The following is a 115134-nucleotide window of genomic DNA, read 5'->3' on the forward strand; positions in this document are numbered from 1 at the left end:
TTTTTTTCTTATGTTAGTTTATTTTTAGTTTTCATTGTCCATTTTTGTCGTGTTAGATTTTCTTCTTTTTCTTTGTCATTTTTATCTTTTCTCTTTCCTTTATGAAATGAACCTGCAATTGGGGCAACCTGTTGGTTTATAAATAAATAAATAAATAAAAATGTCGGGTTTGGTAGAAGCAGCGGCAGTGTGGTTACACTTACCAGCGGGAGAGCTGTCTTCAATAACATCAGCATAACGCGTATTATGGAACGCACATAAATGCTAGTAAGCGTTCCTGGTGGTACTGGTAGCGTGATAAAGTGCATCAAACGCACGGTAGTGCACAACAAACGCAAAAATTGCTGCAGCAAGGTAGGGACGTCAGGCATTTTAGCTTTACAATTATTTGTCTGTGGCTTTATCAAACGTTGTTTAATCAATTACATCTTTCAAATTGTTTGGCTATTCAGAGTTCCATTTTCATTAAAGTCGCACCTGTATGTTAATATTTAATCAGCGTTACCAATCACTGTTTGGCAAAACATACTTGTCATGAAGTGCGTACCACCGCAAAATTAATAAAATTAATACTTCATTTATCACGATGGCTGGACAACAACAACGCACGCAAGCTTTTGGTGTCCGAGTTCTCGAAAATGAACGAAATTTGATTTTCGAGGCATATAGAATGCATGACAACAACTGCAACAGAATTTTAATTCCTTAGAAGAAACACAGGGAGGCTCAACAATAGAGCTGCGGAGTTGTACAGTGGAAACACTGAGGCCCGTCTAAGGAGGAGAGTGCGAGATATTGTACGCATTCGATTGGAAAAGTGAGTTCACTTCTTTGTAGGTTCTCATCATTTATTTTTTATCATCACTTAATGACCATGTTTTCATTTTAATTTCTTTCTTTCATTTTGTTTCCAAAGTGAGCGGACTGTGAGACAGCGAAAATGCGGTACGCTGGAAGGGGTACCCGGAGGAAAGAAAAACTAGAAGACAGCCAATGACACGACGCTCACCTCCTCCAACCCCACGACCTCCTCCTCCCCATGAACAGCAACTACAGCACCAACAACAAGAACAACAACAACAACACAACAACAACAACAACAACAACAACAACATATTGCTGGTCAAGAGTTGAACCATGGCGACGGAAATGGCGTGATTGGTGGACACATTCCTATTCCCAACAATGCGGGTTATGAGGGGAACCGTTGTCCTCTCCACACTCTAATCAGGGGGTGTTACGAACAATATTTAAACAACATCATGGACAGATTGCCACATACTCTTGATTTGGTTGACAGATGCTGCAGCACTTCATCAGACGAACGTTTGAATCAAATTGATTTAAATATTTGAATAATTTTAGGGAAGTCAATGTTTTTTCAACTGTATATATTTATATAATAATTATGTTTGCGATTTTTGGCCCACGCGGTGGGCGTAGCCCACCTAGTGGGCCTCTGTTATAGGGTGGCGTTTGTTAGTCTGTATGTGTGTCTGTAATATTTCTGTCTGTCTGTCTGTATGTCTGTCTGTCTGTCTGTCTGTCTGTCTGTGTTATGGATCATATCTCTCAAACTCATTCATCAAATGTCATGAAATTAGGTACACAGAATCTTTAGGATGGGAACTAGATCTGATGAGGTTTTGGGGGTTGTTGGTTGCATAGTTCAGCAAAAATTAAGCTTTGAAGTAATATTTTGACTTAGTTTTGCTCATTTACATAGCAAGGGAGGATGCACTAAATTATATGGAGTGGGGCACACAGGACTTGGATAAATAGTATATACTGTGACTACGATGTTTAGCTCGTGTGTTAATTCGAATGAGCTATTGCGGTACTGATAACAATTACAAATGACCTCAAAATAGGGATAAAACTGCAGCAAGTGTGAAGGAATACAGTAAAAAATTGGCCGACTAGCGGAAAATACAGTACTCGTTAAAATAAAGAGCAAAGTTAAAACAAATACAGTAAAATACTAACCGACCAGCGGGAGATAAAACACTTGCAAAGCAGAGACTAAAATGCGCAGACGTTTCGGGTGCAACCCTCCGTCAGTACTAAAAACTCGCGACAGAAACGGGAAAACACAAGAAAGAAAAACAGCCAATCAAACAAGGGAACGATCAAATGCGTTAAAATGTGCATTCATACCAGCTGGTGCCAGAGTACCGAGTTTAAAAATAGTGGCCTGTTCGAGTTTATGGCGGGTAGAGTCTGTGGTGGAAATTATAGCAGACACTGCCATGTCAGACCCGAAACGTCTGCGCATTTTAGTCTCTCCTTTTCAAGTGTTTTATCTCCCGCTGGTCGGTTAGTATTTTACTGTATTTGTTTTAACTTTGCTCTTTATTTTAACGAGTACTGTATTTTCCGCTAGTCGGCCAATTTTTTACTGTATTGCGGTACTGATGTTTTTAATTCTCTGTGTATGTCTGAATAAGTGTTTGTCTGTTGTTTGTCTGTTTAAGAATTATGACAATGTTACTGTTTGTTTGTTTATGTAATGAACTTTCTTTATTACAGATATAAATCTGGATTGACTGACCAAAGTTGACAAAACTTACTATATAAATTGAAAATACTCTGATATAACATAAGTGAAAGTCATTTAGCATTTTTACAAGCTAATAAGTAACTAAGGTATTTAAGAGACTTTTCTAATTGGAATATATATCTGTATAGATGACCAAAGTCGACAAAATGACATGTATATTGACGTTTCTATGATACGACACTAATATGTTCATGTAACAGTTTTAAATCTGCATTTCAGTAGTTTGCATATTAAATGCTTTAACCAATTAGGGACAAGATGATTACGTACCATGGTGAAAGACATTTAGCATTGTGATATCACCTACATTGTATATATGCCGATTTGCACATATAACTACCTTAACTGGACGGACTGTTATGGTAGAAGTGAAAGAAATTAGTTAATAAAGGGAAAGCAACTCCACACATCGTTCATATATTGGTGATTTGCGTTTAATGTATAGTAGTGTGTATTTTTTGTTTCACTGTCTTGTGTATGGAACAGATTAGGCACGGCAATTTCACATCTAATTTGTATTTCACATATTTTCCGATCTTTCACATTTAGATATTAAATTGAAGCTATACACAATGGATATTGCTAGTGATGTTAAACATAAGCATTTCAATCAAGTTAAAATCTAATGGCATAACCTTGGAGAAAAGTGTCAAATTACAGACAACAGCAACATATACAATAACACAGGAGCACTTTCATTTCATATCTAGTGTAAATACCATAAATACAATACTGTGAATATGTCAGGCAAAATTACCAACGGTCAAAACCTTCACAAAATTTAGGAATTTTTCTAATGTAAGTGTCTTATATTGCTCATAATAGCGTGTTCATGTCTATTTTGTGACAGCACACCTAAATCATAAAAAGAGTAATTGCCTAAAAGTAAGAGGCCGTGGATAATTAAAGCTTGTGCACGGTAAACATAACTAATTGTGTTGCCCTCAACCCCTCCTAAACGAAAGTTTGGAAGGGTGAAAATCTAACCAAGTCTCATCCTCATTCTGCATCAGCATACCTACAATCAGTAATTACGTCGCTATGAAATCAAACATACACTCCCATCACCCTGGTATACCCCGTTTAAAATCAATCTCTGTTCAGCGAAAACTTGACAATAACGCAACCAATAGAATGAAATGAATTGAAACAGTATTTCCAAAATGATTGGTACGTTATTTTAAACATGCACTGAACCACATATATGTCAAAAGAATGGTGTAGCGCCAGTGCATGCCAGTCTGGCCTGGTACACGCAAAACAAAAGAGCGATATTTTGTAATACATAAAAACGTGTAGCGAGATGTTGCGATAAAAAAAAACCATGTAGTGCAATTTTTGCACACGATAATCGAAATACAGCCAAACCCTCTCCCCTAAAAGTGGAAGTTGCGTTTGCCGTGCGCTTGTTTTAATTATCCATAGCCCCAAGTAAACAGCCAATAATGGCATAAAACACTTTTATTTATTATTGATTTTAGGTTGAGGACTGCCCAATTCCAAGAATATTGTCATTTTTTCTAGAAATCACATATGTTTTAGCTGGAAGGGTGAGAATTATATTATGACTAGAAAAATTGGTGTTGTCATTCTGCTTTAAAATTTTGAGATTACATTAAATCACAAATGACCCCATCATTTTGAGTAACAAGCGACAAACACGACGTCTTTGCAAATTTGACCGTTATAAAGAAAAAAATAATCATGATGGATAAAAACATTGTTATTTAATCACTACATGTAGTAATTCCGATATAGACAATGGTAAACAAGGACGCGAGCGTTTCATAGCTCGTAGGGGATCGTGGTGAAGTCAGAGAATCACCTCCCTTCGGTGGTTTTTGGTTTCCAATCGCCTCGGGTCTACGGCCCATGGCGATAACAGGAAGTAATTCTTCGACACACTCTTTGAGCACCCAGTTTGGAATGGAGTCACTCTTACAGTGATTTGATGGTGATCTTAATATGTACTTCCTTACCTCATCAGCCGTGACATTACTCTAGAAGTACACCTTTTTTAATAAAACAAATCAGAACACTCTTTTCAAGTTCATTATACTGTCAATCGTTGGTGCTATTTGGACCGGAAACACTGCAGCGTTTGAACTGCAAGAGAAGTTAAAAAATCTAATTTTGAGGTCCCGATGTAAATACAATTTACAGCATTTGCAAATATCTAGGCTTTCAGAAAACATTAATTTACTTCATGGTGTTAGAAGCTCAGTTTTTGTTTTTTGTTTGTTTGTTTGCTTGTTTGTGTGTTTGTTTTTTTAGATAACTCATCCTTTGGAAGGAACCAATACTTGTCCTGCACCCTTCAAAGATCATGGAATACATAAGCGAGGATGGGTCCAACATGTTTCATTCCAGTACATATCTGTGAAACCATACTTACTGATTTACATGCAATCAGAATATTGAGCAGTCTTCATTATAACGTGAAAATCAAAGCATTTAACACTTCTGCCAAGTGTTTCATGTGATTATAATGAAACTTCTGCAAAGAATAGGTGACATAGATTTTCGGTGATACACTTTGCTTGAAATAACAGCTGTTACATTTGGCAGTCATTGCACATTTCGCTAATGAACCTGCATGTGATTATTCATTATGTCTCTTGCTGTTAAATACACGTCAATCCCATGATTGTCCCACGTCCAGGTGTTTGGTAGCGACAGGCCAGTTCTTGTAAACGCTGTTCATTAAGTTCAATGGTGGAGTTAGCATTGGGTGGCTGTCAACATCGCTGTCTTCATGAACTACGCCATGGATACCGTATTCCTGAATTGTACTGGCAGATAGTTCAATTCAATGTCCACAGGATTTTGCATTTGTTCAGCTATCCACAGACTGAGCGGCAATGAGCGTGTTGTTCACATTCTATGATGAGACCAAGCTTCCCTCCACGTGTCCAATTTATCATTGATTCGCGAGAGGAAGAAAAACGTAGTTCTTCAATGTTCAATGGGTCCAAAATGTTATCGTTTTCCATAAAGTAAAGGAGCTGGTAATACAGACTAAGTACACCATCAAAAACGTCACGCTACAAGCGTTCGAATCTTTGGTCATGTACACTCTTTCCGGTAATCATACTCCCCCATTTGGCCCTCTTTTTGAAATCATGTAATTGGCAATTTGAACATTCTCTAAACCTCCGTCACTGAGCTGTTCTTTTCAAACTAACTATCCATCACACCACCTTCAAAACACCTCAGCAAAGTTTCAGACTTATTATCAGTGCACAGTAATATCGTTTAGAGTCGCCTAAAACCATCAGTATCGATATGCCATAGGTGGTGCCATAGATGGTTGTGACCTTTGACATCATAAATTACAAAAATACGGCAACAGTAAAGACCTTTCAAATCCTGATGTACCCTGCTAGATTATCATCAGTGGTCTCATTATGGTTGAAAAAGGTGAAACAAGCAAAATGAAATTCAAAGTGACAACAAAACACAGATTTAAGAGCTCGCACTATAACCATTGTCCAACCATATGGTATTGTTTAATTTGGATGGGTATCATGTCAGGTTTTTCACTATCCGGAGGTATATCGGGCGAGTTGGTTCTGGGCGGGTTTGAAAAGGCGCGAGTTAACTGGTACCCTTGCGATGAATGACACTAAAGTTCAAATGCAGCTTCGGACCAGGAAGGACATTAGCCCTCAGTCGGTGAGAGATATCCATGACTTTTGTTTTATCATGATCTTTCCCGGACAGCAAGCTAAAAACAAATTAACATGTCTTTTATAACATAAAGGGCGGCATCCCTGCGCAGTTCCCCCATGAAGTTCAATGCTGCCTGCTCACATGTCGATATGTCTCTCCTGTGCCATGACGTGTTTTCCCCTCGGTCTGCGTGCGTTGTATTCCCGGCGTTATACGGCCTCCCACTACAGCCCCACTGACTGCAATTGACAAATCCGGCGACATGCTGTCCCAATTCGGACCACGCACGGAAAACTACTTTTCTAACTACTTTGTACGGTGGACGAAAACCGTAACTAGGTGACAGGCTGCCCCTGTCGCGCGCACTACCCCTATCCACCATAGCCCTCTGCGTGGAGGTATGATATGTGTTGCTTTTCGGTCTATAAACGCCACTAAGAAACTCTGAATGGCGAAAATACGAGCAGACCTCCCAACGCACTTCAAAAATGATCGCTAAGTTGAATATGGCAAGCCAAACGTTGCAATATTCTTGAAAACCTATTTTCTTTTTGTGAAAACCAATTCTTATTGTAGAAAACCATTTTCTCTTTGTAAAAAATCCATAGATATGAACTTTAAACTTGTTTTCCAATTAAAACAGTGGTGTCTAAAAATATAATATTGACTATTAAAAATGATAAAAATTGCCAAAACTGTATGAATTTTTAGCATCTAATTTGTGCACCACCGTGTTCTTGACCGTACAGAGAACGCGGAGGCAAAAAGACCGCATCCTTCTGCGATCTGGTATTCGAGAATGGCGGGCCGAAAAATCTGGGCGACATTGTGAATTAACAAAAAAACAGTGTGATGCTAGGATGCTGAAGTGGTGTCTTATTATTTTTTTTCAATCAAATGTTCTAAGCCCCTATTACTGAGTGCGGATAAAAAAATCTTAATTATATTGGATTTAACCAGAGGATCGGACCAGTTTATTTCCCGGTTCAGGGCCAATGATTTTTTTTTAAGTTCCTGCTGTCCCGCTTGGCCAGTAGAGATTTTGCGTGAGTTTCGCACACTGATCAGGATAAATAGGATGTGAGTAAAATATGTCTGGATATGAACGGATACGTCACTACTTTCTTCACTCTCTTTAGCTCTGCGTGGCATAGCCCTGCGTACAGGTCTGTGTGTCCTCGGCGTTATACGGCCTCCGAGGCCGTATAACGCCGGGAACACACAGACTTGTACGCAGGGCAATGCGTGGCATAACTCTGCATGGCAGGGCTGTGTGTTACCGGCGTTATACGGCCTCCAAAACGGCCTCCACTTTAATAGCTGAGCTTCGATGACGCTTATTGTTAGACCCCGTCAGGGGACTACACACCGACACACTCGTGGCATGAGTTTTTTATGTTTTCGACTTTCGTCATAATTCTTTATTCAAACTGCAAAATAATGATAAACACACAAATTTTTTATATTTTTTAGAGGTTAAGTCAATCCAAATGTGCAAATTTTAAAAAATTAGTTTGTTTTCCTTCAGCATCATGAAATCACAGAAGTATCGAGCCTTCGAAAATGGTGTCGGGCAATAAGAGGGCGAGACCGGCGCAAAATAAGAAACGAGATCAAAATCGTGCAAGTCGGAAAGATTTTACTATTGAACAAGAGGAACACATTAACTGGTAAAGGGGGAGAATCCCCCTCCCCCCTTCGATGGGGCCTGATGATGCCATTCTGGATGAAACACTGCTTGAAAAGTTAAAACTGATTAAAGACGAGAGAGAGAGAAAGACACAACATATGTGACCGATGGTATAAAGTGTATATCAATTATCAAATATCTATAAATGCACAGATGTTGTTGGTTTTATCTTTTATATTGGCAAAAAAAATTATCATATATATTTTTTTCACACTTAAAAATAATAAATCGTAATTATGAAATATTGATATCACATAACTGAGTTCGTATTTCATCCGGGTTGCGCTTCCTTTAGGAGGAGGAGAACTAGATAAAAACGCGCGCTGTATGTGTATGCAGTTGTGTATGACATGATCGGCCGCCCGGCGCGCATGTCCGGCCCTGAGGCCGTCGAGCGTTAGGCTAGCAATGAGTTCTCCTCCTCCTAAAGAACGCAACCCTGATGAAATACTCGGCTATGTGATATCAATATTTCATAATTACAATTTATCATTCTTAATAATTATAAAAAAAATATATTTGATAATTACGGTTAATTATTTTCAATACTTATGAGAAAATATAATATTTTAAACTACCAATTTTCAGTTGGCGGTGAGTTCTCTCATAGACAACAGTGTATTGTGAGTCAGCATTTCAGTGAAATTCAAAAATCCAATCTCTTGTCACAATCCCTTAATAACAACCCTAGTCTTATCAAATATTTTAAATAAAATAATCAAGCACACATTAATCAGAGATTTACCTTTTTTTTGTATTGGAAAAAATTATTCAAAGTTTCATCAAAGATCAATCATAAAGCTAGTTCCAGCTCGCATAATAGCCTGCGGAACTGGGGGCACAAAGCGAGGTCAACGTTCCAAATCATACATTGTATCAAATTTCCTTTGTTCAGCACAACATTGTATCGATTCTGATACCTAAAATATCTCAAAATCAGACAGCGATCGACGATGTCTGTCTGGCAATGCCTGAACCATCGAGTCTGGCAAAGCAATCGTAAATTGAAGATCGAGTCTACTGGGTGACTGGACGCATGGGACACGCGACCTGCCACGCGCCTGGTAATGCGTACTTTCCAATCACGCGCGTACGCGACGATTGTGATTCTCGGACATAACCTGTTCTAGGACGTGGGCTAGAGGGAGTCTCCGTGCACCCCAACAGGATAACAAACCTGTATTTTTCAGAAGCCTTGGGATCCTTAGAATACGAAATGGAATTTTAACAGAAAAAATATAGGGATGCAATAGCTGTTACGGTCGTGTTTTGAAGGTTACCGCAAATCACGATTTTGCGACCAACATGCGTTTTCGTCAAATCTGTCTTATTGTAAGTCATCTGCTGAGCTTATTTTTTATCATAACCTCACTTGTTTGGTATCATTAGAAAGGCAATTTTTTTTCTTTAGGATGAAGTATTGTACTATGCAATATCTTGTACAGTTTTCATGAAATATGACCAAAGCTTACCCCATACCCCAAAGTTTAACATCGCAAATTACAGTTAACCTCAAATTCTACCAATTTTTAGCTACACATAATAAAAAATGCAACGCTTTGTATGAAGTCTGTTTTATTTGGTACAGGTACATATTAGAAATATGAAATAGACTTTTAACAGAAAAAATATTGGGATTTTATAGCTGTAACAGTCATATTTTGAAGGGTACCGCAAAATCACCGTATTGCCGACTCGCGTGCGTTAGTGAAAGAGTACTGTTACCTTGGTTTTGTCATTACCCCAAATGGTAAATCAAAGGTAATTTTCACAATATTAAATTGAAGGCAATGAAAGCTCTTTTCAGCCTTCGTATTAAAGGGCCTTCAAGATGGTTCACTTTCTGTAAAAGTTGCACTATCACTCTTTGATATAGTTTAATTGTTCCTATTATCTCATATCGCTGTGAAATATGGGACATGAAATTAATGACAAGTGTAACTTTCTCAATGATTTTAGTATATCTTATTATAGATTTATCCTAGGAGTCTCTGAACATGCACCGTCTGATGGTGTTGTTGGAGAGCTGGGTAGATATCCAATTCACTTTATGGTGATAAAACACATGCTCAAATACTGGCATCGATTGGTTTTGTAAGATGACATCTTATTGAGATCTGCTTATACACCCAGGTTGAATTCAGATTGGTATAATTATATACAAAGCATATTGAACTCTCACAGTGGGAGCGATATACGGTCTTGTGTTTGCAATATTAATTCCACAGTTAATAATGTGTATGATAGTTTATGTGAAACTTATGAAAAAACATGGCTGACAAACATTCATAATGATACAAGGAAGTGTGGAATGCAGAGGAACTTAAGCTCCTAACTTACAGACTTTTTAAGACAAAATTTGATTTTGAAAGTTACTGCCAGATATAAGATCTTTTACCCATAGGAGGTGGCTGACAAAACTAAGAATTTCGGATCACAACCTACAAATAGAACTGGGTAGAAGGTCAATTCCAAAAGTTCCTGCAAATGAAAGATTCTGCAAGTTTTGTAAATCTTTAGTTGAGGATGAATTTCACTTTGTTATAGAATGTCCAAATACAGAACGTATCGAGATGGTCTATTTTCATCCACAAGTTTGTATAATCCAGGCTTTCTTGATTTGAATGACAGAGAAAAGTTCATGTATATCTTTAGTCACAAAGATAAACTACCTCTTGCCAAATTTATTTCTTGTACTTTAGTTCCTCCCCCAGCAGCAGCTTCATCCACACTGTAAAGTTAAGTGTTCAAGGATAGAACACCAATTAAACGCCTTTTTGTAACACTTTTTGAACGCCTCTAGACGTTCAGAAATTTAACACTACGTGTTCAACCAACGTTCAATTTTGAACATACGTGCGCAGATTTTGAACACTACGTGTTCATCAGACATTATATTGAACACCATGGTGTTCCATATCTGAACACACGTTGCACAGGAGATGTGTTCAAAAATTGAACGCTTTTACGCGTTCAAAGGGCTGTAACACTTTTTGAACGCATGGACGCCGTTCAACGATAAGGGACGGACCATTAGATCTTGGGAGGGGGGTGGTCAAAAACAGAAAAAAAAAAATTTCAGAGCAGAAAGTTAGGAAAAAAAAAATTTTCAAACTAGTTTGCAAAATAAAAAAAAAATAAATAAGAAGACAAAGGCGTAAAAAAAAAATCTGCAAAAGTCTTTAAAATTTTGAATTTTTTTTAGATTTTACCGACAGAAAGCAACTTTCTGTATTTTTTAGTACATCCTCCTGGCACATTTTTAATTTTAATTTATACATTTAGAGTGACTGTATCCCTTATACTGGAAGTTGTACTTATCTTATTTTTTCAGGACTTTTGTATTCTGATCACTTGAAAATTATGAAATTATAGAGCCTGTTTTCTACTTGTTTCCTGCGTACAAACCAAGCAGGTACACTAGGTAAAACATTGAAACTATGGTATGGTTGTCAAAACAGAAAGTTGTATTTGCCTTTTAAGATCAAGGTAAACAGATGCAGGCCACATCAGTTTCATTTTTTTCACAGCATTTTATTGCAATGATGAATGCAAGAATGGGTGAACAAGTAGAAACAGTCAATAATGATAAAACAACATATCAAGTCATTATGTATTATTTTGCTTTTAAAAAGGCATTTTCAATTTTTTTTTCTCAAAAAACAGCCTCAAAAAACGACAGCAACACATGTTTTAACATTCAACAATACACTACGCAGAATGCCATCTATCCAACAAATCCCAACACAAAAACACACAAAAGGGTTGAACTTTGAAAGTTTCTCGATAGCAAATACTGAATAAATTTGCATGAATAATCGTTTTTGTGTAGCAAATTTCAAAGAAATTGGACAACCCCTTTCAGAGAATACAGATTTTTTGACCATGAATGGCATAAATTGCCCTAAAAAGACAAATATTGAAATTTCAACACATCTATACACATCCAATCAATTTGGACATGCTGCTACAGAGAAATAGATGTTTTGATCAAAAAAGGGCAACAATTGCTCTAAAAACACAAATATGCAAATTTCACTATATTATTTAGCTTATTTTAGCTTCTCAGCTTGTCAAAATCAATTGTAAATCATGAGATATGCATGATGTTTGGTGGGGTGAATGTAGGCATTTCACCACGCAGTAGAAAGGGAAGCCAGGAAACCAAAATAGTCAATTTTCAAAACTATAGGAAGCTACTGAGGAGCAAGAAGACCATGTTTCAGAGGAAGATGTGTAATCCAAAAAAAAAAGCTCCCAAAGTGCCACCAAATAACACCATTTTTATCTCTATTTTTCAAAAGCTCCAACGGCAGGAGGGGGACACCCCTCCTTACCTCCCCCTGCAAAAATACTCCCCAAGTGCCACCAAATAACACCATTTTTATCTCTATTTTTCAAAAGCTCCAACGGCAGGAGGGGGACACCCCCTCCTTACCTCCCCCTGCAAAAATACTCCCAAAGTGCCACCAAATAACACCATTTTTATCTCTATTTTTCAAAAGCTTCAACAGGAGGGGGACACCCCCCTCCTGACCTCCCCCCGCAAAAATACTCCCCAGGTGCCACCAAATAACACCATTTTAATCTCTATTTTTCAAAAGCTCCAACGGCAGGAGGGGGACACCCCCTCCTTACCTCCCCCTGCAAAAATACTCCCCAAGTGCCACACAAATACACACCATTTTTATCTCTATTTTTCAAAAGCTCCAACGGCAGGAGGGGGACACCCCCCTCCTGACCTCCCCCGCTAAAATACTCCCAAAGTGCCAACAAATAACACCATTTTAATCTCTATTTTTCAAGAGCTCCAACGGCAGGAGGGGGACACCCCCTCCTGACCTCCCCCCGCAAAAATACTCCCCAAGTGCCACCAAATAACACCATTTTAATCTCTATTTTTCAAAAGCTCCAACAGCAGCAGGGGAACACCCCTCTCCTGACCTCCCCCGCTAAAATACTCCCAAAGTGCCAACAAATAACACCATTTTAATCTCTATTTTTCAAGAGCTCCAACGGCAGGAGGGGGACACCCCCTCCTGACCTCCCCCCGCAAAAATACTCCCCAAGTGCCACCAAATAACACCATTTTAATCTCTATTTTTCAAAAGCTCCAACAGCAGCAGGGGAACACCCCTCTCCTGACCTTCCCCCCCCCCCCGTGACCGCTTGCGTGGCCGCTTGTGGTGCTTGGCACCACATCTTTGCCCTCTTTATCTTCAGACAGCGACGAACTAAAAAAAATTATAAATCTGAAAATTTATTCTGAAAAAAAAATTTGCACAGCAGCTAATCTCAATTGAAAAAAAAAATTCAGAAATTTACAATAGTAAAAAAAAATTTTCACAATTTCATTGTGACCACCCCCCCCTCCCAAGGTCTAATGGTCCATCCCTAAGTGTGTTAAAGGCTAGAACACATGATGCGCGCTTGTTGAACACCTTAAATTTTGGGCGTTCACGGGGTGTTCAAGAATTGAAATACATTACAGACCATTGATATCCAGTAAAATTATTTTATTCTAAAAATACACGAAACCTTTCTAGAGTAAAATACAATAATTTACTGTAAAATGGGCAAATAAACATTGCAATTTTGTATGTAAAGTTTGTCAGAGGAAAAAACCAACAGTGTTAAGACCTTCCTATCAAAAACATAAGCAATAAAAATCACCATATCGTGGATGACGTTTTATGTTCATACTCGTTTAAAATGTACAAAAATCATCTGAAAAAGCTCAAATTTGGAAGACTTATTGTGTTGAAAAGACGCATATGTATGAAATACATACTCCATTTTTGTAAGATGGTTTCTGAAAGACATTTCCTCTTGTATAGACAATTTATTTCCTCTTGTATAGACAATTGTAAATTTTGAAGATAAAAGAAGTTAGTCAAGGCTTCTCTGGTGCACATGGTATAAAGTTATCCACACTAAAGTAAACACAACATGTCAAGTTGTCACAAAGTGTCACAGTAAGGCACAACATGCAGAAAGTGGGGAAGTGGGTCCTTGGCAGGGTAAAACCTATTTCCTTGTCCAACAAAGTCCTTCATAAACAAAAAGGTTCGTTTGTTTGTAATATCTTTAAATAAACCCTAAAATAAATGGGTGACATTTCAAAAATATACTTCTCAGAAATTTAAAACATATTCGTAAAGACCTTTCAAATTCTGGTGTACCCTGCTTTTAATTTTTATACAATTTTTTTTACCAAAAATGGTAAAAATCACCCTTAAAATGAAAAAATGTACATTTCATCATAACTTGAATATATCACATTCTGTTTTCCCTAATGTCTTTAAAATGTCTGAAATGTCTTTAATGTCCTAAAAATACAAAGTTGCAAATTTCTGCATAATTTGAACAATCTGAAAAAGACTATCAGTAGAGATCTATGTCCTTAATATCAAAGCTGTTCGATTAGCAGTTTTGAAATAGATTTTTTAGAGATTTTTTGACCAAAAATGACAAAAATTGCCATGAAATATACAAACTTTAATATTTCATCACGACTAGCACAAATTGGACTAAGGTCATTTTTAGGGACATGTTTACCAAATATTGAAGACGGCAGTAAAAGAGAAGAAGATTTTTGCCAAAAAATAGCAAAATTAGCCTCAAAAATATAAATTTGCATATTTCATCATAATTTGAACTATCTGATTAGGGTAATCCATTTGCACCTGTAATCCAAATATTAAAGGATTCGTACAGGCTGTTTTGAAGAAAAACCTTAGGATGTACAAATTTGAGGACAATGCTACACATCCACCTATTTAGCTGACAGCAAAGCTAAAAACCAGTTGCTAAGTACAAGAGACGTGTTGAGCTACAATACAAAATAATCTACGGTTTGGTAGCAGGCTATGATCAACTAAGTGTTACAAGGGCATAAGCTTTCAAAGACGTGAAGTCTCCTTCATCAGATGCAAGGGGGATGAAAAATTGAAGCAGAAAGTGTAGTGACAGAAAATTCAGAGTGAAAATTTCAGAAAAATCAGTTATTCAGAGTGGACATTTTACTCTGAATGGTCTGTCGCTTTCAGCTTTAATTTAAATGAGGGAGACTACACGTCTGTGAAAGCTTATTCTCCGACAATAGTTAGTTGATCATAGCACGCTACCAAAGCTTGGATTAATTCAGAACAAAAATACAGAAATTTATCAAAATTCAGTTACTGACCCTTGAAGTTTAAACTGAGGTTCTCAAGCTTGTTTCCAGACAGCTACCTGTACACTCATCTTCTTCGTTATCTGTACCACCAGCTTCTGTAACAACTCTTCTCAGTTAAATCCAACTTTTTACATCCTGAAAAAATGCATCAATAGGTAATATGGCGAGATGAAACTTTAAATGAAAGACAAGGGGCTGATTAGGTTAAGGAAAAGGGGAGACTTTCATATACAGTGCCTCTCTTCAATACTGTTACAAAATATTTGCTGCTTCTTGTCATCAACTGATTAAAATAAAAAAGCCAAACTCTCATATGCTGAAACAATACATTGTATACTCTACGATGTTTAACTGAAGTTTTACATGCGATTGTGTTTACTAAAAGACATGTGTTAGCTTTGATTACGCAGCAGTACTATGCAAGGCGTATCGATCGCGCTCAGGTCAAGGGTTATCGCTAGTTGTGTTTTGATGACCATTGACCCGAGTGAGATCGATCGATAGGCTATGGCCAAAAGTACGACTGCGTAGTCACAGCTTGTTGGTATAGCAGCCATGAAAGAAAAACAGGTTTCTTCACGTAGTTAAGCTATTTCAAGGTACAATACAATTAATTTCAAAGGACGATAATATAGATGCTTCAAAAATCTAATACCTTTTACTATTTTGGAGAGGAAACTTACCCTTTCTGGTCTTGCTTCCGCACGATCACGACTTCAGGCTGCGCTCACAAGAAAAATGTCGCAACTTCCGTTTTGATGCATCATGGGATAGGAAAAGACACCAAACTTGAACACCAAGTGTTTAGAAGTAGAACGCCTCTTGCACGCCGATGTTAAAATTAAAACGTTCATGGTGGTTTTCTGATTTTCTTTTCTAATTTTTAAACTTTCAACCCGTAATAAACTTGTAAATTTATTTTGTATACTTCCTTTTTTTCGAAAAAACATGCTTTCAGCAATTGTAGGCCGGAAATATTTTCATTTAGTGTGAAATTCGTTACACCAAAATCCGTGTATGTTTACCGGAAAATGAAGCAATTGTAAATTTAATATAGCCATTGTAAAGTAAAAAACACAAAAGACTGTTAATTGTTTCACAGTATTGTAAAATTTCTGTGATGCTGAGTTTTTGAACACTTGAAGGAGATCGTTGTTAACACATAGTGTTCAGGTTTAGAACATCATTGTTAATATTATGAACACTAGTGTTAACAATATGAACACTAGCCGTTCAAATTTGAACACTGACATGTACATTTTGAACGCGTAAAGACGCGTCTAGCGTCCGCTATTTTTACAGTGCAGTGTTTGCTGAGTTTTGTAATTTTTGCCATACCACACTCCTTGAGTGTGTTGTTGAGCAATAAAGTATTAGTGTTAGTATTAGTATTAGTAAAATGTCTTCTTATAAGTCATCCGTTGAGCTTGTTTTTGTATATAGACTAGCTTGTTAGATACCATTAAAAATGTAATTTACTAGTCTTAAAAATGACATATTGTTACATGCAATATCTTGTATAGTTTTCATTAAATACGACCAAAACTTACCCCGTACCCCAATATTTATATAGAAAGTGCTGTCACAGCTATGTTTTAGTTAGACATGATAAAAAGGGCAATGTTTTGTATGAAATCTGTTTTATTTGCTACAGAGACATACTAGAAATATAAAATAGACTTTTAACAGAAAAACTTTTGGGATTTTACAGCTGTAACAGTCAAATTTTAAAGGGTAACGCAAAATCGCAGTACTGTAGACTGGCATCTTTTTTGTTAAATTATTCTTCTTGTAAGTCATCTGCTGAGCTTTAATTTGAATATAACCTAACTTGTTAGATATCATTAGAAAGATAATTTATTAGTTTTTAAAATAATATACTGGAACATGCAAGATTTTGTATAGTTTTTATGAAAAATGACCAAAACCTAACCCATACCCCAAAGTATATATTGAAAATTTCAGTCATAGCTAAAATCATATTCTACCAATTTTTAGCTAGACACAAAAAATATGCCCATTTTTGCTATTAAATCTGTTTTATTTGGTACAGGGACATGTCGGAAATATGAAATAGACTTTTAACAGAAAAATGTTGGGACTCTACAGCTGTAACAGTCATATTTTGAAGGGTACCGCAAAATCACAGTGTTGCCGACTTGCATGCATTTAATGCCATTTTTGTTAAAGCTGTCTTTCTATAAGTCATCTGCTGAGCTTGTATTTGAATATAACCTAATTTGTTTGGTATCATTAGAAAGGTAATTTACTAGTCTTTAAAATTACATATTGTAACATGCAATGTCTTGTATAGTACTCATGAAATATGACCAAAACTTACCCCATACCCCAAAAGATTATATCAAAAATTACTTTCGTAGCTATCGTCAAATTCTACCAATTTTTTAGCTAGACATAATAAAAAGGGCAGTGTTTTGTATGGAATCTGCTTTATTTGGTACAGGGACATGTCGGAAATATGAAATGGACTTTTAACAGAAAAAATATTGGGATTCTCTGGCTGTAACAGGCATATTTTGCGGGGTACCGCAAAATCACAGCAATGCAGACTCATATGCGTTTTTGTTAATTTTGTCTCATTGTAGGTCATCTGCTGAGCTTATTTTATTACATAACCATGTTTATTTGGTACCATTTGAAAAGTAATTTATTAGTTTTTAAAATGACATATTGTTATATGCCATATCTTATATAGTTTTCATGGAATATGACGAAAACTTACCCCATACCACAAAGTTTATATCGAAAATTACAGTCATAGCTATCGTCAAATTCTACCAATTTTTTAGCTAGACATAACAAATAAGGCAATGCTTTATATGAAATCTTTTTATTTGGTACTGGGGAATGTCAGAAATATGAAATAGACTTTTAACAGAAAATATATTAGGACTCTACAGCTGTAACAGTCATATTTTGAAGGTTCCCCCAAAATCACAGTATTGCCAACTCGCATGCTTTTTTGTTAAATCTGTCTTCTTATAAGTTATCTGCTGAGCTTGATTTTTGACATAAACTAGCTTATTAGGTATCAATAGAAAGGTAATTTACTAGTCTTTAAAATGACATATTGTAATATGGAATATCTTGTTTAGGTTTCATGAAATATGACCAAAGCTTACCCCATACCCCAAGGTTTACACAGCAAATTACAGCGAATCTAAAACTCTACCATTTTTTACTATTTATTAACTTTGTATAAAAAAGCAATGCTTGTGTGCAACAATGAAATCTGTGTTTTTGTTAAAAAGTATGTCACAAATATAAAATGAACTTTAAACAGGAATATAATATGTTTTTGTAGCCTTTTGGATCATATTTGGATGGGTACCAAGGTATCATGACAAATTTGCCCAAAACACATACATTTGCCATATATGGTTCCCCCTCAAAAAATGATCCAAATGGCTACTAAATAGTATCATCTTCCCGTTAAAAGTTTATTTCATACTTGTGACATACTTTCGTAGCAAACAAATCAGATTTCATACAAGAATTGCCTTTTGTATTATGTTTAGCAAAACATGGTAGAATTTAAGATAAGCCGTAATTTGCGATTTGAACTTTTGGGGTACGGGGTAAAGTTTGACCATATTTCTTTAAAACTATGAAAAACATTGAATATTACAATATGTCATCTTAAAGAGAAATAAATCGCCCTACTAATGATACCCCACAAGCCAGGTTATGTTACAAAATAAGCTCAGTAGATGACTTACAAGAAGAATAATTTAACAAAAAGGTGCCAGTCTGCGGTACTGCGATTTTGCGTTACCCTTCAAAATATGGCTGTTACAACTATACAATCCGAATATTTTTTCTGTTAAAAGTCTATTTCACATTTCTTACATGGTCCAGTACCAAGTACAACAGATTAAATACCAAAACAGTGCCTTTTTTATCACGTCTAGCTAAAACTTCGCGGAATTTGATAACGTTAGCTTTGACAGTACTGTCTACATAAATCTTGGGGTACGGGGTAAGTTTTGGTCATATGTCATGAAAACTATACAAGATATTGCATGTTACCATATTTCATTTTAAATGCGAGTAAATTACCTCATTAATGATACCTAACATACTATGTTGTATTCAAAAACAAGCTCAGCAGACAACTTACAAGAAGACAGGTTCAACAAAACTCATGCGAGTCAGCAATATTGTGATTTTGCAGTATCCTTCAAAAGATGACTGTTACAGCTATAATAGCCAAATATTTTTTCTGTTAAAAGTCTATTTTATATTTCTAACATGTTTCAGTACCAAGTAAAACAGATTTCATACAAAACATTCTGTTTTTATTGTGTGTAGGTAAAAACTTAGTAGAATTTGACGATAGCTTTGACAGTGTGTTAGGATATACACTTTCGGGTATGGGGTAAATTTTGGTCATATTCAATGAAAACTATACAAAATATTGCCTGTTGCAATATGTCATTTTAAAGACTAGTTAATTACCTTTCCGATGATACAAAACAAACCAGATTATAATCAATAACAAGCCCAGCAGACTACTTACAGCAAGACAGATTAGACAAAAGTGCATGCGAGTCGGGAATACTGAGATTTTGCGGTACCCCTCAGAGTACGACTGTTACAGCTATACAATCCCAATATTTTTTCTGTAAAAAATCCATTTCATGTTTCTGATATGGCCCAGTACAAATTAAAACATATTAATACAAAACATTGCCCAAATTTTTATGTCTACGTAAAAAATTGGTAGATTTGACATTAGCTAACACAGTAGTTTTCAATGTAAACTTTGGGGTATGGGGCATGTTTTGGTCATATTTCATGAAACGTAAAGACGATATTGCATATTACAATATGTCACTTTAAAGGCTAGTAAATTATCTTTTAAATGATACTAACAACTTACATTATATTCAATAAGAAGCTCAGCAGATGACTTACGAGAAGACAGATTTGACGAAAATGCATTTGGGTTGCAAAATCGTGATTTTGTGGTACCCTTCAAAACATGACTGTAGCTATTGCATCCTTATTATATATTTTCTCGTATTCTAGAGATCGATAGGGTTCTGAAAAATACAGATTTGTTATCCTGTCGGGGATGCACGTAGACCCCCTCTAGCCCACGGCCTAGTATCTCATGTAAAATATTCTGATTTTTTTTTAAATTTGGCGCAAATTAGTATGAGCTGAAACGTTGTAAGTAGAGCTGAGGAAATTTGTATATATGTGTGACGTCACTGACCAATCGCGCGACAAACCTGCGTCTTTTGGAATTGTGTGGTTCTGTAAATCTTTGTTATGCAAAGAAAACCATGAAAACTTTGTATTTTGATTGATTTCGGAACAACCGTTGCTTAGCAATTTGAATCCTTCGATATCACCTTAAAGCTGTTACAATTTTTCTGACTGCGCGACCACTCCACACGCTGCGCGCTGTAGAGTCCGTGAAGCATTCAAGCTCGTACGTACACGTACTCTCACTATCACACATCGCACTACAGTGGCCGGTAGCGTGTGTGTCTATGCGGGTCATCAAAAGGTCACCCCCCCCCCCCCTACACGGATAGCTGCAGTGGCGGGTAGCTGCAATTATTGTAGCCCTTGGTTGGTGGGGCTTTGGTTTCTGTCGTGCGGCTCGCGCCTTGCCCCAACCAGGGCTTGGTTTCTGTCGTGCGGCTCGCGCCATTTCCCAACCAGGTTGGGGCAAGGCGCGAGCCGCACGACAGAAACCCAAGCCCCACCAACCAAGGGCTACAATTATTGCAGCTACGTGGCGGGTTGACTTTTTTATGACAAGTATAGCTCGACGCACGCTACCCCGCCAACAGATAGCTGCGTTTCCACAGGTAACATCGCATACAAACTTTATCAAAGCGAACCAATTTGTACATCGCTTAAAATCGGTATGCTTAAAATCGGTATGTTAAGAACCTTGATGCCTATTGGGAGGTTAATATGATAATTCATAATTAAAAATGATAGGATATGGGTAATATTTGCCATGTTTTGAACAGACGCCAGGAACCTCGGCTTAATCCCTCTGTGTGGATAAGAACCTCGATGAGTTGAAAGTAAGAATCATGCTACGGGTGAAATAAGAACCTTGATGTTGGGTATGAAAAAAGGAGGTAAACTATAATAATTAATTATTATTTATAATTAAATTCAGGCCGTGGCTATTGACAGGCGCCTGTCAATAGACAAAAAATGGCTATTGACACGCGGGACGTTTTTCGCCAAAATTCACCACATTTTAACGAAAGAAACTGCCCCATGCTTGTTAGAATGCTTTACAAAGCCTTTTTTCACTGAAATATGGACAAAGTCGCCGCATTTTTGCGTATTGCACAAGTTAACCTTGCACGATGTTGCCTCAACACCGCGCCTGTCAATATTAGTCAAAATCTGGCTATTGACACGCGGGACTCGTTCGTCAAATTTTACTGGTTTTTAAAGTAATAAACTGGCCCATGCTTCTCAGAATGTTTTACATAGTCATTTTTATGCATGAAAATATGGACAAGGCGCCGTAGACTTCAACTTTTGGCCGTAATTTAGCGTATACACGTAAACCCGGCGTGTACGATGTTGCCACACCACCGCGCCTGTCAATAGCCAAGAGTTGGCTATTGACACGCAGGACTCGTTCGTCAAATTTTACCTGATTTTAGTGAAACTAAGTGCCCCATGCTTCTCAAAATGTTTCATATTGCCTTCTTACGCATGAAATTATGGACAAGGCACCGTAGACTTTACCGTATACGATGTTGCACCAACGCCTGTCAGTAGACAGAATCCGGCTATTGACAGGCGCCTGTCAATAGACAAAAGTTGGCTATTGACACGCGGGACTTTTTTAGCCAAATTTTACCGGATTTTAGCGAAATAAACTTCCTCATGCTTCTCAGAATGTTTTCCTCTGCCATTTTGTTCGTAAGAATGAACAAAGTCGTCGTCTACCTTACCATCCACGGTTCTTTTAATTGCAAAGGAAAAGCCGAAATATGAGGATAAGAGGTAATGCTATTGCAATTGGAGAGTCAGGAATTTCTCCTGAATGGCATCATCTTTTAAGAATAATTCTGAGAATAATGTTATAAAGTAAACAAAACGTTTATTAGGTAAAAAAAATCAATTTTGTGGGGGCAAGGCGACTTTGCTTCCCCAGCAAAAGATCCATATTGAAGAATTTGTTTGCACATTGAGAAGGAAAGACAAGATATTTAAAGTGATAGCATAATGAGCATTGTTTACTACGATGTTTGAAGCGAGCAAAAATTGTTACTTATATGTTTTAATTTTCGCGTACAGTTTTGTCGTACCCAAGTTCATTGGCTTTGCTATACCATGGAGGCCCCATGGAGGCAGCACAGCAGTGCTGACCCGAACTGGGGGTCAAGCTTACAAGGTCGGCTCCCCGTGTTGAGACTCCTTGTATCTTTCTCTCTGGCTCTTGCTTCGTGCCGTTCTAGGCCGTGAAGTTACGCTTCGGGTATATTTTGCTTGCTATTTTGGATTATCTGACGACGTTTTAGAATGTTGTCACTATCGTAATATTAGTCGTTTCTCAATGCAGGCATGCGGAGCTATGTTGAAGCGATCAAGCTGTCAATGTCGCGGCCATCGGAAATCACTATGCCTGTCATGACAGTTCTCTGACGTGAACTACTAAGATTTTCCGACTTTTACAATTCAAAACGGACTTCATCATCACTAAAGGGTGGCATTGAACCAAATAAGTATCACCAATCGACAATCGCGGTATTACCAATCGCGTATGCAGGACCGTGGTTATGCTAGAGTGACACGGTGAACGCCTACGACGTACCGTGCGTGACGGCTTTCGCTAGCATTGCAAAATATTGATTTTCCGACGTATTAGAACTTATTTTGTAATTACTACATGGCAGAACAATGTGTTCTTCACTTTCGTCGAAGAAGAGCAGTTTATTTCACTAAAATGTGGTGAATTATGGAGAAAAACTTCCCGCCTGTCAATAGCTGGATTCTGTATATTGACAGGCGCCTGTCAATATACACTCCGTTAAATTTATAATGTAGACCATACTCAGAAAACGAGAAACTCTACATAATTGTACTATGTTGTGCTTTAAATTAAGAACCTTGATGCTCAGTGGGCATAAAATCAGTAAATTAAGAACGTTATACTATCGGGGAGGTAAAAATGATAATGATAATTAATCAATAATGATTAATAATGATAATGTTGACCATATTTTGCAAATAGAAACCAAGATCCTCAAGGTTAATTGACTATATAATGGGCATGCAAACTAAGAACCTTGATATGGGATATGAAAATGTGTACGTTCAGAACCTGACATAGGGATTTAATCCAGCGATCACTTTTTAAGTGAGTTGGGAGGTCTGTTCGTATTTTTAACCAATCAGGGCTAGGGTAAACCCGTATAGCATTTGGCGTTTATAGACCGAAAAGCAGTACGTATCATACCAGGCTTGTTCCTTGACATGTACGATTTGTTTTGGATCATTTTCCAGCGAGGAGATTCTGATTTTATGTAAGCAGCGAAACATTTTACCTGTTTGTACCAGAGTTATAAACGGTAAGTCTGTTGAGATATCCGTTGTTGTCCGATGTAAGCCTGTTTCTGTAGTAAACTACAATGCATGCAGTGCCTCACTCATGCTCGGCCTTTTTTCCGCTTCCGTTCCCCATGAAAACTCTACACCGTACACGACTCATGAAGTATTTGATTTAGGTTGTGATTCCATAGTTTCTTTGGTCTGTCACAGAATTATAATTAGCGAACTGTGTATTCTAGTTGGCATGTTTTGATCTGATTGATGGACAATATAAAAATAACTTCTCTCTGACTCTATTGCGTGTGACAGACTGAAATGCGTTCCACTCTATTGTCTACCAATCAGTTGCCCTACCACCACCACGTGGCACGTCAAGGTACATGCCATAGGTAGGGTATGTAGGTGTGGATGTGTGCATCATGAATGTGTGTCAGTGCTGTTTGACATCATATCATGGACATAGAGCTGTTGATTGCATGCATGTACTGTGATTCACAGTAGCATCTGAAATTCAATTATGTATATTATCTTGGAGTTGTTCGGTATGGGGGCCCGTTCTAGTCAAAATTATGTTTTATTAATTTTAGTATGTTAGAATTAATGTTATGTAGACTGGAATTAATTTACTAGCACCTCGAATTAATTGTATCTTTCTTTTAATTAATTTTTATATGCTTGAATTAATTTTGTGTAGTCATGCCGAATTAATTTTATGTGTTCCAATTAATTATTTCTGCTTATCTTTGCTGTAATTAATTTTGTGTAGTCTAGAATTACTTTTTCTAACATTTCAAATTATTTATATGTTTTTTATGTGCCGGAATTAATTTTATGTAGTCTAGATTTAATATATTAATTCACCGTATTTGATTTTGGGTTCAAAATGTTTTCACGTGCTGCAATTAATATAATGTGTGCTAGAATTGATTTCTCTAGTGTCTTGAATTAATTTTGTGTTCGGTCGAAGTAATTATATGTGTTTGCTGCAGATGATGTAACAGACTTTGAGAAGTGTCCTGAAAATTGATGTAACAGGGCCTATCTCTTGATTGTATTGTGTGGGAAACCTGCAATGTAACACTGCCTCCTCGATGGTTAAATTCATTTCAAATGAACGGTTTGATCTATGTTGGTGAACATACCTGGAAGAAAGCAATATTATTGTGGTAAGTACTGTAGAGAGATGCACTGGTATTTTCCTACTCTATAACAGTGCATGGCAATGCCCTTGGCTGCTCTCTTTATCTTAAGTTAACTCCCTGTATTTATAGACGATGTTCATTGCTGCTGTGCAACAAATGTTACATATATGCTCTGTCAATGAAGTTCTGAAATGAGTTTTTAGCTTTGTCTTCAAAGTTTGGACATTTTAGGCAGAATGCAGCAGTAAACTACGGTAGCTGGTGATGTTTAGATGTGTATGAAAACATTATTTTTAATATTAATGTTGTATGATTTCATTTGAAAATATACTCTTTATTATCTGAACTTCTCATTTTTTTGTGAGTGTGTTTAAACTGGCTTACCTCTCATGACTTTCATTTCCTGATTTGAGACCCAAGTATGGAAGTGAACTAATTGCATGAGGTAGAGTTTACCTGTGATGGAAGTTTGTTCAGTACTGCTCTATTTAAATGGAATAGCCTTGCCACATATAATGCTACAATGGAGCATGCATTACTAATGCCTGTCTTACACCAGCCTGACTGAAACTTTGAGGAATATCCAGTAGAGACAGTTATTATATGACTGTGTTTGAGACATGGACAGAACCATTGTAAATGATCTATTAGTAACAGACAATGAAGGTGCATTGTGTCTTTGTGGTGATTGTAATGCCTGTCTTTGTGCGTTTGAATTGGAGGATCCTGTGATTGTTGCTGCTGTCCATGATCATCTGATTGTTCCTCACTAGAGTTCATCAGTTTAGGACAAGTTGTTAGTTTTGATAAGTTGCATTAGGCCTCAAACTTTATTTTTCATGTGTTGTTTTTGATAAATTTAAAACTAAGATCTATGCATGGCATAATATTGTGGCTGCATAGCTGCATGCAGAATAATTACGTCGGCCATGTCCGCGTAATGTGCCATGGTGAAGTTCAGATGCGTGAAAACATACCGGGGCATTCGAAGTTTTAGGGGGGGATAAAAACGGCTTTGAGTCATGTAATATTCTTCAAACTGGAGAAATAACATGATCGGGAAATTTGATCTGGGATCAGGAAATCGTAAAAACTAAGGGCATGTAAAGAAGAAAAACGGAGGGACAAAAGTAACTCTATAGATCTTTGATAAAAATGTTAGGAATTTTCGCAAAAGTGACTTAAATAAATCTTTTAGCCACCATTGAATGCACCATATACTTTTTATCGAGAAAAAATGTGATTTTATTCCATATGATGACTCTTAATTTTGATTATTAGCGGTAATTCGTACAGAATGACCACCCCTACTATTACAATCGACGAACCATTATCCAAGAATGCGCACAACTATACGCAGTGGAGTTGTGCAGCGTCTGGCTGATGCATTGACACATGGGCGTGGTTACGTTCAAAGTTGATTGGATCCTGGAGCTGAGGGTCTATGATTTAATAGCAAGAGAGTACAGACGTTCGTCTATTACCCAAACTCCAAACACTCATGAAATTCGAAAATCATTTTATTTTTGTTGGGTAATTTTACATATAAATTTAACAGGTTTGACGATCCTTTGCACGCAATTTCTTTTGCCTCCGAAAGCTGGTGTAGACATCTTGTGATCTTCAAGGCATAGGGGCCTCGATCTCCGTTGGTGATGATGATGATGATGATGATGATGATGATGATGATGATTAAATGTTTAAATACTAAAGAAAATAAAATATATTTGGACTCAGTAAATTTGTTGCTGTTGTTTTTGTTGTTATTGTTGTTGATAGTATTTGCGGAAAAGAACAAAGTATGCGGTGCAAACTTCAATACAGCCGAACTTTATGTAGTATTTCTTCACTTGACAGATTGTTTCAACTTTGCTTGTTTTATTCAGAGACAAAAGCTGTATCTGCATAATCGCATTTTTTTTAAATATTTCTCATGTCTAGTCTTGTGCGTAGCTTGTGTATTGGGTATAATGTCCATGAAAACACATATCCTTCCACACTAGGGTCTATTATGAAATAGGTATATGCCATGAAATGGCCTCGTCAGATATTTTTAAAACAATTTTTCATGAATCACGTCGTTATTTATAGGATGATCACATACAGTAATACAACAAGGAAGTTATTGATTACTCATATTATAAAAATGCGCGTTACTGGTCTTCATCTCTGGCAACCAACAAGCCTACTTGTAAATATGCTGCAGGAGGGGTCAGAGATGGAGTTCAAAGTTCTAACATTTACATTGTATCAAAATTGTCCGGGAGGTACGCCTGGCCAGCAGCGCCCGAGTCAGAGGTCATCACCACTGTCTCGACTGTAGAAGGAGTTTCCGTCGCTTTTGACATGAGATGATTTTAAGGTCAAACCTCTTAATGTCCATTTAATAATTCCGGATAGGAAATTGTCGACAAAATATAATATACATCTATTTTAATACATACACATTATCAACAAGCTTCACAAGCAAAGAAGATGCAGTTGTTTCCTACATTAAACACCTTGAACAGTTCAAACTGATGAAAGACTAGAGATAAAAACACATGGGACAAATGGCAAAGTGTATATCAATTATCGATATCTATAAACACACAGATATTGTTTGTTCATGTTTTATTGATCATAGTTCCCTCATAGACTACCATGAATTGTAAATCAACAGATAATCGAACGCACCCCTGGAATTCTCAAACCTGAAGGGACAGCGCCCTCAGTGTAATCCGGCATTCAGGATCACTATAGTTGTAAATGTGGCTGAAAAATCACGATATGCTACCTCACTAGTACATAAAGTTCGTTTACATATGTTACTAAGGTCTCTTATTAAACGAAATATGCGATCAGGGTCTACCGCCCTAAAACTTCAACATAGATGGGTTTTCAACATGGATGTTAAATCCCCGACGATAGTATAGCGCCTAAAGATGACCTTTTGCAGGTAGAATTAATAACATACTAGTGAACTCCATAAGAAAATTTGACATTATATACTGGCAGGAGTTCGGCGGATGATAAATTACAATAAGACGAATCATTGACAATGAAAGACGAATGTTCGCATTAAGAATCTGAAAAGTTTTAAACACATCAGTGATGACGTGTTCAAAGTGACCTGGGAATTGGCTTCAGCAATGACGGCAGCACCACCTTTCGTACGGGGAGTTCTAGGTATGTATGGTTATATTAAGTTACACTGAGATCTAGGAACAACTTGGTTTGTTTTAATCGCACAGTACTTTACTACTCTAATAAAAGATATAAAGCGAGTAAGAAAAACAACGTTAATAAATTGCGAACTCCTGGTTTTAAAGTAATGTAGTTTTTCAATAACGTTATAATATACAACTAGCCCGCGATCTAATTGTAGCCTTTATGACTTAGCGGTATTACTTTTGAACTATAGACAACGCTACTACAACGCGGAAACGTGCCAATGATGGTTTTCATTTGGCTATTCATTTTGCATATTCAGTTGTGACCGCGTAATTTCAGTCTCTTTATAAGAACGTAGCTCTACATAAAATACGCGAACTCGAAGGCACGTATACGAGGTCATTGCCTACATCCACACTTATACACGCTCGTAAGCATTGTGTCAAATACGAATTTCTCTGCGACTGTCTACAAGTTGATCAGAGTTTACAAGGTGCCATGGCAGCTTAGGCCCAACAAAAAAAAATTGTGCTGTTCCGATAACCCGACCTACCCCATTTTTTACCTGCCGACCCTAAACTTTTTAGAGCTACGTAAACACAGACGTAAAAAAAGAAGGAAAAAACCCGTAAAGTCACGCGTTCGAAACTTGGCATTTGATTTTTGCTTGAACGAGGATGTCTTTCATGTTTTTATTCCTTTTAAATGTATGATACATTTTTCTGGAAATGTTGTGGCCAGTGTTTGACCGCCGTGAACCCCAGAAAAATGCATATTTAAAAATAAAAATATTTCGGAAAAAAAATTCCCGCCGACCTACCTACCCTATTTTTGAAAACCATGTTGTCGGAACAGCACAATTTATTTTTTTTCCCCTTATGTGGAAACGTTGAATTAAAAAAACAAACATACGTACACCAATACAGCTGGATGTAGGCCAAAGATATCGCCACATTGTTAATGATCTACTTTGGAGAAAGAGCTCTAAAATCGCTTCATGGAAACATTCAATGCGCATATGGATAATAGAGAGCAAACCATATCAAGACGCAGTGCATATGTATTCCCTATAAGGCCACTTGATATTTTGAAAGCAAGTGACGATTTACATACCATCAAGAAAACTTCGCCTCAACATTTTGTCCGAGTACTAGTAGAAAAGCACACTAATTGACTAAATAATGATAACCACGTCTAGATTATGTTCCCGTAAAATCTCGCACATCAGACAGACTCCGAGAACATCATAACAGCAGTTCCTATATCTGGGCAGTAGGCACTCTCTGATTGACTTATTACCCAGCTATTACGTGATATCAATGATCAAATAAAAGTCATGTAATACCTGCTACACGGAACACTTGCAGTCTTGCATGTGGAACATATCTACGGGATTTTACATTTATCTAAATCGCTTATCCCTTATCTTTGATGAGGACTTCATGGTTTATCTCCCTTTGAACAAGTTTAAGTCATGATTCCAAAAAATGATAATTCTAAAAAAGTCTTCGCAGCTGAGAAGATTGAGCCTTCTTTAAGGCTGACATTGAAATTGCAATATGTGTTTAATGAGATTTGCTATGTAGTATTCCTACCAGTCAAAGCATGAAGGATATTCTATGAGTACATATATATTATTCATGGTTCATAACAATGTTCTTTATGAATAGATATGATGCATATAAGTTATTTCAGTCCAGATTAAAATTTCCTTGTGTTGTTACATGTCTTAACGTCGCCATAGATACAGATACAAGTGCCTTAGAGATTCAGCGATGACGTCTATTCAACCGCGGGTGCTTCGGGCAGGCGTGCTTCGTCCAAAGTCAAATTTAATTGAGCAAAACAATTCATGAATTTACAAAGTCATGATATTTATTCAACAATGGAATAGTTCAATCACTGTGCTCCGGAAACTCGAGAAGACAGAATGACATAAATGCAAATACTGTAAGGGTATAAATTGGATATTCTTTTTCTGCACATTCACGTGACAATCTGTTAGACTGAACACACACCTGTGCGATAAAATGGTACCTTAGTCGGCAAAACTCAAAGTTCAGCACATTGCTCATAAAATTATTTGCGATCACAACAGACACACGTAGCTATTTATTGTTTGGCGTAACCTCGTATATGTTAGTTATTTGCCAACTCTCAAATACGCCATTTGCAAGAATCGTTTTGTTTCTTTAAGAAGAAGGCGAAATTTTTCTGCATAATTTCCCCGGGTAGGTTAAACCGGATACGACAATGGTTGACATGCCATGTCGAGAAGTTATGTTTAACCTCAGAGCAAGCGAGATTTTTTAAGTCTGTTTGATAAATTAATGTCGTTCTGAAAACGGACTAGCGACACGTTTGATCTGACAATGATAAACGGGAGGATAGTGACCATTACGGATTCATGTTATAGTAAACAGGGCTCGAAATTAGCGGTAGTCCCGCGTCCACAGACTGCCAACTTTCCCCTTGGGCTACCAAAACCCATGAAATGGTAGCCCACACGGACTACCAAAGCCTCGGACACGAAATTACTTAGTGGGCGACATGATGTTGATCTCTATGAGATGACCGACGCTCATACAGTCAACGTAGCTGAACACAGAAAGGACAGACTATGACTTTGTTATGCAAATTGAAAGGCGACAGAGCAGTCGAATTTGTTGCGACAAACTTTCAATAAAATATCATTATCTGAACTGATGAACTTGGATGACAGGCTCGGGAAATGATGGCCAATAAAAATTCTTTTTCATAGTTGTGTAATCACAATATATCAATCACAATTAAACACAAAATTATTCAAACTGCAAAGAAAAAGCTGTTGGACCATCCACAAATTACGCTTTCCGAAGTGTACCAGATCATCCAATGATAGTGTACTATGGTGATGAAATACAGCCAAAATTCCCACGAAAGTATTAGGAACATGACTGTACCAAGTTGTCATCCTGAAATTCATAGCCAACTTATTTTCAGCCATGTTTACACGCGCTGAGTGAAATGTCGTTGTCATGGCGAACATCAAAATTTGTATATAAGCTCTGCGTATGTGTGAATAGGTCGTCAAACTTTGAGGCGCCACCGTTGTCCACTACACATGCTATACCGTTCTCCTAAAGCTATGATCTGCGGGTATTGATGTCAAATGACTAGAAAATTCACTTCCTGGATAGAATCATGAAAAATAAACCTTTCATTGTCTAGACATAAATAAAAATATCCTTTACAAAAAAATTATTCATTCATGCATGGGCTACCAGACCTTGTCACTGGGCTACCAACTTCAGAAAATGGTAGCCCAATGGGACTACCAGGAAAAAAAGTTAATTTCGAGCCCTGGTTTACACAAGCCCATTGCTGTGCCTATTTCAATTTATCAGTGAACAATGTATACAACATGACATTAGTATAATTAGACGCTGGGACAAAAAAAACAAACTTTCATACACACATTTTTGTGTATCACTGATGCCACAGTATCATGGCATGTATGATAAGTTATAACCTCTTGAGTTTCGTTGAAGTTATTCTTTTCATTCGGCTCGAATCAGGAAGAGACAGGCGGATATATTACGTATTGCTGTAGCCGACACATTTTGGCGATATTCAATAAATGTTAAATGGGAATTTTAAAGAATAGGATATTATCACGTTAGTTTTTATCACTAACATTTTGAAGAAAAGCTGACCTAATAGAAGAAGTTCTAATTTACATGCAAGCTGACAAATCACGCACTCTTAAAATGTAGTTGAACGCTTTCTCCATGACAAGTAAAGATCAACAGGAATGGAACCATAATAGCGTACACTTTGAATTATATTATCCGCGGCAATGACGTTGTCGCCACTTGACCTGCATTTTTCTGATCAGCGTGTGGCCTTTAATCGTTAAAGCTAAAATAGACCTTCTTAATCTATAATCGGTTTTTGTTGGTGATATAAGTGTCAGGGAAGTTGAGCTCTCATAGAATGTACATGCAGTTATAAGCCTAACAATTAATTGTGAACGTGCATGAAAATTTCTACCAGGTCCACGGCATCAAATTATAAGTGTACATTTTTAATTTTGTTTTTTTTTCCCTTCAAATGAAACTATTCTTGTATTTGATAACAACGTATATACCTTTTCCCAATTTATTCCAGATTTGTAATGAGGACAAGTTAAAATCAATTCCTTTAACCTACTCGCCACACTTCTAATTGGAAACAGGACCTTGTAACTTGTTCCTTGTAACGAAAGAATGGCCACTACCATTAATCAGAAATATTAGATAAATCATACCAGAAGAGTTAAGTGACACAATGGTATCGAACAAAAGGCGAAGGAATGAGAGGTAATGTAAACATAATGTCGTGACCGGACTTACTTCGGTGATACTTCATATGTAGTGAAATATGTCGTGTCACCATATCAAAATACAAATATCAAGGGAGTATAAAAAGTCCCAGTGAACGACAAAGTTTGAATATTGAACGTAGCGATCGTTTTATCTCGCATCGAAATGGCATCGCTCACACGTTTCCTGATAACTTTAACGATTTTCAGTGCCATGAAGGTGTCATCATTAGCGAATCGTAATCCGGTTCGCCTGACAGACAACAGGTATTCAACTGTTTTGGTCGCAATCAATGAGAATGTGGCTGAAGATCTTCGTTTGCTGGATTATATCAAGGTAAAGTGACTCTTTGAACTTGAAAAGCGAAGACTATGCACAGTTTGTAAACACATTCTCCTCTGTATAGGATCATCAGTAGCTGAATGAGATGACGGTCCCTCTGTGTATTTTTGTGCACCTTCTCTTCAGCATTTTCATGAAACACGCATTTTAACTCAAATAACACATTTATTGACAACAACACTCAATGACGGTTTCCTTGTTACCGCTTAACTTATTTTATACCTTAAAGGTAAATCGACTTAAAATCTAGAGATCTACTTTTAGTACTTCGGTTTGTCACATCAGGTTCTTGTAACAACTTTAACTCTTAGCGGGGTTATCTCCACCGAAAGCTGAAGCTGGTGAACTCCAGCTTCTCTCGAATTTTTGTATAAGTATTTTTCAGATACTGTAAAGAAGATAAGACTTGTTTCAACACTAGCACTTTGCGTTTTGCCCCTTTTTAATAGTCCACGTCAGGCTGTAGTCTGGCCTGCTTGCCACGCCGTTATCTAATATGCAGGAAATTTGATCTCGGAATTCTCTTCAGTAACGAAAACGTGTAACCCTTATTTTTTGCAGTAGTAGGAGATAACACAGGAGTGTTTAGGATAGAATGAACGATCGAGCATTATATTATTTCAACAATTCTATTTTATTCGACATAATTCATATTTTTCCTTGTCATTGAACTTCTCGTAATTAAACTCACCGGGGAAGTGCGCAATTGATACTATTTTCCACTGTCACTTAAGTATTTTAATTTATATTTGCTTCCTTTTCCAGAGGTTTTACCGTGCGCAGATTGTAGATTGCTTTGCGATTGATTGTTAAATAAAAGTACCAAGTTGACAGGAAATCCTGCCAGGGGGCTTACGAAATTGGCCGAGTTGAACAATCGTTCCTACAATGTGCAGCCAGCAACGAACGCACCAGCAAGGTATAACTGAAGACCTTGCTGGTGCGTTCGTTATTGACTTTGTCAAATTTAATCGGGTAATGACCTGGTGAGAGCGTCCACAGATTAGTAATTTACCCTTGATTACTTTGGCTAATTAGGCACTCAAACTCATCAGATAATAGATGCAGCAAGGTGATAAAACGTTTTATACGACATTGTAAAAGGTAGTGCTAAGATAAGACCAAAACAACAAAGGTTTGTGGAATAATTTTTATTAGCAATAAAACGAAACACCTCTACCCACGCCTGGGGACGGACATGTAGACAACACCCTGTGATGCGACTATAAACAAATAACTTACTTTGTGTTTGGACCAATCCATCTTCAGTAAACGTGATGACTCAACTACGTGTTATTTCATCAAAAAAGTGCAAAAATTACAATTTCCGGTCGTTAAATTAAAAAATATATACCGAGCAAAATCAAAGATGTATACCGTAATGGAACAGAGAAAACCTGTCAGTCAATATTAAAGAAAAAAGAACGCTATCGAACTAACAACTATGACTTTAAGTCTGATTTTGAAGAGTATCTGCTTTAGTGACGAACGTAGATAATCCCAGTGTTTGACAACTGCATACTTCAGGTTGTGTTGTGTAATTCGAAGTTTTATGGATGTGACTCGAAGGTTACTATCCGGAGGCTATTCATGTTGAATAACCATGCAGGGGAAGTCAAAATAATGCTCTGTTTGTACGGAAAGTTTTTATTCGTATCAAATACAAGAACGCGTGACTGAGTAATATTTGATCGACTTAAAATATGTTCAACAGGGTCGATAAAAATGCCGGGCAATGAACAAAAATGTGCCTTTAAGTTATATCTTGTATGCCTGCAATAGATCGGCGAATTTTAAGACTGTGAGCATGAAATTTTGGGATTTAAAGTGATTTTACATATAATACAACGCTAACTTCCCTACTCAGGATATCTTTACCGATGCGTCGGCACGATTGTACGAAGCCACAAATCAGCGAGCAAGCTTCGGTGACGTCACCATCCTGATACCTAAGACTTGGAGCCGTAACATAACATCGGAGCGGGCAAACACGGAAAGATACGACATCGCAAATGTCATTGTAGACGAAGCGAATCCAGATTACGGTGATGGTCCGTACACGAAACAGCCGTATGGGTGTGGACAGAAGGCAGAATACATACATTTAACACCAAGATGGATAACAGACAGAGATTATGCAGTAAAATACTGGGGTGACTCAGGTAACGAATTATGTTGGTTTTTGATGTTTTTATTTAAATCTGTTTTTAAAGTACAATAATTCTTTGTGCGTGCACGTGATACTTTAGTGAAACCTCTGACACAGAAGGATAATATATATATATATATATATATATATATATATATATATATATATATATATATATATATATATATATATATATATATATGAATTATATGAAACACGAAGGCACAAACAATGCCAAACATACAAAGGAAAAAACAAACTGCTCAGAGTCATACGTTTTTTATATTTAATAAGGACGATTGATACAGATAAACTTTACGATTAGAGTTGTTAAAGAATAACACATATAATACGCTCTTCCATGGCAGGTAAAGTTATCGTCCACGAATGGGGTCATTTACAATGGGGTCTCTTTGACGAATACCCAATCGAAGAAGATGAACATTTTTACCTTGATACCAACGGTCGCGTAGAACCAAGCAGATGTTCTGAATCAATCACTGGCGTGTCTTATGATATTGATAGAGGAAGGTCCTGCAATTTTGATCCTGATTCTGGAGTATTGCCAGGCCCTGGTTGTAGGTTTTTTCCGAATGATCACCCAGATGGCGTTAACGTTGGTACAGGATCCTACATGTACGCAAACTATCTTGACACCGTAAGTGTATTCTGCGGCTTGTTGACGATAATTTGTTATTATAATAAGTAGGGCTTAACGATAATGATGGCAGCTAGCTGACGTTTTTTAGTCCCCACGGACACTGTCAGGGGGGACTTATAGGTTTGGTTATGTTCGTGCGTCCGTGCGTCCGTCAGTGCGTCCGTTGACGCAGATGCCTGAAGTGATTTCATTCAAACTTGGTACAAGGATTACTTCATATGTCATACATATGCACATCGATTTGTTTTGTGATACGATCAAATATGGCCGCCGTGCGGCCATTTTGTTACGATTTTTTCATGTACGGAGCCATAACTCAGGCACATCTCAACCGATTTTATTCAAAGTTGGTACAAGGACATTGACCTATATCATACATATGCACGTCAATTTGTTTCACGATATGATCCAACATGGCCGCATGGCGGCCATTTTGTTACAATTTTTTCATGTACGGAGCCATAAATCAGGCACGTCTCAACCGATTTTATTCAAAGTTGGTACAAGGACATTGACCTATATTATACATATGCACGTCAATTTGTTTCATGATATGATCCAATATGGCCGCCATGCGGCCATTTTGTTACATTTTTTCATGTCCTTAGCCATAACTCAGACATGTATCATTGGATTTTATTCAAGGTTAGTACAATGACATTGACCTATGTCATAAATATGCATATCAATTGGTTTCACAATCCGGTGCAATATTTCTAGTAATTGGTTTCACAATCCGGTGCAATATTTCTAGTGCCTTGTGGCCATTTTGTTACAATTTTGTCATGTTCTGAGCCATAATATGGAGATGTATCAACTTATATTTTTTCAAAGTTGGTACAAGGACATTGACGTATCATGTCATAAATATGCATGTCTATTGGTTTCGCAGTCCAATGCAATATAATGGCCTGGTTGCCATTTTGTTACGATTTTTTCATGTACAGAGCTATAACCCAGTATCATTCAAAGTTGGCACAAGGACATTGACCTATGTCATACATATGCACATCAATTTGTTTAACGGCATGTAGCAGTATCATGTCAATTATTAAATTTTCGTAATTAGTCTGATATGTCAGAAATATTGCATCAAATTTCATGACACTTGGTAAAGATTTAAGCTCACATTGTTTTTAACAGTGAAAAGACATTTATCACTGTCAAGTTAATTGATTTGTAATTGCATATGTAATGAACTTTCCTAATTAGAGTGATATATCCACAAATACTGCGTTAAATTTGATGAAACTTGGTAAAGATTTTGATCTCATAGTGTTGTAAATACAAATCAATGACACTTAGTGGTATCATTTATATATATAAATTAATTGCTAGTTTGCATTTACATAATGGATTTTTGTTTTTAGGGTGAATGTCCAAAGTACTGCATCAAACTTTATGAAATATGGTACCGGTGATAATCTGTCAGTGTTAGGATAGGATGCAAAAATGTTTGGCAGCATCCTGTCGATTAAGTACTAATCGATTCATTTTAATGACCTTTTGTAATTAGTATGGCGGCTTACATTGGCTTTATGTTTTCACCACCATGGAACTCATTTTTGGCCATTAATCCCCATCTGTATCGCAGTATTTTTAATCACAGACCTAATTAATGAAGAGGACTCTTTCCTCTCAGAGGACTTGTAATTAAAGTACCCATTAACAAGTGGGGACTGTGTCATTGTCAATGACTTGTTGTTTGGTGACCTGGCGCCATACTGCTTGCTACTGTTGCGAATGCAACTCCCAACTTTGTCTTGCGTCATTCGTAAAGATTGACTACTGTGATTGTCTCAAGCAATTACAACTAATTTCATAAAATTAATGACAAATGATTTGGAGCCTGCTTGTGTTTTCTAGTTTATCTTTATCCTCTATAGGTGCTCAACTTCTGTCATGATGACCCTGACGGAGATCCAGGATCGAGACACAGTGCCATGTCGTTGAATAAACAAAACAAGGAATGTGGTTACAGGAGTGCATGGGATGTAATGAATTCTTCAGCAGATTTTGACTCTGTAAATCCACCACAAGCCAACATGGATACTCAACCAACATTTAGAGTTGTTCAAGAAGCAGAATTTCGAGCAGTGCTAGTCTTGGATCTTTCAAATAGTATGGCGGCTGTAAGTTGGTTTTATTGTTATCGAACGATCCTTTCGACATTTTTACGAAATACCGCATGCTATTAATACTAACTAGACAATGCATTTCAATGACATGGTATACCTTTATGTTCATTTCGCATAAGTCGATCTGCTACAAAATGATATACAAAATTTTTTAGCGAACTGATTTTTTCAGAAAATAAGATCCGTTGATCCATTACGGAGCAGAAGAGGTAGGCATTATTCCAAAACTTGAGGGTGCGTATTTCCGCCGTTGAATAAACTTGCCATTGCTCTTAAAAGCATATAATTATTGGCCAAAATACTCCACGCACGAGTACCACATCACTTTCCTTTTGGATACGTACTTTTACCTATTCCAGAACTCAAGGACAGAGAAACAACGCCAGGCTGCGGCTTCTTACATCAGTTCAACTCTTCCAAACAACAGCTGGGTTGGTATCGTTGAGTTCAATAATGGTGCGAATGTAATTGCTCCTCTGACACAGATCGTTGATCAGCAAAGTCGACAGGATTTGACGAATATGATACCGACAAATCTAGCGCTTCATACTTGTATCGGATGTGGATTAAGGACAGGGATAGAGGTAGGCTGTTTTTCGACCGGGCACATTTGTGGCGCTTTACTTCAAACGTTTTAGGACTTCGGAATTATTGGTTACAGTTCCATTGCTAGATTTTCCGCCTTTCAACGCTGTGAGTTTGAAACCTCAACCAAACCACTATACGTTCACATTTCCATTTGCATATCACATTTCACATGAATGTGATAATCATTAAGTTACGTCGTCAGAATTTAACATTTTAGTGAATTTCTCATTTTTAAAGGTTCTTGAAAATAGTCAATTCGGAGATGCTGCTGGGGGTATTATTTTTCTGACCACAGATGGTGAAGAACAATGGCACCCTGGATCAGAGACGTCACTGACGAACTGGTGACAAAACAAGTGATTGTAGACACCCTCGCATTCAGTGATGCTGCCGATGATACTTTAGTTCAATTATCAGATGACACTGGTGGACAAGCTTGTTGGTACTCAGAAAGTGACGAATCTACAGCCGTGCACGACTGTTTTACTACTTCGGTTACCGGCAGGATAAGTTCTGGTCAAGATGCTCTCGTTCAGGTAAACCCGGTTAGGCACACCAATAGATTGGGTCTCCAGTGCATTGAGTCTTCAAAATCTTTTCTCATTGGGAATGATTTTATTTTGCTCCTTCTGCTTGTAATGATGTGACTTTGCTATATTGCATATACAACACTGATAAGGCTGTGGGTAGGCAAATTGAACATTTGAGTTTAGTTTTCATTCTGCTTGACTTTGGTTCAGTTTTGTTTGGGTCTAATCAACGGATCTGAAAACCTTCAGTGAACACAACATGTACATAATATTTCTGACGTCCATTGTTGTCGTTAATAAGTACATTTAAAGACTCATGGTGTTCCATCTTTTTACTTTTTCATGATTTAACTAGAATTAGTTCATTGAAATGTGATTACTTTAAGAGATCCATAGATGTAAACTTTATCACGGACAATAACTGCATGTGAAAGTTTTAACAAGATAAAGTATAAACGGGCGTCTGTTTCAAATATTAACGCCTCCAGGCAAATATGGAGATAAAATGAAAAGAAAGAAAAAAAATTGAAAAGAAAACGGTAGCAAGGTACATACACGTTGGTAAATGGAAAAAGTTATCATTCCTTGGAACACAAGACATTGAATGTCCCCTACTTTGGTGTTACGTTGTTGTCTTTCTCATATAAGAAGTTTAAAAAATGGCAGGACATTTACAAGAATGTAAAAGGTGTCAAATTTACCTGCCAGTTCTGTCACAGATTAATGTTATCCTAATGCACTACTAATGGCTATTTCGATTGATAGGTATATCTAAAATAACATCTAGAAAATGGCAAGATTTCTTGATGTAAACAAAGACATGCAAGTGATATTATGATAAGCAGCAGATTAACAGCAGATGATATTTCATAGGCTTCTCGAAATCTTTTACGTATTTTAGGTTACTAGCACAACAGTAAATATCGAAGGGAGTGCCACACATACAGGCATTGCGAACATTGACTCAAGTATTGGCAGAGACTCGACGTTTTCATTCTTCTGGGAATTTGGGAAGGCTGCATTGTCGTGTCACTTACCAAACCAGACGGAACAGTAATCGACAGCAGTGACAGCCAATATTTCAGCGATATTCCAGGTCGTTCCATCGTCATCAAAGTGGATGGTATAGCAGAGGTAAGTGACGCTATATATCTAGACACTTACTTACACTCGCAAGTTACGTGCGCTCTGTTGCTATAGTTAGAAACACGGCACTAACTCACAGGTAAAGGGCTAGTATGTAAGTAAGTAAGTAAGTAAGTAAGTAAGTAAGTAAGGAAGGAAAGAAGGAAGGAAGGAAGGAAGGAAGGAAGGAAGGAAGGATGGATGGATGGATGGATGGATGGATGGATGGATGGATGGATGGATGGATTGAAGGATGGATGGATGGATGGATGGATGTATGGATGGATGTATCTAGTATATGTATCTATGTATGTATCTATTTACAGAGGTAAAGTTACATGTAAACTGTTATATTTATGTTTGTATGTATGTATGTATGTATGTGTGTGTGTGTCTCTCTCTCTCTGTCTACGCATATGTATGTGTGTTGAGAAAGTACGAGTGGATTAGTGGTGGACGGACGAACAAGTTAATGAATGTATACAATTTGTATATTCATTTTTGTGTGTGTTTGATGTAGGCCTACTTATATATTTTGTGATAACGATATCCCTTTACCATTGAAACAGACGGGGACCTGGGAGTATGATATTCAAAATACAGACAGTGCACGCCAGGCTGTACAGATATATATTTCATCGAAAGCCGCAGATTCATCAGCCAGTCCTATCAGATTAACTTCCACACCGAGTATAAATACCATCAGTGAATCTCCGCCAAAAGTACTTATCTACGCTGATCTAAATCAAGGTCACAGTCCTGTCCTTAACGCTGAAGTTATTGCAACGATAGAAAGACCAAGTCCTCACAGCAATTTGCAGTTACAACTATTCGACACAGGACGAGGTGAGGTTATAAAACGTCGTTAATGCCAGTTGCCATCGATTTTGGATTTCAGTTACATTTCGAGATTTAAGAATAATACGAGACATTGAAAACGGATCCCTTCAGATACGCATTCGCTATCACTCATTCTTTATACGAAGCAAATTTTACACAGATGAACAATGTTTTGTTTCTATGAACATTAGGCGACCGTATTCGACAGCTAGCCGCCGCAGACGCCATCACCTTTGTATAGCAACTCGTATGCCAGTTTGTGCAAAATGCATACAGTTTTAATTTGAGCAAAATACGCTGGGTTTGGTGCAGCGCTCCCTTAATGTGATCGTTGTTGTTCATTGTAGTCCGAAACACCCGACATCAATTCCTGGTTGTTCAGCCAGCGATCAGTATATCATTCTTTCACGACTTTGACTGTGTGGTACTTTGTTCATCAATGAATAAAGTACCCGTACATTTTGTTGGTGCTGCACATGCCCTGTGCTGTGGTATGCTGTGTTTGTCATATGTAATGACTATGGAATGTGAGTTTTGACCTACCATTTTTGGTTTATTGATGGATATTTTATTCATTAATTTTATTAATTGTGATTCCCTAACCTTCTCCCAAAATTCACTTATCCCGTATGTACAATGTAGAAATGTAATAAAGACATAAATCTCATAACTCTCTACCATGCATATTGACACATCACTTCGATCTGTATTCTACAGGTGCTGACGTCACAAAGGATGATGGAGTCTATTCAGCTTATTTCATTGACTTTGTTGACGCTACTTGTTCAACTGCTTGTCGTTACAATATTAAAGTGACAGCGAATGATACTGATGGCAGAGCTGAGTCCAGGGTGACTGGTGCTGGCCTAGGTGCCTTGCCAAGGAATTATTGTGAGTAATCATTTTAGACGTTTTGCTTGTGAGAAGTTTTCCACGACGTTTGTATATATTCCATTCACTGATGGGAAAACATACAATAGTCAATATAGGTTCGTTTATCAATTTTCAATTTAAACATGTGCAACGCTTCAGCTGTCCATCACTAATTTGGCATGCAATGAGTTGCAGTAAGTTCCACATATGAAATATTCTGTAATGGAAAATTTAAACAGAATATTTTAAATTTGTCATCGGTGTCATAGGCTAAGCGCATGAGTAAATCCATTACAACAAATCGGAAACCATCCTCGTCAGCAATAATTGTACTGAAGTAATTAAATTCGTCCTTTATAATTGTGTTGAAAATTACAGCTGTAATACCTGAGAAGAAGGAAGGCACCCCTGTTGGGGCTTTTAACAGAGTGGCTTCTGGTGGTGTAATACAAGTAGATGACGGTGTCACTTACGTTGATTGGAGTGACCCGGATGATGACCCATTTCCTCCATCGAGAATCTCCGACCTGCAAGTGATTGCAACTTCCGTGGACAATGCCACGGTTACACTGGCGTGGACGGCGACTGGTGACAACTTTGACATCGGGACAGGTAAATGTCACCAAAAGTAATTTTTCCTGTATTAAAGTTCGATGTTCATATGAACTACAAAACCTATGAGTGACATCTCTCGGTCAAGTTGATAATTCTGAATAAAAGTCTTTTTTAATAATAATTAACCATATTTCCCCAAAATTGTGCTGATAGAAGTAAACTCACCTATAACATTGGGAAAGACATACCAGTTCATATCAAGGCAAAACGGCTGGAATTCGCTTCTTTTACACTGACTATTTAGCTTTGTGTTCAAGGATAATGCCGATAGTTTCGCTGATGTAAATCAATGTTTGGATTACATTTGATGTGATAACCAGGCACTTTTCACACCATTTTGAAACCTTGAAGGATATGTAGATCATAATTACTTGAACCACTGTTCATCCGCCGATATGATATTTTTCCTTGTTTTCTGTTATAGTACTTATTTTTTTTGCTCTTGAACACTTTCGATGATTGAAGCTGACCAATGATTCGACGGAGCAGCAGTCTGACTTTTTTCAATTCCGATTTCTTTTCAAATATTCACTCTTATTGCAGCATCTGTAAGTGACATCCGCTATGACACGAAGTTCAACAATCTGGCATTTCATTTTGACAACTGCTCGCAGCTCAGCAACGACAATCTGACGGAGGGAAATTTAACGGATCCTCTTCCAAGTGGTCAAAGAGAGATTGTAACTGTAAGACTGCCATCTAGTGGTGTAGGTGTCACATACTATTTCGCCATCCGAGCTGTGGATGGCGTAGGGAATACCGGCCAGCCGTCGTTCATTGCGCAAACTACCATCGTCGATGCGACACCAGACGACACTAGCACTGCGACCGCAATCCCTCCATCCACGCAACCCGTCGTGACAACAGTGACTTACATAGAGATAATTTCGAGTGGTCTTAAATCATGGGAAATCTCTCTCATAGTCGTAGCCACTTGTGTAGGTCTGTCAGTTTTTGCGGCAGGTATTCTGATCTATTGTAAAAAAGTCAAAGGTCAGGCCAAAGTACGTGATAATTCGAGTACAAATTTTGCCATTTCTAAATTGAACGACTTGGAAATGAATCAGACAAATATCGAAGAGGGCAAGGACTGTACCACTGAATAATCTTTTAGGGTCAAATAATATAACACCCTTTGTGTCCGGTGAATCATAGACACCAACCAAGAGAGCTGATGAGAATTCATTTTACCGAAGTGATAAGAGTGCCCTGTCGTGAACAGGGCCGATTCCGTTTTGGAAATTTAAAAATATATTATTACAATAGGACTGTATGTATTGTTACAACGGCATATGTATAGTTAGAATCAATATGCTTGTTTCTCGCTATAAAATAGTAGCATATTAGATCGTTTTTACTAAACAGATGCAATCTTTTTACAAAGAAGTATTGTTTTTTACTTCTTTCAAATACGGATGTGGTGCATCTTGGTTTTCACCAGATATGATTAATTCGAGCGACAAGATAACTGAAGAGTTAGAATGCATTTCATTACTCAACAGACCGACAAAATAATCAGTAAGTTGTATACAGCTACATCATGCTATATTTGTACATGTGCTTTATTTACTTGAGTGACCTTCTTCTGTGATTTTTATACGTCCTCTGCCTTAGTTACAGTCGAGGAAAGTCGTAGAATGTTTTTGTATAAATGTTTTATCGGTAGCACATTGCCTTATTTAGTCAATTACCAGCGCCTTGTCGTCCCTCTTATCATGATTGCTCAGTTCCGAGTTTCTTGAACTTTGCAGGACACCATGGAAAGTTAATGCCTCGATGTGTGCTAATTACCTATTTCGAGTATATCCAAAATGTAGGCCCACACGAATCTCTTGGCACAATAGATGAAAAGACACGTTTGCGGTTGTTCAGTCTGTCTAGGGAATCAATTGATTTGTAGTGGCATGCCACTAAGCTAACTTCAATCACATCTCCTCCTAAGAGACAACTCCCCAGCATACTGAAGAGATGTAAGATGTAAATTTTCCCTTGGTTTACGAATGAACTTGTTTGCCGTTCTCTTGGAGTCAGTCTCTGCAGTCTGCAAAGGGATCATCAGAATATCTGGAGAAGTTAACGAAAGGTGCAGGAATGCGATTTAAATTCGCTTGATTTTGTCTCAGCAGATTGTTTGTAAGATTGCAGAATGAGACGGATATGGATAACGGTAAATACATTGTTTGCACAACCTAAACTTGACAGCCGCGATTTCTTCTTCAGCTACTGAACAACTAGTCACCCGTTCCGTAATGAGAGATGTCAAATAAATCATTTAAGTATATCAAAGTTGATCGGACATAAAACGGGGAAATTAGGGGAATTCCGAATACAATGACCTGTGTGTTGTGTAGTTTGCACCTAATACACATTGCATTGCCTTCATATCGAATGTATGTTACCCTATTGTTTTAATATATGTGGTTTCGTCTAATCTGACGTTTGGAGTTAATATTCCATTCATGCAGACTTGTGAAAACATTTTAACTGCGATACGCGTTGGTTAGAGACTGACATAATTTTGCTTTCAAATTAGTGACCATATTATTACTAATAAAACAGACATCATTCCTGTCCTTCGGCTCTGTACAAGAAACGAATTCATATTAATTTGTTTCCTTAATATTTTTCCCCGCTAAAATGATCAATAAAACGACTCGCAGAGACGCAATCAAAACTGAAGGAATGCACATTGTTCCTTTTATCAAAGTTGGAGTGACTTTGACCATATTTGCTAAATGTTATGTTGTACTATTGTTTAATCATTTGAACTTTAACCTAAAATATATTTGCAAAGCAGTCAAACATCCATCTTTGTTCCACCATTTCCATAGGAAAGAATCCCGATCTCTAAGAAATAAAACACTGATATTATTTCACAGAACAACTGTAACAATAATGTAATTACCTGCTACAGTTCCGTTGAATGAAGAAATTGGTGCCTTGCTTTTTGGTAAGGAAAATAATCGCCACTATTGTTCATCAGAAATGTCAGACAATCATAGAGGAAGATTTTAATGACATGCTTCTGGATAATCGAACGATAGGAGAGGGAGGTAAATGTTCACAAAGTCATGACAGCATCGGATTTATCTTTGTCACATTCCAATGTAACACGGCGTTTGATACCATCACTCCCTAATACAAACATGACGGAAGGATTAGAAGAGACCCACAGGACAACATAGCTAGAGCACACAACACAATGCCTCGCACCAAAATGACAACGCTCCTTCGTTTTGTTGTGACATTAATGATTTGCATTGCCGTAAATGTGTCATCTTCGGCAAATCGTAATCTGGTTCACCTGACAGACAACAGGTATTCAGCTGTTTGGTCGCAATCAATGAGAATGTGGCTGAAGATCTCCGTTTGCTGGATTGTATCAAGGTAAAGTGACTATGTAAATGAAAATATACCGTTTCTAAAACAACTCCACGGTACAGGAACATCTCTTTTATCAGAGGTTGAAGGACTCAAGCTCCACTATGGGTATTTGAAGTCACCGCTTATTCAGCAAGTAAATGACGCATCCCTTTGAAAACAGGTAGCACATTTATCGTTAACAACTCTTGATGTATATCAAATGTATGCTAGAGAAAACGTCGGTTGCATTTTTCCCCTTTTACGTCAGCTCTTGACTCCTCAGTTTTAAAGGGAAATTAACTACAATTTGGAACTGGGAATATTTCGCATCAGATGGTATGAGGCGAGGAAAAAAATATCTTCAATGGGCCCGACCGACCAAGATTTTGTGCATTTCACAATTTTCTTTTTTCTTCAAATTTTCACACTTTTAACAGTGCTTTCTCTCAACCGCACAAAGTATGCGTTTCAAGCTACAGGCTTCACTGGAAAAAAATTATACAAAGTGGAGAAATCATGCACCAAATTTTAGACCCTTAAAACAAGCAAAAGCAGCTATATGTTATATTGACCTATCTTAATGTAGTAACTTGTGAATTCACTGCTGTTTCTGGATTTATCACTCTCTCAGAAAGTTAAAATATCGCCGTCAGACTGCTTTGATAATATACACGATGGACTGTACGATACCATAAAACAGAAGGCCTAAATAACGGCTTGTGCTACGGTATTCGGTAAAGTCGGCCTCTCTTCATATTTGCCATTAATACCGTTCAGAAATAATGGTGTAGTCTTGTTTCACCACAATCATCAGGCTGTTCCAAGTGCCAGGAACACGATTTAACTAATGCGGGAGAATTGGATCGTTTTACTTTTCAAATTTCTCAACAATGTTGGATTCCCTATAGATGAATGTTGCAATATAACTACTTACTCATAAAAACCGAGTGAATTGCTTTAATAGAAACGCAGGTAAGCTTACATTTGCAGATTAAACCGACATAAGTTCACTTTCCAATTATCCCAAATTAGTTCAAATCGTGCTCGGGTTGTAATCTGGCCGGATTGCCGTTTATCTCTTCAAAAGAATAAATATCGAACTTTTTAGTCACAGTGACTATAACGTATTTTCTGTCGTACTAGGAAATAATAAAGGAAATTTCCGATTAATCACTCTTTACCTTAAAAACATATAAGACACCGTTAGTTTTCAAAATGTTATTTTATCCAACAGAACTAAAAATCGGTTTTCTTCCAAAGCACCACTATTGAAATCTAATGACGAAGTAAAAGTTAGCACATTTTCCTCCGTTTCATTTTAACTCTCCGTTTAGTACGTTATTTTACCTGATTTTCATTAGAAGATTTTACACTTGCTGTTAAATGTTTCATCATTAAATCTTAGTGACAAATAAAATTTGATGACATTTTAACAGTTGGGCAAAATTAAAAGTACCAACAAGGAAAACGCGGCCTGGGGTACACAAAATACGTTGAGTTCACCATTTTGTCCCTAAAATGTGCTGGCTTTGAAACATATCATGTCGAACTGTCAATAACCGAATTCTAAATTTGAAGGCATCGTCATTCCAACCATAGACCCTCGAGAAAGTTTTTCTCGAGGATCGTCATTCCAACGTACTTGTCATGTAAGTACAACAATCAGCGGAAACGTTGTTTGAGAAACTCTTATCTGATGGTTATCGTTACTAACAACTACCCCCTGCGGTATCAGCCTTGTCAACTTTGAAGTGTGCTTATCATTTGTTGTTGAGCGATAACACAACACACAGCTTGTTTTGAGTTTCGACCAATCCACCTTTAAAATGACACAAAGGATGGTGCTGTATGAATGAATTATCATGATTTCAAATTCTAGGTTTTTTCGATTGCATAAATGGATTAGGACAGGATAGTGTTCTGAAACCTTGGATAATATCGGACGATGACAAAAATGTTTGTCACTTGTTGCGTACGTGCATTCGACAATGTATGTCACCTATACTGTATGCGTAATTTTACATTTCAACATTGAAAGCCTGAATTCTGAATTTGAAATCGTTTTAAGTATCACACAAAGCGAACTTTCCATGTTTAGGAGATCTTTCCGATGCGTCGGCACGATTGTACGAAGCCACCAATCAGCGAGCAAGCTTCAGTGACGTCACCATCCTGATACCTAAGACTTGGAGCCGCAACATAACATCGGAGCAGGCAAACACAGAAAGATACGACATATAAAGCAAATGTCATTGTAGACGAAGCAAATCCAGACTACGGTGATGGTCCGTACACGAAACAGCCCTATGGGTGTGGACAGAAGGGAGAATACATACATTTAACACCGAGATGGATAACAGACAGACAATATGCAGTAAAATACTGGGGTGATTCGGGTAACAAATAAAGTTGTCCTTGACTTTGTTATGTAACTCGGGTTTATGGGCATCATCTCAAATATTGGGTTTACATTCGTGAAATCTGTGATTAAGACTGTAGAAAGAATGTTTATGTTACTTAACACTTTGTTATTCCATTACCCAGAGGAGGGGGAAGGGTACTGCATACTACAAATATATCGCTATTTTCCTCGTTACGGCTACGGAAAATAGCTTAAACATTAGGCCATAAGGGATTAAAATGCTTTATAGCCCTAGTAACCAGTTAACAGGTTTTGATAATATTATTAACTTTCAATGTACCAGCAAAGACCGAAGGAGTGGCAATTACACGCAAATCATTCTGTCAGGATAAGTTTTTCACGGCAAAGAATAATGTGTTTAAGGTGAAACTTTTGCAATCAGACTTCTTATATAAAAGAATGACATAATTATATGATACGATTTCACGACAGGTAAAGTTATCGTCCACGAATGGGGTCATTTACAATGGGGCCTCTTTGACGAATACCCAACCGAAGAAGATGGACATTTTTACCTGATACCAACGGTCGGGTAGAACCAAGCAGATGTTCTGAATCAATCACTGGCGTGTCTTATGATATTGATAGAGGAAGGTTCTGTAATCTTGATCCTGATTCTGGAGTATTGCCAGGCCCTGGTTGTAGGTTTTTCCCAAATAATCACCCTCATGGCGTTGGTACAGGATCCTACATGTATGCAAACTATCTTGACACTGTAAGTGTGTTCTGCAGTATGTTCACGATGATAATCATTTTTACAGTTGTTCAAGCGGAGATATTTGAAGCTAGCTGAAACTGCCTGCATCATCTGGAGAAACTGTGTTTGTACGTAAATGAAGTCCACAGTAACTTTCGCGATCTATTATGTCTAATATCAAAAACCAGCAATGAACACAACTTGGACAGCGTTTGCATTTTTTAGTATCAAATTGCAATATTTTTACCCTTCTTTAGGTGCTCAACTTCTGTCATGATGATCCGAACGGAGATTCAGAATCGAGACACAGTGCTATGTCGTTGAATAAACAAAACAAGCAATGTGCTTACCGAAGTGCGTGGGATGTAATGAACTCTTCGGCAGATTTCGACAGTGTTAATCCACCAAAAGCTAATATGGATACTCAGCCAACATTTAGAATTGTTCAAGAAGCAGAATTTCGATCAGTGTTGGTCTTGGATCTCTCAAACAGTATGGCGATTGTAAGTTTTGTCGTATTGTCATCCAATGATCGTGGACATTTTTACGAAATACAATTTTTAATTTATACAAACTAGGCGATGCATTTCAATAACATAGTAACATGATGTTCATTTCGAAACAGTCAGATCTGTTACAAAATGATGCATAAATTTTGGTGAACTGATCATTTTTCAGGAAAAATAAGGTATGTATTGAGAAGAGGTAGGCAAAATTCCAAAACCTGAGGGTGCGTACACCCGTCGTTGAATAAACTTGCTACAGTCATAGGGGTAGTACAAATGTCCGTCCCCAGGGGGTAGGGGCGGGGGTAGGGGTTTCTTGGTCTTAGGACAGGTTTCTTCTTGCTATGGGTTATTTTAATACATTTGATTATGATATGTATTGCCAATAAAGATTTATACTGCCAACCTTTGGTGCCTTGGTCTCGCTTCAGTGTCTATGGTCTTATATTAGCACTGGTTTTGTAACGATCGATTTCTTTTCTTTCGTCGCTGTATCACATATTTGTCCTTTGACAATCTTATGCGAACTTTTATCACTATGCTGCGTCTATTATCGGATGCGTTTGATTGCCTGATTCGCCAAAGTAAGCAAGGGTAAATTACTAATCTGTGGACGCTGTCACCAGATTATCACAGGATTAACTTTGACAAAGTCAACAACGAACACACCAGCAAGGTACAGATTAGTAATTTACTATTGCTTGCTTTTGCGAATCAGGCACTCAAACACATCAGATAATAGACGCAGCACAGTGTTAACAGTTTTCATACGGTTGTCAAAGGGCAAATACGTGACAAGGGCGATGCGGACGGAGAAAAAGAAATAGTTACAAAACCAGTTCTAACATAAGACAAAGACAACAAATGTTGGCAGTATAAATCCTTGGCAATACATATCATAGTCAAACGTAATAAAGTAAAACCATAGCAAGAAGAAATCTACGCTGAGACCAAGACAACCTACCTCCGCCCCTACCCCTGGGGACGGACATTTGTACGACCCCCTATGATACAATATTGAGTTTAAGCAGTATTTCTTCAATTATTGTACAAAGGACTCGATGCACGAGTACAACATCTCCTTCCTTTTCGACATGTCCTTTTTCCTATTCCAGAACTCAAGGGCAGAGAAACAACGCCAGGCTGCGGCTTCTTACATCAGTTCAACTCTTCCAAACAACAGTTGGGTTGATATCGTTGAGTTCAATAATGGTGCGAAGGTAATCACCCCTCTGACGCAGATTGTTGATGATCAAAGTCGCCAGGATCTGACAAATATGATACCGACAAATCTAGCGCTTCATACTTGTATTGGATGTGGATTAAGGACAGGGATAGAGGTAGGCTTTTTTCGACTGGGTGCATTCGTGGCGCTTTACTTCAAACGTTATGGCCACTGCTAACGTTTCTGTCTTTCAACGTCATAAGTTTTAAATCTCAACCACACCGCATATGCATTCACATTTTCCGTGAATGTGACATACATAAACTTACATTATCAGGGTTTTGATATTTTGCATGAATTTCTCATTTTGAAAGGTTCTTGAAAATCGTCAGTTCGGAGATGCTGCTGGGGGTATTATTTTTCTGACCACAGGTGGCGAAGAAACAATGGCACCCTGGATCAGAGATGTCACTGACGAATTAGTGACAAAACAAGTGATTGTAGACACCCTTGCATTCAGTGATGCTACGGATCCTTATTTAGTTCAATTATCCAATGAAACTGGTGGACAAGCTTGTTGGTACTCAGAGAGTGGCGAGTCTACAGCTGTACACGACTGTTTTACTGCTTCGGTTACAGATAGGATAAGTTTAGGTCAAGATGCTCTAGTCCAGGTGAGCACGCACCTGGTCAGGCAAGGCAAGTGAGTCTCTGATCAGTAGGTCTTCCTATTTTTTCCATAGGCAGCCTCTTATGATTCAATTTCGCATTTTGATGGCATTATTGGGCACAAGTTTGCTTCATGGCCGAGGTCGTTGACTGTAACCTTTGATATTTTTTCAGAATTTTGTTCATTCGTCTTTCAACCAATTGATCTGCTCAATGAAGTGTTTGGTTGACACAGTCTGTATATTATATGGCCGATGATCATTTTTGTTATTACATGAAATAATGAAGTTTGAAACCGTATTCTGAAACGTTAGGGCGTTTCTCAAAGATTTAGAGGGGAACATGATCACACAAACTTCGTGATAGTATCACATTTAACGTATTTCAGATTACAAGCACAGCTGAGAGTATTGAGGGGAGTTCCGCCTATACTAATATTGCGTACATCGACTCAAGTATAGGAAGAGATACGACATTCTCATTCTTCTGGGAATTTGAAAAGGCTGAAATTGTGGTTTCAGTAACCAGACCTGATGGAACAGTAATCGACAGCAGTGACAGCCAATATTTCAGCGATATTCCCGGTCGCTCCATCGTCATCAAAGTGGATGGTGTAGCAGAGGTAAGTGACGCCAGTAATGTGGGCACTTCACAAAACTTGCGATTTACATATGAAAAATAATTATACGGACAAAAAATGGCAACGAGAGAGAGAGAGTGAGATGTGTTGATGCCCACATGTGACTGTATGTTGGTCGCATACGTCTGTTAATGATCACATTTGTAGGCCTATTTGTGTCTGTTCTGGAAATGATATATCCCTCTTTACCATTTAAACATCCAGGGACCTGGGAGTATGATATTCAAAATACAGACAGTGCACGCCAGGCTGTACAGATATATATTCAATCGAGAGCCACAGATTCATCAGTATATCCTATCAGACCATAGAGAAAGATAGTGTAACGTAGCCATATATATGCTCAGAATTTAACCTTTGAATTTGACTGTAATGACCGACAGTAACCCTGCACGTTATCTCGTGTTCGTTTTCGTGACCTTTTATTGTTTCAACTCCTGAAGTTATCATCAATGCCTGGACGACCTTTACCCTTGTTTGACATTGTACTTAACCAACAGCGATTTGACTTTGCCGATTGTTCGTAGTTAATTATAGACGCATGACTTTGCAGATCCTGAGACCCGATTGTTTTTAGTTAATTATAGACCCATGACTTTGCAGTTTCTGAAAGCCAATATAAACTGTGCATTTTGACTTGTTAGACGCACTTTACCGACGACGCCCCGAGACGACGTTCAACCGTGACCCTGACGACTAGCGTAGGTCATAGAAGTTTACCGTGTAACTAGAGTTACTCAGCTGAATAAAGTACTACGACTTAGAATATATTTCGGTGTATTGTGCCGTCTCTTATACGTCTACTGCTCACGCTACGTAGAGGGATGTGATACCCCGCTGGAAGTTAATGGTGGCCGTAGTAAAAGTCGTGTGAAAGACTGTTCGGTAGTCGCCTTAGAAACTTTAGTAGTTCCTGCCCGTTCACAAAAGAGGTTCATGGCAGCCATAGATGTAGACGATGGACATTGTGGCCTTGTGGAAGCGCGCCCAGGGGATCATGTTAAGTTGGGCGTTGGCTTGGCAAGGGCCTTCGTGACTGTAAATAATGGGCGTGCCCCTGTTCTAGTTGTAAACCCAAGAGATAAGCCTGTGAAGATATACAGATGTACGAACCTTGGTGTGTTTGAAACTGCTGACCACGATAATGTTATTGCATGTATAGCAAATATGGGTGCTGAAAATGACGACAAGTGTAATAATGATGATCACCCAGTGAATGCCGGTTCTAGGCAGACGTGCCTTGAAGAGGACTGAGGAAATTGCGACCCAGGCGAATTACCGGCAACCGCCCGGATGAGGTGTTGCCCGATGGTGATAATTCGAGGAGCCGCATGAATCTGTGCGAGACGACAGATTTGTCTGCCGAGCAGACAAGACAGCTGGACGAGCTGTTATTGGAATATCACGATGTATTTGCGAAGAATGACAACGATTTGGGAAAGACAAATATTGTACAACATCGTATTGACACTGGTGAGCATCCTCCGATTAAGCAACGCCCATATCGCGTTCCCGCCAGTCAACGACCTGTTGTACGAGAACATATTAAGTCTATGTTGGACAATGACATTATTCGACCTTCGACGAGCCCATGGTCGGCCCCGATTCTTCTTGTCTCCAAGGCGGACCAATCACAACGTTTCTGCCTTGATTTTAGGAAGATTAACAATGTACGAAGAAGGATGTTTACCCGCTGCCGTGCATCGACGATAGTCTGGATGCCCTCGGGCAAGCACGTTATTTTTCGACTATGGATTTAGCATCAGGATATTGGCAAATTGAGGTCGCACAAGAAGATAAAGGAAAGACCGCCTTTGTTTCATACAACGGACTCTATGAATTTAATGTTATGCCCTTTGGATTATGTAACGCGCCAAGTACCTTTCAACGCTTAATGGAATTAATACTTGCTGGACTTCAATGGGAAATATGCCTGATTTACCTTGATGACGTCATTGTGTTTTCGAAAACATTCGATGAGCATCTCCGCCATTTGCGTGAGGTCTCGATCGATTTTGAAAAGCCGGACTGAAATTGAAACGTAGGAAATGTCATTTCTGTAAGACTGAAATCGAGTACTTGGGACATGTTGTGACCCGAGATGGAATTAAACCGAATCCGAAGAAGATTGATGCAGTAAAGAACTATCCGCGCCCAAAGGATGTTCGTCAACTACGAAGTTTCCTTGGATTAGCATCATATTATCGACGATTTGTGCAGAACTTTGCCAAGTGACGTCACCGCTAAACAAACTGTTGATGAAGGACAATGTGTTTAATTGGAGTACCGAATGTGAAGACGCTTTCTGCACTTTGAAGTTAGCGCTTATTTCAACACCAATACTCGGATACCCTGATTTTGATGAACCCTTTGTTCTGCATACAGATGCGTGTGACACTGGCGTTGGATCTTGCTTAGTACAGGTACGTGATAAGAAAGAAGTTGTTATTTCTTATGCTAGCCGAACTTTGACAAAACATGAGAAACACTATTCGACGATCGAGAAGAAGCTCTAGCCATAATTTGGTCGATTAAGCATTTCCGACCATACTTATATGGTAGACGCTTCACTGTTATTACTGACCACAACCCACTGAAATGGTTAATGACTATTAAGGAGCCTACAGGACGACTCGCCCGCTGGTCATTGACCTTGCAAGAATATGACTTTGAAATTCAACACCGCCCAGGGACAAACATGGAAATGCAGATGGACTTTCCAGACGACCGCAAGACGATGATGAAGACAAAAGTGCGCGTGACTTCATCATCACCGCGACAGACAGCCCTGGACTTCAATTAGACCGAGTTAGAGACTTGCAAAGACGTGATTTGACTTTGCAACCGCTTATATCGTACTTGATCGATGATGAACTTCCCACCGATACGAAGACAGCTAGGAAAGTTGTTTTATATGCTGACCAGTATGTTATCGACGATGGTGTACTGTATCATCTGTGGATGCCCGCCCCAGGGAGACGGCGAAGAGACGTGCGTAACAGCTTGTCATTCCTCGCGCCCTGCAGGACGAAGTGATGACGTCATGCCATGACGAGGTCACCTCAGGTCATCTAGGGTTCCACAAGACGTACAGTAAGATACAAGAACAATTCTATTGGTTGGGAATGTTTAGAGATATTGAACACTGGTGTAAATCGTGTGTTGACTGCTCTACGAAAAAGACTCCAAAGAATTTACCAGTTGCACCGTTACAGCCTATACCTGTTGATGGCCCCTTTGATCGTGTAGCTGTCGACGTATTAGGACCAATTCCAACTACTGAACGAGGTAATCGCTTTATTATTGCGTTTTCGAATTATCTTGTCTGTTGACCTGAAGCCTCTGCTATTGAAAAGACACCTGTGGATGTTGTGGCTCAACTGTTAGTCGATGAGATTATTACCCCACGTCCTGTGCCTCGGACATTGTTGTCTGATCGTGGTAGAAACTTCCTGTCGACAATGGTGCAAAAGACTTGTGAATTAGTGAGTACGAGAAAGGTGAACACATTGGCTTATCACCCGGAATGTGACGGATTAGTTGAAAAGTTTAATGGAGTATTATTAACAATATTAAGTATGTACGTCAATCATAATCAGACTGACTGGGATCTATATTTGCCAATGGCATTGTTTTCGTACCGGACATGTAAGCAGGAATCGACTAAGGAGTCGCCTTTCTATACATTGTACGGAAGAGAACCGAGATTACCAATTGATGTTACCCTCACTAAGCCGACAACGACCTTTACTGACCCTAAGGACTATGGTGAGACAGTGGTTCAACGATTGTGTGAAATTCAGCCACTTGTCCACGATAATATTCAGTTAGCGCAGCAAAAGCAGAAGATGCAGTATGACAAGCGCGCTAAGGACATTAACTATGACATTGGAGATAAAATATGGTTGTATACACCTGTTAGGAACGAGGATTATCACCGAAGTTACTTCACCCATGGCATGGTCCTTATCGTGTTGTGGAAAAAGTACACCTGTGAACTATCGCCTCGCCACGTGTGATCCGCGACGCAAGCAACAAGTTGTGCATGTGAATCGAATGAAACCATATACGGACCCTAACAATAGACCACATGAATTGCCGGACACTGACAATGGAAATACTGATACTGACTCTGTAAGTGACCCTACGGAAAATAATGACACTGTAACAGACACTAATGACATTATTGACCGCGATAATGTTAATGAGAATCCCATACTTGATACTACCGGAAGTAATGAGATGACAACGAAACTGATGATGTGTATCAGGCCTTGAGAATTGTCGATCACAGAACTGTAACTAATTTGGACGGTCGTCATGAAACCCGCTATCGTGTCAGATGGAAGGGTTACCGCCCTAAAGATGACACGTGGGAACCGCCTGATAATATACTGGACAAAGAACTGATTACTGATTATGAATCTCGGACATAACGAACTCTAGACTAGTGAACTTAGAACTTTGCATCTTTTTCCATAAGAACTTTTATTATGATATATGATTTTATTTCATTTGATTTTTAGATCGAGCGAGGACGCTTTTCGATCTTGGTTGGGAGGTGTAACGTAGCCATATATATGCTTAGAATTAAACCTTTGAATTTGACTGTAATGACCGACAGTAACCCTGCACGTTATCTCGTGTTCGTTTTCGTGACCTTTTATTGTTTCAACTCCTGAAGTTATCATCAATGCCTGACGACCTTTACCCTTGTTTGACATTGTACTTAACCAACAGCGATTTGACTTTGCCGATTGTTCGTAGTTAATTATAGACGCATGACTTTGCAGATCCTGAGACCCGATTGTTTTTAGTTAATTATAGACCCATGACTTTGCAGTTTCTGAAAGCCAATATAAACTGTGCATTTTGACTTGTTAGACGCACTTTACCGACGACGCCCCGAGACGACGTTCAACCGTGACCCTGACGACTAGTGTAGGTCATAGAAGTTTACCGTGTAACTAGAGTTACTCAGCTGAATAAAGTACTACGACTTAGAATATATTTCGGTGTATCGTGCCGTCTCTTATACGTCTACTGCTCACGCTACGTGACAATAGATAGAGTCGCAACGGGTATTGTTTAAGGCGTGAAGCGGTTACGTAATCCATCCAAGTTCGCCTCGCCTCAGGTTGCTCTCGCCTCTCTTTTCCGAAGAGTGCCGACCATGAATCCTTCGGTAATTTTCGGATTTTCGCCAATTGTTACGCGAAAGTATGTTCGGCAAAGTTTGTGTTGTTGTTTTCGTGTGGTGCTGAGCAGAATTGACGTGCTGGCAAAACGGGAGTGTTTTGAGCTTCAGGAAAGTGAGTTTTACCGTTTTAAAAATTCCTCTCATATTTTTATGAATATATAATGAGTGTGTTTGAACCAGATTTGAAAGTCTTTTATCGATACTGTCTGGTTTTACTCAATGGTTTACGGTCAGTCATACCGTCTTTCACACGTGCGTCAAGGAAGGACATGTTTATGAAACTGCTGGCGTGTTATGTTTTGATTGGCGTGAAGCAGTGTTTCTGGCCTGAGAGCTCACAAAGTAACTATGGTTGCTACGCGACTGGCAGTACGATGCCATCTCGTCGTATTTTTCGCATAATCTCGTGTAATTATCAACCACAAACAAAGCCTCCAAAAAGTTTAACACCTTTGAAGCTCATTTTAATATGAAAAGCCAATAGTCTACCGCGACGACCATGGAACAAAAGGCATGCAGGCGTTACCACTCTGTCTATGATACTCTGTGATCAGACTAGCTTCCACACCGGATACAAACACCATAAGTGAATCTCCGCCAATGGTAATTATCTACGCTGATCTAAATCAAGGTCACAGTCCTGTCCTTAACGCTGAAGTTATTGCAACGATAGAGAGACCAAGTCCTTACAGCAACGTTGAGCTTTACCTATTAGACAGAGGACTAGGTGAGATATTGAAACTTTAATGCCCGATATTGAATTTTTACTGTACATTTCGAGGTTAAGCAATAAACCGCCAAAGGAGCGGATATTCACGAGATCTTTCCCCGTTTACAATATACTCTATTTGTTATCGGTATGGCGCGATTACTGAGATGAAGTTAGTGAAAATAATCAATTTAAAATAAAATAAATTCCTTATATGACTCAAAAATAATGAGATAGATAATAAACAAGTAATTTTATTTTGACTGTAATCTTACCCATTAAAGTACCGTAAAATTTCCTTTAATCTTGTTTATGTTATCTTGCTCTGCTGGTTCCTTTAAATGTATTTTCGTTTTTGTACAACCTAAACCATACCATGGTCTGGAAGAGCGTGCTTTGTGTGTGATATGTGACGTCACGCGTGACACCTGCTGACGTGTAAGGAAGCGATCGCCGCTTTCCCGTCCATACAAGGACCCAGCGCAATTGTAATCAATTTGGCTTTGATGCACAGCAGAGTTCTAGTCGGATAAAATTCAAATACCTTTTAGACAATAAATAAGTATTCCACTGCTACTTGTTTGCATTCCCTGATGCATGTTCAAAAATTAATTACAGATTTTCTTAACCATAGGTCTTATTGTTAAAAAATCTTTTTCATCATTCATCGTGCCAAAATGTATAAAGAAGTTAGTACGGTGAAGAAATTAATTAAATGATCGAAATAATTAAAGCTGGCAAATAAATAGCCAGAAAAATGAAAACTGAAAAAGAAAATAATGAATTTAAAACAAATATGAAATGATACTGGAAATAATACTGCAGTAAGTACTAAAAGAATGTAATGATGAATAATTGAATGATAATATAATATGGAAATAATTATTGATAAAAAATCATGAGATAATAAAATAATGTAGTTTTTAAGGATGGATAAAGTTTGAATACTTGAATATACAATGTAATAATCATTACGAAATATTAATAAAATAATTTTACATGAATTATTAAATAATAATGAGTTTACAAACATTTTTTTCTTGCGTTAATCTCTACCTACCGGTATATGCGTTCACACTCTATTTGCATCTTTCGCCTTTCACTGACATATCGACATAGCATTAGATCAACTGTTAGAGCGTAAAGTGCGCCTAGAGTTTACACGCAGTTCGGCTCAGTTTCAAATTTGTGTTGACTTTCAACGTATCACTCACAGACGACGTAAATTACGCCCCTGATGGGTCGGTTCTTGGTGTGGCGACGAAGACTTAGTTGCGTGAATTGAGTAAGAATGTCAATACATGACCATACACACGGTATCATATTCTCATCAAACGAGCCCGCTACCACTCTGAACAAGCTTAATAATAATAAACTTTTGCATTGTAAACTGACGAGGTTTAACGTGTATATCTCGACGTCAACAGTTATAAAAGAGCCAGGATCTTAAGCCGAACGTTGCTGTATTCTACAGGTGCTGACGTCACAAAGGATGATGGAGTCTATTCAGCTTATTTCATTGACTTTGTCGACGCTACTTGTACAACTGCTTGTCGTTACAATATTAAAGTGGCAGCGAATGATACTGATGGCAGAGCTGAGTCCAGGTTTACTGGTGCTGGCCTAGGTGCCATGTCAAGGAATTACTGTGAGTAATCATTTTAGAAGTTTGTTTGTGAGAAGTTTTTTCCAAGACGTCTGTGTATATTGCATTTACTGGTGGGAAAACATACAACAGTCAATAAAGGTTACAATTCTAAAATGCAGTGCTTTAGCTGCCCATCACTAATTTGGCATGCTATGAGTTGCAGTGATGTCCACATTTGAAATATTCTGTTATGGAAAATTTAAACAGATTATTTTAAAATTGTGATCGGTGTCATTGACTAAGCGCAAGAGTAAGTCCGTTACAACAATGGGAACCGTCCATTGTACCACAGAGAAACATAAACAGAGTCGCAACGCTTGCATGCCTTTTGTTCTATGGTCGTCTCGGTAGACTATTGGCTTTTCATATTAAAATGAGCTTCAAAGTTGTTAAACTTTTTGGAGGCTTTGTTTGTGGTTGATAATTACACGAGATTATGCGAAAAATACGACGAGATGGCATCGTACTGCCAGTCGCGTAGCAACCATAGTTACTTTGTGAGCTCTCAGGCCAGAAACACTGCTTCACGCCAATCAAAACATAACACGCCAGCAGTTTCATAAACATGTCCTTCCTTGACGCATGTGTAAAAGACGGTATGACTGACCGTAAACCATTGAGTAAAACCAGACAGTATCGATAAAAGACTTTCAAATTTGGTTCAAACACACTCATTATATATTCATAAAAATATGAGAGGAATTTTTAAAACGGTAAAACTCACTTTCCTGAAGCTCAAAACACTCCCGTTTTCGCCAGCACGTCAATTCCGCTCAGCACCACACAAAAACAACAACACAAACTTTGCCGAACAAATTTTCGCGTAACAATTTGCGAAAATTCGAAAATTACCGAAGGATGCATGGTCGGCACTCTTCGGAAAAGAGAGGCGAGAGCAACCTGAGGCGAGGCGAACATGGATGGGTTACGTAACCGCTTCACGCCTTAAACAATACCCGTTGCGACTCTGTTTATGTTTCTCTGTGATTGTACTGAAGTGATCAAATCTGTCCTTTGAAATTGTCTTGAAAATTACAGCTGTGATACCTGAGAAGAAGGAAGGCACCCTTGTTGGGGCTTTTAACAGAGTAGCTTCTGGTGGTGTATACAAGTCGATGACGGTGTCACTTACGTTGATTGGAGTGACCCGGATGATGACCCATTTCCCCCATCACCAATCTCTGACCTGCAAGTGATTGCAACATCCGTGGACAATGCCACGTATACACGGACGTGGACAGCAACAGGTGACAACTTTGACATCGGGACAGGTAAATGTCACCAAAAAGTTGTCCTCTCTTTGAATTTCGATCTTCAGTTGATGAACACACAGTGGGAGTGATATCGCCAGATCAAGGCATGATTTCAAAAGTAGGGTCTATTCGTTTTTGTATCGTGAATAAGTATGCGTAAACTCAGCTCTGGTGGGGACTGTCGTATATCGTTCGTGTCAAATGTATGACAAAGCAGAGCAGTCATCGGTTGGTATCTTTTTCGGCGCATGATCAAGCTTTATATCTACGCGAGAATGGACTCTTCACATATCTGTGAAACTCTAAAGGATATTTTAATCATAATTACTTGAGCAACAGTCCATCCTGTAATATGGCATTCTTCTTGCTTTTTGTAATCGTACTTATTTGTTGGCTTTCGAGGGTTCTCGAAGTGAAGCAGCGTACTGACCGATGACTAAAGCTATGCATATCAAAAGTTCAGTGAATACAACAGAACAATTAGCCTCTATGGTTCACCCATTCTGATTTCTTTTAACTTATATTAACTTAAATTGCAGCATCTGTAAGTGACCTCCGCTATGACACGCAGTTCGAAAATCTCGCATATCGTTTTGACAACTGCTCTCAGCTCAGCAATGACAATCTGACGGACGGAAATTTAACGGATCCTCTTCCAAGTGGTCAAAGAGAAGTTGTTACTGTAAGACTGCCATCTAGTGGTGTAGGTATCACATACTATTTCGCCATTCGAGCTGTGGATGGCGTAGGGAATGCCGGCCAGCCGTCGTTTATTGCGCAAACTACCATCGTCTACGCAGCTCCAATGAAACCACCACTCAAATCCCTCCATCAACGCAACCCGTCGTGACAACAGAGGCTTACATTGAGATAATTTCGAGTGGTCTTAAATCATGGGAAATCTTTCTCATAGTCGTAGCCACCTGCGTAGGTCTGGCTGTTGTTGCAGCAGGTATTCTGATCTACTATAAAAAGGTCAAAGGTCACGCCCAAGTCAGCGACAAGTCGATTATAAATGATGCCGTTTCTAACGACGTAGAAATGAATCAAACAAATATCGGAGAGCCAAACGCTTATTCAACTAAATAGGCTATATGTTTCAAGTAGCATAATACCCTTTGTATTCAGTATAATGTGCGTGTTGACACCAATCTAGAGAGTTTGTTAGAATTAATTTAATCAATAATCAGAGCTGAGCTCGGTAGTTAAAAGGGCCTAAATGTAGTTCGCTCAGGAAATTAAAAAAAATATATCATGACAACGAGATATTAGATATTGTTGTGAGCTTAGATATTATAGCCTAAACGTGGAACTATGTGCCTTAAGGCAGGCAGCTATTTGCCCATGTCTAGAGGCAAATGGTCTCCTGCCTCGAAGGTACATATCCCCTGCTTGGGCTATATTGCTTTTATTACAAATCTTCACTCCAAATTCTTAAGTAAAATTGCAAGTGACTGTTGCATGCTGTATTTCCCTGATAGACAATGATAGAACATTTTATCATCGAATGACGCTTTGATATACTTGAAACACCGTCATGCACCTTGTCTATATTTAACGTGAAATTTTAAAAACCCGGATTTTTTAAAATGTCAAACATGTAATTTGATAATTTTAAACTCGACTTTGTCAAGTTTGAAATGGTTCCAAATCACGTTCACTTAAATGATAACTATACGGCTTGCTAAGTCATCAACAAATTACCATCTAATCCTATAGGGTATGGGGTCCGGCGACGTTCGATGTAGGAGTCATGTACTCTATTTCATATAGATACAATATGTTTGATTCTCATCATAACAAGACAGCATATATCGTTTTCACGAAAAATATGCTCACCTCATTATATGTGTGTACTTCTTTCCAATGTAGACATGATACATCTTTCTTTTTCACAAGACCTCCGCAAGCAAAGTTTTGTAAACGTATCTTTAAGACTCGCCTCGTGTTTGTATTTGGTGGAGAGGATGCTTTAGGTTACCGTAAAGAAAAATATTTTTCACAGCTTTCTCATGACATCTTTTTATCTTCACCTTTAATTTGTTCAGGTGGTTTTTTAAAGTTTTCTTGAAGTAAGTAGGGCACGATGAAGACGTAGGGGCGAATCGTTATATTTTCTGGGTATGGAGGAAATAGTATAGTATTTTGGTCAATATGTATTGGCAGCAATGTTTCTTCAAAGCGTATTGGAGCAGCAACTTTTCCAATGCAACTGAAAACAATGTAAGTTTTCAAAGTGACGTACTAAAAATGTCAGTGTTTTAATTCCATGTAACCTGTAATCTTCAATGTCATCAACTTTTGCACATAATTTTATGTTTTTATGTTAAAGAGTATTATTGGATGAACAATTGAAAGTAATGTCAATGTGAAAAATAGACTAAATAATATCATACACTACTCATAATGTCGAAAAAGGTCATTGCAGAAGCTTGTAAACTATATGACCCCAAACAGGGTGGGTGCACGCCTCCAGTTTTGGGGAATTTTGCAGGGTTCAAAGCTTGCGTGTGAATGGATAAAGCAAACTGAATAAACAATGTTCAAATTTTGTACAATGTAAATTAATGAAGAAACTGAATATGCATCCATTCTTCAAATGTCAAGCAATCCGAAAGATGCTGTCCCGACTGTTAAACTGTAGAATCTACAGATATTGAGGGGTAAGAGAGTAATTACACATGTAATGACGAATACACAACATCTTGTATACGTACCCCTTTCCATCTCAAAAAATCAAGATCGATTCTTGACACTCCTGACCCATTTTGGAGTAAATGACTTACTTACCAGTGACTTCGAATGAATAAGGTAAATACGCTTAAAAAACATTATTCTCAGACAATCTGGAGTTTGCACTCAGAATGAAGCGACACGTGACACTTCATACTAGATATCACGTTGCCTTCATATAGAACATATGAGACCTAAATGTGTGCTGATATGAAGTTTTAATTTGCATTCACTTTCGTGCATGAATTACGACTTTCATGCAATATGCACAAGTTTTTTTTTTTTGTTCATTTCGAACCATGGAGAATTTAAGTCCCTAGATAGTTACACCCTGTATATTACAACTATTTCTTTTTTACGATAAACTTACACACATGCGCCTATGCCGATACAAAGTGAAGGGTATTTAAACATGGCGGATGATGATGAAGGGTATTACTATGCGGGGACACGATTAATCATCTCTCAAGGCCAGAAGGCTGACAAGAGCCCTTGTTAGATTACATTTTGAGGTCAAGTAGCAAATCGATTAGATCTTGTATCTATTCGGCCTTTGTCCGATCGATTTTACGTCGCAAACGACCGTTGATTTTGACTTTATCGATGTTTGAAGAAGCCCTGTCGAAGCCGTTGTATCAAAGTATAATCTGAGACGTCGTATAGGCCGAGGGGATTATTTAGCAAAATTAATTCATGCAAGGCTGTCATTTCTTGCATTCTAGCTTCACGTATTTAATACTGAAATACTCAGAGATAAATCGGGAATACTGAACAAAGAAATTTAATGTATAAAATCCAAATGGCGAAGAGTTCAAATGAAAGGTAAGTAGCAAATGAAATGAAGACGGTGAAGTACCAGCTGTACCGTGGATTCCCGAGTCCTTCGTTTATGTAAATAAAGACAGGTTAATATTCTATTCTGGTTGAGTAAATGGTAGTTCAATTTGAAGTTGTACACATAGGTTACAAAAAGCACTTTTGATTACCTAAATAATGACAAAGTTTGCTTCAGATGGTTTGATAATATGAATAAGCAATTAGTACAAGAGAAGATGTGTACCTTTTCATCATACATGAGATCAATTTCTGAGAAGTGCCCCCAATCCGACATGAAATCTGTTTGTCATGTACCGTAGCCTTCTCATCGTCCTCTGTTTGACAAACTTTGAAAAGTCTACTTTTATATGAGTTTAATAATTCATATTTTAAAAGTCGAGAATTCAGGTAATTTGTTTTGAAAGGAGATTTAGTTCATCGGTCTTCGTAGTAGTGGAATTAAATAGACGCTGTCTTAGATTTTTACGTTATATTGGCTGAGTGGAAAAGTCTTATTTATTACTTTTTCCATCGTTGAAAGTGTTATTTGTTCCATTCTACTTGGATATACTTGGTCACTTTATAGAGACAGCTTTATTATCAGCTATATCCCCGAGAACAAATTGAATAACTGGACATACTTTTCAAAGAGAACAATAAGGATCGGAATCATATATATAAAAAGAAAAAAATTAGATGCAATTGGTATTTTTGGCAATCACGAGTTCCTATCGTCACACATCCCTTTTCAAGTCTCAAGCTTTCCCTAAAACGTAGTTTGTATGGAAGCAGGCAAGCTTTGCTATTCGTTAAATATATACACGTACAAGTTTTGGTGTTTTATTTGTTGTGAAAGAGTTAACGGTGCGTCGATTTCTCGTTATGTACTGATAATAATAGTTCAATAGAAATTGCTAAAAATAATTCACTGAAGGCATGAAATTCGTGAAACGACAAAATAATTATGTCCTCCGTCCAGACAAAATGCCAACTATCTCAGAGACTCCATGAACAATTCTGTTACCGAAAAAATGGGTTGTACTGAACATCGGCAGAAATTATATTTCTCCAAACTACATTTGGCCCACTAGTAATGACAGTAACTTTGGTAATTTCAGCGAAAGTTATTATTGCTGATGTATTTTTCTAAATGTATTACGTTTCCATGGGGCACATTATTATTTTATTTAGCCTAAACCTTGCTTTTTGGTTTACATAATCTCTAACGGAGACATAATTCTCTTTGGACCATCATAAAGTTAGGGTCTCATTCTTGAAATATTCAAAATTCGCGCCAAACATATCGAATTTGGCATAAATCGTCAGTTAAAAGCCAACAGCTAAAACGTCGTACCAGACAGCCTAATTTTTGATCCACTTACAATATGTTATTGTTCTATATCGTTATATAACGAAAATAAATAACCAGAATATATTTTAACTATTATGCCATTGAAATTCTGTCGTATTTGGGGGTTATTTCGGTCGTTTCCATGGTAGGAAAATCGCGAGAGACTGCGTAGTACGGTGGCCCAAAACTACCTGTTCTCTGCATTCAAAGTCTGCGTCGCAATCAAATGTTTTTCTCTCACATATGTCTCTGCATTCAAAGTCTGCGTCGCAATCATTGTTTTTCTCTCACATATGTCTCCGCATTCAAAGTCTGCGTCGCAATCAAATGTTTTTCTCTCACATAAGCTTATGTCTCCGCATTCAAAGTCTGCGTCGCAATCAATTGTTTTTCTCTCACATATGTCTCCGCATTCAAAGTCTGCGTCGCAATCAATTGTTTTTCTCTCACATATGTCTCCGCATTCAAAGTCTGCGTCGCAATCAAATGTTTTTCTCTCACATATGTCTCCGCATTCAAAGTCTGCGTCGCAATCAAATGTTTTTCTCTCACATATGTCTCCCATTCAAAGTCTGCGTCGCAATCAAATGTTTTTCTCTCACACGTCTCCGCATTCAAAGTCTGCGTCGCAATCAAATGTTTTCTCTCACATATATCTCCGCATTCAAAGTCTGCGCGTTGCAATCAAATGTTTTTCTCTCACATATATCTCCGCATTCAAAGTCTGCGTCGCAATCAAATGTTTTTCTCTCACATATGTCTCCGCATTCAAAGTCTGCGTCGCATTCAATTGTTTTTCTCTCACATATGTCTCCGCATTCAAAGTCTGCGTCGCAATCAAATGTTTTTCTCTCACATAAGCTTATGTCTCCGCATTCAAAGTCTGCGTCGCAATCAAATGTTTTTCTCTCACATATGTCTCCGCATTCAAAGTCTGCGTCGCAATCAAATGTTTTTCTCTCACATGTCTCCGCATTCCAAGTCTGCGTCGCATTCAATTGTTTTTCTCTCACATATGTCTCCGAGGTATGCCTCAGTGTATGTTATTCCGCGAAGCATAATTTCTATCGAACAGCGCTCTCAGACGGTCGCTATTGACAACGACGAACATTGTATCAAGTTATTTTCAATAGATTATCGATCGAAAATTTGTTTGGACGCCGCTTATGCCGGGCGCCCGTGTGTTGAGGTCACGTCATAAACATTTCCACAATAACCCATATATTGACTTATACACTTAAATATCAACATTGAAGGTATCCGTTGGTTTCCTGTACTGAAATTAAATCGACGACAATTTTTTAGTTTTGGTGATACTTTTACGTACGTTTCGGCACATTTTGGCGCACCTCGGCGTAGTTTGGCGCCATTGTGAACGGGGGACTACACGCGAGTGCGCGAGACAACAATGTATCAATTTCGGACAAAAGGATATCGATCGATAACGTTCACTGCACGATTACAGTGGAGACTCTACGCCCGTTCGCCTCTGTTCTGTGTTATTCTTGCAGTTTACTGGGATTTTCATAGTTAATATTCGCCAAAATTTGGTATAAATTTCAACAACCTGACTGGTATTTGGTCTGTATAATTTAAGAGACGCTAACCGATTAAAATGGGTCAATATTAGACCCTGATTCTGCATATGCAAACGCGGTAAGATCGCCATTTTATTGAGGGCAGGAGCAAAATTCAGCGATCGGAAAAATAAAATGCAACTAAAACAAGTTTCGTCGAGAAATTCAAAAAACTAAAACGACAGCAATTTTGTATATATATCAAGGAAACACCGTGCCACTTTTCACTATAATTGGTTCAGAATTGAGAAATTTGAACGAGCGATAGTTGTACGGTCTGTTCAGTACATTAAACGCAATTGTTTTCTATGGGAAATCGAGCAGAGTAGACACATCGTAAAATGAAAAATACATCTGAAAAAACCGTTGGTTTAACTTTTTCATTTCGCTGTTATTTTTTTATAATATTTGGTATGACACATATCATGAAGGGTAACTAAAACTCTATGGTTTTATTTTTTTTAGTTTCCCTCTTTTTTTATGAAATGACGAGTTGAAGATCGTTTTGCTGTTGACTGTGTTTTTACTTGATTTTGCATATGTCTCTTATCGCTTACGTATTTTTGGAATTCCCTTGTGAAATTCTTCCCAAAATATTATAATTGTAAGGGCAGCATATACGGGAAATAGGATCTGTTGCTCTTTCATTAATATTTAGATGTGCAGCAAGGAAATACGGCGAAATTTTCAACATGACGCGGAGGTGAAATTGACTCTCCGATCGCGCACTCCACGTATGTGTGGCAAAAATTCGGGACGCTATATACCGTACAAAATGGGCGCCTTTGGGCCGAGTCAATTTCACCTCCCGCGTCATGTTGAAAATTTCGCCGTATTTCCTTGCTGCACATCTAAATATTAATGAAAGAGCAACAGGTCCTATTTCCCGTATATGCTGCCCTTACAATTATAATATTTTGGGAAGAATTTCACAAGGGAATTCCAAAAATACGTAAGCGATAAGAGACATATGCAAAATCAAGTAAAACACAGTCAACAGCAAAACGATCTTCAACTCGTCATTTCATAAAAAAAAGAGGGAAACTAAAAAAAATAAAACCATAGAGTTTTAGTTACCCTTCATGATATGTGTCATACCAAATATTATAAAAAATAACAGCGAAATGAAAAAGTTAAACCAACGGTTTTTTTCAGATGTATTTTTCATTTTACGATGTGTCTACTCTGCTCGATTTCCCATAGAAAACAATTGCGTTTAATGTACTGAACAGACCGTACAACTATCGCTCGTTCAAATTTCTCAATTCTGAACCAATTATAGTGAAAAGTGGCACGGTGTTTCCTTGATATATATACAAAATTGCTGTCGTTTTAGTTTTTTGAATTTCTCGACGAAACTTGTTTTAGTTGCATTTTATTTTTCCGATCGCTGAATTTTTGCTCCTGCCCTCAATAAAATGGCGATCTTACAGCGTTTGCATATGCAGAATCAGGGTCTAATATTGACCCATTTTAATCGGTTAGCGTCTCTTAAATTATACAGACCAAATACCAGTCAGGTTGTTGAAATTTATACCAAATTTTGGCGAATATTAACTATGAAAATCCCAGTAAACTGCAAGAATAACACAGAACAGAGGCGAACGGGCGTAGAGTCTCCACTGTAATCGTGCAGTGAACGTTATCGATCGATATCCTTTTGTCCGAAATTGATACATTGTTGTCTCGCGCACTCGCGTGTAGTCCCCCCCCCCCGTTCACAATGGCGCCAAACTACGCCGAGGTGCGCCAAAATGTGCCGAAACGTACGTAAAGTATCACAAAACTAAAAAAATTGTCGTCGATTTAATTTCAGTACAGGAAACCAACGGATACCTTCAATGTTGATATTTAAGTGTATAAGTCAATATATGGGTTATTGTGGAAATGTTTATGACGTGACCTCAACACACGAGCGCCCGGCATAAGCGGCGTCCAAACAAATTTTCGATCGATAATCTATTGAAAATAACTTGATACAATGTTCGTCGTTGTCAATAGCGACCGTCTGAGAGCGCTGTTCGATAGAAATTATGCTTCGCGGAATAACGTACACTGAGGCATACCTCGGAGACATATGTGAGAGAAAAACAATTGAATGCGACGCAGACTTGGAATGCGGAGACATATGTGAGAGAAAAACATTTGATTGCGACGCAGACTTTGAATGCGGAGACATATGTGAGAGAAAAACATTTGATTGCGACGCAGACTTTGAATGCGGAGACATAAGCTTATGTGAGAGAAAAACATTTGATTGCGACGCAGACTTTGAATGCGGAGACATATGTGAGAGAAAAACAATTGAATGCGACGCAGACTTTGAATGCGGAGACATATGTGAGAGAAAAACATTTGATTGCGACGCAGACTTTGAATGCGGAGACATATGTGAGAGAAAAACAATTGATTGCGACGCAGACTTTGAATGCATAGACATATGTGAGAGAAAAACAATTGATTGCGACGCAGACTTTGAATGCAGAGACATATGTGAGAGAAAAACATTTGATTGCGACGCAGACTTTGAATGCGGAGAACAGGTAGTTTTGGGCCACCGTAGCGTAGGTTATCATACAAATTTGATTCATGGCATACGTCTACATGGTAGTTGTTTGTATAAACTTTGTTATCACAACAAATCGATTATAACGATTTCTCATCATCAAAAAACGAGCAGATTATATCAACATTATGGCCCATTCTCTTCTATGGAAATCAATACACAGTGTCAATTAACTTCAAAACTTTGATCCAGGAAACATGAATTCGGTTGGTCAATTTTGCTTTCCGGTTGACTGGAAAGCAAAATTGACCAACCGAATTCATGTTTCCTTTATTTGATCATACTTCTTCCGAAACTGTCAACTTCCTACTTCGATCATAGACGGGAAACATTGGTTTTGTGGACTTTAATCTGAAAATGTGTAATCCCACATGCATGTATGCCAAGAGATCAAGGTAGTTGGCTAGCCTTGTTTTTCGATGCCGAATTTAGTCCAGCGAAACCCGCCATTTTGGGGTAATGCTGATTGGATATTGTTATGACATGTGGTGTGGCTATTTCCAGTGGAAAGCCGTTGGGGACCCCTCGGCGACAACTTAAAAATGCATAGATAGGAAACAAAAACGCTTAATACGAAAAAGTACCAACCGGCCGCAACCTAACTCTAAACTTGCAGTCAACATAAAATGCGACATCTATAACCCAAGCTCTGTTTTTATGTGGCTACAAAACATCAGTCAGCGTCAACATTGCCAACACTAAGCAACTTGAACGAGGAGTCCCCAGCAGTTTTCCATACCGTCTTCATGTAAAACTAATTAAAAATATATACAAGTTTCGGGTGAATATTAGACTCAATACGTAATAATCGTTTTCATTACACATTTTTACTTCACTCTAGTCCAATGGTGATAGCTGTTGTTTGCAAAATTTTAAAGTGGCACTCCCAGTTGGTAACATTTTTAAAACACATTTTTAATGCCAACGGTCGATATTTGACGTGGCGACTGCGCGCGGATCGCGAGATATCGATAAAAACATGTCCTCAAAAAAGTAAAAGTTTGAATTCCGGTGCCCCACCTGAATTCAACTTCCGAACATCGAACGTCCGTACTGGGGCTATGATCAACTAAGATACGAAGTACGAGTCTAGGCTGACGCTGCTGTATATGCCACAGTACCACTCGCGTCGGTGATCGATCATGCCCCGTCGGAGAAAGCCGAGTCTTACTGACTCGGCAAAAAAACGAAAAAGAAAGTTTGCTGATTCCACCAGAATTCGCATAGGTGACTAGTATAGCCGCTGGGAAATTTAAAACTATTGGGAGCGCCTCGGCATTCTTACCCATTGATAATCGATGCATCGATGGTCTGTGACTCAATTCTGGTCGCACACAGATTAACCCTTTCTACAGGAAAACTGTCTAAATATTTAGAATACATTTGACTTGAAAAAACAACATTTCATCACGGAAACACCCTGGATAATAGCGGTCGGCACACCTAAGTATAACACATCTTTGCCTTGCTAAGAGCGCACTGCACGGATAGCCGACTCGAGTCGACAATGCAATACAATACAGTGGCAATGGACATTGACAGGATTTCAACATTTTGAAACTGAATATGGCAAAAACTACCTTGACGCGGTAGGAGATGATATCAGTGATATAAATCTGAACTGTACATTTTCTTGCGTATTCAAATTGGGAACATTTTACGAAACGGAACTTAGTTTCGGCCGACAGGCTGTCTCAGCACTGGCAGACGACAAAATGTAGTCATCAGAGGCGGCTAATATTTTACACGTAAAAACTGATATCTATGTGGTATTGGTTAAAAATATAATACAACTGATTGAGAATAATGAAAACGACAAAAACTAAGGAGAAGTTTTAAAAAAACTTACCTGAGGTAAAGGCATAATGCTGTATATAAAGTCTTCGCAGTTGGAGGTAAATTAATTGCGTCGTTCGAACTTGTTATGGACTCCCTAGAATATCGTCAATCAGCACAACAACAAACCTTCGGGGGATTTCGGGTCATAATCAGAAACGATCGTAAAACTTCGGTATGTGAAAAATACGCTCTGGGAAATGACATATTTTTATCGATATCTCGCGATCCGCGCACAGTCTCCACGTCAAATATCGACCGTTGGCATTAAAAGTGTGCTTTAAAAATGTTACCAGGTGCGAGTGCCACTTTAAACTATAGTTAGCTAGAGAACGTACTCCTGAAAATCCAATGTTCCGCCAAATTGTTTGTTTGAGCATAGATCCTCCAAAAAAAATGTTTTTCTCGAGGATCTATGATTTGAGCGTTCATTTTCAAAATTTGATATCTGTTGGCTGCATTTCCGGTGATTCATGAATAACAGACAACATCATATCATGATAATACCTTTTATTTCTAAAATTGAATAACAGACATTGACTTCTAACTAAAAGAAGACCGAAACACTTAATGTTCGTTAAATGTGTCACTGAAAGCGGTTTAATGTTTTCTGTATTTTTTTGAATTTTACAATTTTATTACGTAAAATTTGCATATTGTATAATAGTATTGGACTAAATGTGTGACTTTTTAAAAGAATACCTTGTAGTACTTGCAGCACAAATTATACATCCAAGTTTACCTTTTTACCAAAATTGGATATGTAAAATATAAAAACTGGAATGCAAGGACGGATATTTTCAAATCAATGAACGTGACTTAACTTTAATTCTGAACGCAACTCTCGTTTAATACCATACACATGCGCAGTTTAACAACATCAACGATTTCATATGAGATGTATAATATTTTGATGCCTTACAAAGCAACAGTAACGTTCATTTTTAAAGATAATTTAAAGATAGGGTATGACGCCACAATACAGTCATGTTATTGCAGTAATTGATATTAAGCGATATCTTCTTCTTGCACTCGGACAAGAAGCATTTAGAGAACATTGAATATCGAACTGTTTTTACATTAATCTCAAAGCTATGGCCACAAATCTTTTCTTTCGAAAAATATTACAAGGGCGGCATCTTGTGTAAATAACACTAGACATAGTATGGAACACTGGCGCTTACATGTACGTTGTCAGTGTAAAGTTGTAATTGTGTATGATGTGCAATGTTCTTGGTCACACATGAACTCTACTTCAAACTAACTCCGGCTGTGAACAATAACATTGGATATTACATGCAATGTACATACAATATACATACAATATAAATACAATGTACATACAATGTACATACAGGCGGCTTTTGAAGCTGGATACTACTACTTTGCTTTTCTCTCATGGTTTTAGGAGTATGACAAGGAACGGCATTTCAGAACACAATTTTGGATACGACATCGAAAGTTGCATTACTTTCCGACTTTGTTGGACGACGAAATAATAGTAGCTGTAATTCAGGTAGTTAGAAACTGATGATAAGATTTGGGCGGCTAACTTAAAGTGTACAATACTGACTAACAACAGAAGACAATTTCCCCAATGAAATGACATGCGTTGCTTGAATTATCTTATGTACAGGATTTGTTTGAACGCAAAATAGTAAATCAAACAACTCTCCTTTGAATTACAATTCCTTGTAAATCTAAACATGGAGTTTTTCTTGATTCGTACGTAACTTTTGTATAATTGATCTTGCGTGGGCTCTCATGGTCTATATCTTAACCATCGTTCTATGTACATATAGAATAGTGGCATGTAAAATGGTGAAACAAATCAGGCAAACTTTACAATGGAAGATTCAGTGATCAATTTTGACAATTTCAAATACGATGTTAACGAAATGTGCGTCCGGGAATGCAGATGGATAAAGTTTCGTGTCCAACAATATGATATGACTATTTACATTAAATGTCGACCACACCTAAATCATTTTTGTCATAGGAGGTTGCAACATGTACAACTTGTACTTTATTCAACTTGCTGTTTTTCTTATGATAAAGGTAAACCCCAACAGCCGCTGCAACGAGAGATACCACACCAAAAACAGCTACGGTAAGAATCAACAAGATTTCCCACCATTGTAAGCCTTGCTCTGCAGGCTCTGCAGGCTCTACAGGCTGCTGAATGATTGAAGACCTTGCTATATTGGAAGGCTGTCCTGTATTGTTGACATCGTCGACAGCTCGGATGGAGAAATAGTGAATAATTTTTTGGTCGAGGGAGGGCAGCCTTACAATTACCTCTTCCCGGAGACCGCTTTCCTTTGGATCAGTCAGTGTCCCTTCCGTCAAATTATCGTTCAGCAGTCGCGAACAGTTTTCAAAGGCGCCAAGAATATTTTCAAAGTCTGTGTCGTAACGAAGGTCATATCTTGATGCTGTCGACAAGAAAATGCACGTACAAAGGGAAGAACAGAGACAAGAGACAACAACAGAGAGAGGACAAAGAACAAAGAAATAGAAAAATATAAATAAACGTGCGTACTGGTAGTCGAAATGAGGCCGTTGTAAGAATGAATCTTCAGCTATTTATCACAAAAAGGGCATAGCTTATTGCACACATTTGTATCACTTCTCAGCACGTTTTACCCACAAGTTCTCGGTATTCCAGTAGATTAATAATATACACGGATCGTCTCAGGATATAACTATTGCTGAACCTTGGATGCTTTGTGATATTCCCTACTTTGTACCAATTTAAAACCATTTATTTCGGATACATATTACTACTAATTTATCTTGAGACATGTACACGCGAACGTAAGTGCAACATTGGCCACAACGACTTGGTCCAGTATATGCACAATATGCATTTAAGGTAGATCGCGCCTCAGGGACAGACATTCGGACTCTCAAACTTGTACAATTCTCCTCTGATATACCACTTGTGGGGATTTATTTTAAAGCTTTTGGTGTAAAAACACTTTTCACGGCTCAGTTTTTCGAAATTCGAAAATTTTATTTTTTCTCCATAGACTTAACACAGGATTGGTGGCCATTTTGAATTTCAAATGTCAGTAAGTTTTGGGTAATTTGTTTCTGTAGTACTAAAATATGCACCGTGACCCCTAATTTTTTTTCTTGATTTGAAAGAGAACGGTTGAAATATTCCCTAAGGAAAGTTTGAGCAAAAGTTTAAATCGTTTATTTTCGAGGCGCATACTTAATGGAATGAAAATGCGTTACACTTTTTACCGTACGAACCTAAAGTTGTCCGTTCGGTTGTAAATATTATGTTACCTAGAAAAAAAAGACATGCTATTCTATAAGAATCGTGGATCAGGGCTTTCTCTATTTTATCGCCAAGTATAGGGTTACCTGTGCCAACGTCCATATCATCGCCAGTCGCTGTCCATTGAAGTGTAACGGTGTACCATTCAAATGATGTCTCGACAACCTGCAGGTCACTGATTCGTGACGGAGGGAACGGGTCGTTGTCAGGATCACTCCAGTCAACATATTCGACGCTATCATCCACTTGAATAACTCCCCCAGAAGCCACTCTGTCAAAACTTCCCGTAGAGGTGCTTTCCCCTGGCTCTGGAATGACGGCTAATGAAAAAAGACGATGGAATTAATGAAGAGCTAAAAATTAATGGAAAAGTCGGGAAAATGGTTAAAAAAGTGAACAGCTGTCTGTACATTTTAAAGTGGTCCTTCACAGTAGCAAAACATTGCCTATGCATTTGCTCGTATCAACTTACAGTAATTTCTGGGCATTGCACTTGATTTCGTTACTCCTCTGATCACTGCGGTACCATCTCCGTCGTCCGCTGTCACTTGAATACCGTATCGACACGCTTGCCGACATGATGCCTCGACAAAATCAATGAAATATCCAGCATAAACACCGTCGTCCTTTGTTGCATCCGCACCTAGTATAGAAAACGGGAATACTTATTGCAATATTCACTGTTGTCTGTCTGCATCCGAATTTCAGATCGTGTTGGTTAAGTTTTCTTGGGGACATTTTCTCTCTTATTGTTTACCAATAGATGAATGATTTATGTCAAAATGTAGATATTTCAAGCTACTTAATTGAGCAGTGAATTAACAAAGGCATGTATGCGCCTCACTTGAACGACATCATTTATAAATGATCGTGTTTATTTGGGCATTTTGATCCTACTTGTTCAAAGATTACCTGTCCCGGTGTCATATAGCTGTACGTCAACACTCTCGTGAGGGCTTGGTCTTTCAACTGTGGCGATAACATGGGCTTGCAAAACTGGACTATAGCCCTGACTGACGTCAGCAAAGATGGTTATCATCGGCGGGGATTCAGTGACAGATGTGGTACTTGTCCGAGAGTTCAGAGTAAGTGGGTGGGCAGATGATGATTTTGAGTCAATAGATATTTCAACTACTTGACTGCGATGCTGCGAGGGATTTGCCACGGCATAATGCCATTCTCCTTCCTAAAATCAATGATGCCAAATATTGAAAACTTACAACATCCACAAACACTGTCTTTGAGATTACACGAGTCCTCATAGAGTGCAACTATTGCTACGGATATTTGCTGCGGAAGCAGAAATGTGGACGTCATGAGTAAGCTGTAGGCTTTTTATCGTTACTCCAAACGTTTTTAACACACATCAAACGAACATAATGTAATTTTCACCCGAGATTGTTCGGTAAAATGAAAACTTAACATTCAAATCTTCTTGAATTCGCTTCTAGTCGTGCTTAATTTCAGTCTACATGTAAGTTTATATCTGTATTTGAGTTGATGTATTAGAATAATTTCTGTCAATGTCACACTGTGTTGAAGTCAAACAGCCCTACAGCTAGCAAAGATTAGTACAATTATTGGAACCAACGCGTAACAGGTTACGTTGTGCAACATTCATATTACCTGTGCAATACCATTGATTGCTATAACGATAGCACGGAGAGCATCATCACTGTAATATTGGTCATCGCCTTCATTTATTGTCGTACCGTCTGGCTGTCGTACTGTGACGTCAACTTTGTCGTTGCTGTTGAAATCCCAGAAAAAGAAGAAGTGCGTATCTCGTCCGATACTCGAGTCGATCGTGACAGCTCCCTCCTCAGTACTGTGCCATAGAATGGTAGTTTTGTAGCTTATAAGCTGTCAAGTTAAATGACATATACATATGTCAGAAACCGAAGTGAATGGGATTGCAACGCTCAATCGTCCCAATGTCAAAGAAACGAAGACGAGCCGCTTTAATGACAACAGATGCAGCTATTTACCCCTCTCTGTCTAGCCCCAGTATACTTATATGTTACCTGTTTGTCTGTTAGGCTGCCTGCCCGACTGTTTTGTCGACCTGTATGCCTGTATATCTATACTAGTTATATGTATACGTAAATATTTATACACAAAGACGACACACATGTATGTATGTATGTATGTATGTATGTATGTATGTATGTATGTATGTATGTATGTATGTATGTATGTATGTATGTATGTATGTATGTATGTATGTGTGTGCGTATGTATGTATGTATGTAATGTCTATGTATGTACACACACATATATAAATATATATGTATTTATATATATAAATACACACATATATATATATATATATATATATATATATATATATATATATATATATATATATATATATACCTAATTCGAAATATTCTTTACATTTCCCATGTTATATTTCAACTGTTAACAGATTGATGCCAAACGTTTGTTTTATCGCTTCGCCTAGTAAATGGATAAACTGCAGCGCACCTGAATGGTAGTGTCGGGATTGGAGCTAATCCTGTCTGTCACCGATGCCGTAAAACAATCATGTAATGCCGTAGACTCGTCACTTTCAGAATACCAGCAAGATTTACCACCCGTTTTTTCGGACAAACTTTCAAGCTGTGGGTCTGCTTCATCGCTGAATGCCAACGTATCTACGATAACTCCTTTTTCTATCAATTCATCTTCAACGTCTCGTATCAAAGGTGACTGATTCTCTTCACCATCCGTTGTGAGGAAAATAATACCACCCGTAGCAGTGGCGAACTGGCTGTTTTCAAATACCTGTTGTAAAGGGTAGTTACTTCAATTACTGTGGAATATGGCAAAAAAACTGAAAATTCACATTGTTTTCAGGTGTTCTTATTATGAATTTATGTCACACATATCGTTCACATTCACAGTGCAACATGATACATGACGTGGCCCTTTGTTACAAAGTTACGCCCCGTACAGTACAGCTAGCTTGGCGAAGGTTTATTATCAGGGTGGTGAGCACATCAACGAGAGGTTGCTTTCGTAATCCATCGCCACCATCACACACGACAATGCCCCGAAAAATGTGATTATGAGAATTTGTGATTGTGTGTTTTCGGGTTGTCCATTAACTAGCTGCAGTTGTTCAGCTTCGATACGATATGTCGTGAACTTGTCAAAATCTCGTGGAATACCGTCGCTGGGTGTGCTTTATTGCTTAAGTATAGTTTACGGAAATTATCTTGAGTTTTTAAGGTTCTGAGGCTCAGAAACGAAAACCCAAACTTTTGATAATAGTACTTCACTATACCATTTGATAGTAATTTTCGATTATAAATCATCAGTCAACAGCTGAAATGATCTACTCACATAATAGCTACTCTTTTGTATTCAATATAAACGATATACATACTTCCATGCCTTTCTCTAAACCACATCCTATGCATGTTGACCCTCCTGGGTTGTTCGGTAATTTGTCAATCAGGTCTTGTCGAGATTCCTGATCTATTAATTGGGTCAATTGAGCGAGAATAGTAGCCGTACGGTCAAAGCGTACGATACCAACCCAACTGTAGTCGGGCAGAGTGTAGTTGATATACTTTGTAGCAGCTTGGAGTTGTAAGTCGGAACGATGTTTCTATACATAAATAGACAGGGTATGACAGTTATCAATGCATATATAGATTAGAATATCGAAGTGTTCTTAATTTTATTAGTTGGCATTGCCAAATCTGGCATAAATTACAAAGTTTCACATTTCCAGATCATATGGGCAAGATGCTGAGAAATATGACGGCATGTTAACTGTTTTACTTACTGAAGACATACTTCCCGAAAGGTCCATAACTAAAACACTTCGATATTCTACCTCCTTCACAACTTTGAAGGACGGATTTGTCGATAGCCCCTCTAGCGGAGGATTACCGTCCCTGAAGTCAGGCGATTCTTCCATAACTGCCCATGCACTTCGATAATGACATTTATCATTGTGTTCATTTGGCGCCTCTACGTTGTGCAATGACGATCGTCGCTCAGGATCAACTCTATCACTATGGCAGAAACTGATCACCTGTTAATGAATGATAAGGTACGTCATCAAGATATATAAAATGTGTGTGAATTTGTACAGTGCATTCTACCATACACTTTATTGTTATGTAGAAAGCAAGAGTATGGACGACTGAAGCATGTACAAAAGCGTATCTGTGGGTTTTTTCGTCACTAAAATAGGACGCGTATGTCAACTAACTTGTTCGATTGGTATCTTTGGCATGCCCTGAACAATAATATCATAGCTGAATTGTCTCTGACTGGAAACGTTTTGACGCTTTGTTAAAGACTACCTAATCAGTTAATTACCCAGAAAACGGTGTTGCGACTGCGATTTCCTTTTAAATTGATATACACAAATAACAGCTACATGGCGTCCTGGCAATCACGACTTGCTGTTGAAGCATTCTATTGGAATTTTTTGTTCGGAATTAAAATACATGTCCTACAATGCAAATTTACCCTGTGCAAAACATATTTTCTTTTGAATTTCGATCTGCGTACACTGTAAGTTGCTAATTGGATGAAACATCAAATAGATTGTCACAGTGAACGTGATGTGGAATTTCTTATTTGCAAGAGACTAAAGAAAAGAAATATCGTGACAATAATCACAGAGAAACATAGATCGAGTCGCAACGCTTGCATGCCTTTTGTTCCATGGTCGTCTTGGTAGACTATTGGCTTTTCATATTAAAATGAGCTTCAAAGGTGTTAAACTTTTTGGAGGCTTTGTTTGTGGTTGATAATTACACGAGATTATGCGAAAAAATACGACGAGGTGGCATGGTACTGCCAGTCGCGTAGCAACCATAGTTACTTTGTGAGCTCTCAGGCCAGAAACACTGCTTCACGCCAATCAAAACATAACCTGCCAGCAGTTTCATAAACATGTCCTTCCTTGACGCACGTGTAAAAGAGGGTATGACTGACCGTAAACCATTGAGTAAAACCAGACAGTATCGATAAAAGACTTTCAAATTTGGTTCAAACACACTCATTATATATTCATAAAAATATGAGAGGAATTTTTAAAACAGTAAAATTCACTTTTCTGAAGCTCAAAACACTCCCGTTTTCGCCAGCACGTCAATTCTGCTCAGCACCACACGACAACAACAACACAAACTTTGCCGAACATACTTTCGCTTAACAATTGGCGAAAATCCGAAAATTACCGAAGGATTCATGGTCGGCACTCTTCGGAAAAGAGAGGCGAGAGCAACCTGAGGCGAGGCGAACATGGATGGGTTACGTAACCGCTTCACGCCTTAAACAATACCCGTTGCCACTCTATCTATGTTTCTCTATGCAATAATGCATTAATTCAGCGATGTAATGCAGTTTAACTCAGAGCTTACCGACTCCAGGTGCTGTGCGTACATATATGAACCAGACGCGGTGTTCTTATCGTTCGGGTAAAATTTACAAGTATCAGACGACACATCAGGTTTGCAAACAACGCCATTGTCATCAAAAAATCTGCCAGTGATTTCTTTCGAGCATCGGATTGGCTCTATGTGATTGGAGGGACCCGGTGCTTCGTAAAAATGTGGTTCTCCTTTGCCTGGGTATTCATTAAACAAACCCCACTGTAGATGGGCCCATTCGTGGACCAGTACCTTGCCTGTTGAATGAAAAGTTCCGGTTTGATCGAAAGACAATGTAAATCGATTTCTTCTGTAAAAAGTACAATTTTGTGGAATGTACAAAGTCATTGGAGATATAGTTATATATGATCCATATAAGGGTATTCTATACGATGGCCTCCCTGAAAACACTTTCCCATGATATTTTAGCTTCCTTCTCACCGAGTTCAAAGTTGTTTTTAAAGTCGCTGCGAAAAAAATGTTCACAGATTTATACGTAAAGAAAACGAAATGCAAGGAAATATACGACGAAATATTAATTCTTTATTAAGTTCATGCTTTTATTTTTACAGAGATATATAACCAAAACGAAATATATTTGTTTTGTGGAAGTCCATGGTTTCAATTCTGTGGTGACATATTTGAATAAACCGCAGTTTCCTTACAATATATAGACATCTTATTACTTACCAGAGTCACCCCAATATTTCACAGAATAATCTCGGTCAGTTAGCCATCTCGGTGTCAAGTGTATATATTCGCTTTTACATTCACATCCAGAAGGTTGTTTCGTGTACGGATTGTCACCCTCAGCCGGATTTTCTGTATCAATGATCACGTTTGACGACCCAAAAGTTTGGTTTGTCGCTCTCTCCGACGTGATGTCGTCACTCCATGTCATCGGAATGATGATGACGACATTCCCGAACATTGCTCGGAATTCCGTCGCTTCGTACAACGACCTCGAGGCATTTGCGAATAAGTCCTGTCGGTGAAAATTGAGTCTATGATAACCCACTGTGTCGATAAATGCGTTCACAACATGATGTAAAACGGTCAAAACACTTTAAAAAATTAATATCGACGTACAACTATCATAGTTGAGCATTGCAACTCAGACATGTATAAATGTTTGTGAATCTGGAGAACTCATTCGGATCAGAGGCGCAAAATTATTGCTATTACAAGACGATAAAATTTGAAGTTACAGTTAGTAGCTTCTGGTACATGTGTATATTAACATTTGTCCAAACAAGTATACAAGACCTATACAAGATTGAAGCGAAATTTAAGCGTCCCTAGTTACACATGCACACTTCTACTTGGCTTGTAGTTAGTGTAAGATGATTGACTATTGCCGAGCAATAACGTGTCCTCAAATGCACACTCTTTATAATACCTATAATGCCTCTCACTCTGTCACGGTCAGAAAGCGTCCAGTTTTTTTCAGAAACTAAAAGGAAAACTGAAACTGACAGAAAAGACGGCATTTGTCTTCTTGTGCGGTTGAATATATTTAGATGTACACATTTTTCAAAACAAGTAATGTTTAAAAACAACTTATTTTTTTTTTTAAATCACTTTTGAAACTGTAAAGGCATCCTACCTTGATTCTATTAACCAGCTCGGGATCCTCAGAGACGTTCCTACTTATCGCTACCCATACGTCCGTGTAAACGTTGTCTTTAAGCTGAACGGTATTGCGATCAAAATTCTGACAACTGGAATAAGTGTATGCGTCAGAAACTCGAATGAACGAACAGCACAGCTGAAATATTACAACATAATTTATACAAGTCATTTTTAAACTCAATCACAATAGTCTGACTTAAGGAATCTTCAAGTGGTAAACAGATAGCCGTAAATGTATCTTCAGACTGTCGTATCTGTCATTTAACGGAAACTTGGCATCATGGGAGTATAATCCTTGTCAGGGGTAGGGGAAGGGGTTTCAAAGTTAGTTTTAGCGTTCAATAAATATCCCGATACCATGCTAGTGATAGACAGAAATATCCCTCGATCCAAATAAGACCATTGTTTTGTCTGATGAGAAGGGTGGCTTCGGTCCAAGAAAATTCCAACAGGCTGTATGACTTCACATCACAAAACGCTCGAAATATAACTCCTACGCAGTACATCTTTCTGCAAGATTAATGCACTCCCATTATTTCGTCAAATCACATTACCATACTAACAGATAATAATAAGCTACCTAGATATTGTTGTGAGAGTTAGTTTATATAAGAAATGTTTGACTATGCAACTATTTGAATAAACGGGTTTTAGAGTTACATTGCAACCAAAAAATGTAGTCACGGGATCATCAGGGTTCTTCAAACGACGTGTGTACCGGGTGGTGCCCTAATCTATTTATTTATACGAGTGAAACAAAAGATCTGTCCGTACCTGGCTCCTGATTATGAGAATTCTAAGCCCCAAAAGATGAACAACCTATGATGTTTCATTCGAAATTTTTTTCCTCATTCCTGAATTTATATTCTAGCACTAAGGTGCAAATATTTGTGCGTTTGTTCCGCCTTGTCTGCACTACTGGTGCGTACAATGTATTTCATTAAAGCCGCAATTTTCAATCCCAGGTTCTCGCATTAGCGGAGTTCTCCTCCCAGTCAAACACTTGACCAGTATGTTTTGATTTCTATAACATCAATTACACAAACTGATCTCAACCTTTTGGCGCCTTTTGTTAATCCTGCAAACAGTTTATACAAGCGTTTGATTGACGGCCGGTTCAAATCACCAACGGTCACTGATTCCCCCATACCAACGCTCGAATTTCCTAAGAAATTGTCTTCCAGTCACGTTAGAATTTGAATATAACCAAAGAGTTCGATGAGCAGCAGCTTAACGCTGACCGCTTGGCAGTCTGTCTGCGTTTTTGTGGACGGAAAAAAACTAAAAAGTGGCATTTTCTGGAGCGTGGGCCTACATGTTGCCTGTTTGATGTCCATGGCACTTTCACAATGAGAAGATACAAGAGGGCAATTTTGGATCATTCCTTTCTAAAGTTTCTTTGCACAAAACCCGGGGGAAAGTGCATACTTACTGGTAGTATGGCTCGACACTCTCCATGAATACATAATGTACATCTGATTTGCTTGGTTAGCATGGACTTTTTTATGCGCCTTAAAGTCATTTGTAAACTTAGGAGCGTTTAAGAAATGTACTTTGGAAGAAACAACGACTGGTGCTTCGGTCTTAATTAGCTACTATTCTTGAAGGATGGATTTTATAGAGCAATATGAGCTACACAAATGTATTTCTGAGTGGCGTATCTTAAAATGACAGATGTGAACACAATTTTTTTCTTGTTATAATTCTTGCCTTTTTACTATTAGTAAACATATGTAGAAGCATCGTTGGGCAGTTTTTAAGACACTAGATTCACTATGGGAAGGTGGTAAGTTCGGGCATGGCGTTGCCCTCTTCTGCAAGGCTCTGTACTGCTCCTACATTGGACAATGGGCAGCAGGTTACTCATCCTGTAATGGGACTTTCGTCTATTTGATGATGGATCGTATAACCCTGACCAGCCCTTCAGGGTGGATCGGTGACTAGGGCCAAACAAACAAACAGAATTGAAATAGCTTGAAGTTGTGATGTTTTGCAGTCGACCTACGTCTACACACTAACTTTCTGTATGTCGAAATAAATAAGTTATCAGCCTTATGTCGTTGCACAGGTTTATCCTCGTCGAAAATATTAAGTTACATCCCTGCATATCGACCTGACGTCCCCCAAAACTAGCACACAAACAATAATTATTAGATATACTTTATTACACGGAACGACAGCTATTTTCTTTGCTTTGAAGCAAAGGGTTGCGCAAAGCTTCAAATAATCCATACTTAACTCGTCAAGGCAGCTTATCTCCTTAAATATTTTGAGTAGTAAATATTAATTATGTTACGATAAATATTTGCGTCTCCATGGTAAGGGTTACAAGGATCTATAAACGGAACTTGCTCAAATTTTTAAGTCACGAACCTCCTTGTTTTGATTGAGAAAACACATTTTGTGTCATGACAATGGGTTTAGCGAAGCATTCCTTAGTATCTGATATTCATTGCAATATTAAATCTTTACACAACAGTTTTCAGGTGTACTTTAAATCTACGATGTAATCCTTCTTCTAAAACGTCAGTTATATTTTAACCCTAATTATAAATACATCATGGATATGTACATGTTTGTACACAAGGCCAGGCCAATAAAGGCGTCACTGTACATCATTCTTGACGCTGTTCCAGCTGGCAGCAGGTACGTACCTGACAATGAACACAGCCATAATTTGTATACCCATTATGTAGCTTCAAATATTTTTAAAAAGTGAATTCTGTAACATACTGTGAATTTTCACTAATCCCCAGCATCCATGCAGTGATCAAATTACGTCGTCATCGAATTATGACAAAAACACCTCGGTCAAAGTATTCGTCAGGTAGATCGTTTTCAATAATGTGCATGGATGAATACTTTTGAGGAAAAAAGGTCTGAAATATGGGATAAATCATGGAAATCTATTTAGCAGTGAACATTTTGCTCTGATCACAGGTACAGACCTTCTACTGTAAAAGAAAGTTGTTACAACTGTAAAAGAAAGTTGTCGTCGCAAGTTTCGATTTAATCCTGTTGAAACATGTGTTACTGTCTATCCGACGAAACGATTCTATACAGCATCATGTTGAATATGAAAGAAATTATAAAGTGATGGATTAAATTGAAAACTTACGTACATCCTCTCCATGCATGCCAGTACTGTTAGGTTGCATTTAGGGTTAGAAATGCCATCTAACTTTCCTGTCAGAAAAAAGGGTCCGTTTATTCGACATCAGCAGACAGAGTCACAGTGATACTTATTGACAGAGTCACAGTGATACTTATTGAAAACAATACCAAGAGCCTATTCAACGAAGAAATGCCAATAAAAATATAAATAGAGAAGGTATACTAAATTATCAGGGCCGTGAAAACCTACATCGAATAGGCTAAAGACGCACGTCAATCTAGCATTGTTTAGTTTCATCTGGCTGCAAAATATCATCACTTGCGTTAAATAATAAATTGTGCCACAAACCTGCAGAAACATCTTTATTAAATAATTGAAAGTATTATTTGAATTTCGTTGTATGAGTCCTGGAAAACCAATGTACGCGATCGCAAGGCACTCAGAAGATTCACCAAATTTTAACATCCTCTCCAGCCCAATGTATATTGGCAGAGTTACGTGTACTGCTCTCCATCCACCATGAAGTATAGTTCCTTTTTGTTTTGAGAGACCAAGGAAACATATGTGGATAATAATATGTGTCTCATGATCACTTGACAATTTGATAAATGATTAAAAAATAAATACTCTGTCCGTACAGAGTTTATGGTAATGTCGACGACCGAGTTAAGTTCCATACATTCACCATGTCTTAAAACTATTTTCAGACTTCGGTCGGTATATAATACAAGTCCTTGTGATCAATTTCTTCCTCTTTTGTTTTATTTTGGAACTAACTCAGCAATTTTGCATCACAGAGTTCCAGACATGTTTTGTGACAATTTTATCTGAGAAACTGTTAGCAACATATTACATGAAATCATCACACGCCTTGAAACTGAAACAAACTTAAACTTTTTCTCAAAATTTAGTCAGGAAAACTTTCAAACTATTATTTCCAAAAATCAAGAATAAAAACCAAACGGGCGTCACTGTGCAATCTTTGGTTATATCAAATTACCTAAAATTCGCTTTCATTTGTCGTTCCATATTGCCACTATCCCTGCGTTAACTCAACGAGGAAAATCAACTTTTCAATTTTCACAGACTCAAGAAAACACAAGAAAACAAACACGAAAAGTAAGATTACTTCTAGGCTTAAAAAGGATTCTACACAAGGAGTAGACCAGAAAAGTAGTGAAAAATTCTGAGAGTCCGAACATCTGCCCCTATAGGCGTATTAATAATTAATGCACAGGTTTTACTGAAACTTCCACCTAATCAATTTCAGAAGTCAACGCCTGGCAAAGACTTATTTTTGAAATGCCATCCGCCATTTATCGCATTTCGACGAAAGAGGAAGAGGAACAACTGCCTTATAAGTAACTACAATATTTAGCGGATAAAAACAAGACTCTGTTCCAAAGTAGAGTTTATTTCTAAAACTTCGACGTTTCGATTCCACACAGGGAATCTTCATCAGGAATCTAAAAAACAACAAAATTACAGTAAATATGGGACTAGTAAAATGAAAATGTGCAGCACTGGCGTAAAACCATTTAAAAACTATTTGAACAACTGAGTTGTTGGTTTATAAAAGGAAATATAGCTAAAAATCAATCTGTACAGACGAGAAGAAAAAAGTTTAAACTTACAAACAGAAGACGAGTGAACACTCAGTCTAAAAGTAGCGATGTTGCCGCCCGGATCGTACACAGCCAATGGCGCAAATACAATATTTTTTGAATCATGAAACTTTTCGACTACTGAATTACTTTAAGAATTCAAGAGTCGCTAGCTTCGTAAAGGAAATGTCTTAGAAATTTACGTAGAATGAATATTTTTCTTTTCTCTGCATTAATTGCAACAGACTGTATTGTATCATACCTCGTCCAATCTCTCTGTTGTGATTGGCAAGTTTGAAAGTGTCGCCTACGCATGCGCACATTCGGAAAGAAGACGGCAGTGTTATCTGCCACCGAGACGAATGATGACCGGAACTTCTCAATTTTTCGGGGAGAAAATTGGATGAGGTGTGTTCCAAACTATCTTGGCCAGCCATATTAGGGTAACAGCATACATTTGTTTCCCCTCGGGCATGAGTATAGCCTTACAACAGTGTGTTTCCTTTAGCCTTGTGACACACACTGAATTTGGCCGACTCCCAAGCCCTCCGACAACAAATGTATACTCTCATGGCAAGTCAATATGTGTATCCTGTCGAATATAAATGTTATCTTTTCGTCCCGACAAGAAAGATAACCTTTACCATGGAAACGCCATAACAGATTACACATTGATTCTAAAATGTTAAATAGATCAGAAGTCAGCGAAAATGTCAAACAGAAGGCTTGTTTAATCGGTAAATATGCTAATCTGACAAGTGGTTAAAGATAATGTGAAAGAATTACTTTATCCTGTATTGGTGATTAACCTCCACAGATATCACTTTATCAGATCATGATTCCAGCTTAATGAAATCAAAGTACGCTTGACCACACACAATATAGAGTAGTAGTAGTAGGCTTATTTTTCGGTGACATACGGTATTTTATGGCCAAAAGATTATATAAATTCGGAAGAATACTTCAAGCCTGATCGCCGATAGAAGTAATAAGCAATATCAAGTCGTTATGTCATGTGCTGTTAGGATCCTCATACGAACATTGGTCATATTAAATTGAACAAAATACTGGTTAGACGTTGTAATTTTAGAGATGACAACTCATTTTTCTTAATTTCCCCAATAACCGTGTATCATGTATACAAACGAACAATAATATTCGTACCTGCAAGTTAATGTTGGTGCATCACTTCAAGGAACTGAAGTATGTATGAGAAATCATGGGATTAGTACAATGGCTTTCCCTGACCTGGCTTTACAGCTTAACCTCAATATTGATGGACGTCATATTGCCAGACGCTCTGTCTGTAAGGATTCCTTAGATGCGTAACAAAACCCGCAGTGTTGATGAAAACATGCACCCGTGTTCATCGACCAACATCGAGCTTCCTTGTGTTAGTGATTGTTCAAGATCAATAGATTTGACAACTCTGTCACTTTAAATGTAACTTTGCAAACGTTCTCAGAATTAAAGATGAATTCAAGATAAATAATTATATGTGTCCGTAATATATGCACTTCCTTAGAATTTTGTCCTATTTTCAACATTATCTTGTGAAGAAAATGTCTCAAATGTTTCAATAAAAAACCCTTAAGTGATACAAAAATTACAATAATTTAATTCAAAGAAAATTAATCTTGTATTCCATCCGTAGTCATCAAATGGAATAAAATCACCTTCCATCGACAGCTTCACATAATACCTGTCGGCGGACAGCAGTAAAATCGCTGGTATCAAATCTCTTCCTCTTATTGGGCTCTTTCAACAATTTCATTAGTCCTCTTTTAAGACAATTATTTCAGACAAGAAAACAAATCATTCAACGCATCTTTTTACCCTGTTGATGAGAATTTTTAAAGAAATTTTCACAAAGGAGGTGATACTTTGGCAATCGATATTGGTTGTACATTATCCAGGAAATGAATTTCCAAAATACCAGCACCTACATTATAAAAGCTCTCAGTGATTTATTAATAGGTTTTTCTAAGGTGTGGGAAACTTGAAACAAGGAATAATTTTTTCTTCATCGCGAGATTAAATATTACGTTGTGCTAGTTGCTTGATATTTGGTTACTTCCCTTGCAGCTATCAAGAACACTTGTAAGTTGACCATTACAGGATCACAAGCCATTTGATCACCAACAAACATAATAATGGAAGTTGATGTAAACCGCGAATGTCACGTAACAAGTGATGATGTGAGCCCGGTGTGGTCACGCCATGAGTGTACCTAACACCTACTCTACTTAAATATTGATGGCATCATCGTAGTGATACATAGCATACAGCTTAATTATTAATGGAAATCTGATGAGTCTTTTGGTTATTTGTTCCTCATACACGGTGTTTCTTTATTCCTCAATATCCCTACACTTATCCACATTTATTATTTCTATTCAGCGTGGGATTATCTAAACGACATTTACACTGACAGTGTATTTCGTTACGGGATACGTCAAAAATATCATAAGTGAGCATTGCGAGTCCACGAGATCTTTGATGCATTATCGTCATGGTCTGGTGATCTGGCATATCACCACTTCCTAGCTGTCAGCGACACTCAGAATTTCTCTTAGGGTTTAGATATCCGCCAACTTTTGTCACAATGTTAACGATAGCGACTGGTTTGTTTGTGTCAACAAGGGCTCCTCTCGCTGTCACTCTTAGGATATGGGAAATTTCACGTCGGCAGACTTAAAGGTGAGCAGTGAGCAGCATGCAAACAAGTGTATTTTTATCCCGTGTTGTCATTCGGTATGGTAACAGAAATATTGTATAGGTTTTAACTGTTAGCCAGCGTCATCGGTACTGTACAGGCAGTGAACTCATTAAATCATGAGTAGTGTCACCTCACCAGACTGGATGGGTGACTCTCACAGATTTAGCAAGGGTCACCAAACTGTTTAAAAGTAGTTTGAAAAATGCTATCGAGGCCAGTTGATTCGTTAAAATTCAACTTAAGATAGGTCGGTGTTATCATGTTAAATAACAATCTGATCAGAAGCTATAACGATAGACATTACTTACTCAAATATCTGGTATCAAGTCTATCATAATATTTGTTCGGTTCATTGGAGAAGGCATTTTAAATTACATGAAAAGAAGTTAAAGGTTTATTTTGTTATGTACTTATCATTGTTTTCAGTCCATTTCAAGTTGCTTTGATGTTGCTTGTTTTCAATTTGACCCAAATTTTGTCTTGTACTTCACATTCTCAATTTTGGCCTGTCACCTTACTTTTCTTTTGCTGTAACATGACGCTGCTTGCCATACAGAAATACAATTTTCCTTTCGTTTAAAATTATCATTATAGTTGACTTTGAAAACGTCCCAGTTTGTCAATTCAAAAGTTAAAATAGTTCTGTCAAGACGTGTGGGAATACACCGGACGATATAAATTGAAGAAATAAGAGGTCCTTGTCTTGTCAAGAGAATCCTTTACTACTTTATTGTAATTTTCAGAAGGATTCTCAGCAGCAATTTGAAGCCGGGTCCTGGGAATATATAGTAATGATCAGTTATTTCAGTTTGCTCAAATGGCAGAAAAAACTGATGAAATGGCACTGACAATGGCTTCTGGGCGTAGGTGCAAACTGACGCATGAATGTCACACGGGATGGTACTAAGCATCACACAGATCTCAAGATTGTCTTTTTCAGACTTGTTTGTGTCTCTGTCAACACTAAGAGTACAACCGGGCTATGAAATATAATCGATGTTACCGATAACGTACATTACTAAAAAATATAATAAATTACTGCACCTAAAATTCGCCCTTAAATTTCATAACTGCTGCTTAACTTGTCCATCATATTTTGACATATTTGTAAAGCGTTAGATATGGTTATCTGCTGGAAATTGATGATACGCTTGTACGAGCGAAATCCTTTGTCAGGACGATGGCCAGTGCATTCTTTAAATAGTTGTTCATCGAAGCTACGACTTTTAAGCCCTCCGCAACATCAATGGGACGTTTCCATGGAAAAACGCCCAAATCTGCCTGCAAGGGAGGTTTTCCTTGACGATATTTAGAGAAGTTTCCATCCTGATTACAAATTGCCAACGCTCATCGACACAAAGTTCCAAATATACTGCCTTTTTTCTAGCCTTTCCCAAAATGACTACCCGAAAACCGTTATTTTCCTGGCGTAAAGCTGTAGGACGAGGCTCGCGGCAACACATAACTGCAGGCACGTCAGCGGCGACCTCTCAACTTTTGAACACAAAGTAAGATGATGACCCGCATCCACGCCCCTTGAACGACCACAGATATTATAGCTGAAGGTTTGCAATGTCATCAGCAGTCTGGTATTCCAGTTACATTAGACTTGTGATGTCCAGAAGACAAACGGTTGACATCGACATCGCGATGAATCACACAGACTGTGTTCAACTTCAGAAGTTGAAGTCATCGCTCACGTGACTGTAGCGATGTGCCAACAGTTTTACGCCAGAAAAATAACGGATTAAAGGTAGTCATGTCAGAAAAAGCTAGAAAAAAATTTTTGGTGAATTTTGTGCTGATTTCTGGTCGTAAGAGTCCCTAATAACCAAGCTATCAATGAGTGTTGGCAATTTGTAATTTGGATGGAAACTTTTCGAAATATTGTCGAATAAACTTGCGCAAAGGTTGCTTGCAGGCGAATTTTGAAGTTTGCCTTTGGAACTTCCCATAGCGGTGGTGGTGGGGTTAAACTTCGTGAAAGTCAAAATCAGCCCGTAAAAGGCGGAAATCTCGTCTGAAAACACTACAGCTATTGACCAACAGCTAATAGTATCCCTATATTACTATACATGTAATCCAGAGGCCGGGTTTGAAAAGCCTCAACATACTTACAGAGTCCCATAATCATCAATCAAATCGACTGCAACTTATAGGTGTTTGAAGTCATGAGCTCGATCACGCGGCGTTACTGGACCAGCTACTTTAGTCACCTCAAAGTTCAATCAATTAACTAAGACCCTTCTGTCCCTCGAAAAGGAAGATCAATCGTCACGCAGACCCCTTGTATACTAATGTCGTACACCCACCATCGTATACTTTGAAACTGCGCCATCGCAAGGTAAAACGTTTTATTGTACAAGGCAAGCAGACTGAGCACAGCTCTGACACAAGAAACTTGTAAACATAGACACAGCTTTGTCGTGACTTTTGACATAGACAGTAGAAGCGAGATGTCCATGCTTTTACTAGTAAGAGTAGCGCTAGATTATCAATTCCGCCTGATTTGTTTGAAAACACAAATACGGTTCAGCGTACGTGTTATCAAAGCTGCACACTATGCAACACTGAACACTCTACTCAGACTTCCAGGATTATGTTGGCTCCACACTGACATAATTGAGGATTTATTTGAAATTACATATTACCGAACAATGATTAGTTACTCATTAAATCACAGACAGACAACATCCAATGGTCAGTATCATTTTAGGTTTTACAGTCCGCATAGTTCAGTCTTGTCACATTCTTCTACCTAACCGACAAGCTGCTGATTAATCAGAAGCATCGGAATTGCATTCCAACGCCTGTCAACGTGTGTTCTGATTAAGAATATATATTCTCAGGTGATCTGATGGTTCGTATGCAGATTGAGCAAAACAAATCGTAATGGTGGGGAACATTTTATGCAATCCTATATGAACATAGTCTGCTGGAGTAAGCTCGGTGGCATACCACTACGAATTACTTTACACTACCAGCGGACTGAACAACTGAAAACATGTCTGTTGTTCCAAGACATCATGAAATGAAGTTATGGATGTAAACTCCAACAGACTCCGAATTGGTCGTTCGTATATATGGAGACTTCAACTTTATCAAAGTTTCCATAGTGTCCTACAAACATACGTAAAACTTTGATAAAACACCTGGACATTGATAAGTCACCGAACGAGCCTATTGTCTTGAGAGAACTATGACAAATACCCCCTGTGTATGGTTACACAGATAACAATGCTCACTAAATACAAACACATGGCTTCTCTATCTTTTCACTCCAAAAACAGATTGCGTGCAGATGTCAACGACCAAAGGTTAGATACATGCCATAACTTCACTTGCAAATGGAACCTTGAAGTTAATATCAACACATACTGGTTTTAAGTTACACCTTGCAAATGTTTTATTCGGTTTTCGAAATTTTAGACAATGACGAGGTAGGTATGGTTCGTGACTAAATGAACATATCTGTACAATTAAAAATAGACATATCAAAATCAAAGAATAACGCCACTCCGGTAACTACAGCAAATTCATGTATATTATAAAGTGTAGCATAATTCAGGTATCTGTATACAATGTATTTTGTCGGATTCATATCAGACTGCATGAATGCTAACTCTCTCAATTATCTTTTTGCTGAAATTAACCGTATCTAAAGAAAGCACAGTGCATAATATCCGTATTTGGAAGAAATAAAAAATCTGTAGTTACCATGAATAGCATCGATGTCGTGAAAACATGATATACTGTCTCGTTAAAGCGAGAAATAAGTTTTATTTACAATATCACTGTAGCAATATAATATAGTACTATCTTGTTATAACGATATGTTTTTAAATTCTTGATCGAAAGTGGCCTTTTCATGACCGAGCTCTCTAATTATTTAGGTGTAATATAAACTAATAAGCTGCCTCGATTGACGTCTACGATTTACTGGGCATAAAGGGTATTATCGTAAATGTATTATCCCAAATATATTATTCCATGGAATAAATCTGTCACTCTCTTATACTTTTGGGATTCATTTCTACGTCGTTAGAAGTGGCATCGTTTACAATTGACTCATCACGTACTTTTGTGTGACCTTTGACTTTTTTACACAAGATCAGAATACCTGCCGCCAAAAATGACAGACCTACACAGGTTGCTACGATTATGAGGACGATTTCCCATGATTTAAGACCACTCGAAATTATGTCATTATAAGCCTCTGTTGTCACACTTGGTTGCGTAGATGGTGGGATTTCAGTGGTGGTTTCATCTGGAGCTGCATAGACGATGGTAGTTTGCGCAATAAACGACGGCTGGCCAGTATTCCCTACGCCATCCACAGCTCGGATGGCGAAATAGTATGTGACACCTACACCACTAGATGGCAGTCTTACAGTTACAATCTCTCTTTGACCACTTGGAAGAGGATCCGTTAAATTTCCCTCCGTCAGATTGTCGTTGCTGAGCTGCGAGCAGTTGTCAAAACGATATGCCATATTTTCGAACTGCGTGTCGTAGCGGAGGTCACTTACAGATGCTGCAATTAAAGCGAATATTTTAAAGAAATCAGAACGACGGAAAACTCTAAGAGGTCAGCCTGTTGTTCTGTTGTATTCACTGAAGTTGATCTACATGCATAGATAGTCATAGCTCAGTTTCAATTACGATATCACAGAACACGAATGAAAGCATTGCCGGCTGGACTGTGGTTCAAGTAACCATAATCAAAGTATCCTTTATGGTTTCAAGGTAGTGTTAAGAGTGCTTTCTGACAACGTGGAATTTTTGCATGAAGTTACAGCAGAAAAAATAGAAATATCCCTACAGCTCATCGGAGACTCTGCCTTGTCGTGCATGTGACACAAAATGATTGTCCCTTGCCGAGGTGAGTTCACTTCGTTATGAGCAAACTAATAGGATATTTTTGGATCACAGTCCTGGGCCGAGGTTGGATACTTAATTCCCGATATAAAAAGCGAATTAATTCCTTCTTTTGAAATGCTGGACGTACATGTAACTTTTACATGTACGTCACTTATATTATGTGTACTTTATATGAATATCAAAATTCAATGACAAAATAACTTTCTTGGTGACATTTACTTGTGCCAATGTCATAGTTGTCGCCTGTTGCCGTCCACGTCAGTGTAACCGTGGCATTGTCCACGGATGTTGCAATCACTTGCAGGTCGGAGATTCGTGATGGGGGGAATGGGTCATCATCCGGGTCACTCCAATCAACGTAAGTGACACCGTCATCTACTTGTATTACACCACCAGAAGCTACTCTGTTAAAAGCCCCAACAGGGGTGCCTTCCTTCTTCTCAGGTATTACAGCTGTAATTTTCAACACAATTTGAAATGTCAAACTTCATCAACCGACAAGGAGTATGTCTTAATGGATAGGTTCCGGGGTTTTTTAGTCAGGAACGATTACGTGTAGATCTAATATGAGGTGCATAAGCACTTCAATTATATTCACAGAGTTCCCATCATTTGTTCTCAACATTTTACAAATTTCCATATAAAGCTATTTTAAGCAATTATCGGGCACGGCACTAAAACGAGCAAGAGTTGAAAGATATATAATAGTAATACAGGGCAGTCATTACAGACATGTGCACCGAGAACAGTATTTGAAGGTATCAGCAATGGCCAATATTTGCAATATTGTTGAGAATCCTATCTCATCGTTTGAGAATCCAACAATATACTAGTATTTTTGTTTTCCTGTTAATAAATGCAATATCACAAGCGTCTTTGAAACAAACTTGTCACACTAGACATTTTATATAAAGCATTACTCACAGTAATTCCTTGGCAAGGCACCTAGGCCAGCACCTGTAAACCTGGACTCAGCTCTGCCATCAGTAACATTTGCTGTCACTTTAACATTGTAACGACAGGCAGTTGAACAAGTAGCGTCGACAAAGTCAATGAAATAAGCCGAATAGACTCCATCATCCTTTGTGACGTCAGCACCTGTGGTAAAGAGATAAAAATCTATCAATCTTTCGGACTGTTGCGTCATTCCCTACGGTACGACGTTTATTGAGAACGTGATTGATATACGTAATTCTGAAACCTTAACTGTAGAAATAGAATGAGTTACGCATAAAATTAAATATATATGAATTAAAATAAAATTCTATTCATATATTAATATTAAAGTTTCAGTTACAAGTGAATTGTAATGGAACACATCTAGTACAACGAGGAAGCGTGCGTTACCGAAAAATACTTTGAATTTTGAGGTCTCTCAAAATTTATTAATAAATTAGATTAAAAAGTGCATTATAAATATAGATCCCCGTATTTTGTGAATAACCTTCTTATTATACAACTTTTCAGTCGAATCATATAGCTAAAGTCATAAGTGTGGCGTTTTCAGAGGCGTTTTCAAAGTGCCCTATCGTACTCAGCTAACTCAGGCAGACTAAGAATGCGTCCAGCGCATCCGCTCATTCAACTGTTGCAATGGTATGATGATGAGCACGATTTCAGGGTCAGAGAATAAGTATGCTATACACTTGCAACCTGTGAAATGATATAACAGACAACGTGAACTACCACGGTGAAATTGTATTTAATTTTTGCGATGGTGGGTGCAAAGTCTTGTCCAGAGGAGATGTCCGAGTCGTCTGCAACGTCGGTCGTCTGTTGTACAGACACTGAAACAATACTTCATATCGGCTTCATATAATATTATGTAAGAGCGGTTAAGGTTCCAAGACAAGAAATTGACCTTTTTAAGCTAACAATTCTCTAGTGGTTAATAAGCTCAGAACCCCCGTAAATTATATATATTCGGAAAGCCTAGATATAGGGGAACATTTTGGGTACCATAGTGTCACCATTGTTTACATAACTATCACGTGACAGGTAATTTGCATAACCTTTCAAAAATCGGTTTTCCCTATGTTTTGTTTCAATGCTTTGAGATATGTGGCTGAAATTCGTGTGAGTGCAAGCTGTCCTAAGGATCTTCCAAAATATGTCTCAGAATTTTTTTAAACCTTCTTAAACAATTTTTATGCCAGAAAAACTTGCAGAGCGGTGAATTTAACCCTAGTTGATTTCTTTAAAATTGTGCAAAAAAAACTAAGCAAGATATAAAAATCTGAGACACACTTTGGAAGAGCGTTGTGACAGCTTGCATTCCAGCAAGTTTGAGTCAGATATTTTGAAGTATTGAGACAAAACATAGGGAAAACCGATTTTTGAAAGATTATGCAAATTACCTGTCACGTGATAGTCATGTAAACAATGGTGACACTGTGGTTACCAAAATGTTTCCCTATATCTAGGCTTTCAGAAAATGTATAATTTACGGGGGTTCTGAGCTTATTAACCACAAGAGAATTGTTAGATTAAAAAGGTCGATTTCTTGTCTGGAACCTTAAAAGTACATGCATATCGTAAATTGGGCAAATCTCGTGAGGTATGTCCGTTCCCTTAGTGGTCTATTGCTTAACCTCGAAAAGTAAGAATTCGATATCAAAAATATTCAGGCATTGCAGTCTCAAGACCTCACCTAGTCCTGTATCGAATAGTTGTAACTCCACATTACTGTGAGGACTTGGTCTTTCTATCGTTGCAATAACTTCAGCGTTGAGCACAGGACTGTAACCTTGGTTTAGATCAGCGTAGATAAGTACTTTTGGCGGAGATTCACTAATGGTATTTATACTCGGTGTGGAAGTTAGTCTGATAGGACTGGCTGATGAATCTGCGGCTTTCGATGAAATGTATATCTGTACTGCCTGGCGTGCACTGTCTGTATTTTGAATATCATACTCCCAGGTCCCTGGCTGTTTCAATGGTAAAAGGATATGATTTCAACAATAAGCACAAAGAGGCATTTATTCAGGCATACGTAAGTACTAAGACGCACACACTTTCAAAAATGTGCAAAAATAACCATTAAAGGTATACTGTCACCTGTTCCAATTGTGCCACAGTTACCATGGAAAGAGAAAATCTAACCAATCACAGATTTTAAGCGGGTGGCCGCTTTTAAAAACAGCACCCTCACATGGGCATTTTGAATACCAAGGAACGCCCCTTTGACCATATATGGGCATATTTAGATTACAGGTGACTGTATAACCTTAATATCTGTGTGTGTGCCATCACTGTCATTGTCATTTTGTTTCGGGCCAGTGATTGCGCATGGAACTTGTGGGTTTTGTAAGGTGTCAACATTATTGGCGTCCCTCACCTCTGCTATACCGTCCACTTTGATGATGATGGAGCGACCAGGAATATCACTGTAATATTGGCTGTCACTGCTATCGATTATTGTTCCATCAGGTTTGGTCACTGACACGACGATTGCTGCCTTTCCAAATTCCCAGAAGAATGAAAACGTCGTATCTCTTCCAATGCTTGAGTCAATGTACGCAATATTAATATACGCAGCACTCCCTTCAATGTTCTCAGCAGTGCTTGTAAGCTGAAATACATAAAACATACCACGCAATATACGTGATAATGTCATGTATATATCTCCTTTAAGTCTTTAGAGGAACACCCTAACGCTGCACAGAATGGGTTTATATTTCTGTATTGCATGAAATAGCCAAAATACCAGCAGCAATGTCATAGCCAGAATGTGTGAACCAAATACTTTATTGAACAGACATGTCAGTTGAAAGACGGAAGAACATAATGCTGAAAACATGTCAAACGTTACGGTTACGGACCTGAGACATGAAGCAAATGTGTGCCACAATAATGCTATTAAAAGAGGAATCATAAATATAACCAATTAGAAAACATAGGAAGATTTTACTCATTAGAGACAAATCTACCGGCGGGCCTTACCAGAGCCGTGCTTACCTGGACGAGAGCATCTTGACCGGAACTTATCCTATCCGTAACCGAAGTAGTAAAACAGTCGTGTACAGCTGTAGATTGGTCGCTCTCTGAGTACCAACAAGCTTGTCCACCAGTGTCATCGGATAATTGAACTAACTTAGGATCCGCAGCATCACTGAATGCAAGGGTGTCTACAATCACTTGTTTTGTCACTAATTCGTCAGTAACGTCCCCTATCCGGGGTGCCATTGTTTCTTTGCCATCTGTGGTCAGAAAAATAATACCCCCAGCAGCATCTCCGAACTGACTAGTTTCGAGAACCTGACAAAATGAGAAATTCATGAAAAAGGTCTGTTTAGAGAACAATGTGAACGAATATTGTAATGTTGTTCATTTAAAACTAAAGGTGTGGAAAGACAGAAAATTTGGTGGTGAAACTGTTCACCCAGACTGAAAGATCCGTCGCTCAAGGACGCTCACTGCACTCCGGGGGGGTGGGGGTGGGTTGGGGATGGTATAGAGAGCCCTCATGCGACGGATCTTCCAGTCTACTAAATATGCTGTTACTCCCAGAGTGCAAAGATATTGGAAGTAAAGGCGTCACAAATGCGCCCATTCAAAAAAACAGTTTACCTCTATCCCTTTCAGTAATCCGCATCCAATACACGTCTTTTGCGCCAGAGTTGTCGGTATCATATTTGTCAGATCCTGTCGACTTTGCTCATCAACAAGCTGTGTCAGAGGGGCAATTACATTCGCGCCATTATTGAATTCAACGATACCAACCCAGCTGTTGTTTGGAAGAGTAAAACTGATGTAAGAAGCCGCAGCCTGGCGTTGTTTTTCTACCCTTGAATTCTGTAATAACGAAAAGGACATCGTGCAATAAGGAAGTGATGTCGCATTCGTGTATGTAGTCCTTTGTCCAATAATTAAGAAACACAAACGCAAAGGCAAGTTTATCCTACGGTGGTTGTACGCACCTCTTCGGTTTTGGAATTATGCCAACCTCTCCTGCTCATCAGTTGCAGCTATGTATCTTACAATTTGTCTAAACGATATTAAGTTCGCCAAAGAATTTTTCATATCATTTCGTAACATTTTTGCATGGAAATTCATCTGTGTTGGTAGCCAAGTACAGTCAATTCAACTTTTGATCTCAACACGCTAGATTTTAGTCACTGAAATTTTCGGTTGCAGCACTACAACCTTCTTTAGCAGCTCTACAACATCTGAGGTTTCCAATCATATCCACATTGAATCACCAGACCACTCTGTGGACTTGGAAAATGTAGGAATTCTTGATAGGGATCCCCGATACTTCGAAAGGGGTGTCAAGGAGGCGATATATATCCGAGTTAACCAGCCAGCCCTTAATAGAGACAGTGGAAGGTATAAATTACCAAAAGTCTATGACGTGATTTTGATGTCACGTGTCCGAAAGGTCACGACATTGAGGTCGGATTATTCTGCTGACGTAGGTTGTTGTGCTGCAACCGAAAATTTCAGTGACTAAAATCTAGCGTGTTTAGATCAAAAGTTAAATTGACTGTCATTTTGTAACATTTGACTGTTGCGAGGCTCGACAAACTATGGTATTTAAATGCATTGTCTAGTTAGTATAAATCACATACGGTATCCCGCAAAAAATTTCAACAAATCAAGTCAAAATTCATTCGAATGACAATTAAACGAAACTTACAGAATTCATACTGTTTGAGAGATCCAAGACCAACACTGATCGAAATTCTGCTTCTTGAACAACTCTAAATGCTGGTTGAGTGTCCATGTTAGCTTGTGGTGCATTTACAGAGTAAAAATCTGCTGAAGAATTCATTACATCCCACGCACTCCTGTAAGCACATTGCTTGTTTTGTTTATTCAGAGACATAGTACTGTGTCTCGATTCCGAATCTCCGTTCGGGTCATCATGACAGAAGTTGAGCACCTGCAGAAGGATAAAAAATACTGCAAACTAGACAAGTCATCGTTGATGACACAGTCTTACTTGTTAATGGGTACTTTAATTACAAATCCTCGGAGAGGATAGAGTCCTCTTTATTAATTAGGTCTGTGATTAAAAATACTACCATACAGATGGGCCTTAGTGGTTGAGAATGTTTCATGGTGGTGAAAACATAAAACCAATGTAGGCCGCCATCCTCATTAAATGAGTCAATTAGTAATTAATCGACAGGATGTTGCCAAACATTTTTGCATCCTATCATAACACTGATAGATTATTGCCGGTACCATATTTCATAAAGTTTGATGCAGTGCTTCTGGACATTCACCCTAAAAACAAAAATTCATCATGTAAATGCAAATTAGCAATTAATTTAAACGATACTGCTAAGTGTCATTGCATTGTATTTACAACACTATGAGATAAACATCTGTACCAAGTTTCATCAAATTTTATGAAGTATTTCTTGACGTATCAGCCTAATTATAAAAATTCAATAATTCACATGATACTGCTACATAATGAAACAAATTGATGTGCATATATATCATGTAGGTCAATGTCCTTGTACCAACTTTGAATGATATTAGTGGAAATATGTCTGAGTTATGGCTCTGTACATGAAAAAAACGTAACTAAATGGCCACCAGGCAGCCATATTGCATTGGATTGTGAAACCAATTGAAATGCATATCTATTACATAATATGACAATACATCAATGTCATTGTATCAACTTTGAATAAAATCGGTTGATACATGTCTGCATTATGGCTGCAGACATGAAAAACTCGTAACATAATGGCCGCCACGCAGCCATTGTATTTGATCTCACCGTAAAAAAAATCGAAGTGCATATGTATGACATATGTCAATGTCCTTGTACCAGTTTGGATAAAATCAGTTTAAATGTGCCTAACTTATGGCTCTTGACATGAAAAAATCGTAGCAAAATGGCCGCATGGCGGCCATGTTGGATCGTATCACAAAACAAATTGACGTGCATATGTATGACAAAGGTTGATGTCCTTGTACCAACTTTCAATAAAATCGGTTGAGATGTGCCTGAGTTATGGCTCCGTACATGAAAAAATCGTAACAAAATGGCCGCCATGCGGCCATATTGGATCGTATCACAAAACAAATTGACGTGCATATGTATGACATAAGCACGGTCCCTCCACATAAGGAGTATTCCTTGTACCAAGTTTGAATGAAATCGCTTTAGGCATCTCTGAGATATCTGCGTGAACGGACGGGCGGACACACGCAAGGACATGACCAAACCTGTAGTCCCCCGAACGGTGTCCGTGGGGACTGAAAATGCAAACACGCTCTGGTCTCCATATTACGTTCGTGACTGATTTTAAGGTGCATAGTCACCGACCAAAGAAGGCTATCTTCCATCATCTCCGCTTCCATCATCTCATCATCTGTAAAGGGATTATCGTCGTCTACATATTGGAGATAACACTTACGGTGTCAAGATAGTTTGCGTACATGTAGGATCCAGTACCAACGTTAACGCCATCTGGGAAAAACCTACAACCAGGACCTGGCAATACTCCAGAATCAGGATCAAGATTGCAGAACCTTCCTCTATCAATATCATAAGACACACCAGTGATTGATTCAGAACATCTGCTTGGTTCTACGCGACCGTTGGTATCAAGGTAAAAATGTTCATCTTCTTCGATTGGGTATTCGTCAAAGAGGCCCCATTGTAAATGACCCCATTCGTGGACGACAACTTTACCTGTCGGGGAAGAGCGTATTATATTGGTTATTCTTTAAACAGCTCTAATAGTAAAAATTTTATTTTCATCCCTAGTATTATTTCACATGAAATTTTATCATGATTTTTGTGTTTTTGCCTTTCCTTTACATGCCTGTCTTTGCTCGTGCTTACGTGATTCATACAAAGAGCTACTCGAGCTACAGTCAATAACGCACGTATATTACCTATCGTAGCATTGCTGAGTCTGCAAGAGACATGTCATGATTTCCCTGGCCGTAACGAGGGAAATGATGCTGTATTTCTGCTAATGCATGGCCCCTCGGAGTAATGAGAGGGCGTTGTAACCTGCATGTAATAGGTGGTCAGTATCATTATTGCGTATATCACACAAACCTGAGTTACATAACAAAGTCAAGGACAATATTATTCGTTACCAGAATCACCCCAGTATTTTACTGCGTATTCTCTGTCTGTTATCCATCTTGGTGTTAAATGTATGTATTCTGCCTTCTGTCCACACCCATAGGGCTGTTTCGTGTACGGACTATCACCGTAATCTGGATTTGCTTCGTCCACAATAACATTTGCTATGTCGTATCTTTCCGTGTTTGCCCGCTCAGATGTTATGTTACGGCTCCAAGTCTTAGGTATCAGGATGGTGACGTCACTGAAGCTCGCTCGCTGATTGGTGGCTTCGTACAATCGTGCCGACGCATCAGAAAATATATCCTGAACAGGAAAATTTGTTGGTTGGTGGCATTCGTGATCGATCGCACACACGCAACTTGTAAGAAATTTTTGTTCATTGCGTCAAAGGATTATCATCACTCTCTCAGGATATTCAATTAACGAGCTATGTTCCATATATGATGGCGAAAAAACGAATCTGCAATGAATAGTTAGCGTCTATATATATATCTGTTGTAATATTGAAAAAAGTAACTTAACTTCAATAACTTATGGAGCTTTCAGTAATTACAGGGAGAGTTTGGCCTTGGGGAATTTCGCGCACACCACTATTCATGGTGTCTATGATGAAATTATCAATAGTTTTTCCAATACAAAAATAGGTAAATCTTTACATTTGTGTACTCTTGATTATTGATATAAATTTTCTTGATTATACTAGAGTGGTTACAAGTCAATGGTTGTGCAAGAAATTTGATTTTGGAAATTCACTGAAATGTCGATTCAATATGCATTGCGGTCTATGATGAAACTGTGAATGTTTTTTTTGTTAGTACAAAATTAGATTAATCTGTGCATATATGTATGCTTGATTATTGATATTAATTTTCTTGATTAGACTAGAGTGGTCTATGGTTGTGCAACACATTTGATTTTGGAATTTAACTGTAATGTCGATTCACTATGCATTGTGGTCTATGATGAAACTATGATTTTTTGAGCGGTCTATAATGTGCATGTATTTTGTTGGTGATTTGCTATTCAGGAAATATCACATGGACAATCAAAGTTTTGGCCATAAAATCAGCTTCTGTCGTAAGTGACCCTCCCCCCAAGATAGATTCATAAAAAGTGACCCTCCCCCTTGAATTGTTTTCTAAAAAGTGACCCTGCCCCCAATTTTTCCGGCCCAGCCCCCTATAATTACTGAAGGCTCCCTTATTTATATTTGTAAAGTTTGTCAAACCTTCTGACTACCGTTATTTAATCAGTCTGAAGATCCTTTCTATCAGCTTCTATAGTTTTTGATATTTTTATTTTGGTGTTATGCGTACTAATTAGACGTGTACACCAACAAGTAAAACTTTCCATTTCAAAATCTGATGGATTCCTTGAGGGCGCCCCTCACGCAGTACAGCTGTATACAGCTGTAGCATGGAAGTATAATACTTCCATGGACGTAGCAATCGATCTTGCCAGTAAAACTGTCTCCCACCCTCAATCACATTAATATTTGCTCAACTAATCTAGAGACACACACACAGAATGTCTTTCAAATATGAATCACGAAGAAAGATACTTAGAAAATTAATTGCATGAGGCAGTAAGAATAAGTAGTTAGTATCGCTGCTCAAGTGCAATCACTGGACGCCATATTTGCTCTGGCCCATTCCAAATTCTGGTACAGGTGTCAAAGTCCTCACTGTGTTAGGCCTTTTTTAAATGACATTTTAAATTCAACCCTAGATTATCAAAGCTTACAGTATTTGTACGTGCCTCTATCTCCACCTACAAACTAATGTTTATCACTAACAGAATTAAGCATCTCCCTACTGATTAAATACAACTTTCCTTTACTGATATACCTTCAACAAAGTGGTACAACTCAAAACAATGCTTGAATCTCATCAGAATATAAGTACATCAGCCAATCGGAAAACTGGACATAGGCCGATGGGAAAACTGGACATAAGCCAATCGGAAAACTGGACATAAGCCAGTGAAAAACGTCAAGCTAATTACAACATATTTCAAAATAGCCACTCATTCAGTTCAATTTTTAACGTACTATTTCAATTGTTAGCACAGATATAGCATAAGATTTTGGCCTGTGTCTGGAAAATTCAAAATTTAAGGTTTAAAGAAGACACAATATTAGAGTGACATTGCCTCAGCGGTAGTGTAATGCTGTTAGAAGTACATTAGAAAGTGTATTGTGTCTGCACTAATTGATGTTTATTTTAGTGTGTCTTGGTCTGAAAATTTATGTTTCATAAAGTTGACCTAACTGCAAATAATATCATATGACTGGCCTTTATTTTGAAAATAATTAAAATAAAATAGAAGAACATATTGGAGTCACAGTCTGAGAGTGGCATTGTTATGCTCTGATATTGGCCTGATGTGTCTGCATAAATGTTTATAGGGAGGGGTGCTGGCCTGGGTGGAAGTTATCCAGTTTGGGCTCAGAGATGACATTTATCTTGTCAAGGCATATCTTTAGGGCTGTGTGAATGCATGTTTTATTCCATTGGAGCAGATTTGAGTCTTGTGGCTGGAATAAGGTTTAGAGAAGACACAATATTAGAGTGACATTGCCTCAGCGGTAGTGTAATGCTGTTAGAAGTACATTAGAAAGTGTATTGCGTCTGCACTAATTGATGTTTATTTTTGTATGTCTTGGTCTGAAAATTTATGTTTCATAAAGTTGACCTAACTGCAAATAATATCATATGACTCAGGCCTTTATTTTGAAAATAATTAAAACAAGGCAGTATTGCTGAAGGCAATGAGTACTTGGGCCGTGATAGAGTAATTTTGAGGACAATATATACTACTATTCAAATATGGTCTTGAATTTCCTCCTGTCAATGAGGCATTTGATTAACTGGTTATTAAACGAAGCAATGGCATGACAACGGCAAAATATGTCTAGCAACTTTTGTGGAGTTTGAGGCAGGGGTTCTTTATTTATAGTGGAAATTGCTTAAACTCCTTAAATATTCAAATTACAGCAAATTTCTTTTGTTCTCGATGGTTGATGTCTAATATTTAGATGGGCATATTTAGATTTCTACCCTATAGTTATCCCTATATACCAAAAATCGGACATCCAGCTCTATTGGCTTGCTCAGAATTAGATATGCGCATAATTAATGAGGTACAATATGTGGTGTCATAAGGTGTCCCCATCATACCAAATATGAAGGGTGTAGCACTTGTGGTTACTGAGTTGTGGACAAATATATCTATTTGAGGTCAAAGGTCATTGAGGTCACGTGACATTTTGTCAAAATAATTGTATTGCTAAGTATTCCTATATACCAGAAATCAGACCTCTAGCTCTATTGGCTCGCTCGCTTGAAAACAATCTCATACTGTGTATGGGCAGCTGGATGCTTGACTTCCCAGAAAGGCGAGCTGTCACGTTCAAGCTCAGGATTATTTGTCGATCAAATTTCAGTAAATTTACCTTACCTAGATGAAATTTTGTCTATAGGCTGAAATTTCGCCGAATTTTGACGAAATTGCATCGATTTTTCAGGTTCATATCCGACATTTTTGAGTTTTGAGTGCAGACAGAAATAAGTTTTGAGGCAACATGGCTGCGACCCCATGTTGACCCCGGTATCTGCTAAAGTGCGGGTTGCGGGCTGCGGGTTTTTAGAATTATGGCTAGATTTCTAATATATGTAATATGGCATTTAGTATATAAGAAATAAAACCTTTAGAATGTGTCTATTATCAATAATGATGATCAGGTCTATCGTACAGTATCCCTTTTCCTGCGAAGTCCATATTTCACCATCAGGTCAAGATGGTTAAAATTAATGAAACACTACTATATGGTGTATTTTAACGTAATACTGTATATTTGAAGGCTGTTGAAAACATGCAATGCTGTAAACTTGATTTTTTGGACTAAAGATGCTATAACAGACCAAACCAAATGGGTGAAAATACGTCATGTTTCTGAAAAAATCAAAATCTGCTAAACTAAAAGCGGCGATTCCGAGGACCAATTTATTTATTCCGAGCTGCCTGGCCATTACAAATAATTAGGGATCTGAATCACTTTTCTTTCTTGCCATGGATGTGAGTGAGAAATATACGTAATACCAGACTGACAAAAAAAAATCGCGCCTCGGAAATGTCGCCACTTATCGCGGAATGAAAATTGTTACATTTCTAGTATCAGGCCATAGGAAGTAAATTCTCTGTAATGCATCCATTCACAATTCGGTTCCAGGCAACTCATACAGAAAATTAAACCAGTGTTGCCGCCAGGACGCGCCCTTGCGACAATGTCCCCTAAACGAGACCCGTTGTCCCGCATTCTTGCGTCCTGCGGGTCACCTCGGGCGCACTTTTGAGCCACTGTGTGACGGTGTCGTCTGCAAGTAATCTGACACTGACGGCGAACTTTGTTTTGCATGTTTGTTTTGAGGCTTTTATTTACGTATTTCAGAGCTAATTAAAACCGTACACTTGATATTACAATTTGTTTTGATTTGTAGTCCGACAGAGCTCTGATTGGCGGCAGATACCGCAAACTGCTACAATTACTTCTGCAAAATTCAATCGTAGTCCGGCCGCTTGACATTTGTTTTGTGAAACAAATAAGTTGCAAAATGATACAAATTTGATTGACGACTGATGCATTTTCGTTTTGTTCGCGGAAAATTCCATTCTATTGCCATGCATCGACAGTTGAACGGCATTTCGGTAGGCAAGTTCAATATGGCAGGACGTCAAAAGCGAATTACATCATTTTTTAAGAGTCTAACTCGGAGTTTGTCAACCGATCGCGATCACAATGACGATCTAACACCGTCTGTTGCCCAGGGTGATGACTCACACTTGACGCGATCTGATTGTAACACATGACACAGTGCGATCCACCAGAGTCGAAGAAAAAGAAAACCACGGAACGAAAGTTTCAACAGAGTTGGAGGAAAACTGAAAAGTATCCTAACTGGTTGGAATACAAGAGTGAAAAGAAACAGACACATTGCAAGATTTGTCGTGAAACTGGCAAGCAAAATACGTTAACTGAACAGTCTGGATGTGAAAATTTCCGTACAACAACATTAGACCGCCATATGCGCGGTAGTGATCACTTGCAATCAATTGAAGAAGTCGCCTTGCATAGAAGTTCGACATCGCCGTCAATCGAGCTCTGTCAGAAAATGATCAAGGGACTATATCGGCCATGCAGTCGCTTTATTATTGGTTGGTAAAGGAGGACATTGAATATGAATCACTTCTTGAAATTCCAGAAATTGCAAGGCGTTCAAACTGTGGATATGTTGCGGATCGGACAGAATTAATGCAAGTTACACCTCCCGACAAACTGCCAGCAGTGCCCAAGAGATGCAGGATGCCAACGGAAAAGTGATTGCTAATGTTGTCCCAAAAATATACAAAATGTCCCCAAAAATAGACAGTAGCGGGACACAGTGTCCCCTGGTTTAAAAATCCTGGCTGCAACACTGATTAAACAATGCCTAGTTAAATGCAATGCATAAGGAAAGATTTGACTTAAAAAAGCGTAGAAGTGATGTGTATTGTAAATGCCGTGTATTTTTCATGAAATCTTTAAAAAGAAAAAGACGTACAACAAAGGACTTAGTTTACTTTGCCGTTTCGGTTCAAGCGAGGTCGCGACCTCAGAGAACGACATTCTGCTAACATTTTACGCGAGAATTTCAGTGGTAAAAACACGCCGGTGCGTTGCCTTATTTTCAGGAATCGATCTAATTGGAATATTTTGGATGAGTTTGTGTTCTGCAGCTCTCAACAATTTATCTCCTAATATCATGAACGTATGACTTGCACCTGCAGTATGATAGTCGCTCCATGCCGGTATGCCCCCTTCAAGCATTTGATCCAGCGTGACTTTGAAAAGTTTCCTAGGACTATAATCGTGTTCACCACAATAAAATTATTTGAAACGGCGTTGAAAACGATTTTGAAAATTGTGCTTTTATCGGCGGTTGAACTAATCTGAAGTGTGAGAAGGGCGAAAATGATATCAAAAAACACACATTTTTTCATGCCCGCAACCCGCAACCCGCAAAATAGCGCATCCGGTTGACCCTGCCTAGCCCTGCGTATACGATGCTATGTGCTACAGCTAACACGCATCGTACGCAGGGCTAGCCAGAGAGTTGCCGACATCGACGGTTATTTACGAGAAGTGAATAAAAGACTGTCATTTTTGGAAGCGATCGAGTAGCTGAGGTAGGCTGGGATACGACTTGGGCCCAAGAACGCTGAATTTCGGCAGTAATTTGGCTTTTTACGTGAAGTCCCAAAATGGATTTGAAGTCACCGACCCTACGTACGGGTCTTTGCAGGGCTGTGGTGGGCGGGGCGATTAGCTGTAGCGGAACACACAGCATCGTACGCAGGGCTAGTTGACCCCAAGTGAAAATGTGTTCGCGATCAAATCTTCCTATATTTTTTCAGAATTTTCGACAAAATCATTGCTTCTTAAATCTTTTGTAAAATATAAAATACTAAATAAAATGCGATGTGCCATGTCTCCAGATTTCTAAAACACATATTTCGTTGACCGTTCGACGGAATACTCATTTCGCAAACTTGTGACGCAGTTGAAATTCAATACTGACCGCCAAATAATCTTAAGGAGACGAGATCATTCTAGACCCCGGTTCTAGACATCCTCCAAATTATCCAACCATTCGCGTTAGAGTTCAGCTCGCTTAGAGTATCATAACATTCTTCGGCCTTCGTTTAGATCGACCCTAATCTCTCCCATTTAGGAAATAAATACACAAGCTACCTCGACAAAACTTCGTGCACCATCCAGGACCAAACGCACAACAAATCTGTCTTGACGTCATCATCTCCTTACATGGTAATCGGCATACCGTATTTTTTAGCAAAGGAGACACAGAATACGTCGGAGTATTCAGTTTCAAAACGTATTACATTGTGTGATGTTGTCAAAAAAAGGTAATGTTACTGCAGTGGTATAAATTACAAAACACAAAAGTTCAAATCAGTTTATTTTGGACTGGCTTTACCCAACATTTCATATTGTTTCTTATGCCAGATTTGACCACGTACTTACTGGCGACCCCTTTACATGCAAATTTTGTGTCAAATGGTGTGTTCTCCTGGAAAAACAAACGTACGATTTCTATATGAAGGAGGCGAAATTTGCCCTCAAAACTCGAAACCACCCCTTTATGGGGTGTACCTAGCTATTTTGAACGAGCTTCTCGAATCTGCAGCTCTATTTCGAAATGATGGTCTGGTTTTCTCAGCTCAAGGATAAGTGTTCTCCATCGCTGTGGGCATTACTATTCTCAAATGGGGGTACAGTTTCCAGTCGTAATGTTTTTCATTGTGTCCGGGATATAAAACCTTTCCTTTTCAAACTTTCACTTTGATTAACACTAGTCCACATCTTGTCAGTGATTAAACATGTTTCAAGTTTAAATGTTAAATTCTGGTCTCGAGCCCTCCTGTTCGACCAAACTGAAATTACCCCTCCCACTTTGGCTCGTCCAGTGGGTGTAGCAAGGGTCGTGCCATCGCTTAGGAAACGGAGGGTGCATTAATTGTTGCATTTCGATGCACATTTTGATTATATTCAGAAGATTTTGTGGCAAAAACTCAGATAGAGAAGCATTTATATTCACATCTCACTTATTCATGACTGGCTGAGAGCAGCACTTCCATTAAGTTAGCATCATTACACCATTTATTATGCCAAGAAAGATGAAGCCAAGACATTTTGCCCTCCCTGGTCTCAGCAAGAAATGGTTATACCTTACAGAGTTTTTTCCCACGGAATGAAAACAAATGTACTTGGGCTGAGGCCCAAGTACAATAAAATAGAAGAACATATTGGAGTCACAGTCTGAGAGTGGCATTGTTATGCTCTGATATTAGCATAAGATTTTGGCCTGTGTCTGGAAAATTCAAAATTTAAGATTTAAAGAAGGCACAATATTAGAGTGACATTGCCTCAGCGGTAGTGTAATTAGAAAGTACATTAGAAAGTGTATTGCGTCTGCACTAATTGATGTTTATTTTTGTATGTCTTGGTCTGAAAATTTATGTTTCATAAAGTTGACCTATAACTGCAAATAATATCATATGACTCAGGCCTTTATTTTGAAAATAATTAAAATAAAATAGAAGAACATATTGCAGTCACAGTCTGTGAGTGGCATTGTTATGCTATATCTGTTGTAATATTGAAAAAAGTAACTTAACTTCAATAACTTATGGAGCTTTCAGTAATTACAGGGAGAGTTTGGCCTTGGGGAATTTCGCGCACACCACTATTCATGGTGTCTATGATGAAATTATCAATAGTTTTTCCAATACAAAAATAGGTAAATCTTTACATTTGTGTACTCTTGATTATTGATATAAATTTTCTTGATTATACTAGAGTGGTTACAAGTCAATGGTTGTGCAAGAAATTTGATTTTGGAAATTCACTGAAATGTCGATTCAATATGCATTGCGGTCTATGATGAAACTGTGAATGTTTTTTTTGTTAGTACAAAATTAGATTAATCTGTGCATATATGTATGCTTGATTATTGATATTAATTTTCTTGATTAGACTAGAGTGGTCTATGGTTGTGCAACACATTTGATTTTGGAATTTAACTGTAATGTCGATTCACTATGCATTGTGGTCTATGATGAAACTATGATTTTTTGAGCGGTCTATAATGTGCATGTATTTTGTTGGTGATTTGCTATTCAGGAAATATCACATGGACAATCAAAGTTTTGGCATAAAATCAGCTTCTGTCGTAAGTGACCCTCCCCCCAAGATAGATTCATAAAAAGTGACCCTCCCCCTTGAATTGTTTTCTAAAAAGTGACCCTGCCCCAATTTTTCCGGCCCAGCCCCCTATAATTACTGAAGGCTCCCTTATTTATATTTGTAAAGTTGTCAAACCTTCTGACTACCGTTATTTAATCAGTCTGAAGATCCTTTCTATCAGCTTCTATAGTTTTTGATATTTTTATTTTGGTGTTATGCGTACTAATTAGACTTGTACACCAACAAGTAAAACTTTCCATTTCAAATCTGATGGATTCCTTGAGGGCGCCCTCACGCAGTACAGCTGTATACAGCTGTAGCATGGAAGTATAATACTTCCATGGCCGTAGCAATCGATCTTGCCAGTAAAACTGTCTCCCACCCTCAATCACATTAATATTTGCTCAACTAATCTAGAGACACACACACAGAATGTCTTTCAAATATGAATCACGAAGAAAGATACTTAGAAAATTAATTGCATGAGGCAGTAAGAATAAGTAGTTAGTATCGCTGCTCAAGTGCAATCACTGGACGCCATATTTGCTCTGGCCCATTCCAAATTCTGGTACAGGTGTCAAAGTCCTCACTGTGTTAGGCCTTTTTTAAATGACATTTTAAATTCAACCCTAGATTATCAAAGCTTACAGTATTTGTACGTGCCTCTATCTCCACCTACAAACTAATGTTTATCACTAACAGAATTAAGCATCTCCCTACTGATTAAATACAACTTTCCTTTACTGATATACCTTCAACAAAGTGGTACAACTCAAAACAATGCTTGAATCTCATCAGAATATAAGTACATCAGCCAATCGGAAAACTGGACATAGGCCGATGGGAAAACTGGACATAAGCCAATCGGAAAACTGGACATAAGCCAGTGAAAAACGTCAAGCTACTATTTCAATTGTTAGCACAGATATATATATATATATATATATATATATATATATATATATATATATATATATATATATATATATATATATATATATATATATCGTGGTTTCAACATATATATATATCGTGGTTTCAAATTCCAGCACATTATAGGAAAACTAATTGTTCAATTCAACGTGTTTTGTATGCCAAGAACTTTTTCAGCGCTAATCTTTAATTAGGCCCGACTGATAAACTATCTTATTTACCATTGGATTTAATTACGAATAAATCAACGGCGAGTGCACGACAACGCATACACGTAATCGTTCCCATAGATAGCCTAGATACATATTCATTCGAATATATAAGGTGGCCAGACTGCAACATGGCCATTTGAAGAGCAAAACGCATTTTTTTGGTGTTGACACAAGACTGCATTTTCATTTGTTAACAAATTTTATGCGAAATAAGAAGAGGCGCCGACTTTACGGGATAGATTCTGGAATTTACGTTGTTACACACTCTGAAGTGAGATATTCCAAAACTCATGATCTCAACTCCCTTTCCCTTTACAGAGTCAAGAGTTTAAGGAAAAAGAGGAAATTACAACCGATCGATGGTTTCTGTTGCCTGTATTTGATAAAGATTGAGAGTTGTTGACAATACGGACGTTTCACTAAATTGTTGAATAAGCGGTGGCAAGAAAGAAAAGCATTATAAGGCTATGACTGACGACTCTTTTAGCTAGCCTCAAATTAAAGAAATGTTCCTGTAACATGGAGGGCGTTTAAGAAATAGAATATTTTCATTCAAAGATTTAAGTCCACTTTACCTTGATATAATCAAGCAAACGACGATCTTCAACCACATTCTCATTAATTGCGACCAAAACTGTTGAATATCTGTTGTCTGTCAGGCGAACCAGATTACGATTTGCTGAAGATGGCATAATCCCGGCAATACAGATCATTAACATCACAATGCTCGTTGCCATTTTGGTGTGAGACTTAATGATCAATACGTTATAATAAATGTCCGAAACTTTGTTGTCCTGTTGGTCTTCTAAAAGGACGAGTTACACAGGCCAGTTCGTTGAGCAACTCGGCGACTCACTGGCGCAGTTACGCGAGGCAATACGTTCTGCAACTCGTCGCTGTAGTGTTCCCGCAAAGCAGAAGGGCAGACCGCATTGCACAGATCAAATTCAGCTTATAATCTATCAATCTATCAATCTTTCGGCTTTGTTTGATAAACTCCTCTTTAGATTAGATCAAAACAAATGATAGGATTCCAGATCTTTAATCAATAGAAAATAATCTCCTTGTCATACTTTTTTTCTTTTTACAAGTCGACTAAAAAGGACAATTTCGAATATTTCATAGATAAATGTTTGTAATGTGGAGATAGCTTCGATGGTTAATCATGTAATGTACAATTTTGCCCCGTGTCTGGTCAAACCGTAAATTTAAAGTGACTTCAATGACAGAAAATGTCCAAAAATTTTCCACGCTCGCGTATGCGTATCAGTCATCAATGTACTGTATACTACTTCAAGTAAATAGTAATTGTATCTGTAACTTAAGTTTCATGCATTTTGCAATCATCGGACTACTTTTACCCTCAGGATGTATGCCTTCACAAGACAAGTAGTCTGATGATTGCGAGGTGCATGAAACTTTAGTAACTGATATAATTACGTATACTTTGTATGTAATGGAAGTAATTTTGTTATTATTTATAACGCTCTGTTTTTAGCATCGAGCACTGTAAATTCCAAAGAGGATATATATATATATATATATATATATATATATATATATATATATATATATATATATATATATATATATATATATATATATATATATATATATATATATATATATATATATATAATATTAACGTCGGCCCGACGGTCCGAGACCGACAGATTTCTGGTCGGGCCGAAAGTTATAGCAAATGCCGGCCGAAATTTGGAAGAAATGATGAAAATTTTTCCTACAAGACCTGTAACAACTGTTAATGCCTATGATGACTGACTTTGAATCATGTGATTCAGACTTCAATGTCACGATGCACCCATCAATGTTTTACATGCGGAATGGTGAGGGACACCGATGGAAATTGGCCGTACATCGTGTTCCGGTATGCGGCAGTGAAAACTTTGATCGCTCAGTACGCCAGACAGGAGGGGTGATTTGACAATGTCGCAAAATATTTTGCAAAATATTTTAGGTAAAATTATGCTTGCAATGTTCCGTCAGTTCAGTATGAATTAGATTTCGGAATGCATATTCTAGCGATGGAATGGAACAATTTTGGTGCAACAATGTGATACAATACTATATTATATAATACCCGTCTATTGAGTGTTCTCCTGGAATTTTATCGTATCGGTGTCAATCCTGACAACGAAGACAACACAACGGTTAGCAGTTGAAACGTCAACATGACTGTCGACTGCTAGTAGCACAATTGAGCTGCCGTGTAAAATCTAGTCCTTGCATTGGCGTAGTTCAAAACGATAAGGTAAAAAAATCTCCATGTTCAAAATCAAACTTAATTTCAACAGCACTCTCCTCTTGGTAGGTTTTTTCTTAGTGCTAATTACCTAATATGTATTCCTTTGGAGTGAATAACGACTGACGATCCAAGGCTGGAGCACACATGTATTTGAACCAACTGCATGTCTTCGTAGCCACAGACAATATGGTTGAACTAATTCTTGTCTATAATCCAGTACACAACTAGCATGGATTAATAAGCAAACTTTGTTATTGATTGGTAGCAGTATGTGATCTAATAACGTGAATATTTGACAGTGTTAATCAACAATAACGACATTTCTGTGACGCAATCATCCAAAATTGTTTGTCATATAACTTTTTTAACAATTAAAATGGGCCTTAGAAAAATCTATTGGTCTAGATCTGCAGCTAAAACCTTAAATTGGTCGTGAGTTTTACTTACCTTTCATAAATTATTACAGTTGATCCACCAGCGAGAACAAATAAGAATTCTATAAAAAATTCATAATTTTGTCGATAATGATATGGTAGTGATGGAAGTGATCCTACTCAACGGATATTACTTTAGGCGACAATCCTCCCTCCTTGGTTCTCGTGTAAGTGCTTGTTGATATGTGATTCCGATCCTCTATTGTTCTCTTTTGAAAAGTATGTCCGGTTATTCATTTTTTTCTCGGGGATATAGCTGATAATAAAGCTGTTTCTATAAAGTGGCCCAGTCTACCCAAGTAGAATGGAACAAATAACATTTTCAACGATGGAAAAAGTAATAAATAGATAAGACTATTCCACTCAGCCAATATAACGTAAAAATCTAAGACAGCGTCTAATTCCACTACTACGTAGACCGATGAACTAAATCTCCTTTCAAAACAAAATTACCTGAATTATTAAACT

General features: G+C 38.1%; 4 protein-coding genes across 4 annotated transcripts; 2 read left to right on the forward strand and 2 right to left on the reverse strand.

The window, feature by feature from the left end:
* The first annotated feature begins 32467 nt into the window (after positions 1-32467).
* On the forward strand, positions 32468-44742 carry LOC139134473 (calcium-activated chloride channel regulator 4A-like). The gene is made up of 10 exons (XM_070701333.1): positions 32468-32638; positions 34512-34806; positions 35162-35451; positions 37341-37586; positions 37952-38176; positions 39680-39844; positions 40405-40681; positions 41393-41566; positions 41927-42160; positions 42707-44742. The coding sequence occupies exons 1-10, from the start codon at positions 32468-32470 to the stop codon at positions 43267-43269; spliced, it is 2640 nt and encodes an 879-aa protein (XP_070557434.1). The 3' UTR covers positions 43270-44742.
* A 3897-nt stretch (positions 44743-48639) lies between these two features.
* Positions 48640-59190, forward strand: LOC139134475 (calcium-activated chloride channel regulator 1-like). The gene is made up of 8 exons (XM_070701334.1): positions 48640-48663; positions 48903-49148; positions 50267-50371; positions 50691-50990; positions 51374-51607; positions 55282-55478; positions 57380-57552; positions 59009-59190. The coding sequence occupies exons 1-8, from the start codon at positions 48640-48642 to the stop codon at positions 59188-59190; spliced, it is 1461 nt and encodes a 486-aa protein (XP_070557435.1).
* A 12620-nt stretch (positions 59191-71810) lies between these two features.
* LOC139134343 (calcium-activated chloride channel regulator 4A-like) lies at positions 71811-80974 on the reverse strand. The gene is made up of 10 exons (XM_070701222.1): positions 80693-80974; positions 79994-80259; positions 78400-78651; positions 77995-78219; positions 77091-77390; positions 76230-76466; positions 75516-75789; positions 75076-75246; positions 74690-74923; positions 71811-73749 (listed from the first exon to the last, which is right to left on the reverse strand). The coding sequence occupies exons 1-10, from the start codon at positions 80931-80933 to the stop codon at positions 73277-73279; spliced, it is 2673 nt and encodes an 890-aa protein (XP_070557323.1). The 5' UTR covers positions 80934-80974; the 3' UTR covers positions 71811-73276.
* Positions 80975-83407: 2433 nt separating this feature from the next.
* Positions 83408-112703, reverse strand: LOC139134476 (calcium-activated chloride channel regulator 4A-like). The gene is made up of 12 exons (XM_070701335.1): positions 112542-112703; positions 102027-102321; positions 101333-101610; positions 99592-99837; positions 98523-98747; positions 97911-98210; positions 97291-97524; positions 96604-96880; positions 94878-95051; positions 94173-94406; positions 93301-93606; positions 83408-83469 (listed from the first exon to the last, which is right to left on the reverse strand). The coding sequence occupies exons 1-12, from the start codon at positions 112701-112703 to the stop codon at positions 83408-83410; spliced, it is 2793 nt and encodes a 930-aa protein (XP_070557436.1).
* Between the last annotated feature and the right edge of the window lie 2431 nt (positions 112704-115134).

Source organism: Ptychodera flava, chromosome 6 (genome assembly GCF_041260155.1).
Source record: "Ptychodera flava strain L36383 chromosome 6, AS_Pfla_20210202, whole genome shotgun sequence".
Taxonomy (NCBI): Eukaryota; Metazoa; Hemichordata; class Enteropneusta; family Ptychoderidae; genus Ptychodera; species Ptychodera flava.

Coding starts and splice junctions, on each gene's coding strand:
- LOC139134343 (XM_070701222.1), bottom strand. CDS start 80,933: ATGTTCGGGAATGTCGTCATCATCATTCCGATGACATGGAGTGACGAC. Junction 80,260..80,692: donor GAAATATTGGGGTGACTCTG/GTAAGTAATAAG, acceptor TTCATTCAACAG/GCAAGGTACTGGTCCACGAA. Junction 74,924..75,075: donor TGCAATGCCCAGAAATTACT/GTAAGTTGATAC, acceptor TTTTTTCATTAG/CCGTCATTCCAGAGCCAGGG.
- LOC139134476 (XM_070701335.1), bottom strand. CDS start 112,703: ATGGCAACGAGCATTGTGATGTTAATGATCTGTATTGCCGGGATTATG. Junction 97,525..97,910: donor GTCAAGATGCTCTCGTCCAG/GTAAGCACGGCT, acceptor TATGTATTTCAG/CTTACAAGCACTGCTGAGAA. Junction 95,052..96,603: donor ACTATTCGATACAGGACTAG/GTGAGGTCTTGA, acceptor TCTTTACCACAG/GTGCTGACGTCACAAAGGAT.
- LOC139134473 (XM_070701333.1), top strand. CDS start 32,468: ATGGCATCGCTCACACGTTTCCTGATAACTTTAACGATTTTCAGTGCC. Junction 32,639..34,511: donor GTTTGCTGGATTATATCAAG/GTAAAGTGACTC, acceptor TTCCCTACTCAG/GATATCTTTACCGATGCGTC. Junction 41,567..41,926: donor TGCCTTGCCAAGGAATTATT/GTGAGTAATCAT, acceptor TGAAAATTACAG/CTGTAATACCTGAGAAGAAG.
- LOC139134475 (XM_070701334.1), top strand. CDS start 48,640: ATGTATGCAAACTATCTTGACACT. Junction 55,479..57,379: donor CAGCAAAAGCAGAAGATGCA/GTATGACAAGCG, acceptor CTCTGTGATCAG/ACTAGCTTCCACACCGGATA. Junction 57,553..59,008: donor CCTATTAGACAGAGGACTAG/GTGAGATATTGA, acceptor TGTATTCTACAG/GTGCTGACGTCACAAAGGAT.